General features: G+C 43.4%; 5 protein-coding genes across 9 annotated transcripts; 3 read left to right on the forward strand and 2 right to left on the reverse strand.

Annotated features, from left to right (window-relative positions):
* Positions 1-11,229: 11,229 nt before the first annotated feature.
* Positions 11,230-28,536, forward strand: LOC309688492 (uncharacterized protein). Its single transcript, XM_082504286.1, has 6 exons — positions 11,230-11,295; positions 21,197-21,271; positions 21,418-21,429; positions 21,543-21,662; positions 23,054-23,193; positions 27,924-28,536. Exons 2-6 carry the CDS (start codon positions 21,205-21,207, stop codon positions 28,125-28,127), a joined length of 543 nt encoding a protein of 180 aa, XP_082360412.1. The 5' UTR covers positions 11,230-11,295; positions 21,197-21,204; the 3' UTR covers positions 28,128-28,536.
* A 383-nt stretch (positions 28,537-28,919) lies between these two features.
* sdhdb (succinate dehydrogenase complex, subunit D, integral membrane protein b) lies at positions 28,920-36,881 on the reverse strand. The gene is made up of 4 exons (XM_082504287.1): positions 36,782-36,881; positions 33,185-33,295; positions 31,483-31,633; positions 28,920-29,983 (listed from the first exon to the last, which is right to left on the reverse strand). The coding sequence occupies exons 1-4, from the start codon at positions 36,828-36,830 to the stop codon at positions 29,818-29,820; spliced, it is 477 nt and encodes a 158-aa protein (XP_082360413.1). The 5' UTR covers positions 36,831-36,881; the 3' UTR covers positions 28,920-29,817.
* An 836-nt stretch (positions 36,882-37,717) lies between these two features.
* On the forward strand, positions 37,718-40,099 carry timm8b (translocase of inner mitochondrial membrane 8 homolog B (yeast)). The gene is made up of 2 exons (XM_082504295.1): positions 37,718-38,026; positions 38,905-40,099. Exons 1-2 carry the CDS (start codon positions 37,925-37,927, stop codon positions 39,070-39,072), a joined length of 270 nt encoding a protein of 89 aa, XP_082360421.1. The 5' UTR covers positions 37,718-37,924; the 3' UTR covers positions 39,073-40,099.
* A 107-nt stretch (positions 40,100-40,206) lies between these two features.
* On the reverse strand, positions 40,207-48,886 carry il4i1 (interleukin 4 induced 1). The gene is made up of 9 exons (XM_082504268.1): positions 48,829-48,886; positions 46,193-46,255; positions 45,321-45,411; positions 44,891-45,105; positions 44,640-44,752; positions 44,195-44,396; positions 44,053-44,121; positions 43,839-43,975; positions 40,207-41,275 (listed from the first exon to the last, which is right to left on the reverse strand). The coding sequence occupies exons 3-9, from the start codon at positions 45,349-45,351 to the stop codon at positions 40,513-40,515; spliced, it is 1,530 nt and encodes a 509-aa protein (XP_082360394.1). The 5' UTR covers positions 45,352-45,411; positions 46,193-46,255; positions 48,829-48,886; the 3' UTR covers positions 40,207-40,512.
* On the forward strand, positions 48,881-101,126 carry snx19b (sorting nexin 19b). 5 transcript variants are annotated; one of them, XM_082504247.1, is made up of 15 exons: positions 48,881-48,990; positions 49,549-49,826; positions 49,937-50,131; positions 51,148-52,368; positions 54,190-54,388; positions 54,499-54,599; positions 54,691-54,810; positions 54,989-55,113; positions 55,924-56,017; positions 57,054-57,201; positions 63,880-64,021; positions 91,181-91,365; positions 91,484-91,571; positions 97,282-97,415; positions 100,074-101,126. In XM_082504247.1, exons 2-14 carry the CDS (start codon positions 49,623-49,625, stop codon positions 97,403-97,405), a joined length of 2,946 nt encoding a protein of 981 aa, XP_082360373.1. In that variant the 5' UTR covers positions 48,881-48,990; positions 49,549-49,622; the 3' UTR covers positions 97,406-97,415; positions 100,074-101,126. The 5 variants fall into 5 exon arrangements, with proteins under 5 accessions (XP_082360373.1, XP_082360370.1, XP_082360374.1 ...); XM_082504244.1 differs by having other exon boundaries at positions 97,282-101,126; XM_082504248.1 differs by having other exon boundaries at positions 48,901-48,990; positions 49,525-49,826; positions 97,282-101,126.
* The last annotated feature ends 43,053 nt before the right edge of the window (positions 101,127-144,179 follow it).

Consider the following 144,179-nt stretch of genomic DNA (forward strand, 5'->3'; position numbering starts at 1 on the left):
AGAGCGAAGGACACTGTCTCCGCTGAACTATGGACACGCACACACACACACTTACACTGATAGGCACTCACTCATCCCCCCTCCCCTTCCAACGCCTTCGATGCTTGTTTCCTGCGGGGGAACACGGCGGGCTGTGTGCTGCGCTGGAATGGTAGCGCTGTGCAGGGCGGCTGCTGTGTTCGCTTCGGATTACTCCTCACCCCCACCCACCCCTGTGGCTTGTCATGTCTTCACAATGTTGTGCTGTGGACATTTATGTGCTTTTGTGCAGAGGAGTTTTTTGTTTCCTGTTCTCATGCTGTCCTACCATGGAAGCACAGCATGAGTAGGGGTCTCTTTTTTCCTCTTGTACTTTCCCCACTGTAGTGTACATTTCAATGTTTTTTTCTCTGATTCACCCATGTAATGTTTGTGCTATATGTGTAAGGTCGGGGGGGGGGGGGGGGGGGGTCCCATTTCACTGCAGGGCAACCTGCATGTGACGAATAAAGCTTTGATTGATTGATAATTCATGTTATATTTTCAGGCCATATTCCCCTTAAACATTTTATGCAAGTTTAAATGTTAAATGTTTTTGATCTTGCTTTGATCATACCTCCTTAACGCTAACTGTAGCACATCTGGCCCAACGTCGTCCATCAGCAGCCACCGTGTACAGTCATTAAGAATGTTCTTGAAAATCCTCCAGACCATACTTTGTAATGGTCTGGTTGAGTCACAACTATTTTTCCACAGTGCCTGCTCTACTTCATCACTCCTCTGAGGATCACCACCTGAGACAAATCAAGCCAGCTGTATTTAAGACCACCGTTCACAACCAGTCTTTGCCATATTATCTGTTAACCTATGTTAGTTATTGGTCTCACGTTGCTCAAAGCTCTAGTACTTACCTCTCTGTTCATGCAGTACCTGTAGAGGCTATGTCTACACTTGAAGCCACTGAAGTGTTTGATGGCAGGGATGAGGCAATGTAACTGTTATGAATTAAACTTGTAACAACTCAAGCTATGCTTGTGTTGTACGGTTAAGATTGTTTTTGTATTCATCAGTTTTATTTGCTTCTCTTCATCCAATGTCATTTATCATAACAGTGCAGAGTTTACAAACGGTTTGCTTGTTCTGACCAAAAGCCTGAATTACGTTTATCTTAAATACATTTCCATAAACACACCATACGTAAAAACACAAAAGGTGACCCGTAGCGGCACACGTAAGGTAACAACACAAAAATGTCACAGTGCCACTCCACCATCAACTCTCACACCACTGTTTCACTTGCCAAGCTCCAGCGGCCACAGATCATGTTACTGTTCCCTCGAGTATGAACTACCGTAGTCCATGTTCAAAGCATTTTGCTCCTAGTTGTAGAACTCAAAGTTAACGTTCACACATTCTAGCCTTGTTTTTCATTTTACCTTTTGCATCACATACACATACTTGTCTGTTTTTTCTATTTTATTACTATATTTATATTTCTATTGTACAGCACTTTGGTCTACCAGGTGTGTTTTTAAAGTGCTATATAAATAAATGATGATGATGATGATGTAAAGAACGTTTTCTGTTAACTTCACTCTGAGCCTGCGCTCGAATCTGCTCCTGAGTACACTTCATGTTTCTCGTTGTTTAAGGAAGAGAGTTCGATTATAGTCTTAGTCATTCACAGTGATACGATAGTTGTAGGACATACCCTGCTTGCTGGTGTTTTTTCATAGACAAACTTGGACTGTACTAGAAATCTATACATTACTGTGATCCTGCAAAGACAAAAATGTAAATTATTACTTTCAACAGGTTTATGTATTTAAATAAATCAAAAATTCCATGTTAGTCTTCTGAAAATTGTGACTGAGCACTTTTGGAAACACTCTGTCATCACTGTGAACAGTTACAGAATACATCTGAAATAAATGTCAGATTCTAACAGGTTATAGTTCTGTTAATAGAGCTTTTGAATCTACGTTTCATACATATTCCTATCTTTAATAACAGTATGTCAACGATGTCAACCAATATTTTCATATTTCAAACACACACCCAAATTAAAAATTTGAATCTCCGCATCTTCTACACTGCATATCTGAAAAATCAGTTTTGATAATGTTACAATTGCATTGTCAAATGTTATTCATCTTTGTTTATTTTAAATGCTGTCATTAGTTTTTATTTTTTTATTATGGTATGGGTGCCGACTGGCTTAGAAATGCAATTCAATGTTATTTATATAGCGCCAAATCACAACAAAAGTCGCCTCAAGGCGCTTCATAGATACAGAGAAAAACCCAACAGTCATATGACCCCCTATGAGCAAGCACTTTGGCGACAGTGGGAAGGAAAAACTCCCTTTTAACAGGAAGAAACCTCCAACAGAACCAGGCTCAGGGAGGGGCGGAGCCATCTGCTGTGATTGGTTGGGGTGAGAGAAGGAAGACAGGATAAAGACATGCTGTGGAAGAGAGACAGAGGTTAATAACAGATATGATTCAATGCAGAGAGGTCTGTTAATACATAGTGAGTGAGAAAGGTGACTGGAAAGGAAAAACTCAATGCATCATGGGAATCCCCCGGCAGCCTACGTCTATTGCAGCATAACTAAGGGAGGATTCAGGGTCACCTGGTCCAGCCCTAACTATATGCTTTAGCAAAAAGGAAAGTTTGAAGCCTAATCTTGAAAGTAGAGATAGTGTCTGTCTCCTGAATCCAAACTGGAAGCTGGTTCCACAGAAGAGGGGCCTGAAAACTGAAGGCTCTGCCTCCCATTCTACTTTTAAATACTCTAGGAACAACAAGTATTTAAAAAACGCAGTCTTTTGTGTCCTGACACTATTTTACTTCACAATCCACTCCCAGTTTTGGTTCATCTCCACTTTTCCCCCTGTCATCCACAGCCCAAATTACTGTATGATTCAGAGAAAATTAACAACAAAATTTACCCAATATACAGTACTGTACTTCTAATATCCTCATCTTTGAGCTCAGATTACAGGAAAACTCGAAGAGGTGACGCAGATATTTCACTGGATTGTGAATCTGGGCCATCGCCACTCTTCACCCTGTGATCCACAGCCAAATATACGGTACGGTTTCTGAGATTGCTGTGTTGACAGAGTATGACAAAGGCTAAGAAAATATACTGCCTAAAATAATATCAAATTTAAACAACAAATTACAAAATTGCCACATCTGCTGTTATTGCCATGTGTTCGATTGAGCATTATTTAGTCATAGAAAATACATATCATTGAAATATCATCAGTAAAAGAAATACTCACTTTGTAAGACATGTCAGCAAATTCAGTTAATAAATATTGTATCAAGTCTGTACAGATGTTTGAAGGCATAAAGCAAAGCATGTTTGTTTCTTATGGCTTACAAATGTGTTTGTCTTTAACATAATTTACATTTCATTTATACAGTTTCACAGACGAAACAATAAAATAGGTTTCCTGAACTGTTCTTCATGGCCCAAATTTTGAATCCTTTTGAGGGTGATGCATTATCCATGAAGGTGGGCAATTTGTTCATCGATCTCTGACCCTCGCTGACTCTGACGCCTCCTAATTCTGCTTCCAGCCTTGCTGATTTATTTGTTCTTCCTTTTGGCATCCCTGTCACTGATGCTGTCACCAGTTGTACACAACATCTCCGTTTGTCCACCAGTCTAATCTGTAATTCAGGTGAACCCAGAATTACATGTAACTTTGTAATGTTTCAAAAATACACACTATATGTTGATGGGCATTGTCACACTTTTCTTTCCTTTATAAGTAAGAATCTCTGTGGTTTTAATGACAATTCATATACAGATTGTGGAGGACATTTAATTCAACACTCAAAGTTCATCAGCAGACTGTAGTACAATTTCAGCTCAGTCATAATAACTATGTGAATAAATAAGACACAGATATGTAATGTGAGAATGATATTGTGAAATAATGGAACGCATTTTGAAAAAAATGCTCATTATTGTGAAATATTATTTCATGGTCATTATTTTTCACAATAACAGAGATTCCTGAGGCATTTTATTTATTTCCAGCCGTTTTTATTCCAAAATGACCTTTTTTCAAAGTTAGTCTTTATTTCAAAATCCTGTTTTTCCCGATGGCCTATTGACTATGTGCACGTTAGCATATGCTACGTCCGGTGCGGAAACTCCTGTGGGGAGCTGTGTTTCCGGTGTCCTATTCGCGCCTGGTTTACGGTCCAAAACAAGTTAAGCAAATGAATGAATCAAGCGGCAATTTACATTTCTATAGATGTCTCGGGCATTTACCCAATATATCTGTAAATGATGTTCATCGACTTGTCGATATTTTTCCCCGCGCCTCAGAGGAAAAGAGAAAAGGGATTCAAATGTTATATTTCTCAGCTGTCCCTCGTTTATCGCGGGTGTTATGTTCTAAAAATAACCAGCGAGAGGTGAAATCAAGGAGCCGATTTTGTTTTTTGACGGTGCAAAACGTTTGGTGGACATCGTGGACATACAGTACTGCACTTCAGAGTCACACTGCTAGCATCGATGCAGCGATTCTGTACTGTACAGGAGAGACGTCACGGAGGAGATCGTCTGCAGCGATCAGGACGCAGGACACAATGTGACGTAAAAAAATAAGCAAACTTGCACTAAAAAAATCTGCGAAACAGCGAGGTGAAAGGTGAACCGCGTTATAGCGAGGGACCGCTGTAATTTTGAAGGTAAGTCACAACATACCCTTAGTAAATACTCATGTATAGAAACTATTACCAGCAATCATTCATTTTTGTGTGGCTTTTTTCAGGGTTTGTTAACATGCTGTGTAGGTGTGTACTTGACTAGCTGATCTTGACATAACGGGGAAACATCTGGTTTGACTGATCTTCACCTGTAGTTTGAATGCTGAACATTTGCCTGTTTAAATCATGAGACCAGTCACTACACAAAGATACTTCTGCATGTGGACGATGTGTCTTCTGCTGCAGTGATGCAGTTCTGCTTGTGTTGAGTGATGTAAACAACTGATCGAGCTAAACGCTTTAAACGTCAAAATTGATCATTAGATTTTTTTATGACACAACAGCGGTGAGTGTTCCCACCTTCTGCTCTTTGTAACTTAACGCCATCTTTCCGTTTTCGAGTTTTGGACATGATTTTGGAGTATATCTTCACAGTAGCGATTGACCGCAAAGTAAAGCTACCGGAAATGTACAACCCCACATCCGGTCTCAAACTAGGAAGTTAGTATTTTCTCGTGCACAGGGTCAATTCAGGGTCTGCACGCTTGAAGTACGCATTTTAAGTACGATTACGTCACCGCCATGCGACGACGGCTGTCCCAATTCGAAATGTACTCCAAATGCGTCGTCGATTTCCTCAAATATCAAGTGTGGTCCGGTGCACGCTTCGTGGTCCCATATATCCCACAATTCATAGCGCGGCGGTAGGTGTGGATAATTTTGCCGCAAAATACGGCAGAAGGGAGCAGCCGAAGAGTGAACTGTCAAAAGTAAGTACTGAATATGACGTCACTTATTTATGAGCGAATGTTTAATAATGAAGAACATTAAAACATTACTGTTGGCCACATGTCGGCAAAGTCATGTGACATTAGTGACGTTTGTACTAACTTGGTTTTAAAGCCTTTACTTTAAAATATACGTCGTTCAATAGTCGACCTTAATCTTACAGAGAATCTGATGATTTCATGGATAATTAAAGTCAGTCATATATCCACAAACACAACAAGCTGAAAGTCAGTGATGCTGCTCGGTTTGCAGTCCTGAACATCACGGCACAAGCAGGATTCACTGCACTGTTAATGTTAGCTATGTTATATTGCTGCCTCTGTTCGGTGGTGTCGAGCCAAACGGACTTTAACGTGTGTTTGAACGAGCTGACGGTTCACTCGTTAAGCTGAAAGAAAGATGCTTTAATCACAGCAGTCACACATGTGTCCACTGCACCATCTGGAACTCTTCTTGTTTACACTCGTAATAACACAAACACTAAATCCTGCTTCTCTGTGCTGTTGTGTAGCAGTGTGTACACCTGAGACTGTCACCTGTCTGTCTGTCCTGCACTCTCTCTCTGTTTCTTTCTCTCTGATTGTGGAATAAAAGTATGAACGTGTGTTTATAAGTTACACTTGTGTTTGAATCCTGCAGCTTATCACACATTTGATTTCCATGTGTGACGACTGCAAGTGTCCAGAGTGAGGACAGACTGAGGGACACACTGCTGCACATCATCTGTGAGGCTTTGCAGCCCTGATGATCCACCAGGACAAACTCAGCAGTGTGTGAGGAAGAGGAGGAGGAAGAGCCAGCAGCAGCTGACAGATGGAGAGAATAGACAGACTGTTCCCTGTTTGTGAAGGACTGCTAGGAAAGTTTAACATAACTGTCTGTGCTGAATCAGTCTTATTAGGTAATGTTCAAATAATGTGATCATCCCAGTGTTTCCAGTGTGGGAGAAAGTACTCAGAGTACTCAGGGCCTTCAGGTTACACACTATGAAAGGCAGCAACAAGTTTAATGTTCAGAAACCTAAAGTCTGTATCAGCAGCAGAATGGAGCTAAAATAAATGTTGGTTTCAGTTCTATGAAGCTTTGAGTATTTTGGATCAGTAGCTGCTGTGTTTGTTGCATCATATTGCTGTAACTGTTTATATGCTTTATATATTCTGAGCTAAGTTGATCTATAGTGTTACATCATATTCTATAAGGATGTTATGCGTTTGTAGACGTTCTGCCCAGTTTGACCCATTTAGCAGACGTCAGCCTGTTTAAGGCTCTGATATCTATTCTGTGTGACTTACAGCAGTTATGACATGGTCTGATTTTCTCACCCAATAAAGGAATATTTCATATATCAGTCTACTCTTCATTCTATCAGACACAGTTATCACAGCTCCTACATTTTCCTTTTTACACATGTAGTGCGCATACTTCAAGCGTGCAGATCCTGAATTGGGACACAGCCATTAATTAGCATGCTATCCTCTCTCACTTGGTGGTAGAGCTATGTAGACACATGCAACGAAGTTTTCCAGCTGTGGGAAGGAGTGACACTGCAAGATGCGTTTTCCTGCAAGTTAATGCGACCAATGAGGTATGTAATTTGTATTTTATATGTTGTGGTAGAAAAATAAGATGTTTGTTTGTGACAGAACTGGCAAGTTTATGGTAGTAATTTGTTAACATTTTGCAAAGGTCAAATTGTGAGTGTTTTTATGTTGTTTAATAATGTGCTTTATTGTTTATTCTCTATGAGAACAATTTACTGTGGAAATTGAATATTTTATGTTGTTTGTACAGTTCTCACGGCATCGTTGGTGGCACCTGTGTGCAATAAATGCCAGTAAAAATCAAGAACGCCTTGTGTCCGTTTTTCCACTTGGAGGGAGTTACACTGTGCTTAGTCTTCTCTGCCCGTATGTCCCTCTGTTTGTCCATGGTGTCTTGTCTGGGCCTGTTTTATTCTGAGGGTCCTTGTCTCATGTGGGTGTGTTCAGTTTACGTTTCCCCTGACTCGTCAGCTGTGATTTCTCCCAGGTGTGTTCCCCTCCTGTCTCTCATCCCTTGATTACTGCCCTGTGTTTCCTTTGTTCTCTGTCACCTCGTCAATGTCTACTCACCCTCAGTTTCCGCTGTGTGTTCTGTTACCTATTTTTGCCTGCCTGTTAGTTTATATTTTCCAGTTTAGTTAGTCTTCTGTTTGATCAGCAGTCTGCAAACAAGCAATTTATTCTGAGTTTACTTTTGCCTCCGTGAGTCCTGCATTTTGGGTCCTTCCTCTCTGCCTGCCTGCACACAGCCATGGCAGAACGACACGACCATAACCTGGACCCAGCGGGCTCGTCCCGGGAGAGCGATCTCGCCCGCATCATGAGCTTGGTGAAGCGGATTTCCCACACAGAGGATACTAAGGCGATGGCAATTGGGATAAATGCTATCAAAGCAATCCTCGAGAGGAATCCACATTTCTGCCAACTCAGGGGGTTCATGCTGAAGCACCCCCAAAATAAATCAAAGCACCCCCACAGATTTCTTACTTTTTTTTTTACTTTTGTTGGACAATATTTGCTGTTTGTGTGACACACTACTAAAAATATAAAAACCATACAGTACTTGGTTGAGACGTAACATTTTAACAACAAAAGTATAGATACCCCCCCTCCTCCCTCCCAAAATGGTTTGTTCCAGCTCTCCCCTGCTCTGGCTCTAGCGCTCTTTCTGCCAGAGCGATGGTGGCTGAGACGCCGCTGAGCGGAGGTGTAAGAGCCTGGCTTAAAACAGGACATATTAGCTGCATTTAACCTTCAGTTACTCTTTATATAGTTGGTAGGAGTCAGACCATGTTTCTTTTTAGCTGAAAAACATTACACCAGGTAACCTGCAGTGTTGAAAACGTGTTTTCTGACGATGTTTGCTGCCCTACAATCCGTCCTGCTCTGTAGTCAAATCAGCAACATTTCATTGTCCTGTTGCTCCCATTGAAATGTATGCAGCCTATTTAAAATCTAAAACTTATAATTGTCCGTAGCCTGCTGTTGTTACCACTGTCCTGTTTGAAATGGATACTAACTGACTGAATGCCCATTAACCTTATAACTATTGTGTGTGTGTGTGTGTGTGTGTGTGTGTGTGTGTGTGTGTGTATGTGTGTGTATGTGTGTGTGTGTGTGTGTGTATGTGTGTGTGTGTGTGTGTGTATGTGTGTGTGTGTGTGTGTGTGTGTGTACAGAGAGACAGCCAGGTTCATAATGGATATAAGAAAGTTTTTTCAAAAAAAGGAGCCACATTCAGGTAAAAGTGTAAAATCAAATGATCTGAATCAGGAATAATGTTGGATCAGTGTTTCAATATTTATCTTTTATTAGATGTTCATGTGGTTTGGTTATTTGCCTTTTGGTTGAAAGTACACTGAGAGGACTTTTTCATTAGTGATCTTAATAGTATTTTTTTCATATTAATGTAATTTTTCATCTAATTGAATCTATTTGTGTATGATTGTCAGTCCAAAGAGGGAACGTGAGGAGAAAGTACGAGGTCAGGAAGAACCAGGTAAGCAAACAGACAGGGAGCAGTGACAGGCAGAAACTGTTAAACTGACAAAGAGAAAAACCTGATTTTACTCACAGTCTGGAAGTTGTGTCCTCCCTGTATTAAAGCTGCTAAACAGAATCTGCTAAACAAACTGGGCTGAAACATTTTGACCCTCTTTAACAACATTCCAACATAACATTATCATTGATCGGGGAGATTGAAATTAATGATATATTTTTATGTGGTTCAACCACAACTCTACTGAAACCTCAGCCAGTAATAGGTCAGCCAACCGTTGGACAGTCCAGTTGTCTGTATGACTGCTGCAGTACGTGCATCACATTTGCTCACTATCAGAAAGAGCCAAACAGCCCTGGTGGAGCGAGCAGCTGTAAAGAGAAGCAGATGCTCTGTTTCTACAAATGTTTTAAGCTTGTTTCAAAGATTCTGTACAGCAGCTTTAAATGTTTTCCAAAAGCACACACACACTTATCAGTGTTTCTCACACTTTTTACAGTGTGGACCACCTGAGAAAATGTCAAGCTCTCCCAAGCACCAAAGCATGAAAGTCATAAATCTTACAACACAAAATTAGTATCTGCAGTAAAGATTTTTCATGCATTGTATACATTCTACCACAGGCAAAGTTGCCTACATTTTTATAGTTTTTTTATTAATATTTTCTAATAATTTATTTGTAATAATTTCTTCTGTTTTTGGAGTGTTTTTTATGTATCTGTATTATATTATACATACACATTAAAAGTGAATCTCTGTCCAAAAAATGCACTCAGTTTACTTTTTACTCACTATGAGCATCATTCATTATTAATAAACCAGTAATGAAGGTTAGCATATGTATTTTTTTATTCCAATCCATTCTTCTTTAGCAGCATTTAAATAACCTTTATCAGATTTGATGGTTTTGTTACAGACTTTTAAAAAAGTGTTTTGCTTTTCTTTCACAAATGTGGGATTAAATTGTTAAAATGTACAAAACAGTGATGTCATGTTTTGTGACGAGGACCCAGGCACAGAGAGACCTGATGAATTTAAGAATCTTGTGATTCAATAAAGAAATTTGCAGACTTGCACAGAGATGGTAAAATTATGGTGACTGATAGCGGAGACGAAGATAACAGACGATGAGGACAGGGAGGAACAGGGGTTTAAATGCACCAAGGAGACAGACAGAGAGAACTCGGGACAACTGGAGACATTTAAGGATGCAGGGACTGACAGAGACAGGGAAGATGTCTCATCGTGATGTGTAAAGTTGATCTTGCCTGGCTGGGCAGCTCTCTGGGTGCTCAGCACCCCCAAAGCTCTGATCCTAGAATCGCCCCTGGATGTAACTACAGCCCAGCCCATGCAGCAGTATATGAATGACTAACTTTGTATTGTGGATGGATTATCTCAGTTGTTCTCCTGGCTGAAGTTTGGTCCTTTTACAGCATCCTGCCATGCGATTACATTTGTTTCTGACCACCGAGAACACTCACGTTAACTTTTATCGAGTGAAAAAAAGTTAGCTTGTTTATATTATGCTAACATAGCTGTGTCGCTAGCGGTCACGTAGCACATCATTATATACCAGCTAGCCCAACTTCAGTAACCGTACAAACGTCACTGCTGTTTAGTTTTCTGTCTTCATTTATGTTGGAAGTGATAACAGAGCTGTACGTTTTAATTTGTTTCCAAAACCCCGCAGTCAGGACATGCTATATTGTATTTAGATAGAAGCTAGCGAGCTAACTCCCTGCTAACTTCTAACTCCGTTAAATGTCATAAATTCCGTTTTCATGGATGCCTGGATGTTAAACTCAATTGTTACACCTGGTAGAGCAGAACGCTGATCATTTTATTAAAGATGAAAGACTTTAGACAGTTTTTAACTCTCAGTAATGCCATAGTGATCGTTTGATATATGGACCTGCAGCGGAGTTTAGGCCCAGACACGGCTAGTGACGTCAGACTTAACGACCGGATAGTGAACAATGGTGCTGTTAAATCACTGCACATGAGTGAATGAGTTTGCACTTGGTCCTGAATCCACCAGCGAGCCTCTCTCATTTCATATATACTAAAAACCACTCTGCTGCTCTCTGGCAAGGAATGGTGGTGGTAGATATCAGTTTAAATACTGCATTGATTCCCGATAGAAGAGACCACGCCCACCATTTCATTCTCAGACACGTCAGAGAGAGAAAGCGAGAGAGGACAGGAGGAAGCGTGACACCGTGGAAGTGGTAAGCTTCTGGGCTGACGGTGAGTTAAAAACCGGTAAACTCTGAGTGACTTTCAGAAAGCCTGGACAAGTACTTGCCAGGACCACTTTAAAAATTATAAGAAAGTTTGTGACTCAACAAGACTGCACTCAAGACTTTTGCACTATATTTATAGGCAGTAAGCAGTACATAAATTCAATCAAGTTACAATTCGACGTGAACTGGTTTGAGACCAGAGAAAATGAAACAAGAAATAGGATTTTTTTTCCCACTTAATCTCGATTCCTTCCTTTTTTACTTCCGCCGTTAGACTTGAAAGCCCCGCCCTGCTGTCCGTCTCTCACACACAGAGAAAGTGTGACGCTGTAACACGTTGAGGGAAAGAAACATATGAAGGCACAGTAACGGGGTGAGGTGCAGCTTTCTCCTCCTACAAACGGGCTCATTTCTCTGCCATTCAAAGGGAAGTAAGCGCAGACCTTCCGAGGACAAAGACAACTTCTGCAGGTTTTCAAAGCATCTCCAAAGGTATGTGATGGTTCTATTTATGGTTGAAGCTGCAAACGTGACTGGAAGGCGTCCGGTCACAGTCGTGGCGAAACGTAAATATGCATGCTATTAGTGTTTTTTTACTCCGAGCTCCGTGACCGATAAACAGGAACGTCACGAAGCTTTCGCTGTCTAAATTCGGACTATCAGCTGAGGTTAATGGCGGACCACGAAACATTCACACACATGTCGAATAAAAAAGCATTTTTGGGGGGCGGAGGGTTATAACACTGACCCGAAGGAACGAATCCTAAACAGACTGAAGTTTGCTGAAAGCTGACTTTATGGGGGAACTTTTGTGTGGCATTATGGGTCATCGGGCTCGGCATAACAGGCTTGTAAACACGCCTTTATCTTCTGTGATGCTACGACACGCGTGAAGAACCCGCGAGGAGGAATCACCTGAATGTGTTGTGTTATACAGCTGTAACACCGGGCGTCTGATGACTGCAGCGCTCTCACTTTTCAAAGAGGCAAAGATACTGCCTTGAGCCAACTTGGGGAATAGTATTAATAAAAGGTGATGGCTGAGGGCAGAGGTGGGCTTGACCACTGTGGGTGGGCACTGGCAGAAGTAGATATGGAGTGGAAGTGGGCTTTGGCAAGCACGTACGCTAAATTGGATATGATACAGAGAAGATTAGCATGGCCCCTGCGCAAGGAAGTGGGCTTGAATACTCTCAGATGGAAAACATGATAAGGTGATAAGGTCTAATATATTTCTCTCTCAGTGTGGTCTTATTTGGCAGCGGTTAGAACAGAGGTGTTTCGTCAGGACAAGTAGAGCAAACAGTACTCGCCCTGTCAAATCTAAACATAGATACAAATGAATGCAACAAAGGAATTTAGGGCCACATTTAGAACACATATTATCGATCATTTTGTGAATAAAGCTGTAAGTCTGTTTCAAGAAAAAAGTCCAAATGTGGAGATCACAGTTGTTCCAAGACAAACAGCCACGGCTGCTGTACCCTCTATAAAATGCCTTGTATAGATGAGTTAGTGAAACAAATTGATCCATCTTCTTTATTACACGAGGGTTTAAACATCAGTATCCTTGCATCTGTCCATTACCAGCCCTTTCATTTCGTACAAATCCAGCCAACTTTTCCAAATTTGTGTGCGTATTCCTTCTGAGAAGACGGCAGCTCTGACCATGTCTGCTCTAAAACCAGGCAGGTTGAGCAGCTGCTCAGATTATCATCTATGAGAATAACTGAATGTAATATGTTTAACCAGCGTTTAATCCCCTGTAGATATTGACTGTTAACCACACTACTCAAGCCTTTTAATTTAGGATTTTTTTCTTTTTAAAATTAATATATTTTAATATACTTATTCTCCTTTAGTCTCAGCTGACTGCAGGTTTCCCCAATTTTTAAACAGCCCATTTGTATAAATACTGAAACTAGTTACCTCACAGCACATTGTTAGTCAGTGGGCTGGTTTCAGTCATTATGTAAGTGTCCTGTTTATAAGGTTGGGGAAACCTGAAGAAGTCACCTGGATGAGTGACGAAACGTTTCTCCCGCTGAAAGCGCTACATCCAGAGAACAGAATCAACCTTTGGGGATGGTGTTTTATTGCTTTCTTTCGTCTCTGTTTGACTCTCTGTACCAGTGGATTAGACACCTATAGTTGTTTATTTTGGCATCGCCAAAGCTAACTTGGAATGGACTTGAAATTCAGGATAATAAGAGGACAGGCGTGCCTCATTGTCTGAAGTGTTTGAACTTTGTGAAGGCTCTCTGATGTCACTTTCACTTCTTACAATTGATACAAAATACTTTAGTCTATGCACTGACCTGGCCTTTACAGCATGGCTGATTTATTCTATCAAGGTGACCGCTAATGCACATTAATGACACAACTTAACACCTGCTCATCCTGTGGCCTGATGCATTAGACCTCAGATTTCTGTATAGTTTTTTATTTTATATTTATATCCTGTTCATAGCCTGTACACAGCTTGTACTCACTACATACCATCAATCAATCAAAATTTATTTATATAGCACATTTTTAAGACCGAAGTACACCAAAGTGCTTTCCATTAAAATCGCAGTACAAATAAAATCACAATAAAATATAAATTACAAATATATAAAATATAAGATAATTACATAATCTAAATACAGAGCCAGATGTAAATTACCCTAATTCGCCTTAAATGCCAGATCAAACAAATACGTTTTTAAACGTGATTTAAAAGACTGAATGGAATCTGACGCGCGAATATGAAGAGGGAGAGTATTCCATAGCCTGGGTGCAGCAACGGCAAAGGCACGGTCTCCTCTGGTCTTCAGCCGAGACCTAGGTTGCACCAAGAGCAGTTGGCCCGATGATCTTAGTGCTCTCTGAGGGCTGTACAGACAGAGGAGATCAGCTAAGTAGTCAGGTGCCATATTGTTCAAAATTTTATAAGTAAACAATAGAATTTTAAAATCAATTCGATATTTGATAGGAAGCCAGTGTAAATTTTTCAGAACAGGGGTGATAGAGTCAAACTTTCTAGTGCCGGTCAAGAGACGTGCTGCGGCATTCTGGACCAGCTGCAGACGCTGCAGAAGAGAAGATTGTAGACCCAAGTAGAGTGAGTTACAATAGTCCAGTCTTGACGTAATGAAAGCATGAATGAGTTTCTCCATATCTTTGTGTGGTATGTAGGGTTTAGCCTTAGAGATTAGGCGTAGTTGATGAAAGCTAGTTTTTACCACAGTAGAGACCTGTTTGTCAAGTTTGAAGGAACTATCCATGAAAACTCCAAGATTCCTGGCAGTATCAGTAAGGTAGTTAGCAACAGGCCCAAATGTGTCAGTCAATTGTCCCAGAGGCATATTTCGGTCAAAAACAATAATTTCTGTCTTCTTTCCATTTAAAGTAAGAAAGTTACGTGATAACCAGTCCTTGACATCACTCAGACAGTCAAACAGAGGATGTGGTGAGGATAAAGCATCCCCAGTCAGGTGAAGGTAGATTTGAATATCATCAGCGTAACAGTGAAAAGAGACATTGTGTTTTTCAAAAATGGAGCTCAAGGGCAACATATAGAGAGAAAACAACACAGGACCCAATACCGAGCCCTGGGACACACCACAGCGGAAACGGGCAGAAGAAGAGGAATATTTTCCCATCGAGACGGAGAACGACCTCTCAGAAAAATATGATTTAAACCAAGATAAAACATTTCCTTTGAGGCCTACTACATGTTCCAATCTTGCCAAAAGGATATCATGATCAACCATATCAAAGGCTGAGGTCAAATCCAATAGTACTAAGACCGCAGAGCGCCCAGAGTCAGCAATTAAGAGAAGGTCATTAAAGACTCTTAGTAGGGCAGTTTCGGTGCTGTGACGCGGTCTAAATCCAGACTGAAATTTATCACTTATACCGTTTCTCTCTAAATAGGTCTGTAGTTGCCAAAGCACTATTTTCTCTAAGACTTTTGACATAAAAGGAAGTTTAGAAATCGGCCTGTAATTAGCTAAAATGTTACGATCAAGGGTACTTTTCTTGATGACAGGTTGCACGACTGCATGTTTAAAGACAGTCGGAACATAGCCAGATGACAGTGAGAAGTTCATTAGAAATAAAATACAAGACCCGATTGTATTCAATGCATCCTTAATGATACGAGGGGGAATAATGTCGTGCAAAGAATTTGAGCTTCTCAGATTATTAATTATTTCCTTTAAAGTAAAAAATGACACAGGTTCGAACTGTTGGAAAACCGTTGAACATTCAGAAGCTGGGGCTTGATTTACTACCAAAGAATGTGTGGCCCTTAACAATGAGATTTTATCTATAAAATAATTTAGAAATTTTTCGCAGAGGGCCGGGGAGGCACCCACTGAAACATCCGAACAGGGATTAACCACTGAATTAAAGATTTTAAACAGGACTCGAGGATTATGGCTGTTATTCGCAATAATGTTAGATAAAAAAGAAGTTTTTGCCATTTTGGCAGCCTTCTGGAATTTAGACCGGCTCATATGCAGGATGTCAAGGGACACCTGAAGTTGATCTTTTTTCCATCTTCTCTCAGCTCGACGACATTCACGTCTAAGAGCGAGGATGGATTCATTTAGCCAAGGTTGGCGTGAGGTTTTACGGCGTCGAATCTTTACTGGAGCCACAGTATCCAAAATAGAAGTACATATAGAGATGAAAGAGTTGACTACGCCATCAACCGAGAGAGGTGCATTACTGATGTCTTCATAACCAAAAGAATTGGCAAAGGCCGCAGAAAAAAGAGCAACAGCCTCAGAATTAATCGGACGTGATAGGCTCGGTGGACCCTCAGAGTTCAATTCCATATTGCATGACTGAACATCAAACATAACTGGGAAATGATCCGAAATCCCAGCATCATTGATGTCTGTGATGCAAATGTCCAGTCCATACGACAATACCAAGTCCAGCATATGCCCTTTAATGTGGGTTGATTTCCTCACCCACTGAGTAATATTAAAAGAGTCAATAAGGGCAAGAAAGTCCTTTGCCAATAGGTCCTCCTCGCAGCATATATGAATATTAAAATCACCACAAATAAGTACACGATCATAACTTAAGAAAATAATTCCTAGAAGATCAGCAAATTCACGGATAAAGTCCTTGTTGCGCTTCGGAGGTCGATACACCACCGCACAGAGGGTCTGGGGGGAACCGGACAACTCCAGTAGTTGTACTTCAAAGCTGGAGTGCAAGGTGGGAGGCAGTTGCCGCACTCGGAATTTACTTCTAAAAACCGAGGCTAGCCCTCCACCCCTGCCCGCGGTCCTAGGAGAATTAAAGAAAGCACAGTCCAGTGGAAGAAGTTCCGAAAAGGAAGAGGACTCACAAGGGCGAATCCAGGTCTCTGTTAAAAACAGGACATCCAGCCTTGATGCAAGAAAAAAGTCATTTACAACGAAGGACTTGTTCACCAGTGACCTAGTGTTTAGCAGTGCCATACGGAGCGTAGCCTCGTTGACGCTACTGGGAGCATGTCCCAGCCGATGAAGATTACTGTAATCCACACCTCCTCCAGAGGCCCGCTTCCAGCTCCATACAGGTGGACACTCAGCTGGTAGAACCGAATGGGCTTGCTGGCCAGCATAGCGAATCCATCGATGACGACACAGTCTGAAGGTATGCTGGGAGGGCCACAGGTTGTCAATAATGGAGCAGTAGCCAATCACTCCATGTGCTTTTAGGTAAGCTTTAATACGAACGCGAAAACCACTCCGCTTACCCCGTTTCCTATATCGTTTCTTGTGCGGTGTAAAAAGAGGCAGGTAATCCGTGCAGGCGGAAGTATGTGGTCGAGACTGGGAAAAATTCCCTAAGTTCCAATATAGATCCGGCTTTTTGTGATTCAAGGGTCGAAGATTTAAAAGAGTTTGTCGATCATAGGCAATCAGGGCAGTAACATCCGGAAAGCATATAGAAAGTAATAAAACAAAGAGAAAACAACACTCAGGAAGACGGACCCAAAGACGGCTTGCCGTGCACACTGGCGCCATCTTGGAAAAGTAAGGACCCATTTCTGTAATATACTCACATATCTATATTATTGTTAATATATATTGTAATTAGAGCTGAGCGATAGAACGATAACGATATGTGTTGCGAAATAACTTTTCCTCGATAGAAAAGTTAAACTATTGCGTCTGTGAAGGTTCTCAGTCAGCAAAGAGGCACAGAAAAGAAGACCAGACACCAGCGAGGGAGGATAAGAAGGACAGACGCAACAACATTGTCATCCCCTATGTAGCCGGCGTATCAGAGAAACTCAGGAGAGTTTTCTCCAAGCACGACATCCCAGTGCATTTCAGACCCAGCAACACGCTCAGACAGAAACTGGTTCACCCGAAAGACAAAACGCCAAAACACAGACATCATAATGTGGTGTATGCTGTACAGTGCAGCGAGGAATGCTCAGACCTCTACATCGGAGAGACCAAACAGCCACTTCACAAGCGCATGGCACAACACAGAAGAGCCACCTCCACAGGACAAGACTCAGCAGTCCATCTGCATCTTAAGGATAAAGGTCACTCTTTGAGGATGCCAATGTTCACATTTTGGACAGAGAGGACAGATGGTTTGAAAGAGGAGTGAAAGAAGCCATCTATGTCCACTGTGAGCGACCATCTTTGAACAGAGGCGGGGGTTTACGACACCAACTCTCTGCCCTCTATAATCCAGTTTTGAGATCCTTCCCAGACGCCTTAACGCCCACTCACATCCTGGGCCATCTGACCTCAGGAATTCGCATGATAAGGTGGGGCCAGGTTTCACAATGAGCACACCCGAAACTCTGGCTGATTGGGACCCACGCCCAGTTTCCCACCTTGGCTCAGGCGATTAGAGGATCATCAGGGGGTCCTTTTGTCCCTCTGTGGGGGGAAACTCCCACTAGGTTTATATCTGGGACTCTCCACCATTTGACCTTAGAACTGAAGAAGCTTCTCGGATGAGAGGTGAAACGTCTTCAAGCAACTTAAAGAAGTCCAGACGCTTTTCTTTGCAAGCTCCTTTGACTTAAACTATTGCGATAGGCCTCATCTCTCTTGTCCTCTTTAAAAAAGAAAAAAAGAACAGCCAATCCAAATTAAGTAGCGCAGAGCCAAACCAATCACAGCCGTCACGTCACGTGACTTGTTATGTGCCGCACATGTGTATTTGTTTGGGAAGCAGCCAGCGGTAATGGAGGAAATGAGTGCGCCGACTAGAGAAACATCAACCGAGCGTGACCGAAGGTTACCGAAGAGAAAACAGTTGACGGTTCCAACGCCGGAAGAGCCACAGAAGTTCTGTAGTGTGAAGGTATTTCTGCTATTTCAAGTCTGACAAAAACAGAGTAGCTGCACTGTAAATGTGCCGAAAGCAAGTCTGGAAATACAATAAAGCGGTGCAGCTCAGTCTCTGACTGGAAGCGCTGATTCGTCATTCGGCTTTTGTCAGACTAAAGTAACTGTTAAAACTGTTTGAAAAGCTCAGCTATACAACAAGGAGAGATTGAGAATTTCCTTTTAGTTCTGTTTATTTGATATTGACAAAAGTTAGTCAGTTTTGTCTGTTCTTCTGTAAAACAAACTAAGATTTATTTTTAGAATTAATATTTTGTTTCTAAGTGGAATTGACAATTTAGTCTGTTTCGTTTGTTCTATTTTGAAACTTAAACGCTTTAGCGGCTGCCTTTTGTGTAGTTTGCAATATTTGCCTTTATTTATCTGAAAAAGTCTCATGTTCCTTAAGTACATCTACCCTGTTGAACTTATTATGGGAAATAAATATTTAAATCAAAACAAGCTGCTGATTATTTCACATTTTACTTGTGAGCAACGGCACATTTAAATCTTACAAATATAGTTATTTGGCTGATATCGTGATAGATATCGTTATCGCCTGAAATGAAAAAAACATCGTGACATGAAGAAATCTCATATCGCCCAGCTCTATTTGTAATATATCTATATCACTAAAGCACTTCTGGATGGATGCAAACTGCATTCCGTTGCCCTGTACCTGTGCATGTGCAATGACAATAAAGTTGAATTCTATTCTATTCTACCTCATCACTGTTACTAATAAAGTAGCAAAGATCTTTTGAAGGAATGCTGTTCATGTGTCCAGAAGAGTTCAGGAAACTTGGAAAATAAATGCTAAGGTTGTGCACCTTACTAGGACTTTGTTTTCTTTCTTGTCACTTATTTGTATAGTGCTCTGTGCGTGTTTGGTTGCGATGAGAAGAAGTGACATTCCCCAGAGTGAGGTTTGTAGTTCCTGTTCTCTAGAGGAGTGATGTATCTCTATTTTTACCTGGCTGTATTACCATGGTAACATACTCTGAGCACATAACCAGGTCATGTCCAGAGTTTTTGTTTAAACTTGTCTCCAGGTGCCACGTTTTACTGCTTCTTACATTTCAAGTATTTTTAAAGTACAATGTAGATTCTTTTTTATTTCCATTGTTGGGGAATGCATTTTAAAAGAGCAAGCTGGTAACTCGTCCATTACTGAAAGCACTGAATGAAGCATGGCATAGCTCCTTCCTACTCTTAATGAATTTTAGGCCACAGGTCACATTTACCTGTACAGTTATTCTATGCACTTTAAGGACTTTCTTTATCAGCTTTATCTTTGTGATATTCATGGTCAGTTTATAACATCCTTTTCCCTGCATGCTGCTAGATACAGTTACACTAGCTGCATGTGAACATTTTTGCAGTCAAAGAACTTTGACTTCAACATCTTCAAAGACGTGTGCAACAGAAAGCGATCAAGAGATTAAAGCATGCAACACATCACAGAACATATCATGTTTGAAAGTTGCCACAAAACGAAATTCATGAGACCCCCCCTTGGTGTCTGCTGCCCATATCCTGACAGGTTATGATACTGTGTGTAGACAGGATGCTGATTGGTTGAAAAACTACTCAGAGCAAGAGCAGCGTTCACCACAGAGGGAATGAGTGTGTCAAAAAAGAGTCAGCAGAGAGACCTTGACAGATGGCAGTGGACAGTTTTCATCGTTTTTAACACTTTCCTTTACTTTTGTGCAGCTAAGATAAAAGAGCAACCAACATTTTTATTAAAATGTGTAAACATGATGCAGAGCTTTGTAGAGCCAGAGCGCCAGCTGGTTATTGAATGGATTTTCAAAATAAGAGCGAGGTCCACTGAAGTAATGGATGGATGGAAGCATGGATATTTGGTTCTTATACAGCGGATAGTGGGAACAGCAGAGAAGATCATCGGGGTCTCTCTACCCTCTATTGAGGACATCTACACCACACGCTGCATTCGCAAAGCCACCAGCATTGTGGCTGATCGGACACACCCCTCTCACACACTCTTTACACTCCTGCCATCTGGAAAAAGGTACCGAAGCATTCGGGCACGCACATCCAGACTGTGCAACAGCTTTTTTCCACAAGCCATCCGTCTCCTCAGCAAAAAGGGACTGACTGATAAACACGCACACACACACATACACTAACATTATCACTCAGCTTAACTCAAATACCTCAAAACATTGAGACTGGACTGACTAAACAACACAAAGCGCAAACACACTGACCTACACCACCAAACCATCGCACACACCAACCTGTAAATGCTCTTTTGCACAATATTATTACTAGATATATTATATATATTTTTTTTTTTTGCACTAACTTGTCTTGTAGCACCTTGGTTCCTGGAGGAACGTTGTTTCGCCTCACTGTGTATTTTTAAACTGTATATGGTTGAAGTGACAATAAAGTTGAACTTGGACTTGGACTTCTTGTGTGTAGACAGCTGTACACAGCGTTCAGCACAAGTGGCTTTGGTTATAAATGTTTTTAACTAGGATTTACTGTGCATCGTATTCATTAACCAACAAAGGACTGTGTTTGTGTTAGTCTACCTGATGGCGTCCAGCAGCTGCATCAATGTTGAGTTTTTGGATACAGCTGAGGATTCCTTCTACTTTGAAGGTAAAAGGCATTTTATACTTTCTCAGTAGTTGCGCAGTCTGTACATTTAATCATGTCATTATTATAGGTTAATTATACAATTATTTAAATTTTATTTCTATTGTCTTTTTTTCAAAATGTGAACGCGTCCTCTGAAAATCTAAAAGTGGCTTCACCGGGTAAAGGATTTTAATATTTCTCTTTTTTAATTTCATTTTAGAATATGATAGCAGAGTAGTATTGTGAGGCGTGATGTGAAGCTCATCGTCGTGTTGTTCTCTCAAAAATACAGATTTTGAGGAGGATAATTTCAGAAAGTCAGGAGAGTATCATTGGTCCATTGAGAGCAAGAACGGTGCTGGATACCTGATTTTAAACCAAGAAGACACATTCGTGCTCCAGACCTGCTGTGGTAAGACAGAGTTCTTGTTGTTATGGTTACTGACTTTTCAGCTCAGTTTGGTTGAACTTGGCAGGCTCAGTAGGTAGAGTGGTGGCCCCATGATCAGAAGGGCAGGGGTTCGATACCCCTGAACAAAGGTACTGTCCCTACACACTGCTCCCCAGGTGCCCAATAATCAATATCAATAAAGTATTCCAAAAAAAAAAAAGAGCTTGTGCGCTAGCTTCTTCAACATTGTAATTGTTGAAATTTTTTAAGAATAAAGCAACTTGCTGAGAGAATAAAGCTGTTGACGCATGTTGATGGACATTTGTCTGCTTAGTCAGGCAGGGCTGGATCAGGTGACCCCAAATCCTCCCTTAATTACATTGCAATAGGCCTCGGCTGCTGGGGCTTCCCGTGATGCACGATCTCCCGTGATGAGCGTTTCTTGTTCATTCAGTAATGTAAGTCGCTAATGACTTAATGCACAGAGATGTATAAACACATAGTGAGTGAGAAAGGTGACTGAAGAAGAAGTACTCGATGCATCATGCAATCGCCCAGCAGCCTACACCTATCGCAGCATAACTGTTAATAAAGTAAAAAAAAAAGGGTCAGCACGGTGGTTAGCAGTGTCGCCTCACAGCAAGAAGGTCCTGGGTTTGAATCCACTCTTTAGCCAGGGCCTTTCTATGTGGAGTTTGCATGATCTCCCGTTTCTGTGTGGGATCTCTTCGGTACTCCGGCTTCCTCCCGCAGTCAAAGACCTGCAATTAGTGGGGTTAGGTTAAACGATTATTCACACCTATATGTGAGTGGTTGTGTGTCTCTGTGTTAGCTCTGTGACACACTGGTGACCTGTCCAGGGGGTACCCTGCCTCTCACCCTGTGGCAGCTGGGAGAGGCTCCAGCTCCCTGCGACCCTGAATTGTTTAAGTGGATGGAAGTAAAGACCACTGACTGTACCTTTAAGTGAACAATGCATTTGTAGAACGACTGCAGAGGTCTACACTGTGGAGCGGGATTCACATTAGAAATGATTACAGCAACCAGCAACATGACCAGCTGCCTCTGCAGTGAGTCTCTCTCAATGTGGTGGAATTTCAACCCTAACATGTAGCTAAGTTTAGTGTTAATGTGAGTCCCAAATATAATAGATATAATAATACCATATGTCCAAATCTGCAGTCACTACAGCTGCTGCCTGTCAAAACGTGACCCCAGGATTTTAAATTGGTCGGTCCATTAAAAGCTGAACAAATAAGTTTGTGGAGCGCTGCAGTTTGGTCCTGTTTTGCGCACAGAACAAACTGACACATATAGACGAACAGAACAGCAGGATATCATCACCTTTGTTCTTTAAAACAAGACATAGCTGAATGACATGCTGCTCTTGCTTGTCCTTGTTTCCTCTTCAGAGAAGAAACTCTGCATCTGGACCTATCGGAGCTCTACTCCAACCGATCAGGAAAAGTTGCCAGTCATGATATATACCCTAAAGAATGACCAGACAATGGTGGTATGTTGTGAGGAGCACAAAATTCAAGCTGTACCAATGGTAAGTACAAGAAATCACGAGTTGGTTTTAGTGCACTCGCAGTTATTCTGATATTCATCTCATTTCACATTAAAAACAAAAAGATAACATCTGTACTGGAAGCATTTTGCTCAATGCGTTGAAGCTGACATTCAAAGTTAATCAGCAGTATACTCTTATCTCTGTGGTTTGGCCTGTGCTGCAGAAAACTGGGCAGTCTGATGGTTTAGAAAATAATAAGAATCCAGTGTATCAGTAACTGTAATTTTACTGGCCCATAAAAACCTTTTTATATTTTTAAAAACAAATACAGTTTAATTAATAAAGTTCATTTTTATTCCAAAACAATGTTACCAAAGCCTTGAAAAAATGGGATCTACTGCACTCCATGCCCCCTTTAGATTCACCTCTGCTCGTTGCAGGTATATAAAATGGGATGGCTGCCGGCAGCCTTCAGCAAGCTGCCCGATTTAAATATTGCATCACACAAAGTTAACAGTCTGCTTTCATTTTAGCTGCTGTAAAGTTACTGAAGGCTTTCACTGTGTTAAACGCTGACTGGCAGCTACATACCTTCTCTTCATGCTGGAACTTGTTGAACAGGTGGTTTGAACAAGGCTTTTCCCCAATAACAGTTTAGATGGTGATTACAGGAACAAGTGTTGCTGTTAGATGCTGGTAAAACATCTTTCAGTCCACCTGATTTCCACCTCTCTCTCTCTCTCTGCTCCTTGCTTTGAAGAACAGAGTAACATGAGTTCAGTTTACGCTTGACTCATTTCATTCTTTTGAATTACTGGATTTTTTAAAGTCAGCATAAAGATCCACTTTGACGTTCTGTTATATACTGATCTCCCAAACGCTACGGTCACGGCTGGGGCAGCAGTCGTGTGGAATTATTTAAGGACCCAAAACGCAGGCACCTCCGAAGTGAGGAGGCTTTATTGAGGGAGGTGGAACAAATACACAAGGCGAGAAACAGAACAGAGTAACCTCAACTGGGAAAACTAAAAAGCAAACCTGAAATGATAACCGGACAGAGACAGAGACACGCAGACAGACGCAGGGAAATCACTCAGAATGACGGAGGACATGAACGCAGACAAACCAGCAACAGGAGAACACACAGGGCTTAAATGCACACAGCAGTGATCAGGGGATGGGAGACAGGAGGGAAACACAGCTGGAAGAAATCCCATCTGATGAGACAGGGGAAATGTAAACTGAATGCACCCACATGAGACAAGGACTTTCAGAATAAAACAGGAAACTAACAGACACAGAGGACCTGAGAAGACACTGAACTTAACAGACTTACAAGCAGACACCGTGGACAGACGAGGGAACACAGGCAGGCATAAAACAAAAGACATAACAGAATAAACAAGAACATAGGATGATATAAAGAAACACCAAACACTGAGTCGTCAGACTCAGGACCATGACACCTACAGCAATTTTCAGAATCATTGTGATAGGAGACTTAAAATTACATACTGATAATCTCTAACTGCATAGATACGGAGATGTATCTTAACATTGCAAAATCATTCACTTTTGGTGCAACATGTTGGTGAGCCCACAGTGGATCTGGATTTTGCTCTTGGCCTGTCAGCTTTCCTCTCTAATCTCTATCTACACCTCATTTTTCGGATGTTAACGATCTAGTTAATTGGTTTAATATTCAATGTTTATCAGTTCTGGACTGTGGAGAACTGATAAAAGCCAGATTAGCGCCAATCTTTCACCCTGGAGCACCAATCACATCTGTTACCACAGAAGAGTGTGCAAAAGCTGACCACAGGTAGAAATCACTGATCTCCATGTTCACTACCTCCTCCTGCTTAGGAGTTACTACCCATGTTCAACCAGCTCTTTAGATGAATAAAACCATCTTATTTTACTAGTTCATTTAACATTGATTGTCATCGTTCCTGGTTGACACCATCGGCAGACTCACGAATCCCGCTTACTCTGCTTTCCATGCCTCCATGTCTCCTTGATATGCCCACTTCTTCCTCTTCAGCCTACAATAACTTTCCTAAATTCATTAAAGAGGTTCTATCTGACATCTCCCCCGTCTTCACTTTATTATAAATCAATCTATTTCTTCACTCCAGGTTACTGTAAAATAGTCAGCATCTTCTCTCAGCTTATTATAACCCTCCCTGCTTTCCACTGTTTTAGAGGATTTCACGCCTAATTCACAACTGCTTTCAAAAACATTTGGCAAAGTTGTCGCTAATCACGTCGTCCTTCCTGGGGTAGTAATTTGTCCTTGACCTGGCAAAAAGCAAAGATGAAATCCCGAGGTCGCTAACGTGGAGACTCCCACCACACCTAGATATGTTGTCCATAATAATTATAAACACAAGTGGTGACAGGGCATCCCTGACGGAATCTGCCACCTATCAGAAACAAGTCCGACTTGCTGCCGGCAATACAAATCAGGTTGTACAGGGACTGAAGGCCCCTAACAACGTGCCAGATATCCCAGACTCTTAAAGTGGATCAGACCACAAACTACACCCCACCATAAGGATGTACTTTTTTTTTTAACAAGTACTTATTACACTTTGTCACAAGAGTTGGGAGTTGGAAGTCCTAACAGAAATAAAATATGCATATAAATTATATCAGTATTGAATGTAATGCGGTTAATGCTGCCTGATATACAAATATATTACCAGAAGTATTGACACACCCATTCAAATCACTGCATTCAGGAACTCAGCCACAAAGTGGTAGGCCACAGAAAATGACAGAGCAGGTTCAATGGATTTTGAGGCATATAGTGCCTCCAAACTTCATGTGACTGTCAGATTAGCTGAAGAGCAGTGTGTAGAGAGCTTCATGGAATGGGTTTCCATGAAACGTCTTGATGCAGGCTCAATCATCCGGCTAAGTAAATCCCCAAAAGTTGATTCTGTTCATCTGGACGTAGAGTTTTCAGTCGGAGAAACGTCACAATGTGAATGGTACTCATGGCCATTTATCAGTGGTCTTTGATCAATGGTCATGAGACTTTGCATAATTAAGATTAAGGAACTGACCTCCCAGCCCATTATTCCTTCAGTGGGCTGGTTTTAGTCATTATGCAAATGTCCTGTTTATAAGATTGAAACCTGCAGTCAGCTGAGACTGAAGAAGTCACCTGGATGGGTGACGAAACGTTTCTCCCACAAAACGCTACGTCCAGATGAACAGAATCAACTTTTGGGGGTTTCCATGAAGACGAAGGAGACTGTGGAGTGGGGTTGTTGTCCACGATTGAGTCCGGCACCTTAGTTCTAATCAAAGGAACTTTCACAGACATCTCATCCAAAATGAGTCTCTGACCTCACAAAGGAACTCTTTAGCATGCCAAGACATTTTGGACATTTCAGCGCTCTTAATTTTGTGGGAACAGTTTGAGGATGACCCTTCCTGTTCCAACATGATTGCACAGCAGTAGGATCCATAAAGACCTTGCTGAGGGAGTTTGGAAGAACTTGACTGGCATGCACAGATTTCTGACCTCAACTTGACAGGACACCTTTGGGATAAATTAGAGCAGACTGTGAGCAGGCCTCATCAGCATTAGTTTCTGGGCTCACAAATGCACTTCTGGAACAATGGTAAAAAAACAAAACAAAAAACAATTCCCACCTTAATCTTGGGGGTAGCTGCTATAGCTGCAAAGAGTTAGCTGACATCATATTGAAACCTATGGATTAAAGGTATGTGTCAATTCATAGGCTGCATCCTTCGAAGACAGAGTGCGAGGCTGAGAAAATGGCCGTACCCTGTACCATTCACAGAGAGTTGGGGAATGTTGGGGAATGGCTGCAATCATCTTTCAATGATGAGGATGTAACATCCTGGACAGGGAGGAACGCCGTTTTGAGCGCCGAGTCAAGGAGGCCATTTACGTGAAAAGGGAAAGACCATCTCTGAATGGAGGAGGGGCCTAAGGGTACATCTGTCACCATCTTACGCTGTGATTGCAGCCATTCCCCAACTCTCTGTGAATGGTACTCATGGCCATTTTTTTGGTTTTGGTCAGTGGTTGTTGATCAGTGGTAATGAGAATTTGCATAAGATTAAGGAACTGACCTCCCAGCCCATTGTTCCTTCAGTGGGCTGGTTTCAGTCATTATGCAAATGTCCTGTTTATAAGATTGAAACCTGCAGTCAGCTGAGACTGAAGACATCACTTGGATGAGTGACGAAACGTTTCTCCCACAAAACGCTACGTCCAGATGAACAGAATCAACTTTTGGAGATTTACTTACCTGGATGATTGAGCATGCATCAAGACGAAATTCTGGGATAGGTTTGGCCACGAAGGATACACCCGACCCATCCTTCAAATTTTAGGAGGTGACGGACGCATTTGTTGGCCGCACTTGGAGCAGCCTTCGTCGCCTGGCTGTGACATAATCGGCCTTCAAATGCAGCCTCTGAAGGATGCAGCCCCTTAAGAATGGGATGTCACTCAAGTTCATATGTATGTATGATAGCAGTTGAGCCAATGCTTTTGGCAATATGGCGTATATTATACTTTACAATCATGTTTCATGTGTAAGTTGATCAGGATCAACCCAACTGATATTAAGTGACAAACACATACTGAACATTTGATACAGTAAAAACTTCAAAAGAAAACAACAGTTTAATCTCCACGTGTGAAAGGGCCACTATACTTGATCTGCAGTGCGTCAGGATGACACAGTGATTGTTACTCTTTTTCTCCTTATGTCTGTCCATAGACGCCCCCCACAGACATCCCTGGAACGACTCACAAGGCTTTGTTCTACCAGACGCGCCTTTCTGGAACTAACAGGTTTAAGTTTGTGTTCTCAGAAGATTGCAAAAAAGTTCTTGGAGTTGTGGATGAAAACGGTCGTTATAAACTGACCCTGCTTACTGAAGGTGACGATGTTGACATGAGAGTTGAGTTTGAGCTCAAATAATTAAAGAAGTTGTCTAAATAATGAAAAAAAGGCATCTGACTTGACTGAATGCAGATATCCGATGTAACAACTTCTTAAAGTCATAACTCAGAGTCACTTTGTGATTTAAATGGAACAAATCTGATCTCAAACCATTTGGAACCTCAACATGCTCCCTGTTGTATCATTCTAAGGTTACAATGTGTCCATCCATAAATCTTTAGTTAAAGACAGCTTTGAAATGAGTTTTATCTCATTTGAGATTTTGTTAGTATTCAGTTAATCATTGAATATTGTGAGGTTGGACCCATGCATGTTTGGTTTGGGCCCGTGTAACCTCAGATTGAACCCAAAATTAGAACTATGAGCTCATACAACAATCTAGCTATTAGCATTTGTACATAAGAATAAAGGCTTTGTACTTCTTTCATTGTGTTTCTTGTTTTGTCATGAGTGGTGTACTTCAAAGAAAGTTGAAAACGGCCAGGCTCTGTTAGCATGAGCTAGCTCGACTAATCCCCGTCGGAGATGACGGGTAAGACGACAAACACGTCAGAGGAAATCTGTAAATCCTATAAACATAAAAGGCAACACCAGCGCTGTAAAGTAGTCGAGACTAATGTGAGATGAAGTTTTCTGAGGAGACATTATTAATATTCGGCCAGTGTAAAAGGTTCAAATGGAGCCGTGGCACGTACGCACTCGGGGTCGACATGTATACTCTATAAGCTCAACATAACCTGCTAACCCATCCACTGCTCCGTAGTACACCCCAGCTGAGCCTTGATGGAAAGAACAGAGTGACGCCAAATGTGGAAGCTGGAATAAAACATGTTTACTGCACAGGTGTTGTGACATCACACTCACTCCAGCCAAACACAAAGAAGTGCTGGTGTGGAAGCTGCATGCAAAGACTGTACATGTGTACTGTGTATAAGTGCATGTTCCAAGATTAGAATGTAATGGACTGCCATATTAAGTCTTATTTTACTGATTTAGGATCCAAATAAACATTTATTTTAAAGCCTTTTTGTTTCTTTGAAATTTGCAGATTGCAGCAGAAACTGATTCACATACAAAGTATAACATGACCCCATAGAGACGCAGTCGTGTCCTGTTCCTGCCTCGAAGGTTAAAATAAGATTTAGCCAGTCTGACCTTTATTAAACCTTCAAGCAGAGCATTAATAAAGCTTCATATAAGCACACGCTGTCTGCTCCTACAGCAGAGCCCACGGCTCTCTGTACAGCCGCAGCGTTGCAGGGACAGCCTGGTCGCAATGACACTAAAACACTAGGTGGGGCATGGAAATGGTTTTCAAACAGGGGTTAGTGTGTGCTGCTGATGATAGTGTAAGAGAAAAGGCAGCATGTGCACACACTGGAAGTAAACATGTTTAAGAGATCAGCCACACAAAGGACGCAAATGAGAAAGAATGAACGAGAGCTCAGACAGCTGTATTCCATAAGACTTGATCAAGTCATGGCTGTGTTGTTAAAACATGTTTGTAGCGTAAATTTGTTCCACGGTTACTCAGGAACAGCCCAATCAATGCACAAAGACAAAGCTAGAATCAATGAACACAAACACTTTTGAATCAATGAAATATTGTCAAAATGATATTTACAGAGAACACACTGATTTCGTTTGTTAAACACGCAGCCAGGACCAGTGTTTCGGTCTTCCTGAGCGTCCCGGCCCACAGTCATATTCACTTGCTCCAGAGCAGGGCGACAGCTTTGCATATGCCCACGTCGTTGTAGTTGAAGTAGCAAAGACCAGTGAAGGTGATCGTGGACAGGAGGAAGAGAGCCGCGTTGGCCATCTTGATCTTTGCGTCCCCGTGAACGTAGTCTGTCAACACCTGCCCGAGACCCCTGCAACAACACAGGCAGAGGAAAAGATGAGCAGCCAGTGAAGACAGAAGGCCTCCCTTTGCTTCAGCAGGGTTACACTGAAGCGCTCTAAATGACTGCACAGCACACATGGAAAATGTGCAACCAGTGTTTCTAAACTTGACCATGACAGTAATGCATCAACTACTGCCCCATAAACGTGCTGACGTTTCCACGCACGACGCAACATCTGAATGAACTGTGTGCACACGTGATGACAGCCAGGAGCCTCAGCCGTCACGTGCACAGAGTTCTCGCTCTGCAGCCTGACACACTAATACTGGAGATTCCAGCTGGGACTAAAGTAGGGCTGCTCAATTAATCGAATTTTAATCTCGATTACGATCTGGGCTTTCAACGATCGTTAAAAATGACTGAGCCGATTATTAGCCCCTCCCTCGTGCTTTACTCTGGCGCTGCTCCGTGTGGCAAATCGAGCGCACCTCTCTGCATTTTGAACACGTGTCACAACAATTAAGAGGACCCGAGGGAAGCTCGGAAAGCTCAGCAGAAGTTATTAGGAGAGGAGAGTGACTGCCGTTGGTTGAAAAGAGGTAAAAAACCTTCAGTGGTGTGGAAACATTATGGGTTCAGTCAGACGTGGATCAAGTAGACACAGTGTGTAAACTTTGCTACAGTAGCTGCACCACAGAGCAACACTGCAAAGTTCACTAAACACAGATGTTTACATTTTTCATTGATTTCTTATATTGCAAACATTTGCACTGTTATCAGTATTTGCACTATTTTATATTATTTTTTAAAGTCATTATTCAACACATTGTTATTGTTAAATAAATATCGTCAAATAATCGAGATCTCAATGTCAGTGAAAATAATCGTGATCATCATTTTTGCCATAATCGAGCCGCCCTAGACTAAAATGCTGCTGCAGTTGTCCAAACCTTTAATTTTTTTAAAGAGATTTGAGATCCACGTTATAAAATATGATTTCTGAGCTGCAAAATCTTCATCCAGTGACAGTCACAGTAACAGCTCGTCTTATGTTTGAGCCATTCAGTCTCTAATTAACCAAGCTAGCTAAGCATAAGTGTCTCCAATTTGCATAAAACAACTTATATTTTCTGTTGTAATACTTATGTGACCTCCAGGGTAAGTATACCATTTAAATGTACGTTGATAAAAACCTGCATGATGGTCAATAAACAGAGAAACATTGTTCGTGTCAATCATACACAATCACTGTACCTAATAAACCAGCTCTGTATTGAGAGCTGAATGAGGAAATATTGTTTCTCTGTCTCAGTCATAAATGCAGCCTGGACAGTGTCCTGGTATTGTGACAGACTGGCGAGAGCTTATATAGCTTTCAGGAAGTGAAAGCTCTAAAAAAAGACAGCTTAGCGTTACTGTTCAAATAAAACACAGGCGTCAGGAATATTTTACCTGAGGCTTGCGAATATTTGCAATAACATTTTAGAAACAAGTGAAACCAGGGATCAGCTGACTGCTAGTCTTACCAGTGTCCGTGAAGGGTCAGGGCAGCAGCCAGAGAGTAATTGATGACAGGACCAGGGTTGAAATAAGCGACAGGGCCCATGGCCAGCAGCAGCACGCTCAGCATTCGCTCTGCCGTCCAGTGCAGAGAGGCCGCTTTGGAGGTGGAACTCGCTGTGAAGCAAGATAAACTGCAGATCATCAGAAGGCCGAACAATGTGAAGCTCTGAGCAGACTTCAATCTGACTCAGTCACATGCATCTCAAATTCTACACATGCCACTGGAAAGACCGGGTCTCCTGCATATTAGGTTTGGCTACTTCACTGAGCCGCTTGTGTCTTTACTGAACATCTTTCTGCGATTATTTTTTCAGTTTTTTGTATCTAATGTTGCACAAATTGTAGATAACAAGTATGGTCAGTAATCCATCAGCATCATTGGCAAGCAGTGAACTTGGCACCAATCTGAGGGTGACAACGTCTGCAGCTCTGCTCTCACGTTCAGTTTGTTTAAGCTGCACAAACCAGACGTGGAGCTGTGACACTGTCCTTGTATCGGCATCCAAGTAAATGCAGTTTTAAATGATGATTTTATGGTTAAAAATAATAAAGTCATCATTAATGCTCAAAAGCCTCTAATGTGGCTGAAGCGGGCATATTTCTCTTATCTCTCTCAGCAGGACAGGAAAACTGATTGTTTCTTCACTATAACAAAGACTGGAAACCTTTCTGTTATAATAAGATAAGCTGGAAATCCACATTGTTACAACCGATGTAGAATTTAAGGGCGATACAATTTAAACACCTGAAATTGTGATATATTGGCCAAGGATTTATTTTCTTTATCTTGCTTTGCACGTATTAAGTGCCTTTGTTGAAAGACTCACGGTTGGTGTTACGCAGCGTTACAAATGTGAAACTGATCAGATATAAGGACTGGAGAGACAAAAGAGCCAAAGAAAAACTCTGACAAAAAGAAGGAGGACTATCACTCACTAAAGTAAGAAAAGGTGAATCATATTCTGGCTCAATATGAACGTATTTTTACATTTGAGCAAAAACAGAAAGAAGGCTCCTTCATTCTGGACCCACATCGTGGGTAAACCACATGACCTCCAAACAGGCCAAAATGTCACCGCCTGTGTTCATGTGGAAAAAAACGCTGTGTGCACACGTGAGGGCGAAACCATGAAGATCCAAAACAGGAACCAAAGCGATCCTGCTCCACTTCAGACACCTGTACCTGCTGAGCGGTTGCCAGGTTCGTGACCCTGACCAAGCCCGACTGTGACCACGATCGCATCAGGGTTGTTCCAGGCTCAGTGATGACTGCGTGTGACACAATCGGCCTGCAATGGCTCCTCCTTTCGCCCTCGGGGTGTAGCGCTCCATTCTGCTTCTCTCTCGCCCTCCATTAAGATTATAGTTAATGCAAAACATGTCTGAACTAGCCATTTTCTGCTCTTGGAAAGCTAACCAGCTCCTCAGATGCCAGGACCGCCCCACTGGACCTCCACTGGTGTTGAAATGTAATGTGTGTCACACACGCTACACTTACGTTGAGTCAAAAGTAGAACATGTGCAGCTTAGAAAGCTTATGTTGATTTAAGTGTGTCAGAGCTGATGACTGCCACAGAGGTTTCTGAGGTTGTGGTATTTAAATAATCTACGTGCACCTCTCGTTCTGTACAACACCTGCACACAGGGCGCTACGTCAACACTGACCCTTCAGATTCTGTGACGAATGAATCCTCGCCGTCAGCAGGTTCGGCTGCTCCAGGTGTTTGTGGGGTACAGCCAGCGGCCTGACCAGCAACGCGCTTTGATAGAACAGAGCTGAGGAGAGAAAACACAAAGTCACAAACACATCTGGCTGCTTTACTTTTCCTTTCCTCATAATGTTGTGTATGTTTTGTGAGTGTTCAGTTTCTAAATTTAAAAAAGGTACTTTCTGGATTTGCACAATGCTGAATTTCACCACAAGGGGGCGGGGTTTCACCAGGCAGTGTGTTGACATGTTTTCAAGTGTATGACGTCGCTCCTTTAACCTAATTATTTTTAAACTCCCATCTTTTCCAAGAAGCTTTGCCTTTACTCAAACTTCCAACCTGTTTATTTCCTGAACAGTCCCACATTTGTAAACAAAACGCAGTTGTGGGTCGCGGTCATGAAAAACCTGCCTAATCTTCTCTGCTAACTCCAAACAGCTTATTCTGCTGCCCTATGTGACTGGAGATCGGCTGTTAGCAGTTTGTTCTTGATGGTGTGGGTAGAGAGCCAACAGGCAAACCGTCCTGCAAACCTTTCACAGACTGCCTACGTTTCCAAGGCTGCGTTCACACTGCAGGCGAAAGCGCATCAAATCCGACTTTTGTGACCCTCTGCGACCATCTATCTGATCATGGTCTGACAGTGTGAACGGCACAAATCCGATATTTTCAAATCCGACCTGGGTCACTTTGGTATGTGGTGCTGAATCCGATACATATCTGATGTTTTAGAAAGCGACTGCTGTTTGATGGTCACGTCGCATTAAATCCGTCTTTTACGTCACTGACACAAGACAGACGCCGATTATCAGCGACGGAGAAGACATCGCGAACGCTTCCTGGCCATCCAGTGAAACTGTTGGGAAGACAACGTTGGAGAAACGTGAACATTTTTTTGTACTGGTGGCGATCGTGGCTCAAGAGTTGGGAGTTCGCCTTGTAATCGGAAGGTTGCTGGTTCGAGCCCCGGCTTGGACAGTCTCGGTTGTTGTGTCCTTGGGCAAGACACTTCACCCGTTGCCTACTGGTGGTGGTCAGAGGGCCCGGTGGCGCCAGTGTCCGGCAGCCTCGCCTCTGTCAGTGCGCCCCAGGGCAGCTGTGGCTACAATGTAGCTGCCATCACCAGTGTGTGAATGTGTGTGTGAATGGGTGGGTGACTGGATATGTAAAGCACTTTGGTTAGGGACTAGTAAAGCGCTATATAAATACAGGCCATTTACCATTTACCATGTATAATCTGCAGATTCTGACAGAAATCTGCAGCTATCCTCTAAAACAGCAATAAGGATCATTATTAGGCCAAATGTAGATAACACAATAACTTTATAACTTAAAGCAAAATTGGGAAACGTAAAGTCCGAAACAAGTCTTTATATTAAGGCCATCAGTCACACAACACTGTTGCTCTGGGTCTAAACAGAGCACGTTGTGTGTGACGCCTTCTTTTGCGCATGCGGCCGCTTTGAGCGTTCACACTAGAGCGCGTTTGCTGTCACGTTTTATCTGTAGTGTGAACGAGCAGACAAAAAAAAAAAAAAAAAAAAAAAAAAAAAAAAAAAAAATCGCATTTGATCAAAAAAATCGGAATTGAGCTTTAAGACCTGCAGAGTGAACGTAGCCTAAGTGGTACGGTGTGAGGAAACTCTTTTTGTGGTGTCGTCGTCTAATTAGGACACCCCCTAGATACTAACCCCGTGTTTGCCTACTGGTGGTGGTCAGAGGGCCCGGTGGCGCCTGTGTCCGGCAGCCTCGCCTCTGTCAGTGCGCCCCAGGGCAGCTGTGGCTACAATGTAGCTGCCATCACCAGTGTGTGAATGTGTGTGTGAATGGGTGGATGACTGAATGTAGTGTAAAGCGCTTTGGGGTCCTATGGACTAGAAAAGCGCTATACAAATGCAGGCCATTTACCCCTGATAGATGGAACATGGCCTTCAATGGTACCAGGGCTCACTGCAGATAACACTGCATCTTAGTTTGCCCTATGGCATGGACCCTACACAGATCAGTTAAACGTGGTGTGGTTGGAGCAGAAACCAACTACAAGAGCAGTGTGCATGCTCGCAGGTGCTGCTAATCAGGCATCTGATTGTCATTGCATGGGTTCCTTGCTCAACAAAAAAAATGTATTTTCCTTACAAATATGGTACTATTAAAGGTGAAATAACTGGTCTTCCAACATCTTCAATGCCAAGAAGCACTGTTACAAAGAAATAATGACCCAAACCAAATTTCCTTACTTTTGATGCCAAATGTATTTTTTAACCTCCGAGGACCTGGTGTCCACACGTGGACATCACATGTTCTCTTGTCTAGACCAAAATACTAAATTCTGCTCTACATGGGCCTGATATCCACTTACGAGGACATTATACTGCCACTCTTCTATTAAAATTTAAAACAAATGTCCTCATATGTGGATCTCATTTTTCTCATAAATAAAAAACAGCTATGACAGCTGGGATAGGCTCCAGTGCAGTGCTTCCTACATGTCCTCCATTTCAATACTGTACATTCTCCCAGAACACCACGAGTTTTAAACTGCGACACATCACACACAGTTAAGGTAAAATAATTAGTGGTGTCTTTACTCTAAGAGACTGTCCCCTTCAAGCTCCATGGAGCATTGGAGCATTTCCCTTTGTGCACAGCAGCACTGTGTTAATGATCTGCTATGTCACGTAGATCTGAACTGAAAAATATAAATGAATAAATGAGGAACTGAAAGAAAGCGTTGTGTTTTTAATTTAATTAAATAATAAATGCTTTTTTCCTGGCACAAAGGGGGATGACAACAACAGCACGAACAGACAGAAGAAAATATTGGCGTCGGTCTGGAAGTTCACTGGTGCTTCTGTATTAGCTCACAGTCAAGATCAAGCATTTTAAGATCTGCTTCACAACGAACACTAGCGGAATTTAATCAGATAGAATGAGCGTAATCATAACTATCACACACTGTATATAATTCTTTAAAACGTTTATATTTTCTTGTGTTTGTTATGAACACATGAAGGCTATGTAATAGTGCGATTACAGCTGGAAATCATCCACACAAACAGCCAAACGAGAGCAGCCTTACCCTAACGCAAACTTTACTGTGCTCTTTAAAACGTCAAAGGAAGGGAGCCGATTTCTATTTTACTTTTTTAAGAGGCCTGTCATTGACTACAAATCTTGCAATTCAGGTCTTTTGCCTCCTTTTTCCTTCGAAGTAATAATTCTCCAACTTCTGAATAATCTTTGGTGGACAGTGCTGAGCGATAACGCCGCGGTCCGACAGCGACGTCACCATGCTAGCAAAGCGGCCTTTGGCACTACTCATACCTAGCTGGCGCTGGCCACTGACAGGTAGCAATAAAGCGGCTAATACTGACAGCAGGATGCTTCAGTGAAACCGTGATCTTGAAAAGTCTGCAGCTGGCGCCATTTGTTCGTCTACGGCCAACACTTGACTTCACTTCCGTCAAATCGGCCTGCTGTCGAACTGCGGCCCTAAAGTAAGCACACATGCTTAGAACAGTCATAAACCCCGGAGAGAAGCAGCGCTACTCACGTTTAATTCCTCTGCGGCACACAGAACTCAACCTGACGATGGCCGCCATGATGAACAACCAACCAAGGTCACGGCAGTAACCCGGATGTAATCCTGTCGACGTGGCGTCACAAAGATTGTGGGTGTTCGAGATGATCACCTAATTATTATGTATTTTAAATAAATACCAATAACTAATAATAGTATTATATGGTGTGCTATGTGGACTACAACATTTGTTTCATTCCTATTAAGTGTCTGTTTTTAGAAGGTGGTCAACTGTGGCTGTACAAAACAACACAAGAAATAAATGAATCTAAAATAATTAATACGTTTTATTTATATTATGGTTTTATATGTTTACAGATATTTTCTTTTTTTATTAAGCTTTATATTTTGTGTTTTTGGTTTTTAAACTATGGACATAAAGTTTGACAATAAATATCGACTGATCGAATTGCAGCAAATGATATAACAAATGTATGGGAAGCAATAAATCACTAATTGTTTTTCTTAATTAATTTCTTAATTATTGTAGAACCATCTGCAGTACCTCTTCAATGTCAACCTTTTATTTTGTTAAAACAATGATTTGCTGACTGACTGTTTTAGTCTTCCATACTCGTGGAACATCATACAATTAGAAAACTAAATGCCACCAGAGTCCTCTGAGAAATGTCTGCAGAGACACAGGCATGTTTGTGATCAGGTAAAGAAGACATAAATGTGTTTTTACTGCGCTGACTCCACCACTACAATTCATTCATACACACTTTCATAATTAAGAAGTAAATTAACAGCACCAGTGTTTTGTTTGTTGTTATTTTATTTTCTGACTTCTTTATGTGAAAATAAACTGTGAGTTCTCTGTAATCCTCATTCCTTCTATAAAACACGTCTCTACAGCTGGATGTGAAACATGCGTCTGTACGCTAATAACCGTACCGGTCGGTGTTTGGGGGGTTGCTGCTCAACATGAAACATCTTTGCACGCGTCCTTTGTTGCGTCGCATTTAGCGCGTCAAACAACGCAAACAGGAAGCGCCGCCGTCTGCAGGGCACCGTGTGATTAGCGCTGTTTCCCAAACCGCGCCGGTGGAAGAGAAGGTCACCTCTGTGCTTGAGCAGTGCTCGGAGCTCCTGTGCAGCCGACGGGCAGAAGACATGGACGGCTTTGATAACTTGAGCGCGTCGGAGAAGGCAGAGGCGACGCAGCTGCAGCGCATGATCGCTGTCGAGCAGCAGAAAGCGCAGTTCCAGGCTCAGGTCTGTAAGAGGACAGGGGCTGACTGTCCTCCGACAGATGTAGTTCATTGCACGACGTGATCTGACGTCTTACACGTGCTTAGTTGACCGTTAATGTCTCTGTACAAGAGACCAGTTTGTATTAGAACTGGACATCACACAGCTGGAAGAACATCTGCTTCTTGTCCAGGTGTTTCCGCGTTGAAGAACATAGAGTTAATATATCCTCTAGATCCACATGCTGAGCTTTGTTAACCGTGGATTCAAAGCTCGGCGTAATCCAGTCAGTACTGTGTGTGGTTACATTGCAGCTTTAAAGATGATCATTAATCGTTTATTTGACCTTTGGTATCGCTGGGATAATTGGTGGATGTCCGAAATATGGAGCAGGTTAGCTGAATCACTAAACAGCAGATGTATAAGAAAATATGATGGATGTGGCTGTGGACAAATTTATTAAGGGGCGCTTCACAGCGAGCCGTGCTCTATAAGTGATAGACAGACCGAGTCAGTGAAGGAATTGGTAACCATCGTTGTGTGGAGAGCAGTGCACGTTAGTTGCTCCGTAGACAAGCATCCAGTGTGGCAGCTGGTAACCTTTCCCCCTCTCATTCTAAATAAACATTCATAGAAGCAGCTCTCACAACCATAACAGGCAGAAGACGTGTGTTTTTAACTCCATGCACATCAGTTCTGTGATTGATTTAAATAGTTTCCTGTACACACAGAAACATGCTGTCTTCTAGAGTCCGGCATGAATCTTGGTTACATGTGTTCAGTAATCAGATTTCAGCCTTTTCTTTTTTAATAAACATTAACTGGCATCAGCCGCGATGCTTCGACATTCTATAAATAACACTGAGCTGAATCAGTTCCCGTCTGTGTCCTGTGGTTTGCAGGTGCACAGTTTCACCGACGTCTGCTGGGATAAATGTGTGGACACTCCGGGCTCAAAGCTGGACTACAGGACAGAGACGTGCCTGGTGAGCTGCGTGGAGCGATTCATTGACACCACCCTCAGCATCACCAACCGCTTCACACAGATGGTGCAGAAAGGCACTCAGTGATAACGCACCGCAGTCAGACTGTATTATGTTTTTTTTATTCCTAACTTGATGGGAGATGACACGAAGAAGACTTTGTGTACGTGGGTATAACAGCTGGCGTTTGAGAGATGATGAGGAACTCTTATGGGGGGAGGGGTGCAGTCATATGATCAAACTGGAGGACGGAAGGGAGAGGAAATCTGCAAGCCTGGAGAAGTCTGGTAATAATAAATCTTAAATGTTTCACCTGAAGAAACAATGTTGCCTGATGTTTTTTCCCTTTCATCCATCTGAAACTTCAAGATTATTATTTACTTTCCTAAACGACATCTATAGAGCTGAAAGCAAAGGCTGGGCAGCTCCTCGCTTGGCACCTTCTGCTTTCTCTTGAAAGCAGAAGGTGCTTCTGCGTTATGTTCTGATCAATAGTAGACGAGGAAAATGATAGAGAATTATAATTGTTATTCTGTCAGTGCATATCGCAGAGGAGTCTGAGTCCACTCAGTCTGCTTTAAATACTTGATTTCAGGACATTTCTCTACTCCTAGAGTTTTATGTCAAAAAGAGAGGCTATCAATAATCATTTCAGCACTCGAAAAGCTCCACTCAGGTGAAAATCTAATGCCATTAGAAGGGAGGTGGGCTTAGAGGAGCAGTCTGGAGTTAGGAAGAATTCAAACACTGTCTTTTTTTTTATCCAAACAGCTGCATAAATGTAATGGAGTTGTTCACTTAGAATCTAGCACCAAAAATTCAGTGTTTGCATTAATTATATGTTGAGTGACCTGCAGCTCCATGCACATGTTAAAAAGTAACTGCAAAGAGCTCATCACAGCAAACAGGCAAACTGTGCCGCTGCCAGGAGCTAGTCTGTTAGTGTTCCACCACATTAAATATGAACCAGCCGTTTTTCATGCTTACATCTTTTTACTTCGAGTCATACGCTGACAGGGAAAATCCAGAGATTTACTTTGTGGTTCAACATACGTGCAAAATGAAGTCATGAAGTACCGTGTAGATAAAATTAAATAAAACATAAATGAATGAATCACAGGGCTCTGTCCATTGTTCATCCACTTTTTCTGCAAACAAGTTTCAACGTAATGTAACATAGAAAGATTTCTGCACTTAATCCGACTGAAACTTGGTATTTAGACACAGGAGGAACTTTAAGAGCGAAGCGCTGCAAATCTGATCAAAGTGCCTGTAACAGACAAACCTTTTGTCTATCAATTAATAGATGCACATCAACAGTACATTCGTAACAGAAAATAAACATCACACTGGAGTGACTACTACTACTACTACTACTGCCTGTTATCCGTCTCAGGGTACGGCCACCAAAGTTAGCTCTCCAGAGGCTTGGGGGTTCCAGGAGCACACAGCACTGAGCTGGAACAGTGTTCATGAAATCAGACGATAAAGGAGTGAACATGGAATAAACGTTTGCTGCATGAAACACTACAGTGTAAGACTGTTAACATTTTTAGCTGCCCTGAGTGCAGACTTGATGGACGTTTCGATCCATCCGTGAGGTGTGGCTGTGTGCTCCCCTGCAAAGTGTACCCGTCCCTCACTCTGGAACAGTTCTCTGGCATAGTGCCCCTGCTGGTAAGGTGTGAACAGGACAAAGGCTCCCAGACTGTAAGGATCCAAGCCCCACTTCTTCACCAGCCCCCCTGTCCACAAAGGCCTGATGTACTCTCCATGGATCTTCACCAAGTCCTCCAGGACCACAGCCATCAGCTCCCCATCATTCATGCCCTGGAAGAGGGCGGAGTCGTCAGAGCAGGTGTAGGATGCCAGCAGTGCACCTGCGGATGTCCCGGGGAAGCTGTGGCTGGGGTAGTAGATGAAGCGAGCGGGACGGTCTGTGATGCTCTTCCCTCCTCTGATGCCCTCTTTATCCCAGAAGCGCTCCTTGAAACTAAGCACCACCTTTGTGGAGCTGGTGTAGTGAACTGAGCGCAGGGCCTCCATCTTGTCCCCAGAGAGAGGGGGCTGAAAGTCAATGAACAGGGTGGCCTTGGCTGTGGCAGTGACCAGGGTGTAGTCCACCGTTAGGTTAGTCAGGGAGTTGTGCTGGTCCTGATAGGTGATGGTCACATTTCTACCACCTGTCTGGTTTATGAGCTTGACCTTGGAGTTGAGGAGGATGGTGGCATTTAAGACCTGATAGAAAGCTCTGGGCAGGTGTTCAAAGCCATCAGTCACCTCAAAGTACCTGAAAGAAATTCAAGAAAACATCCCTTAATACACAATACTCCGCTAAAGCTGAACTAATCATTTATTTTCTATAAATTTGAATTATGCCAATCAGCCATAACATTGTGACCATTATGTGCCCCTTTCACTGCCACGGAAGCTCTGACCCATCGAGGCCTGGACTCCCCCAGACCCCTAAGGTGTGCTGTGGCATCTGGCACCAAGTTAGCGACAGATCATTTGATCCTGTAAGTGGCGAGGTGTGGCCTCCGTGGAGTGTATAATAGTAGGGCTGGGTATCGTCACTGATTTCTAGAATCGATTCAATTCCGATTCACAAGGTCCCGAATCGATTCGATCCACGATTCGATTTAATTCGATTCGATTCGATTTAAATCTGGGAAATTTTGACAGTCAGAGATATAATTCAGATCAGGACATTTACATATTTTTGTATCTATAAAAAGGAAGCTGACACTCTCAAGACTTTATCCAAGGTGTGAGCATCACAGCAGAGGCCTTTGTGTCAAAGTAGCTGAAGATAAAACACAGAAAAACATGTAGGTGATTTTCCTGGCCTGGGATTTTATAAAAATATTCTGCAGTACATCAAAAACGAAAGAAAACCATTAATTAATGAACATTACCTCTGACGTTACAGCGGTTTTATTAGACACACGGCTAAGCATTTTGCATTTTGAATAATTTTAAAAAGTTTCAATTTGTTCAGTATTGAACAGCAGAAATGAGGTTTTCTTTTCGGAAGAATGTAAAAGGGAAAAAACAGCGGCCGACAGCCTGTAAGCAACAGTAGACTTGTGCGTAACAAGCAAGCGAATAATGAAGAAAGCGAAACTGTTCGAGAGAGGGGGGGGGGGGGAGAGAGGGGGAGGGAGAGAGGGAGAGAGAGAGAGCTGTGCATCGCAATGGAAGCAAAACAGTAAAAGAGTGAATTCATGACGATGTTTATGTGAAGCGTTTGGATCTTCTTTAGCTGCTGGTTCGGTCAATATTGTTTGGAGAGAGATCAAACTAACAGCTTTAGAATCAGCGCATAAAGGGCGTGAACACAAAGCGCGGACCCGGATCAGCGAGCTGTCGGCTTTCAGCCCCGACTGTGAGAAAGGCGACATCTAACTGATTCTGATCCACGGGTCCCGCTGTGTGTTTAAGTCTATGTGCAGAATCCCTGTACCTGCTCTCATTTACTGTTTGGTGGTTCTTGAAATTTTGTGAGATGTCACCAGAGATTCTGGCATTTCGGACAAAATAAATTTATATTAAAAAATCGATTCAGGATTTTAATGAATCGATTTTACGTTATCCAAGCCAGAATCGATTTTAATCGATAAATCGATTATAAAAACCCACCCCTATATAATAGTGTCCATGGTCTGCAACGATGCTCAGGTAGGTGCTACGTGTCAAAGTATCATCCACATGGATGGTAGGACCCAGGGTTTCCCAGCAGAACATCGCCCAAAGCATCACACTGCCTCTGCCGCCTCACCTTCTACCCACAATGCATCCTGGTGCCAGGTGTTGCCTGGGTAAGCGACACATGCACACCTGATGTAAAACGTGACTCACCAGACGAGGCCCCCTTCTTCCATTGCTCCGTGGTCCAGTTCTGATGCTGATCATTGGTGGTTTTGGTGGTGGGCAGTGGTCAGCTCGGGCACCCTGACTGGTCTGCAGCTACACAGCAACCAAACTCTGTCAATTCTGACACTTTTCTATCGCAGTCAGCTTGAACCTCTTTCAGCTGTTTGCTCTTCGTCTTCGTCTTTATTGCCCACATGCATCAGTGAGTCTTGACTGTCCACGGCCCTGTCGCAGGTTACTGTTGCTTGGAGATGCTCTGACCCAGCTGTTTTATCGTTAGGTTTTCCTGCTTCTAACGTCAACTTTGAGGACAAAATGTTTACTTGCTCCTTAATTTATCTCACCAACTAATAGGTGCCATGATGAGGAGAGAATCAGTGTTCTTCACTTCACCTGTCAGTGGTCACAGTGTTATAAGTAATAAGAAAAATTACACATATAATCACCTGTATTTATATAGCGCTTTACTAGTCCCTAAGGACCCCAAAGCGTTTTACACAACCAGTCATCCACACATTCACACACTGGTGATGGCAGCTACACTGTAGCCACAGCCACCCTGGGGTGCACTGACAGAGGCGAGGCTGCCGGACACTGGCGCCACCGGGCCCTCTGACCACCACCAGTAGGCAACGGGTGAAGTGTCTTGCCCAAGGACACAACGAGAGAGACTGTCCAAGCCGGGGCTCGAACCGGCAACCTTCCGATTACAAGGCGAACTCCCAACTCTTGAGCCACGGTCGCCCCATATAACATATACAGTAATGACGAAACAAAGGAGAAGTGCCACATGAATCTGTTCCCTCAGCTCTACAAAGTGTTTAAATCAACTATTTTGCCCTTTTGGAGTACAGTCTAACAATGGTGGCACTAGAAGGTATGGAAGACCAACCACTCAGAATCAGAAGCATATCTTAGCTGCTGTTCCTCTTCCCTGGCTTCTTAACATCCCACTGTGACATATGAATATTTCTTACTCAACGTTGTCACTGATGTCTGTCTGCATGTACATCATCTCGATCAGTGATGTGTAGAAGAGGCTGTTTTCATTCAGGATGTCCCCAATCATCCTCAGGGCTCCACGGCTCAGATTGCCCTCCTTCACCAGATACTCCTGTGAGGACATTTCCCCCCAACAGATTACAGCTGTGATCGGTATGACATCGAGTGTCAAGGTAATTAAACCTTTACCTTCACTGTGTAGGAGTCATATTTATCCAATGTGGCACTACAGCCGATTGCCTTCACATCATCTCTCACCTGTGTGAAAATCACAATATTTACAAGACAAGATTCACACTGACATGTGCAACAAAGCAGCACATGAACAAACCTTCCACAGCGCCTGGCTGAAGAGCTGAGCGGCCGTTTTCCCCCTCTCCCTGTCAGACAAGCTGTAGTTGAGCACGCTGGGGTTGTTTTCAACTGTATAGGTTTTATGTAGCTCTCCATTTACCAAGTAGTAGGTGTTGATGTCATCTTGGATGAAGCGGTTCATAGGTATTTGTAATTTGGACGCAAAAGAAAGCAAAATCCTGTGACATAAGCACATTAGTTATCCTGTGTGAATATATACGGTATTTTAACCATTTAGCTAGAAGATCTTTAGTGTTTTGTTAGACTCTTCCTAGTTACTTAGAGGCTCAAATCTTACAAGTACTGAAAACTCTACAGGCTAGTACATTTCTTCTGGCATCATTCAGTTCTTACTTCCAACAGGATATTTTCCTTGATTAAATGAGGGGGTGTCTATTTGCCATGTGCGTCTCTTTACTCACTTATGAAAGCTTGGGATCCTCATGGCCCCCAGTTCTGCATACCAGCCCTCTCTTCTGTTCCTGAAGGTCTCCACACGTCCTCCGATACGATTACTGGCCTCGATTATGGTCACCTTTGATGTCCAAGGGGACACACAGCCATGACACTCAGTTTGAAAAGCATATGCACTTTTAGCACCAACAGTAATGACTCAGAAAATTACTCCCAGAGAGAGTGTAGTTTAAATATTTTTTCCCTGACTGTAAATTACCTTATGTCCAGCATCTTCTAGAAACTTGGCAGCCGTCAGTCCAGCGATGCCCCCGCCGACGATTGCTACGTGTCGAGGCGTCTTTGTAGCAGGAAGACCTTTCTTCACGATGTCAAGAAGCTCGCTGTAGTCTGTGTCTTGGAGGCATTCAAACAGGGGATCTCCTATTATCCCATTCACAGTGAGCACCACAGCCGCCACCAGAACCAGAGGAACTGATGGTGACAGAAAAGATGTTAACTCAGCCGATGAAGTCAAACTGTGGCTCATAAAAAAATCCCCCAAGGGGTTGCCAAGTAACCACAAAGTCCCAGTTTCCTTCCTTTACTGCTAACTTTATAAATAGAGGAGAAATGACGAGAAGATACCGGATTTTCCCAGTTAGGGTTTTTTATGAGAGTGACTTTGCAGCAGCTTGTTTTGTACTCACAGAGTTTGCACAGTGCCATGTGAGACGTCATCTCGACGATGGAACTCCACAGTCTGGGCTTTTTTTTCACACCGTGAGAGGAAATGGAAACCTAACGGACACAAGCTCTAAATTAAGTTGGCGAGGCTCAGGCAGAACAGTTACGAACAAAGAAAAGCCTAAAATTGTCTTTTTTAAAATATGCTGGAAACAATATACAACACATTAAATCTCCCAAAAGCACCAGTAGTGATTTCAGTTAATAAATCCAGAGTGAAAGCAGTGCAGGCCGTGTTTCACTCACCTCTGTCAAAGGTAGTGTCTCGTAAGTTGTCATGAGCCTGTTCATGGCTGAGGAGGAATGACCCACAGACCCTCACAGAGCTAACCTATCAACCCTGTGACTCACCGTATGAAATAAGGCTTTCTGAAAAACCCGGACGCATGGCATGTGTGAAATTGCACACAAGGTCATTTTAATGAGCGACTGTGTGGCTCCCTCCGGTCTTTCAGAAATATTTTCCCACACTGGCTCCAGAGTCAACCACACTGAACAAATCAGATTAGTGAGGTTATACTAGTCATCAGCATACCTCGTTTTACTCCGTCTTCACTCGTTTTCATATCTGACCTGAAAAGGCTCATTTAGTGGTGGCCAAAAAAATGCCCCAGTCAGACCTAAAGCTGCATTACATTACATTCATAATCTAAGGAGCTTGGAAAGAAAGGCGTCTGGACTTCTTTAAGTTGCTTGAAAAGCAAAAGTGAAGACTACGATGACCTGGATGACTGAGAACCTTCACAGACATTGCACTCATAACAACATATGTACTTTTATTAAATTTACTATAACTGTCTATACAGTAAAGACCACAGGATGTGCAAACACTCACCTCTCAGCTCCTTCTGTGTCCGGGTCATAATAGCACATGGAAGGCAGTTATATGATGTGGAAACTGAAACCAAAGTGGCAAGTGTTAAGTTTCATTTTCCGACTTTCATGTCCTCAGTTTTCATTTCTATATTTTTGTTTTCTTTTTTCTTTTTATGTGATGAGAAAGAAATTATTTTACCTCTCATCACAGCTTTCCCTGCTTCCCATAGAACAGAAGCTGATGTTTCGGGAGTGTCATTATAGTCCAAATATGAAGTCCACTCTTTTTTAAAGTATTTAATAAAGTCTTCATCTTTAAGTAGTGATATATTAAATCTCCAGTTTTTTCTTGGCGTAGTATTATTCTTGTGCATTAGTGTTAAAGATACAGGAGCATGATCGCTGACAGCTATAGGATGAATCTCAGTGTCTGAAATGTCGTTCAGCAGTGAGCTGCTGACCAAAAAATAATCCAGACGAGAGTAGGAGTGATGGACATGTGAGAAAAAAGTATATTCCTTACTGGTGGGGTGAAGGGAGCGCCATGCATCGCAAAGACCAAAGTCGCTCATATACTGTTTGATTATATTTGTGGACTGCCAATTACGCTGAGTTCCTGCTGTATTGAGCCTATCCATGTCTTCATTTAGTCCAAGGTTGAGGTCGCCTCCAAGAACAAGTGTGCCATCTAAGTGTTCAGAGAGTGCACTGAAAAAAACGTTTTCATTTCTGAAATGAAATGAAAGAAGGGAATCTGACACTCCCCAGATAATTTTATAAGCAAAGGAAATAACCGAGGAAGTATTTAATTACCTGTGGTATTTAAAGAAAAATGTCTGTATCCAGCGTAAAAGCTGGATTTTACAGCAAGAAAATCAGTAAACACTGATTTTTATAGCTCAGCTCACACTCACGGGTTGTGAATTTAACAGTATCTACATTGATGTATAGCTGAGCACAGCATTGTTCTAAGTCATGGGTCAGTGTATGGAAAAACTCCAAGGCTGATGAACTAATGAGGCTTTGGGAGTTAAGTCAGCCATGTTCATGTATGATGTGAAAGGTACAGCTCAGCCTGCACCCTGAGGAGAAGCTCAGCTCAATAAATCTACTCAATATGTTTGGGGGGAAAGTACCACACAAGCTCAGAGAGTTCGTTCTTTTCATGCTCCTTTGAACTGAACTAAAATTCAGCTGCTGTTGATTTAAAGAAATACTTCAGATGAACCTGCTCTCTTTCTTTTTAACATTTTGAGATTGTTTCCAAGTGAGTGGTGAGGTATTCATCAGCACTTCTTCTGCTCACGAATTAACTTCCTGTGTTTGGATTCTGTGGTCCCGGCAGTGTATTTTAAAGACTGAGAGTAAGTCGTTTAAAAAAAAATCTCAGTATAGTTTTGGGAGGATGAACCAGTTTGAATAAAGAACACACATCGTGTCGGGAAAAGTTAAACCATCGTGAAGAGATCTGAATGGGATGAACTGGGAAACGACTGGAGCCAAACTGGATCTGAGCTTGATGAAATCTGAATCCACGATTCTTATCTGGACTGTGACCAGGACACAGTAGGCTATACCGAGACATTAGACATCCGTCGTGGATCCACTGAGACTCCTTTGGTGATTTTTCAGTAGACCGTATCTATCAAATTTAATGACTGAATCTGTGAACAGATTTCAACATGTAATGTTCAGACCACAGACTGTTTGCAGGCTCACTTTAACATGGATTTAACTCAGTTTGAGTCCTTTCAGCCTCATCCTGACTCAGATATTCACATCAGCTTCAAGATTCAACTGTGACAGCCCTCCAGTCAATGTGACCGACCACAGTGAATGAGTGAATAAATAAATGACTGAATATCAGAAACTTTACAGAGTACAGATATTTTTAAAAAAAATAGTTGTAATATATCCACGGGTTAGTGCTTCCATAATATTTTATTCACGGTTGCTGTTCAGAAACACGCACACGCAACAACAACAACAACAACAACATGATAGGACCCAGTACAGATTTTAAGTCGACGGGGCACGATTGTGCGTCCGGCATCCCTGCACTGCACCGCAGACCACGCCCCGTCACGTAAAGTAAACGTTTTCAGTGCAAGCAAACTGGCTGACAGACTGACAGCATCGCACAGAGTTAGAAAGATGGAGACTTCAGATTATATTGTGACCTGATGATAAATCCATTATGCAAGTTGATGAGTGAATGAGTGTAAAGTGTGTACACAAAATAGCAAACTAATATTTAATTTGTAAAAATGCAAATTACAGACTGATTTCCAATGTCTCCATGTGTTTTTTTATGTGTAATGTCTTTACTTATATTGGTGAATAGACTTTAGTGAACAGGACTTACAAAGAGGGATTTTTAACTGGATAAATCAAAGATATATAAAAGTCGCTTTGCCATAAACTGATTGCGTTGCGACAGGAATGCTGTCTGTGTCTCACGATGACTTGATATCATTCGTGAGGGATACATTTGAAATACATTTCACATATTATAGGCCAACAAGCCATTTACAGCAGTTTGAATACGGGCAATCACTTTTTGGCAAATACCGGAAGTCGGTTGCCTCCGAAGCCTTAGAGCCTGCCCCAATCGATACGTCATAGCTCGCAATACAGGAAGTAAACAAACCAGACCGAGGAGTTGACGCCGAGAAGCTCACGAGACCTCTCGTTGAGTGCTGGACGGCTCGTGCAGGGTGCATGTCTGTCTGAGCTCGCGCTGTAGCTTGTTGTATGCGTTTATGAGCAGGCGTCGCGCGCTCCTGGAGTGACGTGTCTTTGGTTCAGCACTGTAAGGTTGGTATGTGCGTGCTGCAGCTCTGACAAATACAGCGCTTCTCTTCATTTCAGCATCTTTACAAAGAAGCAGCGATGCCGCTCATGTTTCCAGCTACCTCTCTGCTGCTGTTACTGGCGTAGGAAGCAGCTAAAGGGCAGACATTAATCTTGACATCTTGCTTAGCTGCTGTCTCAGCCTGTCGGACGTACACCGTCATGAAACATCTGAGCGGAGTTCGGTCTCCGCACGACAGTTAATGCCTTTGGGCTAACGCTAGTACCACCGCAGCATAGCTACACCGGGTTAGCTAGTGAAGCATGAAGCACGGCACAACCAGCGTTAGCTTGTAGCGTACACGCGCTGGCTCAGCAGATACGAGACACATCGTCCCTGAGGTCAGTGAAGCATTTTACAACACTTCTTCTGTTTGCTGTCAGTACGTGATAAGCAGCGTGGATGATATGTTGTGTTACACATTCATCCCCTTTACTTCAACTTACCCCACTCTGCTTGCACTCAGCTTCCCGTCCTGTTTCCGATGTGCCACTCAGGTGTTATCGTTTTGGTTCTTTAAGGAGTGATGGTACCCGGCACGCCTGATCTTCACTTCTCCAGTTGAGGCCAGTGAGAAAGCAAACCCTGCAGCATCATGGCTGAGGTGTGGGGACAGAGGAGCTTGCTGGGCGTCGGTGTGGTGTTGGCCTGGCTGGTGCTGTTCCACCTGCTGGTCAACATCTGGCTGCTGTGTGTCTTCACCAGCCTGCTCTTGGTGCTCTGGGGCTGGCTCGGCTCGCAGACTGTTCTTGAGTCCAACAGTGTGATTCACCTGGAGAGGTTTATCACCTGGGAGCAAGTAGGTCTATAATTAATGATGGTTTACAGCTTGATGTTTTACAATATATGGATGTGATTATAAACGGTTTGGGCTAAGTTAACCTTAGACTCCTAATTACTAATTTTCAGATTCCAAAGTCTGAGAAGGATGAAAATGATCTGGACCAGGAGATCCACAACACAGTGAAGAAAATCATCAGAGACTTTGTCACCTCCTGGTACTCCACTGTGTCCTCTGAGAGTGCTTTTGAAACAGAGATTGAAGAAGCCATGATCTCCATGGCCATGGGGCTGAAACTGCGAGCAAGAACAGCTGACAGGAAGGTACTGAGCTTTAAAGGAGCAGGGAGCTTTCACAAGGTCTAACAATGTGCTTGCAAGAATTTTCTGTAGTTAATGTGAAGGCCAGGCACGCTACAAGTACTTGAAGAACAAGTGTTTGTGTTAACCTGCCTACAGTTGTTGTTGCTATGGATGAGGAGCACTTGTAAATCTGCATTAAAATCTGTAAAGAGATTTCCAAAAGTCTGGGATGGTTAAAACCATCTATTAAAATAATGTATACAGGGTTGATACGTGTTAGTAAACAAGTCATTCTGGACTGTAGCTGGGTAAATATTAGGAAAGGTGTGACCCATTACCACAGGTCATGTGACTGTTGAGTTCTTTAACATCCTAGGACCTGCGTCCACATACGTGGACGTCACATTTTGGGTTATTTAGACTAAAATACTCAATTTTGCTCTACATGGGCCTGATATCCACTTACGAGGATGTCATCCTGCTACTGTTCTATCAACATATTAAATGAATATCCTCTGTATATGACAGGAAATAAGAGAAACCACAGTAGTTCCCTTTATGTACCAGCTCAGACTCTGAGAACCATGAGCTCTATAAGAAGCACTGTGTGGTAGGTGACAGCAGGTCCTGTGAGTTGCGATTTAGACTTCAAGTAGTTCAAATCGTCATATGAAGTATTTCAGCACACCCACTAACAGCTCAGCACCGGTCTATGGTATTCACCACAGAGATGCTCTAACCCCTTCTGCCTATTCGACCTTTGTCGGTGTCACTTTAGTCATTTTTCCTACGTCCAGCATAAAACAGAACAGACTATTTACTTGTGCCATCGTACAAGATGATCAGTAGCATTTGCTGCACAAAGGGTCACACCATTATTAGTGTATGTTACTGTATATTTGACCGTTAACGGCAACATTCACAGGAATTATTACGAGATTTCGTTGCTTGTAAAGAAACTAAATTAACATGCAGAATTAAAAATGGAGAGAATCAGAATTTCTCTAATGGGTCGTGTAAATGTGTGAATTCTGCAGGAACTGACCCAGAGGGTCCTCGATCTGTTCGGCTGCCATCTACAGGACTACATGAAAGCCAAGGAGCTGGTGACCGAGCAGCAGGTGTCTCTGAGAGCAAATGAGAGCAGCGAGAACGAGCAGCTGTGGAAGGCTTATTCCAGCATCAGCAGCCCTCACCTCGCCGTGACCAGCGAAACAGTGGAAGTCAACTATGTGAGGGCAGTCGCAGACTTGCTGCTGCACGTTTTAGTGCCTTCACCGCACTTGGAAACGCGCACTGGACGGTTTGTGGTTGGAGAGCTGATAACCTGTAATGTCCTGCTGCCTCTCGTTGCCAAACTGTCGGACCCTGACTGGTTAAACCTCCTCATACTTAAAATATTTGTCAGCCAACCGCCAGAAACAACAGAATCACCAAATTCATCCCCGCTCCTACCCTCTCCACCTGATGACCCAGAGGTCGCTCCAGCATGGCAGGCAGCACATGTTCCTCAAGAGAACAGCGACGTTCCTGCGCAGAGAGCGGAGGCTGAAAAGATCAATCACACAGAGACCGCCACGCCCGCTGCCGATGATGTGCCCGACTCCGCGGAGGCGGACTTTCCACAACACAACGCCGAAGAAGATGAAACTGTTCGACCCTTTTTAAGGCGCTACACAAGAGGAAGCAAGTCAAACCCATTTTACCAGGAAAACGACTCTGACCCGGATTCTCCTTTGGCTGATTTTAAACGCAGTTCCAGCGATTCTTTGGTCATGATCGGACAAGATGATGGTCTGGATGACAGTAGGAAGGATTGCGCCACATCTGTCGAGACCAACTACGGGTTGGATTTGGAGGATGTTTGCCACAGTCCAGTGGACGGCCAAACCAAATTCCTGCTGAGCTCAGAATCGGAGGAGCAGACTAATGGCTGCGTCCTGCCATCGCTCAGCACAGCAGAGAGGGACTCCAGTATCAGCAGGATTCGTTCCTTGGACAGAGAAGGCAGTTCCCCGTCTATAATCGCCACCAGAGGCCTTCTTATAGGCGCAGAGCAGACTGGGGTAATGAATCCTAATGAGCTGAGTGTTGTCAGTACATTGCAGTGCTGTTCCTCTGTCCCCACGTTCAGTTTTGAGCCCCTCAGCAGCCCCGAGGGACCCGTCATCATCCAAAACCTCCGCATCACTGGAACCATCACGGCTAAGGAGCACCGAGGCACCGGCTCGCACCCCTACACACTTTACACCATCAAAGTAAGGACAATGTGACTTTGCTACGATGCGGTTGTTGGTTGGTGTTTACTGGGCTGATCGATGACCCACAGAAAAACACCCAGAGAGTGCTGCAGCACTGCTTTCAGGAGTGTCCTCTCTATCAGGCATTTGGCCATGATGATGAGCTTTTCTGCATTTGTGCAGTTTTTAGCACTGACAAATATAATGATGATAAAAGGCAGTAATTTTAACGTTTCAACATATTTAACTTTCAGTTTTGTTTAATAACTAAGAGTTTAAAACCCTGAAATACACAGAAACAGGACTCGTTCTGCACTGGGAGAAAGTTTTTAGAGCTTTACTAAAACGTTAAATAAATCAGTGCTAGGACGTTTGGATAGCAAGGTTAATCCATCAAAGAAAAGTAAATATTAGACAAAGATAAAACCACTAAACACAAAACACAGGAGGTTCTTTATTAAGAGGAAAAAAGTCAGTTACACAGTATTCAAAGTAATGCCGTTTGTCATCCCCGCGCTGATGAGCGACCCGAAGGAGGGCTGGGGCCGAGCTTCAGCGGTGACTGAGTGAGGGTCTATTTGGACACTTTGTTCTCTCAGGTGGACATGAAATAAAACAGCAAAATTAATTTCACATAATTAATATCAGTTTTAGACCTTAACACAGTAACACTTAACACAAAGGGTAACATCTAGGTGCAGTTTCCCCCTCTGGGGGTGAGGGTACCTGGACCTGGGGTGTAAAGTATGTTTGGGGAGTGTGATTGTGTGTACAGTGTCTATTTGTCTGTCTTTACGTTGGGTGAGTGCTGAGTATTTGTATATGTGTATATGGGGTGGGAATGCAGGTTTGTGTCTGTGTGGTGTGTCTGTGTCTATATGTCAGGTTGGGTCTTAGACTCCGCCCCTCTGGGAACATCCAAAGTATGGAGGCCTTTCTCCCCCCACCACACTCCCTGCCGGTGGCTGATGCCCTCGGGTGTCAGTGCGTTGGTGGTTCTTGGTGCGCGGCGCTGGGCGCTCAGGTATGTACCGGCTCACTCACAGTGGCTGCTTGGCACGGTCGGGCGCCCGTGGCTCGGTCAGGCCTTTTCTGGGGTGTGGGGGGCCCTCAGGCCTCTGGGCCTGGGGCTCGGTTCACTCTGGCACGGCTGGCTGCCCGCAGAGCCCACGGCACGTCACTGCAGCCCCCTCTGACCTCTGCTCCGTGGCTGCTGGGTGACCCCTCATTTGGGGCTCTCCTCAGCTCTTCCCAGGAGGGTGGCACAGATGCCCCTCTGATGGTCCTCCTTGGGTCCTCGTACTCTGGGGCCTCTGGATCTCCTCCATGCCTGCTTCATGCCCTGGGGTGGGGCTATGTCTCCCCACACTCCCTAGCAGATCGTTACATGGAGAAACCTTTTGAATACAAGCGTGCTGATCCACACGGGTGTTCACAGACACAAACTACCTTTCGTGGCTGCTACCTCACAGCACATTGTGCGCTGTAGGTCCTGCGTGCCACACAACAGCATTCAATATTTAATATTTACTGTTAGCTATTAATGTGGTGGTGCTGTGTTTATGTTGCTCTTTTTTTTGCTTAGGGTTAGGGTTTCTCACTGTCCCTCTTCCCCTCTGTTTTTCTTTTCCTTTCCTTTCTTATCCCCCAGCCATGTCTGTCCCATCTGTAACAACTGAAGATAAAATAAAATAAATAAAAAATAAAAAAAACTTCATGTTTTCCTGCACTGACTGATGGGAATGCGAATACAGTCACAAACGTTTGGCCTGTACTGGTGCATTCTTACGTTCACTGGGATATCAGTGAAGCCTCACAGTTTGTTTTTTATCTTTACAGTATGAGACAGCAATGGCTTGTGAGAACCCGGCAAGCATCCAGGCCGGCTTTGAGGATGCAGAAACTGTACAGACGGGCTGTGAGAATCCATCTTCTGCTCAGTCTGTAGCCTATCACACGGTCAACAGACGCTACAGCGAGTTCCTCAATCTGCAGACACGACTGGAAGAAAAAACAGAACTGAGGAAACTCATCAAAGGTACAGAAGCTTTATATTTTGCTCGACATTTGAAAGGAGTGTTGCAGTAGACCTTTGAGAACCTTAGAGAGTTTGTTTGTTCCAGTCTGACTCATCTGATCTTTTTCCAGGTGTGAAAGGTCCAAAGAAAATATTTCCAGACATGCCGTTTGGAAACATGGACAGTGATAAGATAGAAGCCAGGAAGGGCCTCCTGGAGACCTTTCTAAAAGTTGGTGGAAAACCTTTCTGTAGTGCACTCGTGTTGTTTGTTGGCCTGCTGCTACATTTCTGGTGGCTTCTTTCTGTTTCAACCTTTTCAGCAACTGTGCGGCATCCCTGAAATAGCCAACAGTGAGGAGATGCAGGAATTTCTCGCTCTCAATACAGATGCCAGGATCGCCTTTGTCAAGAAACCTTTCATTGTGTCACGCATAGACAAGGTGACTATTTCATTCTAACACGAGTGAGTGACACATGAGTGTTTGTGCTTAGTTTGCTGAGACGGAGCGCTGATATGAAGAAATGACCTGCTCTGGTTTCAGCTTGTGATGCCTCGTGGCAGCTGCTGTTGGGATTTGGCGCTCGATTGATACAGCTCATATGTGTTTACTCGTGCAGATTGTGGTGAACGCCATCGTCGACACCCTGAAGACGGCGTTTCCTCGCTCAGAGCCTCAGAGCCCCACAGAGGATAATGAGACTGAGGTGGATGGAGGCAAAATAGGTGCCGATAAGAAGACCAGGTAAGAAACACGTGCAGGCTCAGTGGAGCACGCTGCTTCCTGCGCCTCCTGCGTCTATCCTGTGATCCTCTCACCATCAGAGCTAGCTAAGAGCAATGCTGTGAGGACTCACTTTTGTGTTTTTTGGAGTAGCTGCTGCACAAGAGTTTGAGCAGGTCGTCCACGAGTCAGAAGGTCAGCGGTTTGAGTCGGGTTAGATCACACAAGTTAAACCTATTTTTAAATTTTTGTGCTCCAGGTGCTGAATGTTTGTTTTTCTTACAGATGCAACATTTAGCGATACACTGTGCATTTCTATTTGTACTTTTGTTACGTCTTTCCCAGCCTGTCCTGCCTGAGACATTGTCATACTGTATACCACCTGTATAATGTAAAAACTGAAATGGCAGCAATAGAAATGGAGAAACAAACAGATCAACCCTGAACAAGAGGAGTCTTGGAGATCTTGGAAAAGCAAAATGTGTTTGGCGCCACAGTTATGATCTGAGTGCACTGTGTGTGCGTCACCGGTGCATTCACATCATAAATCTGACTGCAGTTCTTACTGAACATTTACTGATGCAGAGCTGTTGTTCCCCACGATGAAGTCAACCCAGACTGGGAACACTGAAGAGGCCCTCCACGGTTTCAAAGCAGAGTGAGACGCCCGTGCAGTAGCATGGATCTTTACTGGTTTAACACGTCACTTGTCTTTGTAGTGGGGATGATTGCGGTACAGTTATTACTGCGTAATAAAAACCAGGCTTGTTTTAAGTCAGGCTCAATAACTGCTTGAGTTGTTTTCAGTCATGTGTGTTCTGTTTGTTCCAGATCTCGTCTGAAGTTCTCCAGTAAAAACGTTCCCTGTATGAATGGCTCAGACGTGAGACCTCCAGTTCTGTTCAGTATGGAGGAGGCCAGCACAGTAAGCGACTTCCATCACAGCTCGGGTGCACGCTTTTTAAATGATGCAAAAGTTCACACTGTGGAGCTTCTTTTGTGCCTTTACGAGTGAATCAACCAGACTGAGTTAACAATGAATTAAAATATGAATGTAAATGTTTTGTAAATGCAGACCTTCTGTTTGCTGATGTGCAGAATATTGTGCAGCAGACCAAGAACCTCAATCAAGTCTGGTCGCTTCTCTTTCCAAAGGACAACTTTTTGCAGCTTTCTGCCTCGAGGCACATGGCCTATGGCCGCAGTAGACCAAAGGGGTGCCACTCCTGTCAGCTAAGGAAGCATAATTATTTGGTGGTTTAATGGTGTGGGCTTTTCTTTTGTAGAGGCATACGTTGGGCCTCTTACTGCCAACTGAGCTGACCCTGTCTGTGCCTTTATGATGATAGCGGGTCTATGGCTGGCCCCAGCAGGCTAATACAAGATGTGTTGCAAAGCTCAAATCATCTCAGTCATTTCCTTAACACCACAGTGAGGTCACTGTGGCCTCCACAGTCTCCAGATTTACATTCAGTAAGGCACCTTTGGGATGTGGAGGAACAGGAGATTTACACCTGTAGCCCTCCCTCAGCCTGCATCTGCCGGAGGTTTCTTCCTGTTAAAAGGGAGTTTTTCCTTCCCACTGTCGCCAAAGTGCTGCTCATAGGGGGTCATATGATTGTTGGGTTTTCTCTGTATGAATTATTGTAGGGTCGACCTCACAATATAAAGCGCCTTGAGGTGACTGTTGTTGTGATTTGGCGCTGTGTAAATAACATTGAATTGAATAGCTGCAACCACTATGTGACACCATCATGTCAGCATGGACCAATCTCTGAGCAATGTTTCTGTCAAACTGCTGAAGAACTGAGACGGTTCTGAGGGAAAATGGGATCCAGCTGCTTTACTTTCACTGAATGTTATTAAGTGCAAACCTTTCCTTTTAACTGTATTATAGAGGACCGTACCAAGCTGATTAAAGTTTAAGTAACTATTAAAAAAACTCTGTTCTGTGATTCCAGATGTTTAATGGGATGTCTCTGGGATATTTGCAAGACTTTATCAATGAACAGGAGAAACAGACCATGAAGGATGAGACAGAGAGAGGGACCTGTGCAGGATTAAGAGAATTTGGAGGCCATCTGGATCACAGGAAGAGTCGGGAACGCGGTAAGGACACGGGCTAATATTCACATTGGTTTATGAATGTTTCAGTGCTGCGTGTGAATTTAAACCAGTAAAGTAAATACTCAGTAAGACTATTGAATAAAATAAAACTGGCCATGATCAGCCTCAGTCACACCCAACAGCTGACACAGCAGCACCGTTCCAGCAGTCCTGAAATCTGTATGTCTCTGATGGTTTTTGTCTAAATTACTGGAGAAGTCATCATGTTGCTTTTGGCTGATGTCACTGCAGGAAGATGGATCAACTTAAATGGCAAAGTTAAAAGCCAGCGTTGGATCTCGAATCACCATTATCACACTATCATCACGTCTGTGTGTGTGTGTGTGTGTGTGTGTGTGTGTTTGTGTCTGTGTGTGTGTGTGTGTGTGTGTTTGTGTCTGTGTGTGTGTGTGTGTGTGTGTGTGTGTGTGTGTGTGTGTCTGTGTGTGTGTCTGTCTGTGTGTGTCTGTCTCTGTGTGTGTGTGTCTGTGTGTGTGTGTGTGTGTGTGTGTGTGTGTGTGTGTGTGACTCACGCTGGCTTGTCTGCTTTCGTTTGCCTTTGTGTCTGAGCAGCTCACTGACTCATTAAGTCACTACCACTTCCCATTCAGTGTCTCTCTGTGGTTACAGCTGGGAGTTCTGTTCCAGTCACTGATCAAATGCATCAGACCACATGTTCATATTTTGGCAAACTGACATGCTGCTGTGGATACAAAGAGCGAGGCAGCAAAGGAAACTAGTCTATTACTACATTAGTTCTAAAACAGGCATCTGTGACAGAGCTCACGGCTGCTGCCCAGGCTGGGCGTTCCTAATCTGGCAACACTCTGTAATAACCATCATTGATGGTTGGTCAGTCGCTAGTTAATAGTGATGGGTTGTTTGCGAACGAAACGGCTCTTAGAGCCGGCTCTTTGACGTGAACGACGCGAGCCGCTCCGTATCGCGAGCTGTGGGTTGTTTTCTTTCTCTCTCTCTCTTTTCCTGCTTCACTCCACAGCGAGCCTTGTGCTTTACGCTGAGCAGAGGGGGGAGGGGCGGTAGTTACACTCAGTAGCACAGGAACAGAGCAGGAGGGAGAGAGAGAGAGAGCAGGGACAACAACATAAGAAAGGTATAGTAATCATCCACAACTATTTTCAGTTGCAGATGATAAAGGATTCAGAAAGTTTATTCATGCAGGTCCATATGACAGAGGATGTGCATCTTCTTTTTGTTTTCATATTTTATATTTAATTGTGTTGTGGTTTGTAGTGTTTTGTGTTGTTTCACTTTAAATTTGTTTAAAAGGAAAAAGCTGCAAATTTAAATAGTTAAAAGTTGAAATGTGAATAGTTGGTTTTTGTATTATATGATTTATTTATTACATTTTATGTGGAGTGAATAAATAAAAGTATATTTACGGTGGTATGGGCTCAAAATGTGGTCATAAATATTTTGTACTTGTAAAAAAGATTTGTGTGTGGACTTAGCCCAAAAAAACCCTGCAAGTTACAAGTAAGAATTTTGACCCTATTTTTCTTCCTTTAAGCTGATTGGTCAATGTCATGTCAATCACAAATGTAACAATCCAATCAGAGAACAGATGGGTTTGGCTGTCGGAGGGGCGCTTTTTTGAACTGCAGGTCCTTGAAGGGTAATCTCTATATAAATATCCGATAGCAGCTAGGTCCCCTAACTTTCAGCAGCTGTTGAAAGGATAAAGTTGTGCTATATCAGTGGTTAGAAATAACATTATTACTTTAGGATTAGTTTAACACAAAGTCAGGGCTGACCCAGGACCATTGCTGTGAGTCACAGTGCGCAGCATAAAGGTCCTTTCACATCGGACGCAGGATGTGCTGCTAATGCTAACTGCTAACTAAAAGCCAAGGATCCAGAATTTGTTGCTGGCTGCTGGGCTCTGTGGGTTTTTGCATCAGCTCTACCTGCACTAGATGCACCTGCTCCTTGTCGTTTTCATCTCTGACTTTATGTGAACTACAAGAGTTTGTGGGTTTTTTTGCTGGTTCTTCAAATGTTCAATAAAAACATGTATGCTAGTTCATAACGAAGAAAGCTTTGTAATGAAGACTGTCATTTCCAAAACACTGCCCGCCCCCACCCCGCGGTCCGCAGCGCTGTTGAAAAGGCTGTGGAAGTCCCTGTATTAAACACGTAGACCTGTGACACAAAAATCACCAAACTCGGACGACCACAGACTGTTTTCCTTTGTGGTGATGAAGGAAAACGCTGGGTTGGCATGTAAAAGGCCATTTATTCCCTTCAAAGACCTGCAGTTCAAAAAAAGCGCCCCTCGACAGCCAAACCCATCTGTTCTCTGATTGGATTGTTACATTTGTGATTGACATGACATGGACCAATCAGCTTAAAGGAAGAAAAATAGGGTCAAAATTCGTACTTGTAACTTGCAGGGTTTTTTGGGCTACGTCCACACACAAATCTTTTTTACACATACAAATCCTGATTTACAAGTACAAAATATTTATGACCACATTTTGAGCCCATACGGTGGCCCCTACAGACAAAACACGTACAAAACACAACAGCAGTGCTCCAGGATGCTAGGGGGCAGTGTTGAGCTTTTGTTACCTCGTGGCTACACAAGCCAGCAAGTACCAACGACCGGATTTGGTGTGTGGTAGTAACAGGTAAATGAACATATTTTTAAATTATTTGAATATATACGAGTGCCTGTGTATAAATACACAAACGATACACACATGCTTTCATGCTTTCAATTGTGTAATTTAAGTGATCTAGTAGCTCTGCTTTGGAAGTTCAGTTCATGCTAGAAATGTGTTTTGGAGTTTGTACGTGTTTTGTCTCTAGGGGCCACCTCATATATTTATATATAAACATATATAAATAAAACCACTTTTTTTTTTATTTATTTATTTTTTACGTTAGTAATTCCTTTTGTGCGCAATTTTATATTATTGTTAATAATAAATTAATTAAAGCAACAAAACAACCTGAAGAGCCGGTTCTCTAAAAACAGCTGGAATCCCATCACTACTAGTTAATCTTTAATCAGCGGTTGTTGTGCTGCTAAGAAATGATAAAAGATAATTTATTGGGACAAACAGGTATGTTTGGATGTCTTGATATACACAGCTGTGAGGGACATGTCCTCGTTCCATCAGTTTGCTCTGAGTTCTCAGGCTCGTTGAGTCCTCGAATATGATCTGTTCATAGCAGAGATTGTATAAAAAGTTTCTCCCTGAAGTGTGTCAGAAATGTTAGGACATTCAGTCCAAACCCAAAACATTAACTCTTATCTACCTTTAAGACTTATCACAAAGGACTTGTTGCATCATGCAGCGCTCCATCATTGCTCATTATAAAGAACTACCACAGGAAAAACCGAGGCCCTTCCTTCTTATGCTCGATGCTGTAATGAGACATTCACTGTTTAATAAACCATTTTTTCACAGTCAGCCAGCGACGTGTGAAACTATCAGACTCTAGTTTCTTCTTGTTTCTGTAAGAGAGGATGAAGTACGTCATAAACTGCTTTAAATGTTGTCTTGGTATGATGGACAGGCACACATCTGCTAACAAGTGCTAAGTAACAGAATTTCATCCAAACTGAAGCACAAATTTCATGAACAATTGTTCCAACAAGAATCAAACAGGATAGCAGACCAGCTAGGCAGCTAGCCAAGGCTAGGCCTAACAGACAGCCATCAACTACAGCTGTCAGTAAGAGCTGCCACGCTCCTACTTTAACGTTAACATACATGTTTTGCTTCTATTTTGCTGGTTTGTTTCAATTTTAGTTACAGCTTCAGTCCCCAAAATTGGGAGACTGTGAAAATGTAAACAAAGAGAATGCAGTGATTATCAAACCCATATTTTATTCACCACAGAACATAGAAAACATGTTTAAACTGAGAAAATGAGCCCCCCCCCCCCCAGGTCAGTTTGACTTTGATCGCAGCAACATGTTGTTGCTGTGTTTCGGGAATATTGTTCACATCTTGTCTGATGCAGAATTCTAGCAGCTCACCAGCCCTGGGTCGTCTTTTTTGGTATTTTTCATGCCAAATGTTCTCAGTTGCTCAAAGGTCTGGGCTGCAGGCAGGCAGAGATGCAGGCTTTTAAATGAAGGGCCGATGGCGGACGGACGGCCGCTCGCCTCTGTAGTGGTTGTCTGTTTTTTCCAAGCAGAATTTCAAATTCACGAAACCTTTTCTCTCAGGTTGCTTCAGTAATTTTAAATGAGCGTCTGGGCTCGTTCACATACAGCTGCTTCTTCACACAGCTGGAGCGTTCGCCTGCATTTGTCCATGCGTGGTGAACAGGGGCTGTTTTTAATGTAAAAATGCCAGTATTACACTTTCACATGAATCCATATCATGGACGTTATTATGAGACCTGCTTTCCACTTGTGCAGAAGTGTCAGGTAAATACATAGTATGAAGTATAGAGACGCTTATTTGAACATCCACTTGATGTGAAAGAGAACAGGTGAATACACACTATAGTATGTACAGTCCTGAGCAAAGGATTATGGGAGTGAGCCGAACATTATTCTGAGCATGGAGTTTACTGAAAACAGCACTTACACTGAAACAGGCTGTTTTACAAAGTTTACGAGCACGTGCCTTTAAAAGGCCTGACCGTTTGGACTTTGCTGCGGAGCACCAAACGTTGGACACTGAAAGGTGTTAGCCTGCATCAGCTCATGGCTCAGTTTATACTGTTCTACACAAACACGTGACAAATCTTATTTGTGCATGTAGGGCGGCTCGATTATGGCAAAAATGATGATCACGATTATTTTCACTGACATTGAGATCTCGATTATTTGACGATATTTACTTAACAATAACAATGTGTTGAATAATGACTTTAAAAAATAATATAAAATAGTGCAAATACTGATAACAGTGCAAATGTTTGCAATATAAGAAATCAATGAAAAATGTAAACGTCTGTGTTTAGTGAGCTTTGCAGTGTTGCTCTGTGGTGCAGCTACACTGTAGCAAAGTTTACACACTGTGTCCACTTGATCCACGTCTGACTGAACCCATAATGTTTCCACACCACTGAAGGTTTTTTACCTCTTTTCAACCAACAGCAGTCACTCTCCTCTCCAAATAACTTCTGCTGAGCTTTCCGAGCTTCCCTCGGGTCCTCTTAATCAGCGGTCCCCAACCCCCGGGCCTCGGACCGGTACCGGTCCGTGAGTCGTTTGGTACCGGGCCGCGAGAGTTGAGGCTCAGGTGTGAAATGTTTGGTTTTCAGGGTTTTATCGGTTTTCAGCGTTATTTTGTTATCGTTTTTTATCGTTAACTCGGTTTTCCTGGGTCTTTTCACGTGTGTTAAGAATAAATTTTCTTTTTTTCGGTACTAGTTTCATTTTGTTGTATTTATCCGCGACACCTTAAAGGCCGGTCCATGAAAATATTGTCGAGCATAAACCGGTCCGTGGCAGGTTGGCGTCCACTGCTCCTAATTGTTGTGACACGTGTTCGAAACGCAGAGAGGTGCGCTCGATTTGCCACACGGAGCAGCGCGAGAGTAAAGCAGGAGGGAGGGGCTAATAATCGGCTCAGTCATTTTTAATGATCGTTGAAAGCCCAGATCGTAATCGAGATTAAAATTCGATTAGTTGAGCAGCCCTATGTGCATGCTTCATCCTCTCCCTTGCAACCCACCTGTTGTCACTCCACCTCATGTCGTCTGCAGTGATGGAGGCTGTCATGTGCTGGCTTGCCATGTATTGCAGATGGAAGGTCAAGGTGACCCTTAAGAAAAAACGGCTCCATTACTGCAGATGGCATTCTTCACTCTGTCTTCCTGAGTCATAGATGTGACCGTCAGTAAATGTGTGTCATTGTTGTAGTTGACGTGACAGTATTACAAACATTTTGTTAGTTACAGCAGCTGGTATGGAGTCCAGTAGTTTTCATTACCAGTACATAGTACTGAGGCATGTGTTTGACCTTTAGGTCAGCTTCTGTTGCTTCTGATACTTAAAAGTTGATTCACAAATTATTTAGAGGCAAAGCTGAGTGACAAACCTGTTTCTGAGGCATGGCAGCGCTTGAGTCCAGCCACATGAGGGCACCATTGATAAACGTATGAAAAGGAGCATTGGTATGCTCTTCACATCTACACTGCATCAGTTACACACCAGCCCTCATTTCTTTGTATTTAGCTGGGAAAATGTGAAATGGGTGCAGCGATTTAGTGAAGCACGAGCAAACATTAAAGGAAATACAGTAGATAAGGAAAAATAGACTCTGTATAATTCTAATGAGCTTGAAAGTCAATATTGGTGTGCCCACATTTATTCTTCAGCGCTGCCGGCGTTCTTACAAGCTGTCCTGTGACTCCTTAGTCACAAGTAGGACCAGCTCTCCAGGCTTCTTGAAGGACACTCAAAGCTCTTTGGATGGTGGCCACCTTTTGTCCTGTTCTGTGAATATGATCAGAGAACAGAGAGACTCTGCATCAGTCTCACAGTACTTTTATTGCTTTAAATGAGAATCTGGCTCAAAACTTTTGCACAGGTCTGTATGTCGAATGTGTCACTGAAACAGGTTGTATTATGTTTCTACACGTGCTCAGTTAACACTATATAGTAGACGTGATCTTCAGCTGTACCACAGTAAGAATGTGGTTGGATGTGTTTCTGCATTTATGTCTTTGTTTGTTCCTTTTTCAAAGGTCTCGGCTTTGGATCTGAGATGGCGCTGGCTGAGGTGGCTCTGAACATCCTGTGTTTACTGATGAAGCAGCAGTGGAGCTGGCTGTGCATGGAAAACATTCAGAAGACCATCAGACTTGTGTTTGGGACCCTTATTAACAGGTGACCAGTTATTTAACGGTGGTGAGAGTCAACATAAAGTTGACGCTCGCTTCAGACCTGTCGCAGCACTTGCACATTCAGCCTCCTTCTGGATGGCGTCTGCATTACTGATGGGGCTTTAGGCCACTTTCATGTTAACCGAGTATAACGAGGCAGCAGCGCAGCGACTCAGTGGTTAGCACTATTGTCTCACAGCACACCACGTTTTTAAGCGCTTGCATGTTTCATAGTTTGGAGGTTTGGAGTCTGAGCTGTCATTCAGCAGGAGGTGGGAGAGGTCACAGTCCATTACAGGGCAGGATGAGTTAAATCACACAGCAGCTTTAGCTCTATGTTAAATGTATACAAATATAACCCACCCATTGTGTTAGTGATTAAAATAGGGGCGTAAAAACAGTCAATGTTGGGAGAACGAACATCTGAAGTACATTACTGTGCTGTGAACATGTCACAATAATATGCATGTATTTATTCTACATTTTAAATCCGTCTTTCTTTTTTGCGCTGGTACTGGGTTAAATGTCTCAGCTCAGATGTTCTAGCACTTTCTAGTGGATCCACATCCTTCCAGGTCTGCTATAGTTTCTCTTGGTTTCCTGATGACCATACGCGAGCTCTGGAACGACTTCGCCCTACAGTCACGTTGAGTACGGTTGTCATCACTGCACCAATCTGTCTCTGGCCCCCTCGTCCATCTTACCCTGCATGTAATCAAGCCCCAAAGCCCCTCTCTCAGGGAACCAGCTTACTCCAAACCAGATCTGGGCAACGCACCAGGATGTCTTCATCTTCTTAATTACAATGATGTTTATTCGTGTAACATTCCAGAGACTAAACCTCACTTAGATGCTGTACATGTTGTGCTTTTGGCACCTGGGAGCTACTTAGTGCAGCTAAAACACATCAGTGGTGCCGAAGCATCACTGAGCTCATTTCTCGCTCTCTTCACCAGCAGTAACGTTTTGAAACAGCCCAGAGTGACTGTCCAAGTAAATCTGGCTGCTGCTGCTGCAACCTGAGGTGCTTTTTACAAGGCTTTCAGCTACAAAGTGTCTGCGTATCTGTGTGCCGTAAAGTCTCCGCACGGAGCCAGGTCAGGGCATGAAGACACATGCTCCCCCGTGGAAATTCCACAGAGAGGGCTGTTTATGAGCTGGAAAGGCAGTCTGGGTTTGTACAGTCGTTAGAGAAGAGGAGTTGAAATGTCAGACGAGGGTTTGGGATGATCCTTTGCAGCGGTCCATGTGAAAAATGAGTAAATAAAAATCGAATTCAAGAAAAGTGCCCCACGTTTTTGAATCCCAGTGTTTTCATGTATGCTGTGAGTCTGTGTGGACATGCACGCCTGCACCGCCTGGCCTCTGCAGAGAATGCAGACGCCAACTCCCCAAACATTTGTCGCAGATGGGTATAGCTCCCACTGCCAGTAAACGGGAGGCAGTGTTCTTGGGTTGTAGCGTTTGTGCCATCAGTCCTGTGACCTCACGTTCCCTGGGGTGTTAGCACCAGAATATCTAGCTTCATATTGATACCGAGTCCTCTATTTTAAGAGGGTCTGCCATTCAAGTATGTAAGGCCTTGTGCTTTTGTTTGGCCTCGTCTATATTAGGCAGCAGCCTGTCAGCAGCGCCCTGACAGCTCTGTCCTCTCATCACAGAGGTTTGTCCGTGCAGATCAGGTGAGATGCTGTCGGTAGAACCGCTACACATGAAACTCTCGTCTTCTGCAGTTTCAGCCGTTGAAACAAATGAACAGTGGCTTATAAACCATAACACAAGGTTAAATAATGATTCCTGGAAGAGCTGCGCACAGTGTAAATTATATAAACGCTTTCTGTAAAAGTCCTGCTGCTGAAAGGGAAAATGATGTGAATGATGGTTAGAAGTGCTTTAAAACGTCTCATGGGGATTCAGTGATAGTTAGCAGGAGCCGGCCTCAGCGCCTCGGGACGTTTGTAGCCTTTGAAGCAGCTCATTGTCAGTGAGAGGCAGACGTGTCGCTCATTCTTCTGCTGCTTCACTCAGGGCTGAAACCTTCACACAGGCATCCATGTCTGTCAGAGGATGATATTTATATTCTGCTGCCCTCCTCCACCATCACACTGTTGGTTTGTGTTGAACTCTACGTTAATGTTGCATTTTAAAACTTAGAGATCTGTCAGTATCAGAGGTGGGACCAAGTCATTGTTTTGCAAGTCTCAAGTAAGTCTCAAGTCTTTATCCTCAAGTCTCAAGTCAAGTCTCAAGTAATGTCAGGCAAGTCAGAGTCGAGTCTCAAGTCACTGGTGTAAAAGTCCGAGTCAAGTCACAAGTCTGAAACTTTGAATTTCAAGTCCAAACGAAAAAATAATGTTGCAGTTATGCTAAATGTAAATATTAGACCATGTAATTTTAAAATCTGTGTTTTTCTCAACACATGACAAAATAGTGAACTTAGAAAATATACACAAATTGTGAAATTGCACCTCTTTAAAATGCAGCTCAATTAAACCTAGCTCCTAGAATAATTTTCACCGACAGTTCTGAGATAAGCTGCATGTTATTCTTGGATGCAGTTGTAGGACCGGCTTTAAAATCGCATGACAAAAATATCATACATATTAAAAAAAACTGCATCACCAACGTAGCCTGGACAACATTTGCTAGTTAGATGAAGTCAGTTATCTCATCTTAGCATATTTATATGCATATTTATAATTATACGGTTCTTGGAGTGAGTGCATACACTCATGAAGTTTAGTAACTTCAGGTCACTGCAACAAGCCCAGGTACAGTTTACCGACGGATGGGTGCAGGACCTTGAAATGCACCGTGTAGAAAGTAAAGACCATCGTACGTATCATAAGTTTACCAGTCTCACAAATTGTCGTCATAAATACACATTCGTTAACCGTTTATTAATAGGACCTTTGAGCTCAACGGTAATTAATTAGTAGTGGAAATAATTTCTGGTAGCATCACAGAAATGTAGCAGTGACAATAATACTGTATGCTGTAATCGTACTGGACAATTAGTGATACAAAAAACCTGTTTTATCCTGTGAATAAAAGTATATGTTTTTGTCAATGTACCATAATAACAGAAGCGAAACGCAATATTGTGTCAGGACAATTCACTATTTATGCACAATAAATAAAGGAGCATAGCGCGACAATTTCTGTTCAGCGCCAGACTTGCTTGTAACCTATATCACTAATTATGTTATGAAAATGACGCATTAACTACAACAGCAGACTGACCTTCGTGTAAATGCTTGGAGCAGACTAACCTGTGAGCTGGAGGGTTCTGGGACGTTATATTTGCTCTTTGAATGGCTGCAATCCAGTCGCCTCTTTGTTACTTCGGAAACATGGCTCGAACAATTTCTCTTCAACGACGTAATCCGATAACAACCGATCTCTTTACCCGTCGGCTTCCCGTGGCTGTCATGCGACCGGCTATTGCAGTTAATAATACAACAGCTTCTTGACATTTTTGTGTTTCTTTTTATCGCTGTGTAACTGATTTTAATTGAAAGCCTGCGTGCGCTAGTACCTCTTGCCACGAGTTCCCAGAATCCTTTGCGGTTTACCCCTGAATGACGTCACATTTTCAATCTCTATATAATATGCATGTTAAATTTTATATTTGGGGTAAAATATCAAGTCTTTTCAAGTAAACCGGTTCAAGTCCAATTCAAGTCCCAGGTCATTGGTGTAAAAGTCCAAGTCAAGTCACAAGTCTTAGAACATTTTTTCAAGTCAAGTCTAAAGTCATAAAATTAATGACTCGAGTCTGACTCGAGTCCAAGTCATGTGACTCGAGTCCACACCTCTGGACAGTATTATATTTAGCCAGTGTGGTACTAGTGCAGGATTAACGAGCTATAATCTGAATAATAAATTAGAGTGAAACCAAAAACTGAAACAGCTTATTTTCATCTCTTCAGCAGCAGGAACAGTTTCAAACAGTCCAGAATGATTTTCAAAGTAAAACTTGTAAAAAGTGTTTTTCTGTTATTAACAGTGGGACACATTTTTCTGCATCAGTCTTCAGTGCTAGTTCAAATAATTAGGGTTAAATGGATGTATAACTATAACTACACACCTGTTCTGTCCTTAATATGGCTTTAAGATCACTCACAGTGATGCACAGGGGCTTGTTTGAGTGCAGCTCAAGTGCACATTAGCATGCAGGCTGAAGGAGCAGGGGTCTGAAACTTGCTTACAGCATGTGGTCGTGTTGCACTTCTGGTCGTTGCAGGCTTTGTGACAGTGTGTTACTCTGCTGTCAACAGCATCCCCGCTCTGCTGCGCTCCCCGGGTGAGTGAATAGGTTAGAGAGTAACAAAGAGCAGAGATGTGAGAGAACAGGAGACCTTTGGTTCTTCTAACTTCATTGTACACATAGTTGCACTGCATCGCCTGTCCAGCTGATGCTTGGGATTCTGTCTCAATCTTTCAGTTATTCACTGTTGACCAACGTTTAAAAATGATGTTCAGAGACTGGGACAGAAATATTCAACTGTTACATATCTACTGCACTCTGTTCATATGAATTTGCAATAAGACCGTGCAGTGCTGCTAGCTGCCATGAACGTCTGCTCAGGTGCAGAAATGCCTGGAGCCTACCTGGCTGAGGTTTTTATATACTTTTATAGCTGTTTAGTGGGAGGCAGCAGGAACCTCATCACAGGTCAGCCAGGTGTGTGTGTGTGTGTGTGTGTGTGTGTGTGTGCGTGTCTGTCTGTGCGTGTGCGTGTGCGTGTCTGTCTGTGTGTGTGCGTGTGTGTGCGTGCGTGCGTGCGTGTGTGCGTGCGTGCGCGTGTGTGTGCGTGTGCGTGTGTGTGTGTGTGTGTGTCTGTGTGTGTGTGTGCGTGTGTGTGCGTGTGTGTGTGCGTGTGCGTGTGCGTGTGTGTGTGCGTGTGTGCGTGTGTGTGTGTGTCTGTGTGTGTGTGTGCGTGTGTGTGCGTGTGTGTGTGCGTGTGCGTGTGTGTGTGCGCGTGTCTGTCTGTGTGTGTGCGTGTGTGTGTCTGTGCGTGTGTGTGTGCGTGTGCGTGTGTGTGCGTGTGCGTGTGTGTGTGTGCGTGTGTGTGTGTCTGTGTGTGTGTGTGTGCGTGTGTGTGTGTGTGTGTGTGTGTGTGTGTGTGTGTGTGCATGCGTGTGTGTCTGTGTCTGTGTGTGTGTGTGTGTGTGATGAAGCCAGCATCCAGTGGGCCAGTGTGGGTCTCTGTGTGTGTGACATGTCTGGCTGGAAAAGCCGTCTCTGCTATAAATGGGGTCCAAGCGAGCCTCTGGTTTGGGAGATGTCTGATTTTTATGGACTGGAAAGTGGGACGGTTTAAAATGAATATCGTCTCTTTCTGTTAGACGGCAGTCTGGATGGAAAATTCAGCTGCAGCCAGGTTGTTGTTAGTGTCTAGATGTGCTGGTGATATAGCAGCGAGTGCAGATGTCTGCAGCAGGCGTCTGTAGTCCATGTTCTGTTTGGTTAAATGTGGCTGTGAAGATAAAAGTTGACCATCCTGAGGTGGAAGAAAACTGAACAGGACATACTGAGAGCTGTGTGAAGCGTAGAAATGTGTACAATCATGTGAGGTTGCAGTAGGAGGAAGTATGGCAGTCCTGTACGTGTGATAGGAAAACTGGGTCTAATGCAACAAGGGCCTGAGCTTTTCTCAGAAAGCCGTTGGACTACGTTTTAGCTCTTGTGTAGGTGACTGTAGTCGGCACACTCCAGCCTCGTACTTGTTCCTTGACACACGCCCACTAGCCATTCTCAGGACCTTTGTCATTGGTCTGAAGGACGTCCTTATATGCTCACTACACGTTTGGCTTCACCAAACTGCATGTGGCATCTCACCTCGGTCTCCTGTTGCACCTGTCATACAATACGATTCTTTATTTTTACTAAAACAGCTCATTAATACTTCCATAAACAATTCGAACATTACCACCAGACCTCGCTGACAGCTTGATGATGGAGGTGAGGATGAAAGGAGCATGGAGGATTTAAGCCCCGTCAGCGGCTGTCGCAGCGAACGCTCTTTTTCGTTTGCTCGCTCTGGTTCTTCTTCTGCTGTTAACTAATACCCAGAGATCCCACTCTGACATCCAGCGCGCCGCTTGGGTTTCACTCGTGGTGAACAAGTTGTTTGGCCTCGCTGACTGCTGCAGCATTTAGCCCGTGATCACACTGTGGCATTTGGACAGAAGCGTAACTTTGCTGTCAGAACTCTGACGCTAAGAAAATCATGGCTTTTCTGTCTGTTTGATGTAATTCTCTGTGTGGCTGCTCTGAGCAGGCCGATTGCTTCAGAGCATTCGCGAGCAACACCCTCAAATGTTGAAGGACCTCTGTGGCACAGAAAGAGAGCCTGGTGTGTGCCCACACTCAAGGGCGTCCATACGCTCGTGTTTGCTTAGTGCCAGTCCCAAGTTTTGATATACTGAGCAGTGTGTGAGGAAAGGTGCTCGTGTGGATGAATCTGTGTTTGATATAGCAGCTTAAGTAGGAAGACGAGCAGAAAGCATCAGATGTGACGTTCTTGTCTTGCAGATGTTTCAAAGGTTAAAAATGCACGACTGATTTTGATTAATGAATGATTTACATAACACCTTCTTTTTCACTTGTTGAGCATCATGGATGCATCTTTGCACGTTTGGCTTCCAGAGGCACATAAAACAAATCATTTTAAAATGCAACATTTTTAATTTTTGCTGCAGCTGGAAAAGCAGACGTGTGTGTCGCTGCACTTAAACCACAACACCGCCGTTATAGTTCGAGCGCCATGCTGCTGGCTCGTGTTGAGCAATCCAAATGCAGTTATGTTTACCCACATCATCATTAATCTGCTGCAGTGTCGCCACTGAGCAAAAAAAGACTGTGCAGACGCTCTAATCTAAACTTATTACATGTGAAAATGTGCATTGGCGCACATTTAGACCAGGTTATTATGAGTGTAAGAGAATAGTCGTGAGTCAGGTGTTGAAGACGAGGATATTTTCACTCTTCCACTTGTGACTCTACGTTGTTATTGATAGAATTTACTCTTTCGGACTTTGGCCGCCGCGCCTGGCTTTGTGTCAGAGTCCATATTTTATCATAACAGACGACGTCATGCCTTATTACTGCATGAAGACCAGATGCTTGTTTTTGACAGTGCTGCGGGTTTAAACCACTGATTGGCCTCTTCGACGCCGCTGGTTGTTTCCACAGAAGACGACAGAGTCGTCCGCCGTTCTTGCTGTTGTGCTGCTGTCCCGGGGCGGGTGTGGCGTGAACAGATGAGGTCTTGTGTCAGCGGGAGTTCACGCTCAGGCTAAAAGGTGCAGGTGGGCAGAGGGGTGGCCACGCATGTCAGAATACTGGTGTAGGTGAGGGATGTCAGAGAGGCTCGTTACATGACCGTACAGGCTGTCTGTCATCCATGAACAGGCCGTTACTCACAAGACAAATCAGGCTTTGTGGGATCAGCTGTTGTTTTTATCTCAAACTGTTTAAGTTGGAAGTTTTCCCTGTATCATGTCACCAACATGACATTATTCCCTCTCGACAAATATCGTGTTATGTTACGCTCCTATTCCTGCTGAACTATGCGGTCGTCTCGCTGGGACATTACAGATCAGATATCTACGTCAGCCCCAGTGTGCCCTCGGTCAGAGCTCGCCGGCCTCCTCGTCTGTTTGTCCTCATCTAGCTTTAGAAACATGTTTGGCAGGAAATAAAAGTCTCTTTGTTGTTCACATTCTTGATCAAGTTAGATGGAGGACGAGAGGTGCATGTTCAAATGCTGTCAGGATGTTTGCAGAATCAACATGTCTTAGATAAGGACAGGAGCAGGATGAAGTCACGTCCTGACCCGTCGGCCTCTTCACTTCCCTGGTGTCATGTTTTCACCGCTCACCTGAGCCTGTGGCCTGAGATGTGGCTCCAAAGTCACAGTTGATCTTCTGCGTCCAGAGACATACTTGAGAAATGACGCGTCTGTCAGATTCTGGCTTATTTTAGTTCCAACAGGACCTGGTTGTACTTTTCTGTCTTTACCTTAAATGGTTACTAAAGCGAATCCTGCCGTGCAGCGCTGCTCGGCCTGTCCCTCAGGGTTTTCAAAGCATCTTGCTTCAAGGTGCTTAACAAAAATTTAGCATGAACAGTTTAAGTTGTTTTTACACCCGATCACATTTAAACAAATTCACATACATGGAAATATAACAGCTGTTTTTAATAACTGGATGAAATAAAGTCTGCAGCCATTCGAAGTGTGAAGCCGCTCTTTCATCTCAAGGCTCCTCAATAATGACCGAACAGAGATGCTGTGTTTCTGGCTGAGCGCAGACGCGCTTATCCGGCAGTCTGCTTCTTTCAGTGGGTACCCACAGCTGTAGGTGGGAGTGGGAATGTAGATCAACCACTAAACTGACAGCTGAAAGCTTCATGCTCAGCTTTCTCTGCATTCCTGAACAAACCTGTGCCTACGTCTGTATCTGCATGAAGTTTGAAGGATGATGGAAGAGGCTGATTACATGCACATAATTGCAAATTCCTCCTGACGTGTGTCACGGTGATTTGAATGTGGTTGTGCAGTATGTTTTGTTTAACTGAAGCCACATTAATCCTCGTGGCAGAGACGCTGCTTGGGCACTTTCCTCTTAATGTTCCCTGAAAACATGTGTCTGACAGCAGAGCTGGAAAACAGCTCTGGTGGTTTTCATGGTGGCAGTAATGCTGTAAGCTTCTACCAGACCACAGTCGCTCATATAGAATTACTTGGCGTTTGTTAGCCGTCACTGGTCGAAAGCGCTGAGCCAAAGGGAAAAGTGTCATCTCTGTAACGTGGACACGGACCCTGACGTGCGTGTGCACACTTGCGCCCTTTAACTGGTCTCCTGCAGCTTTGTCCTTCGTGTCACGCAGGCCGGTGTGTGCGCTGCTGTGACACACATGGAACTGTTAAAGTGTGAGCCTCTGTGGGCTGTGTGTGATGACAGTCTGGCTCAGGCTGTGATATTACATGCCTTTGTTTTGACCAGACGTGGGGACCGAGGCGCCACAACAGTCCCAATAAAAGCAGCCTGGCATGTGTGCGCTCACACTCAGGCGCTCAGAGAAAAGCTGAGCCAGACTGCAGGGCCGAAGGCTGCAAGTCAGCACCGTGGCCTGAATGAAGGTGTTGATGTGACGAGCCTCGAGTGGACGTGTGTAGACGCATCACATCAGGGAACGCCGTGCACTAGTGTGTGACGGCTGCGTGCACTGTGGCTGTGTGCGCTACTCCACGAACACGGACAGATTCTGTTGATTGTTTTGCCTTATAGCCATGGCCTAATGTTCTTCACGTCATATTTCACATTTTGTTCATCGTACAGAAATTCTGAATCCATTTAGTGAAATAAAAGACGACACTGAAAGCTGCTCCTTGGTTTTCTTATAAACAGAGTTACTGTGAAACAGCTGGCTGCGAGCTGGGCCAGAGGTGTGCACGAAATGAGCGAGGCCACAGTTATTAGTGCAGCGTAACCTCTGGACGTCACGAGGTCGTCAGTCTAAAGCTAGGATTTGTTTTTGTCTCTAACTATAACAGTTTTCTGAAACTAAATGTCACCTTTCAATAAACTCAGCGTCTTCGTTTGGTAACCTAAGCTAAAAGCTGTCAGTAACCATGAATGGCATGGTGTATAGGAACAGGTTAACATCCTCAAGAGCAGAAATGGATCATCATGTAAACCCTTTCCCCAAAGATGAGATCATTTAAGTAAAAAAGGAGGGTCGTGATGTGTCAGAAAAGCAGTCACGCAGAGAAGAGCATGACCAAAGACCAAAGGGTTTCACTGCAGCAGAGACTGATGAGGGCAGAAGCTGTGGTAGAAGAGCGAGAGCAGGACTAAAACTGTGCGATCAGGTTTCTGGGTTGTCTTCTACTTCTGCTTGAAGCAGTCCAGCTCAGGGTTTTCACCTTTAACACTGAACTTATAATGTTTTTACAAGCACGCTGCTGACATAGTACAAAGTCTTTCACTCGACTGTTGGAGGTATTAGTGCTCTGAGAAAAGCAGTAATACTTTAATGGATGAAGGAAACAGACGTGCACTTTTCAGGCTGAATGAAATATGATTCACTTTGTTTTTTTACATGTTAAATACCTACATGGTAATAAACTTTAAAAGGTGCAGCATAGTATAGCTGTGGAAAGTCATGACATTAAACCCAAGTCATGGGTTTAATGTTCCTCAGGAAGCTCCCCAGAGGCCCATTGAAGCAGGAAAATCAGTGCAAATCATGTGGTGACTGAGCTCTACCATCACGATTAATCCCAGACATTCAACATAATGTCCTTTTACTTAACTGCCCTGATATGCATCTCCAACAGCAATGATAGAGCCTTTAAAACTTTACAAGTTTTCATTGTTTCTTTTACTCTAAACTCCTCTGTAGTACAAATAGAGTCAGAGCTCCGAGGTCAGAGCCAGGTGCTCGCCTAAACCGGCTCTCTGCAAACTGAGAAGCTGCGGTAAAATTAGAGGTTACTCACGACGATGACCTGTTAATTATCTAGTGTTAGCAGCCAACCCTCACTCACAACTGTCATGGATATAGATAGAAATGCAGACTAAAAGTGATACTACATCTTTATTTATGCACAGCATTTATGGATATAGTAGCATAAAGGTGTTTACAAAGTCATACTGGCTACTGCTAAATCAACAGGTTTGCTGCGTGTTCTGTAATTTTGGTCATGTATCTGAACAGATGTGAAGCATGCACGGCCAGTTTTGATTTGTAGCCAACATCCCCAAACACAAAATGCCATCCAAGGTAAAGTCTGACATCGTACTGGGATGCCAGCTGTGCAACAAGTCAGGAAATGTCCTCATTATTCCAGATCCAGCTGTTAGTGGTGTTATAATAAAGTGGAAGTGATTAGAAACTGCAGCAACACATTCAGTTTGCCATGTAAAATCACAGCGTCGGGTCAGTGGATTCTTTTCCAGTCTTTCTGCAGACTCGATCGCTACAGACCTCCAAACGTCACGTGGCCTTCAGATTAGCTCAAGAGCAGTGCCCAGAGAGCTTCATCGAGTTTCCATGGGCGAGCAGCTGCATCCAAGTCTTATGTCACCAAGTGCAACGCAAAACAAAAAGCAGTGGAGTCAAGCACGCAGTGTGGAGACATGTTCTTTGCAACGAATCACACTTCTCTGTCCAGTGGTGTGATGGACCAGTCTGGGTTTGGTGTTTGCCAGGACAACAGTGCTTGTCTGACTGCACTGTGCCAAATGTAAAGCTTGGTGGAGGGGGGTTACGGTGCGGGTTGGTTTTCAGGAGATGGGCTCAGCAACTTGGTTCCGGTCAAAGGAACTCTTAGTGCTTCAGCATACCAAGATATTTTGGACAGTTTCATGTGCAGTGATGAGTCATGAAGCGTGTTATATAACTTAGGGCAGCAAGGTAAATATCGATCGATGGATGGCATCACCGAAATCCAACTGAGATAAAAACGAGCTTAATACAAGTCGCTTACAGGAAGCAACAGAGAAACGTGATTTTAGTCTATACAGAAAATGTACATTTGAGCTTTGTTATCCAGCATGATGTGTAAAGTCGATCCCTATCAAATACCAGGATGTTTGTATGAGTCAGCAACCTGTATGGTACCACCTTCCAGCGTTTCGCTGTTCGCAGCTTCAGACAACATAACGTTGGTTTTGCCAGCATTCAGGACTAATGAAGAGCAATCTGACAAAATCAGTCTGTTTGTGCATACTTCACCCAGCGAAGGCGCTGGGAGTATAGAACTGCATCCTCTGCATGCGTACGGTAGGAAGAGAATTTGAGCTGCTCACAAATGTTATTATATAAAAACAGAGTTTGGTGTGGAAGAACTTGAGTGGCTTGCACAGAGTCCTGACCTCAACCCGATCGAACGCTTTTGGGACGAATTAGAGCGAAGACTGCGCGCCAGCGTTCTCATCACACATCAGTGTCTGATCTTCCAAAAGCATGGCCCAAAATCCCATCAACACACTCAAACCCTGCGGAACGGGTGGGGCAATGTAGTGTCACGCATACCTGCCACTGTTGTCAAGTCCTGTCATCTGGTTGTGTGTTTCAAACTCTTCACCAACACCAGCTACACAAGTTGCAGAATTTGAGTTTATTACCCAGCAATAGTTGCTTCAGCTTGTGTTCAGTGACACTGGGGACAGAAGATCGTCAAAGTGGCTGACAGTGATAGTCGGCTTTCTCTGTGCCATCCTCCCTGATTCTGAAGTTCAACCATAGTGTCAGAGACAGACTGGCGACCCGTCCTCAGTGTCCCCATCTCTCAGTTCAGAGTAGAAATAACCAGGTTATCAGACTGTTAGTGGAAAGTGAAAGCATGAATTAGGAATGAGTTTATGTTAATCATATTTCATATAAAATTAAAAGAACACTTTTGGTTCAAGATGTATCACATTTGATGTCGTTGCAAAGCAGCCCGGACCCCTGGCACGTCGATAGTGTTGTGCAACTCCGTGGTGGTATGAGCAGCAAAGTAGTTTGTGTTTGTCTTGTTTAGTATCTCATGTTTCCATGTGTTTAGCTCTGAAAAGAAGTTCATGAGAACTGTACTTTAGCCTGCAGCTAAGACATGTGGAGCTAATTAAGATAACAGCTTTGTCTCTGCGAGTGCTGATGCGCTCACTGCGACCACAGACATTTAAATTGTGTCTATTTGGCATTACTGACTCCACATCCTGTCTGTGGTAATCACGAGTCTGTCCTGTGTAAATCCTGACAAGTTTGTCTTTAATGCTCAGAGTTTAGAGGGATGGCGGCTCAAACGATGACCGACGCGTCGCCTCGCTGTGAGATCAGACGGTCTGTATGTAGGAGCAGCTTTCACGCCTTTGTGCAGTCTCTGTTCACATTCACTTTCAGTGCCTGACATAAAAGCAAAATAAAACATTAAGACTATGAGTCAAACCTCATGTGATGTTAGTGCCTTTAATTTTAGGGTCACGGGAACCTTTGGAGTCATTCCTGTGCTGCCACCAATTTCCAGCACAAAACAGGAAACTGAAAAACATGTTTCCCAACTCTCTGCTCCTAATGGTCTGAGTAAGCTAAAAACCCCGTCCATTCTTACTCTGATCACTCAGTGCTCTGCGCCTCCTTCTTACAAACACAGTCACACCAGTGGATGCATCCGACTGGAGCAGCCAGGCATCAAACCACCAACCTTCTGATTAATAGATGACCCGCTCTGCCTCCTACACTGCAGCTGGCTGACTTGCTGCCACAGCAATTGTCCAGCCCTCGAGCCGGAGACTGTGAGCTGGCATGTGTGCTGGACTGAGTGGTGTCCTTTTGTAGGTACGAGTGTTAAAGCGGGGATCTTGTTGTTCGTGGTTTTATTGCACGTTTGCAGGACGGCCACGGTTGTAATAAAACTCACGGCTTGGCCTCGACAGTCTGTTGCCAGTTATTCTTTCCTAGCACTTCAAACATTGTCACGTCGTTATATTGATCGTATCTGATTAGCAGGCTGGAAACTTGGAATGTTTTATGCAGGTCATCTGCAACGTGTCTGAAGTTAACTTTGGCTTCTGGACCTAATGCTGCAGCTTCATTCAAACTACAGTGTGATGCCAACTAGGGCACTATGTTTTTGAAGTTTCATACACACTGAACCATTTTTATTTGCCCTCATTTGGGCAAAGGTCCTCTGAGACCTGTCCTACAGTCTGCGTGTAGAAAAGGACTTTCTTTATTATTTGTTAAGAAATGAGGGCAGCCCTGTTATTGTTTTTATGCTGTTTAATGTTTGTTTAATGCTCTTTGCCTGACAAGGAACACATGTTCATAAATCACTGTATTGTGCAGACACTGTGTGGGACCCAGTTTTGGTTCAAAACTTCATGCATGGCTAATAATTTCTTACTGTGAGGCGACCGTGCTGATCTCTGCAGCACCGTGCTGTCTGGTGGAATCACTGGAGTTTTAATATTACCAGCCTAGATGTTTGCTTGTTGTCTAATTGTTAAGTAGTCACATCCTGTATAAAGTTTTGGAAAACATGCATCACCACATCCCAAAAGGTTGATTCTGTTCATGTGGACGTAGCGATGGAGGAGGCAGCCTGAGGGTCCATCTGTCACCACCTTACAACGCTGTGATTGCAGCCATTCCCCCACTCTGTGTGAATGGGACTCATGGTTATTGATCAGGGGTCATGACAGTTTGCATATTAATGACGTTTCAGTCATTGTGTAACCGTCCTGTTTGTTGGAAACCTGCAGTCAGCTGAGACTGAAGAGGTCACCTGATGAACAGAATCAGCCTTTAACGATTATTCACCTGCATTGTTGTTCAGCGTGCATCACCACAGTAATAATGTGGTAGTAATACAGGATTGTAGTGACTGACTCTCAATTTAAATAAAATAAAAATGTCACAGCAGCGGTGACAGAACTTGAGAGACAAATGTAACTGTAACTAATGTCATAGTTATGTTTCCAACTCCGGCTCGTCCAAAGCCCGTCGCTCGTCCCGTCTCCCTTCCCTCAGACCCAGAACATGGTTGGCCCTCCCTGAGTCTGATGTCTGGTTCTCATTTGGTTTCTTCCTGTCAAAAGGGAGTTCTTCCTTCTCACTGTCACTGAGTGCTTGCTCACAGAGCATCGTTGGATGGTCGGGGTTGAGACAGCTGTTGTTGTGATTTGGTGCTATATGAATACAATTCTGCTTCATGGTTTATAGAAATAACAGTTCTTAATGAGGTGAGCTCAAAGTTGGAAAGATGTAAATATGGATCCTGGTAACGCTCGACTACAAAACTAAAACTGTGTCAGAGAAATGAAAATTAGTTTCAGCCTCATCAAATATTAGTTGTAGCTATTATCTGTGTTTGGGACAAATTAGACACGCTACCCTAAACCAAGCCAACACACACTCATTAAATACAATAGGCCTGAAAAACAGTGTGCTGAGGTCTGAGAAGAAGCTGCCCCTCAGCCTCTGAGCCAGCCTGCACACGAGTCATTCATCGTCTCTTTCACTTGTCAAAATTAACATCGGCTTGTCCTCACTCATACGGCTCAGCTGTTTGCTTTTCCAGTCTGTGGGTTAGACTGGGCTGTGTTCCAGTAAGGATGTGTTGCAGTGTCTGTAGAAAGTGAACTCCCCCTTCACTCTGGCTGGAGGAAGCTTACCGAATGCATTATTGTTAAAGCTAAACAAATCCTTGTCACTGTCCATTTCTGTAGCTTCATGTATCTGTGAGGCCCTAACCTCTGTTGAGTTCATACAAATACAAGCAGGAGGCCGTGTGCGTGTTGTACTGACCTTAGTGCTGTTGCAGCTGGATGCTGTTAGCATGAACTGATTGCAGAGAAAACAGAAGATTAGATGTTTGAACACAGAGTCATTTTACTGCCTTTACTATCTGATGCTCAGTTTTCAAAAGCACTGAAAAAATCAACATGTGGATTTTTTTTCTTTGGAGCTATTGCCCTAAAAACAACAGCTGCTACATAGAGTGCTGCATTATTACTTACAACCATGCACCTCTACATGCATTACCCCATTGATGAAGGTGTACTTCAAAGTCTCATACACAAAGAGGTCAGAGGTCTCACACCTGACCTGTTTGCTGTGTTACTCAGAGTTTAACATCCTCACTTTCTTCAGTTTCATAGCTCTGCCAGTAAATGTTTATGCTTCTGTCATTTCAGTTAAAATCACTGTGTCAGCTGTATTACCTCCAGCATGGTTTGCTCAGTTCAGTTTGAAGTACACAAAGAAGCTGTAAACTTACAGGATGCAGTGATGTGTGTGCTGCAGTAAACACTGCAATTCAGGTTCAGTCAGAATTTAGCTTTTTTTGTTCTAGAAAATGGACAAAAGTTATAAACCATAGTAGATCAGAAGGTAAGATTTTAGATAAATCTGAAACTGGAAAAAGAGGCACATTTTACAGGGAGTGCAGAATTATTAGGCAAGTTGTATTTTTGAGGAATAATTTTATTATTGAACAACAACCATGTTCTCAATGAACCCAAAAAACTCATTAATATCAAAGCTGAATGTTTTTGGAAGTAGTTTTTAGTTTGTTGTTAGTTTTAGCTATTTTAGGGGGATATCTGTGTGTGCAGGTGACTATTACTGTGCATAATTATTAGGCAACTTAACAAAAAAAAATATATACCCATTTCAATTATTTATTTTTACCAGTGACACCAATATAACATCTCCACATTCACAAATATACATTTCTGACATTCAAAAACAAAAACAAATCAGCGACCAATATAGCCACCTTTCTTTGCAAGGACACTCAAAAGCCTGCCATCCATGGATTCTGTCAGTGTTTTGATCTGTTCACCATCAACATTGCGTGCAGCAGCAACCACAGCCTCCCAGACACTGTTCAGAGAGGTGTACTGTTTTCCCTCCTTGTAAATCTCACATTTGATGATGGACCACAGGTTCTCAATGGGGTTCTGATCAGGTGAACAAGCGGCCATGTCATTAGTTTTTCTTCTTTTATACCCTTTCTTGCCAGCCACGCTGTGGAGTACTTGGACGCGTGTGATGGAGCATTGTCCTGCATGAAAATCATGTTTTTCTTGAAGGATGCAGACTTCTTCCTGTACCACTGCTTGAAGAAGGTGTCTTCCAGAAACTGGCAGTAGGACTGGGAGTTGAGCTTGACTCCATCCTCAACCCGAAAAGGCCCCACAAGCTCATCTTTGATGATACCAGCCCAAACCAGTACTCCACCTCCACCTTGCTGGCGTCTGAGTGGGACTGGAGCTCTCTGCCTTTACCAATCCAGCCACGGGCCCATCCATCTGGCCCATCAAGACTCACTCTCATTTCATCAGTCCATAAAACCTTAGAAAAACCAGTCTTGAGATATTTCTTGGCCCAGTCTTGACGTTTCAGCTTGTGTGTCTTGTTCAGTGGTGGTCGTCTTTCAGCCTTTCTTACCTTGGCCATGTCTCTGAGTATTGCACACCTTGTGCTTTTGGGCACTCCAGTGATGTTGCAGCTCTGAAATATGGCCAAACTGGTGGCAAGTGGCATCTTGGCAGCTGCACGCTTGACTTTTCTCAGTTCGTGGGCAGTTATTTGGCGCCTTGGTTTTTCCACACGCTTCTTGCGACCCTGTTGACTATTTTGAATGAAACGCTTGATTGTTCGATGATCACGCTTCAGAAGCTTTGCAATTTTGAGACTGCTGCATCCCTCTGCAAGATATCTCACTATTTTTGACTTTTCTGAGCCTGTCAAGTCCTTCTTTTGACCCATTTTGCCAAAGGAAAGGACGTTGCCTAATAATTATGCACACCTGATATAGGGTGTTGATGTCATTAGACCACACCCCTTCTCATTACAGAGATGCACATCACCTAATATGCTTAATTGGTAGCAGGCTTTCGAGCCTATACAGCTTGGAGTAAGACAACATGCATGAAGAGGATGATGTGGACAAAATACTCATTTGCCTAATAATTCTGCACTCCCTGTATTTGCTGCATCTCTGCTTCAAAGTCTGGAAGAATTTGAGCACAATTTAAACAGCTGAACTTTCTTCGGTGGAGCGAGGTCACAGAAACATGAGAACCAGCCATGTTTCCAGCTTGATGCTGGTTTGTAAAAAGAACACAAAAAGTCCGTTTGCCTCGACCAGCAAGCAATTCAAACTAAACTTTTATATGAGGATACAGTTTATTCTTACCTCAAACCTCAGACAGCACGAGCTTTAAAACGCTGCTTCCTCTTACTGTAAATGTGTTCAATTACTGTAGCTCGTCCACTTTAGCATGGCAGGCCCTTAAAGGAGTGATAAATACATTTCTCCTACAAGTGTGCAGTAACCACAGCACGACAGCATGAAATCACGGCATGAATTACATGCTCCAGGCTGTTCCTGTATTTATCTGTCAGGAACTGTAGGACTTCCCCTTTGCATTCATAAGTGTGATTTATTGTAGTTGTGTCTTAATTATGTGAATATCAGTGTTCGCTTGCTGAGCTTTAACCAGCCTCCCTCTGTTATTGGGGACTAGGCTAAGCTTACATTACCTGTGTTGAATTTTGCACTGTACGTTGAAAGTGTTCACTGGATTCCAAGTGTTTGAAATAAATTCACATTTTTCAGCAACCAGACCTTTTCAGCCTCATGGTTCCCTTGGAAAACATCATTCACTGATTCATTCTGCTGCTGGTGACTGAAAGCATCTGCAGCTTCACAGAGGAGAAAGCCTCTCTGTGGGGATGTCCATGACTTCCAGATTTCAGCCAGCTATTCTCAAAATGTATTAAAACAGACAATTTGACACTGATAGATGTTGATTATGTTCGACTTAATACAATTAAGGGGGGATGTGTATAAAGAATATAAAATATGTCACCCCCTGGTGGTGGTGTTCCTCGAGCCTCAGGTCGCCTGCCAGAGGCCTTCTGGACAAAGCCTGGATCTGCTGCAGCCAGCTGTCCGGGTTTGGGTCACAGCTCACAGTGCTCTCTTACCACTTTGGACTTTGCCTCCCACATCTGCTCCAGTTGTTCCTTCACCCCCTGGTACTTCCTTTGTGTGCTCCTTCTTGCTGATGTTACTGTCTGCTGGGAATGACACATCTATTCGAGCTATCGTCCACCACTGTGTCTGGCTGGTTGGCCAGCAGGACAAGTCCCACAGGACCTCAGCCCAGTTGTTCTCATCCACTTTTGGTGGCGTCTCCCATCAGAACTTGGAGACCTCTAATCCATGTTGTGCACTCTCCTAGTCTCTTGTGCCCCTCAGTGTATACTATAACAGCTTTCATCAGTTTATCTTGATACGATGTGCTGTTTAAACTCAAGAGCTTTATACAGTCTGCAGCCTGGGTGCTGTCAGCTGTGATGGACTTCAGCCTCTGCAGATGTGGTGCTTAGGCTCTGTGCTGTTGTATATGACTCAGTGGTGAATTAGATTAAGTGCTTTGGGTTGTTTCTGTGAATTAAAGTTCTTCACTCTTAGAAACACTGAAACAACATATTTCCTAAAATACCAAAAGATATTTTACTTATTTATTTGCAGTTTTAGCATTTTTGTTTGCAACTTGATGGCCTGTCAAAGTTAACTGAAGTTCTTACAGATGTAACTTGAGTCTTGTTGGAAGCTTTTTTTCCCTTCACAGTTATTCGTGAGATGTTTTTTGGTGGCTTAAAACAGCGAGACATTAGAGTAAATCATGATGCCTGGCACAGCGTCCATCCGTTGTTTCTGTGCTGCTCTGCACTGTGGTGCTTGGGCCTCATTCCTGTTTTCTTTTCTTCCACAGCTCTGAGGTTCAGAATAAATGTTGCATAACAGCGTCTGTTTGGACAAACAGTTAGTTCCCTGGAATTCTTAGTAGTAACTGAAATGCAAGTGAAGGAGGACTTAAACCTCATTAAACCTCAGCTATCCAACTTCACCTGTCTACTCCAACCTCAGCTATCACATGGACATTCAGTGGCATCCGCCCTACGCTGTGATGTTGTGTTTAGCTTTTACTTTGGCTTTAAATAACCTCTCCATCGAGTCTGGGTGGTGACTGATGGTGTTTCCACTCTGATGGTAAATCTTGGTCTTAAAGAGGTCAGGTCAGAATGAAAGAGGTCAGAATCTCCCAGCTAAACGCAGCCCGTTGAATCTAATCATCACAAGACCTTAAATGCAGCCGTAATGTGAAAGGCTTTAGGGAAATGGGATCAGTTTGAGACCTGTCAGTGCAAGACTATGCCAGGCTATTCTGATGACCTAAAGAGCTTCAAATCTGCGTGGGAATGCAATTAGGCATTGGTTATATTTAAAAGGATTGGCTGGTTGGAGGATATGATCTTCAGCATTAGGGAGGTCAGGCATGAAGACGAGGTCACAAAACATTGAACTGATGAAGTCAGGAGGTTAACCAACTGTTGGTATTTGGCCTTGAAGTTGGATGCATGTTTATGTAGTTGGGGCAAATGTTAAAAATCATCATTGATATATTAATCTGGGATTTGGGATACCACAGTGGTGCAGTCACAGCAACAAAGTTCTGGACTTTTACCATCTGAGGGTTATTTCTGACTCTAAGTGGCTCCAAAGGTGTGAATGTAAAGGGCTGGCTCTGAGATTGGCAACCTGTCCAGAGTCATATCATTGTCGTTATCACCTGTGGGACAATGTGGAAAATGTAAAGGGAATTAAAACAAGCCTACATTTCCAGCTGTTCTGGTTCCACGTGCACCAGTCAAAGGTTTGGACACAGCTTCTCATTTAATGGTTTTTCTTGATTTCATGACTCTTTGAATTCAATTCAATTCAATTTTATTTATATAGCGCCAAATCACAACATAAGTCTCCTCAGGGCGCTTCATAGATACAGAGAAAAACCCAACAATCATATGACCCCCTATGAGCAAGCACTTTGGCAACAGTGGGAAGGAAAAACTCCCTTTTAACAGGAAGAAACCTCCAGCAGAACCAGGCTCAGGGAGGGGCGGGGCCATCTGCTGTGATTGGTTGGGGTGAGAGAAGGAAGACAGGATAAAGACATGCTGTGGAAGAGAGACAGAGGTTAATAACAGATATGATTCAATGCAGAGAGGTCTGTTAACACATAGTGAGTGAGAAAGGTGACTGGAAAGGAAAAACTCAATGCATCATGGGAATCCCCCGGCAGCCTACGTCTATTGCAGCATAACTAAGGGAGGATTCAGGGTCACCTGGTCCAGCCCTAACTATATGCTTTAGCAAAAAGGAAAGTTTGAAGCCTAATCTTGAAAGTAGAGATAGTGTCTGTCTCCTGAATCCAAACTGGAAGCTGGTTCCACAGAAGAGGGGCCTGAAAACTGAAGGCTCTGCCTCCCATTCTACTTTTAAATACTCTAGGAACAACAAGTAGGCCTGCAGAGCGAGAGCGAAGTGCTCTAATAGGGTGATATGGTACTACAAGGTCATTAAGATCAGATGGGGCCTGATTATTTAAGACCTTGTATGTGAGGAGCAGGATTTTGAATTCAATTTTGGATTTAACAGGAAGCCTAAACAGGAGAAATATGCTCTCTCTTTCTAGTCCCTGTCAGGACTCTTGCTGCAGCATTTTGGATCAGCTGAAGGCTTTTCAGGGAGTTTTTAGGACTTCCTGATAATAATGAATTACAGTCGTCCAGCCTGGAAGTAATAAATGCATGAACTAGTTTTTCAGCGTCACTCTGAGACAGGATATTTCTAACTTTAGAGATGTTGCACAAATGGAAGAAGCAGTCTTACATATTTGTTTAATATGTGCTTTGAAGGACATGTCCTGGTCAAACATGACTCCAAGGTTCCTCACAGCGTTACTGGAGGCCAAGGTAATGCCATCCAGAGTAAGAATCTGCTTAGATACCATATTTCTAAGCTTTTCAGGGCCGAGTACAATAACCTCAGTTTGATCTGAATTAAGAAGCAGAAAGTTAGCGGCCATCCAGGTCTTTATGTCTTTAAGACATTCCTGCAGTTTAACTAATTGGTGTGTGTTATCTGGCTTCATGGACAGATAGAGCTGGGTGTCATCTGCATAGCAGTGTAAATGTATGCTATGTCTTCTAATGATGCTGCCTAAGGGAAGCATGTATAATGTAAACAGAATTGGTCCTAGCACTGAACCCTGTGGAACTCCATAATTAACCTCAGTGTGTGAAGAGGACTCTCCATTTACATGCACAAACTGGAGTCTATTAGATAGATATGATACAAACCACTGCAGCACAGTACCTGTAATACCTACAGCATGTTCTAATCGCTCTAATAGGATATTATGGTCGACAGTATCGAACGCTGCACTAAGGTCCAGCAGGACAAGCACAGAGATGAGTCCACTGTCAGAGGCCATAAGAAGATCATTTGTAACCTTCACTAAAGCTGTTTCTGTGCTGTGATGAGCTCTGAAACCTGACTGAAACTCTTCAAATAAACCTCTGCAGATGATCTGTTAGCTGTTTGACAACTACTCTTTCAAGGATGTTTGATATAAAGGAAGGTTGGAGATTGGCCTATAATTAGCTAAGACTGCTGGGTCTAGAGATGCTTTTTGAGTAAAGGTTTAACTACAGCCAGCTTGAAGGCCTGTGGTACATAGCTGATTATTAGAGATAGGTTGATCATATTTAAGATCGAAGAATTAATTAATGGCAGGACTTCTTTGAGCAGTTTTGTAGGAATGGGGTCTAAAAGACACGTTGATGGTTTGGAGGAAGTAATTATTGAAGCTAACTCAGAAAGATCAATTGGAGAAAAAGAGTCTAACTTAACATCAATGGTACTAAGAGTAGCTGTAGATAATATTACATCTGTGGGATGATTACTGGTAATTTTTTCTCTAATGATAAAAATTTTATTTGTGAAGAAGTTCATGAAGTCATTACTAGTTAACGTTAAAGGGATGGTTGGCTCAACAGAGCTCTGACTGTTTGTCAGCCTGGCTACAGAGCTGAAGAGAAACCTGGGGTTGTTCTTATTTTCTTCAATCAGTGATGAATAGTAAGATGTTCTGGCTTTGCGGAGGGCTTTCTTATAAAGCAGCAAACTATTTCTCCAGGCTAAATGATGATCCTCTAAATTTGTGACACGCCATTTCCTCTCCAGATTACGAGTCATCTGCTTTAGGCTACGTGTTTGAGAATTATACCACGGAGTCAGGTACTTCTGATTAGAGACCTTAGTTTTCACAGGAGCTACAGTATCCAGAGTCGTACGTAGTGAGGAGGTGAAATTATTAACAAGATAATCGACCTCTGTTGGGGTAGCGTTCAGATAGCTGCTCTGCTCTGTGTTGGTACAGGGCAGGGGTGTCAAACTCAAATACACAGCCAAAATTCAAAACTGGAACAAAGTCGCGGGCTAACATTAATATTTATTGAAAAAAAAATCTTCCTCCAGATATAAGAATGAATCTTTTCTTATGGACTCAAATAAGTTTTGCTGGAAAACTGAATATGGAACAAGCAAAGCTTAATACAAAACAATATATATATTAGCTGTATAATACCAGTAGGCCAGCTCTAATAGTAATTTGGTATGGCTTCGCGGGCCAAATGTAATTAGGCTGGCCCGCGGGCCAGAGTTTGACACCTATGGTACAGGGCATTGAAGATGATAACAGTGGGTGGATTATGTTCTTAAACTTAGTTACAGCGCTTTCAGAAAGACATCTACTGTGATAAAGTCTACTCTCCACTGCTGTGTAATCAATTATTGTAAATGTAAATGTTATCAGGAAATGATCAGACAGGAGAGGGTTTTCAGGAAACACTGTTAAATGTTCAGTTTCTATGCCATATGTTAAAACAAGATCTAGAGTGTGATTAAAGTGGTGGGTGGGTTCTTTTACAGTTTGCATTGTAGATTCTCACTGAAGGCATCAAAACTATGAATGAACACACGTGGAAGTATGTAGTAAACACAAAAGTGTGAAACAACTCAAAACATGTTTGATATTTTACATTCTTCTGCTTTGACTCCTGCTTCGCTCACTCTTGGCCTTCTCTCCATGAGCTTCATGAGGTCGTCTCCTGAAATGGTTTCCAACAGTCTTGAAGGAGTTCAGAGATGCTGAGCGTTTGTTGGTCCTTTTGCCTTCACTCTGCGCTCCATCTCATCCCAAACCAGCTCCACTGGGTTCAGGTCAGGTGGCTGTGGAGGCCAGGCCTCCATCACTCTCCTTCTTGGTCACAGAGGCCTCACACAGCCTGGAGGTGTGTTTGGGGTCCTTGTGCTGTTGGAAAATAAATGATGGGATGGCATGCGGCTGCAGGATGCTGTGGTGGCCATGCTGGTTCAGTGTGCCTTCAGTTTGGAATAAATCACCAACTGTGAAACCAGCAAAGCCCCCCCACACCATCACGCCTCCTCCTCCATGCTTCACGGTGGGAACCATGCATGTAGAGACCATCGTTCACCTTTTCTGCACAAAGACACGGCAGGTGGAGCCAAAGATCTCAGATCTGGACCCATCAGACCAAAGCACAGATGGTCTAATGTCCACTCCTTGTGTTTCTTAGTCCAAACATGTCTGCTTGTTGCTTTTCCTCAGTCGTGGTTTCTCAGCAGCTGTTTGACCGTAAAGGCCTGATTCACACAGTCTGCTCTGAACATGCAGAGATGTGTCTGCTGCTGGAGCTCTGTGCAGCATCTATCTGGGCTCTGATCTGAGCTGCTGCTAACGATTTCTGAGGCTCAGCAGCAGAGGGACTCTCGCACTTCCTTTCCTGGGCGTCCTCATGTGAGCCAGTTTCATCGCAGTGCTTGATGCGACTGCACTTGGGGACACATTCAACGTTTTAGCAATTTTCTGACTGACTGACCTTCAGTTCTTAAAGTAATGATGGGCTGTTGTTTCCCTTTATTCAGCTGTTTGCTATAATATGAACTCTAACAGAGCCCAGGCTTATCCCCACCTGGGTCTGTCAGACCATCTCTCCCTTCTGCTACACCCAATATACACACAAAAGATCAAGAGCACTGGGATTACAACCAAAACCGTGAGAACATGGCCGCAGGATGCTATTCCGATGCTTCAGGACTGTTTCCACTGCACAGACTGGGATGTATTCAAGGTGCAGGACACTGACAATCGTGTCGCATTGGACAGTTACACCTCCACTGTCTTGGACTACATCTGTTTCTGTGTGGACAATGTAACAACTTGGAAACGATTCCGTGTGTTCCCTAATAATCCACCCTGGATGACACACGGAGTTCAACAACTTATTCGAACAAGGAACAACGCTTTCAAATCCGGGGACCAGGAGGCATACAGTGCTGCCAGGGCCAACCTGAGAAGAGGCATCAAGACTGCCAAGCAGCAGCACAGGAGGCGTATCGAGGCCAGGTTTGAGAACAACACAAACCCAAGGCAGGTCTGGGAGGGCATCAGGGCTATCACGGACTACAAAAGAAGAACACCATCACCCTCAGCCGACAGTTCTACTCTGGCTGAGGATCTAAATCTCTTTTATGCCCGTTTTGACAGGGAGAACACCGACCCTGTCCTGTCCCCTCTCCCCTCAACCGACCCTGCTCCGGTCCTGAGCACTCATGAGCTGAGGCGTGTGTTCCGGAGCATTAACACCAGGAAGGCGGCCGGGCCGGATGGAGTGCTGGGCCGGGTGCTAAAAGACTGTGCTGCGGACCTGGCGGACGTCTTCACCTCTATATATAACACCTCGTTGTCCTGTTCACTGGTACCATCCTGTTTCAAAGCAGCAACCATCGTTCCCATCCCAAAACAGTCAAATGTCACATGTCTGAACGATTTCAGACCTGTGGCACTCACCCCCATTCCCGCCAAATGCCTGGAGAGACTGGTCATTAAACACATCAGAGCTGCTTTTCCACCATCCCTGGACTCGCACCAGTTTGCATACAGGGAGAACCGGTCAACCGAGGATGCGATCGCCACAGTGCTGCACACATTACTGAAGCACTTGGAACACAGGAACACCTATGCACGGCTCCTCTTTGTAGACTACAGCTCGGCTTTTAATACCATCCGGCCATACAAACTCCGTCCCAAACTCCACCAACTGGGACTTAACTCCTCTCTGTGCAACTGGATTGTGGACTTCCTCACTAACCGTAGACAGAGTGTCAGAGTGGGTAAGAACACCTCTTCCACCCTTGTGGTCAACACCGGTGCCCCTCAGGGGTGTGTTCTGAGCCCTCTGCTATACACTCTCTTCACCCATGACTGTATTTCCTCCTGCGCGTCCAATCTCATTGTTAAGTTTGCAGATGACACTACAGTGCTCGGACTTATATCCAACAATGATGAGACAAACTATAGGACAGAGGTGCAACAACTAGAGTCATGGTGCCACGACAATAACTTGGTCTTAAACACCAAAAAGACCAAGGAGATCATTGTAGATTTCCGGAAGAGGGGTCATAACAACCATCTGCCTCTCTTCATTGGCAGTGAGGCGGTGGAGAGGGTGAGCAGTTTTAAATTCTTGGGGGTAACTGTGACCGAGGACCTGTCCTGGGGCAACCATATCACCTCAGTTGTACGGAAGGCCCAACAGCGCCTCTACTACCTGAGGAGACTGCGGAGCGCACACATTCCCAGATCTCTGATGTTGAACTTCTACAACTGTGCCATCAGCAGCGTTCTGACGTATGGATTTCTAGTGTGGTTCCCCAGCTGCACCAAGGCCGATCAGCAAGCACTCCAGCGGGTGGTGAAGGAAGCTGGCAGAATTATTGGAACAAGTCTGCCAGAGATCAGTAATATCTTCCCCACTCGCTGTCTGAGGAGGGTGCACAGTATCCTGCGGGACCAACATCACCCTGCGCGCCACCTTTTCCATCTGCTGCCCTCAGGGAGAAGGTACAGGTCTATACAGGCCAGAACATCCAGACTGGCCAACAGCCTGTATCCACAGGCTGTGAGGCTCCTGAACTCTCTGCCCCCCTCTCACGGACAATAACCATATCCAACTTCTTAATAGCAATGAACTGGTCTGCATTGGTGCATCATATCTTTATTCTCTTCCCCCTCCTGCCCCCCCCCCCCCCCCCCTCTTTCTTAAATAGATAACTATCATATCTGATATCATATCTCACAGTACAATAATATTGAATGGGTTGCATTGTTGTATTTTGTCATGTTTCTCAGGTCTTTGTCTGAATTTCTACGAACATTATTGCTAAGGATTGTCTTATTGCATTGGAGTCACACTGGGTTAAATATGTACACTTGGGTTTTAAGGGGTATTTATTATTTTCTTCTTTTTTTTGGGTTGTATGGAAGCCCCAAACGCAATTTCATTGTTCTTGACAATGACAATAAATAAATACTACTAACAGTTGCCAAACGAGGCTGTCAGCTGTGCACCAACCTGATGGTCCCAACACCATTAATACATAACTCCATATATCTTCATATATTTGATGTCTTCAGTTTGTATCTACAATGTAGAAACTAGTAACAATAAAGAAAAACCATCAGATGAGGTGTATGCAAACCTTTGGCTGGTGGTGTACTTTAGTCACTGAGAGGCAGCAGGTGGTGGATGTGCGTTTGCAAACCTGTATGTTGCTCCAGTTCAGGACCAACACACTAACATGGGGACAGTGAACACTTTCACACTGTTTCTATTAACCGAAAGCTCTTTGTGTTTTATTTCTATTCATTTCAGATGGCTCGATGTGAGTGTGTCCAACCTCACATGTACCAGGTACTGGGTGGTGTACCTGCAGGTCATCCAGGAGGCTGTGTGGCCCGGTGGAGCTTTGCCAACTGCCCCGGTGTTTGAACGCAGCCAGCAGCAAAAGGATGACACCAAACAACAAGCTTTACGCTGTCTGATGAGACTCGTACCAGGTACGTCTCACGCTCGTTATGGCGCGATCCTTGAATCGGCGTCGTTCCTGTTACAGTATTTGCTCTTATTCAGTCAGTTTGAGTTGTTTTTACATCTCAATCTTTTTTCTGTGTCTAGATCTGGTCTCAGATGTGTTGGGCTCAGAGAAGTACAGACTCAGCTGGCAGACTGCTCTGGACTCTTTTCAGGACCCCCACATCAACAGGTCAATATACCCACTTTGTAGCGAGCCTGTCTGCCGTCAGACGCACCTCTTCTTCTCAGAAAGGATTCATCATAAAATTATACAAAATATGGTTCTTACATCAGATTCTGCTTCCTGTTGTCATGCTCAGTTTTTATTTGATTTCCTTCATTAATAAACAAAATGATCTATTTTCTGTGGGACGCCATATGAACGGTAGAATCAGCACAACCTGTAACAGCTCCCTTTTAGCTTTTTGTCTTTTTGTGTGCATTCGAGCGTCCACAGTTTTCAAGATATAACTTTTGTCTGAAGATGTCAGTAACAGCTCGAGGTGATTTAGACTGCAGAGTGGAGTAAAAAAGAGTTTGGCCCGTTCCTGATTTTAGATTTCCACAGCGCTGTGAAATGTGCATTCCAGTTATCACAATCGCGCGATTGCAGTTGTTGCTGAGTGACCCAACCAGGGAATCACTTCTTGTCTTCGGCTTCACAGCATTATACTCGGCCTTGGAGGGCATGGTCAGCTAAGTGTTTGAGCTTCACTCTTACTCCACAAGGTTAAAGTTGATATTGAAAAGTAAACATATCCAGTATAAAATATCATGAAAGGTTGTGGAGAGATCAGTACAATACTACAATACCTTTTTTTTTTTAATGCAGTGCCGTACGATGTCTCAATGCTGCCATAAAGTTTTGTCAAATCACAAACTGCATATGTTCAAATCACACGTTTTTACAGCGTGTCGAAGCCAAAGACTTCATCCAGTTTTGTTTCATTCTGGTTAATCGTCAGCATGTTGTGATAAAGACGTCATAAGTTTCAGTATAGCCCTCGCCCTTCAGGGCCAGTTCCAGTTTCCAACAATGGCGGCAGCTACTTAGTCTTAATATTACTCTTGTTTATGTTTCTGGGCCAAAAATAAACTTTTAAGATATTTTCAGGTGAGAATGTAGCTGTGCAAACTTTGAATATCTGCTTAGTTTATCAACACATCACGTTTGCAAAGTGCTCGGACGTTTTCAAAGACGTCTGGTACCCACCAGCTCTATAGCCGACCGGGAGGTCAAGGGTCACTAGAGCTGATGAGAACAGCGAACTCTCTGCACATCATTTTCTGACCCCTTGTGTTCTTTGGCTACTCAGGTTAAACATGATATACGAGTCACTCAGATAACTTAAAAATGTTGTTGTTTGGCTTTTTCAGTGTTTTATTTGTTCCTGGGTAAATCGGTTTGGCTGAGGTTAAAGTTTTCACACAGCTGAATAAACGTCAGCAGACAGCTGATCATCAGAAGTGTGAGACGGTCGAAAGTTTACTCCAGTGTCCTGTTATATTTTAGATAGCAAGGAGTTTATTAAAAGTTAATAAACTATCATCTGTTTTTATTTTTAGTGAGCAGCTTAAACACTTCCAGCTGTAAGCTAATGATAGTTATATAAGAGCAGATGCTGCTGGTGCAGTCAGCTGGACGTTTTACGTCCAGTGGATGATGATCTGATTAGTCGACTATCAAAATAATAATTTGTGGCAGCCGTAGTGTGTACTGTTTCTAACAAAGCCACATCTCCACACTGACTCTTCTTTTATATGTCACCAAACCAACTGGCATATCTGTAAATGAAGATGATATAACCGTGACTGGGTTAGCTTTACTCACTGCAGGTGGTAACTAGCTGCTCTTGCCCCCTTCCAGATCATTTATTGTTCCACAGTCAGAACAGCGACCTTCCAGTTTCGGTGTGGAATCAGTGGACCTTTAAATTGAAAGCTGCTATCTTTATGCTGTTTATGAGCCCGCAGGGAGCGGTCTCATAAACAGCAGTCATACTGGAAGGTATCTGGACATGTCGAGGAAATCATCCAAATTTAAATCAGGTGTATTGTTTTATTGTTATGGGAAGACCCCTGGGACTTTTATCCACATGTCTCATATTATTAACTTCTGCTGCTTGCAGACATTTGAGACTTTGCTGTAATTTGATTCACTTCCACTCGTGCCCGTTAGTGTTGCCGTTTAGTTAAGTAAAAATAGAAATGGACAAACAGTAAGTGTGACATACACTTATTTAGTCTTTAGCAAACTAGCAGCATGAGATTGAGGTGTGATGACCTTACACAATATGTTCAGATGGATTACCAGGAAACGTTAAAACCTTCCCTTCCTTCAGCTCCCAGCAGGTTTGACAGTAGATGTGTGTCAGTGCTGTAGCAGACATTTCTCTAGCTCTGACCAAAAACCTCATAAACTGACATTTTATCCCGCTTCTCTTGTAGCTCCTGGCATTCTGACACTTCAAGCTGAGATGATGTACTTTGTAAATATGTAGTGTGCTAAATGTGGCTATGCTAGCATTGTTATGATAGGATGCTTATGATAACATTCATCTCAAAGCACCGCTGTGTCAGAGTAAGTCAGGGCGGTGATAGATACTCATTTTTATTTTTGAAAAGCCAGTCACCAAAAGTGTGTTTCCACAAACTGGCTGCAATTCTTTGCTTTGTTTGTTTGGTAAAGAAAAGTAAATTCATAATTAGATTCAATCGTTTTTGGGCTTTTCTGCTGCTGATAAAGTCCAGAGAGATTTTGAATCGGAGAGAAGAAGAAAATTCCAGTAATACCCAAAACTAATCTGACAAAATCAAAGCATTTTCTTTTCTTTTTAAAAGTGTATTATTGTTTACTTATATTTTTCCAGCAGTAAGAGTCTATAAACCCTAATAAGCTCACACGCACCTCCACACAACCTGGTGGGAAGGAGGCGTCGACACTGTAAGAGCAGGCTTCAGCCGGCCTGCTGCCTGGTGTTGGCACGTACTGGCCGTCACACAGACCTGGCAGAGAAGAGGAACAGCAGACTAAGACAGCCATGATGTAATCTGGTCCATAAGTTTTTATAAACAGCAGAAAGAAAGAGAGCAGCTGACAACAGAAAGCTCCTGATTCTGCCGAGTACTTGGTGCGCTCTGATGGACACGCCAGAGACAAACAGGTGTATCTGATCAGGTGGGCAGTGAGTGTACGTGCTCAGGTGCACAGACACAGAGGCAGGCTCACCTGGAACGATGCAGTACAGTAAACTGTAGGTCGAAGAGGGTGTAACAAACAAACAGTGCAAAGAAGCAGCCGCGTCCACATCATGTGATGTTTTTACCTCTTCAAAGGAGGGAAAACCTTCTGTAGCTATTCTGTGTGTGTGTGTGTGTCTGTGTGTGTGTGTGTGCGCGTGTGTGCGCGTGTGTGCGTGTGTCTGTGTGCGTGTGCGTGTGTGTCTGTGTCTGTGTGCGTGTGTCTGTGTGCGTGTGTGTCTGTGTGTGTGTGTCTGTGTGTGTGTGTGTGTGTGTGTGTGTGTGTGTGTGTGTGTGTGTGTGTCTGTGTGTGTGTGTCTGTGTGTGTGTGTGTGTGTGTGTCTGTGCGTGTGTGTGTGTGTGTGTCTGTGTCTGTGTGCGTGTGTCTGTGTGTGTGTGTGTGTGTGTGTGTGTGTGTCTGTGTGTGTCTGTGTGTGTGTGTGTGTGTCTGTGTGTGCGTGTGTGTGTGTGTGTGTGTGTCTGTGTGTGCGTGTGTGTGTGTGTCTGTGTCTGTGTGCGTGTGTCTGTGTGCGTGTGTCTGTGTGTGTGTGTGTGTGTGTCTGTGTGTCTGTGTGCGTCTGTGTGTGTGTGTGTGTCTGTGTGTGTGTGTCTGTGTCTGTGTGTGTGTGTTTGTGTGTGTGTGTGTGTTTGTGTCTGTGTGCGTGTGTCTGTGTGCGTGTGTCTGTGTGTGTGTGTGTGTGTGTGTGTGTGTAAAATCTGTCTTTTTTGAAGTGCCATTATGCTCACAGACAGTGTGTCTGCCGTCACTTGAGCGTACGATGTGTGCAGGAGCACTTTAACTCTTCCAGAGATGACGTGACAGCAACTCTAACAGGCGTCTGAGGGGGAACAGTGAAATACAGTCAGTCCAAGCTTCCCTCTGGATGAATGGTTACAGTCTGAATCTCGATGTGGACTTTGAACTTGTCCCGCTGTGCCCAGCAGCTCTGCTTTGCTTCCTCATCTGTTTATTGTTGTTTATTTCTGTGGTGCATTCACATAATTCTTTAATTATCTGCATCCAGCTGTTTGCTATCATTTCCAAACATTGTGCCACAGGTTGATTGGAACTGGCACCGCACCTGCAGGGTTTTGGGTAAAGGGCGCTCTGTTAAAGAAAAGTTTCAGTCAGGCTGCTCGTGGATTGGGCTGAACCACAAGTGAAGACGTGTCCACCACAGTGTGTTAACACGAGGTGGTAGACCACTGCAAGGAGTTAGTTGTGTGAGGAAAACAATGAAAATGTGGCGTGCTTTTTTTTTAAGGTATGTTAAGATTGCACAAACTATACTGAAAACCCATCACTACTGTGTTGAGCTGCTTTCACAAATGTACTAATGTAACCTATTCTAGCCATAGCCGTCGTTCTCCATCCATTATCTTAACTATATCCTATCATGGCTGTCACTGGGAAAGAGGCTGGAGGACACCTCAGACAGGCCGTCTGTTCAACGGTAGGGCTAAGACTAGACTTGTAGTCAAGACCGCCTAATCCGAGACCAAGACAAGACCAAGACCAAGTCGAAACGAGACCAAGACCGGTCTTGAGACATCCAACTCTAGCTAAGACGGAGGCAGCACATCATGCCACCATCTAAAGAAACTGCTAACAAACCAAGTAATTAATCTCCATCTGTCTGCAAAGGGTTGCAAAGTCATTCCTAAGGCTTTGGGACTCCATCCAACTACAGGGCCGTTATCCACAAATACAGAAAACTCGGAGCTTTCGCAGGAGTGGCTGGACTACCAGAATGACTCCCAAGAGCACACATTGGGGTGGCTGTAGCTCAGGTGGTAGAGCACGTCAGCTACTAACCGGACGGTTGGCGGTTTGATCCTAAATATCCTTGGGCACGATACTAACCCCATATTGCTCTCCGATGCGTCCATCGGATGAATGTGTATGAAGTAAGCACAGTTAGAAAAGAGTGAAGCTTGGGTGAATGAATTAGTTGTATAAAGCGCTCTGAGTGCTATAGCTATATAAGAACCAGTCCATTTACCATTTATATGACTCATCCAGGAGCTCACAAAAGAATCCAGAAGTAAATCTAAAGGACTGCAAGCCCTGCATATCTGTCTCAGACTGGGCCAGAAAAAGGAGAAAAAAGCCAGAAAGCACCTCGGTGACCTTGAACGTGACGAGACAAATGTTGAATAATTAAACCAACACTGACGCTCCAGTGCATTTGGGCGGTGATGCACACAGGTGTGCAGCTGAAGTGAAGTTAACTGATGACAACACTGTTACCAAAAGTGCAACACAAAGTTACAGAAGCATCATTATTAAGCTTTCTTACTTGTGCCACCTCATTTTCACCACGGTGTGCAGTTAGGTATGAAACGGTTGCAAACACTGACCCTGGGACGTGTTCCTGCTTTTAGACAGATATCCTGTTGATGCTTCCCTAACAGAGCTGTGATGAATCAGGATGTATCAGCGAATGTTGTTGTTTTGAACTGGAGAATGGGTTAGCTGTCACACAGTGACGTATGCTAAATGCTATAACAAGCTCAGATGCTGTATCCTAACACACTCACCAAACAGCTGTCTAAATGAGTGTGTTAGTAAAGAGCAGCGTCTAATCGCACAATACTAACACTCTAACAGGTTGGTGACGCAGGCTGTTTCATGTCATGTTGGTGCTGTGTTCCCTCAGACACCTGGTGTACTGCATATTTGATCTGCTGCTGGAGTTCCTGGTTCCTGAAATACCTGAAGAAAACTTCCAAAGAAGCCTGCTGCAAACGCTCTGCAAGAACCCAGAGAAGCTACTGGCCTGAGGAGACGCATGTAAACCCACCTTCCATCATCTTAGCTCGTCTCATCTACAACTCCCAGCAGTGTGAGGCTGATATCATGTTCTGCACTGAGAGTGAGGGGCTGATTTTGGTCACCCTGACTCCGGTCCACTGAGATCTGTGTCTAATTATGTGTTGATGTAGTGACATACGATACGATGTTCTTGAACATGGTGTCCTGGACACACACTACATTTGAAACAGATGTGATTACATGAGAGCACCTGGTGTGTGTTTGATCTCACGGTGCACTGTTCAGATCTAAAGATGTGGTAAAGCCTCCTGCGATATCCACTTCCAGCCTCTTCCTGTCTGCTAAACACCCCAGATTTCATTAAACTCCCTTCAGATGGTCTTCACACCCTGCCCTTGTTCCCCTCCACGGTCTTTTGGTAGAAAAGCTTAAGAAGCAGGATTGCTTCGTCCTTTTCCACTTGAGTCTCACAGCGCTCTCAGAGTCGCTGTATCAGCTCGTTTCTGACTCATCCTTCAGTATCGCTCCGGATCTGTGCAGAGCCACACATGTGATTGTTACGTTACACATCTGGATACAATCTAACCTCTGAGTGAGGTGAAGGGTTGGACAGATGATGTTTTACGTCACAGTCCTTTAACAGTCGATGCCTGCATAACATAAGAGGAGTCGGCACAAAGACGGAAGGAAGAAATGAAGGATGTAGGAAGTGTCTTGGCCTAGATCCATTTTAATGTCTTGCTTCAGTCTTTGCTTAAATTGCAGAGCTTGAATTACTAATTAACCAGTTTTCCTAAAGAGTTGATACAATATTTCATTACTCACCTTTTCCTTTGATCTACGTACGCTGATGACTGATGAGTTACCGCTGCACTGAGGCAACAGGTCTGCACTTGTTCCCAGCCTGTCAGCATAAACAGAACAAGCTGTTTGCTGGGTCCATCGTACTGCTGACAGTTGATTTTCCAAAAGCAGAAGGTCAGTAAACACTGACCGCTGTGTATTTAAGGTCATTCATTCTCTGGATGAGGATGTGCCAGCTGGTAGATCCCGTCTTTATGTGTAGGGTGTCCAACGTTGCTACACAGGGTTGAGGGTTGTCCAAAGTTTAATGTCACCTCGGTGTCTGGTGAGCATCCTCGCTGTGACTCCTTTATGTACCGTCACACTGAGCTATTTCACAAACTGTGCACACGTAGGTTTCCTTCTTTGTAACGACAAACTCTTCAGCTGTGATCAGCCAGCAGGTGTACGCTCCTCAGGTTGGCTTTAAAGACGTAAATGGTGTTTTGCTTTGTTCATCCTGATCACAACTTAAAACGTAATAAGTGTGCAGTGTCCTGTTTTTGTAGTAAGTTGTGTCTGGTTTCAAAACGTCTACATCCACCAAAACTGCAGTCTGAGCAGGTTTAAAGTGTAGATACAGTTCATTATACTCCCTGGAGGTGTAACCGTGTTTAGCAATGTTCATCAAATAACCTGCAGCAGCTCATCGTGCCTCTCACATCAGCTGGTTTCCATCCATAGTGACACAAGTTCTTTGAGAAGATCAGTGAATAAATGCTGTTTACTGCCATCATCTGTCACACAGATGATGGACCTGTGGAGGTTTCCTGTGCTGTCTGACTGCAGGTCCAAGTTCTCCAGGCTGTGCTGTCAGAAGCAAGTGATGACACAGCTGATTGCACCTCTCAAAGCTCAAACAGAAAGTTGCAGCTCGGTCATCGTCCACACAGATGCAGCTAGTTTCGTCTGTCGTGGAACAAAAGTGATTCTTTGCACTTTGCTGTGTTTTCTGTGGAATGGGGCTGAATCAGTTACAGCGACTAAAAACCAAACTGATCAACGGCAACAGGAAACCCAACTAATGTTGTGCAGCTCCCCTCCCACCACCGGAACAGCTGTGACTCATCAGGGATGTGGGAACTGGACCCGTGGGGGTTTCCTGTGGTGCCTGTGTGCAGGTATTTGGTGCTGTGGGTGCAGATGTTCAGTCAGATCTGTGAAAGGTTGGAAGCTCGGCTCCGTGTTTAGTGTTGTCCTGCTGACAGTGCTTTTGCCATTATAGATTAGCTGCTCTACATAATACCCATATGGATGCTGGGAGCCTACAGAACAGCGCACTGTACAAACATCATCAGTTTATAGACTTCAGCAAGTTTCATTTTTAATTTTCAGGGACTTTCTATTGTGCACTCTGAAAATGTTCATAAAGACGCTTCTTGAGCTAGTATATATGACCATGAAGTGATGCTGGTAACCCTCCCCTGAGAGCTGCAGCACATGGTCTGCAGTCACTTTGAACGTATTGTTGAACGTTCTGGCGCCTTTAACGGGCAGCCTTAGCGTCTCACGATCACATAGAAAATGTTAGAGTTTCTCAGCGCGTCCTTATGAGCAATGTTACGGCGCTTCATTTGTTATTAGCGTCCCGTCTTATGTTGAGCACATCAAATGTGACTGAATCTGCACATTCGCCCTGTTACAAACTGAGATGTTGTGTTTTGCACTCATGTCCTTGTATCAGTCTTGTCTTAACTTCCTGTCTTTCCTTTCTATGATATTAGTGTGTCACTATTATTTATCTGTGCCCATAAAATCGAGACAGATGTGCCAGCGACGGAGACGACAGGCCTCTGCTCTCAAGTGCTTTTATGTCTCTGTGCTGCCTTACAGTGTGACTGCAGTGGACCCGTGCCTCAGCACAGCCCCCCGTGCTGAAACACTTTACAGTGTCAGACTCTGACTGCTGTGAAGGATGGACAGCATATTATCTTCCTGCTGTTGCTGCAACCGTGACAAAACTGATCAGCGTAATTACAGACTCTTCTTTCTCGTTGTATATGCTTTATCATGTTTTATTATGATTTTACTAAACCAATATGTCCAATCAAAACAAGCTCAAATAACATTAATGTTAGCATGTTAGCCATTTGTAGGTAGTTAGCAGCTATTAGTGGTGTAACGTTTACAGCAGCTGGTCCAGCGCAAGAAAAGCGTTTCTCTAAGAATGAAGACGTGCTGTTCTACGTGGCAGTGATGGTAGAATATCTGACATTAAACTGAGTACATGTGCAGAGACGTCCTGATGTCTGCCAGCTACACTGTTCCTCTAACCCCTGTAAGCTCTCAGCCATTCACAGAAAGCATTCTCTCAAAGCTTACTGCCAGTTTTCTCAAACAAATGACTACACGCTGTGGGCTTTACAGACATGATGGTAAATGAGACATTTTTCCCAATAATGAAAGGGTTAGGAAACAGGAAGGTCCTAATATGGTCATCTGTGAGCACAGCAGCCAAATTCCCTGCTTCAGTTCCTGAGGGAAGGTCGGTTTGAAAGGTTTGTTTCATGCAGATGATCTGTGCTGTACCGAGGCCCAGTATGAGCTAAATATGGCTTATTTTAAACTGTGAATCATGCAAAGCTACGCTAATGGAGTCTGAGAAATACAACATGAAGCTGGAAACAAATAGGCCTGCTTTACTCAGTAGTAGATGTGAGACATCATCTTTGTATTGCGTTAATGCCAACATATACAGCAAAGAGCCACATTTTTGTAAACCGCAGACACTAATGCGTTATGTTCACCTGTGTGACTGCTCGGTTCCCCTCCTCGCTGTTTGTTGCCCGTCTGCACCAAAACTTGTGACCGTGTGCTTGTGCTGTCTTTGTAAACCTTCACATTTAAAACAACAATAAACTGACTGATTCTGAGCTGTTAAATCTGCGACTGTTGTTCACACTCATTATTTTCTTGGACCCAGGTGGAGGTGACGCTTTTTACAACAGACCTGTGAGCGTCGTCTTTTATGAGATTTTCTATTACAATAGACGTTAACTGTCTCCCCAGAATTCTGCCTGCAGTTAAATATGTTTTCCATAGTGTCTTTATCCCCCCTGTTGTGGCCATTTTACTTTCTCTGTCCTGTAAGCACCCCGGTGATTTCTAATAGCCCACAGTAAAGATCATAGATGATTCTTTTAAATCGGATTACTTTCAGTTAAATCTAATATTTCACTGCTCTTCTGTCCTCATGCAGTCGCTGTCACACAGTCCCCAATCAACATCCACTTGGAGAAGTGAAAACTTTCCATTATTCCCAGCATTTCTAGGAATTCTGCATTTGATTAAAGGTTTAACCTGAGAGCACATCCTTGGCAGATGTTCTGTGGAACGCCTAAGCAAACATCCCATAAAACACTGGGAATAATAAAGTGTTTCATCATGCTTCCATGGAAACCAGTGATAATACAGTTTCAGACTGGAATGAGCTGCTTTGAAAACACGTGACATCAGCCACATAAAGGTGAAGGGGCCTTGGACTGGAATTTGTGACGGCTGATGCCAAATGTTCCGGTTCAGTCGTGTCGTTATGCGGTCTGTATCAGTGTGGTAGAAGCTTCTCTGAACAGTCAGAGGAGCAGGGCGTTAATAACGCACGACTGTACCACGTGAGCACACGGGGGGAACCCGGACACGTGAAGCTTTAACACGCCGACCAGAGCAAACGTACCATCGTCATTTCTGTCACGCAGGCCGATTCAGATACTTCTTTCCGTGCAGGTTCTGAAAGCAGCAGGTTGTAATTGGTCGAGTGTTTGCGTCCCTCATGAATATGATTTGAAATTCTTTCTTTAATCAATGAAACGATTATCAAGATGAGTCCAAAGTGGTTCTGTGTTATTTTTACACATTGTTGGTTGTAAGACAGAAAATCCTCCCACTGAACTTTGACCAACCGGATATTTGGAGCTTTTTATTTATTACTGACATTTACTGATGTTTGCATCTAACCGAGCAGCTTTTACCCAGACCGGCTAAAGCTGACGAAACAAAGTGCAGGATAGTGTGATGTAAATGCACCACAGATATAAAATGTCCAGGACAGAAATAGCTCTGCTGCACTGATGGACGTTATCGCCTCCTCTGATCGTACCACACGATCAAACATTAAACGCTCATAGTTTCGATAACCGAGTCCCAAAGAGCGCAGCCGTGCCAGTAACAGCCTCCGTTCCTGGAAGTCTATTCAGGGAGCTTCTCAGAGGTCTGTGGGGGCGGGGGACCCGCAGAGGAAGACTGACATCTATTAGGTTTGATTTCTTAAAATAGTTTCAGGCGATTTTATGGCAGAACAGTTAATCTTGTGTCAGTGTCGTGCAACACTAAAACATTAACTGAAATCTACTACGGTAAGTTTGGCAGAACAGCAAAGCGGCCTTTAAATTAAGTAATTCCCCCCAAATTCCATGAATTTTCCTAACTGGTCATCCAACACAAGCAGTCCAAGACAAATCCGACACACCGTGCGAGAGTCGTTCCCTGGATCACAGAAGGACTCATGAACATAAACAGGAGATTTCATGATTTTTCTTTTCAATTTGACATCATCTCACAACCCTTCGCCTCTAATGTTTATGGAAAACTAAAGATTGTAATGCAAATCTCGTCATATTTGATGCAATATTAACAAAAACACTAAAATCATTGCAGAACTTCTGTGGCAGAGGTAACTTTGTAGAGTGTCCACTTACAGAGACACACTCGCATCCAAATCCATGTCTGGAATTCCCAACCAGAGAGGAATCAGCGGGTTTGACCCCTTGTTGCTGTGAGCCGCCGTGCTGCCTTCTTCCAAACGCTCTTAATTAAAGCGCGGCCTGGTGCGGTGGGGGGATGGGTGGGCAGATTAGCGCCGTTTTAGGAGTAAAGTTGCGCTCGCTCACAGCAGCGCTGACGCTCTATGTGACCCTGCACAGGGTTTTGGTAGAGGCCGTCGCACCCACATGACCAGACCACCTCGCAGAGTCTCTGTAGCAACTGCAGCCCCGGACGCTGGAGGAGGCTGCAGGTTTGGAGCCGGTCGCAGGTTTCCATGACTACAGCCCATCCCAGCTTTACTGCAAATTAATAACTTTCAGGCCAGTTCTGCAAAAAACAACTCAAGACTTGTGTGTGTTAGCACTACTGCTGATATGTGGCGGTAAATGTAAAAAAAAGAAAAGGATTAAAGTGAAGCGTCTACAAACAGCCGACAGCTAAATAAATCTACGGAAAAGAAATATCAGCTGGGCTCCGTCCAAGTTTCCATCCAGCACGGAGCACCGAGACGGTCTCGATCAGCAGCTCTCTGATGCAGCTCTGCTGAAGCCTGTGTCAGTTTTGCTGAAACCATTTTATTAATGAAAGCTCAGCATGTAAACACAATGTGAGGTCAACAATGAGCCTGTTTGCACTTTGACATTTTGTACTGTAGCTGAGGAGGTGAAGCAGGCTGCGTGGGAAGATTCCTATCCCTGCAGCGTCCTTCAAGCACACAATAAAGAGCTGTGTGTGTGTGTGTGTGTCTGTGTGTGTGAACAGGTGACTGCAGCTCTTGGTGCTGCAGTCACAAAACGACCACACGGTGAACTCGGAGCCTTGATCAGGCTGCTCATTAACATCAATGGGTGCAACTATTCAAAGTTTCCCTTTGCAGAATCTTACAAACATGTATGCATTTGTTCACCTCGATGCACCGTGTGAATCCCGCATGTCTAACATACATGAGACATGCAAACTAGTTTAAACCGGCTCGTCGATTGAAGGTTCCCGGGCTCTGCCCTTTGGAGCCTCACTAAAACATAAAGACATTCAAACTGTTTGTTAGATTTTACTTCCTGACACTTCCTGTAACAACGTGCAGCCGTGTGCACAACATAACGCCAAAAAAACAACATCCCATCGTGTCTAAGAAGACGAAGGCATCATTATATGAAGATCATGGACCATTTTTGGCTGCTCCAATAAAAAGGTGACACTTACACTCAGAGCGCTCTGGAAGAACACTGAGATATCAGCTGCGCTGTGATAAAGAAACAAAGGCGAATGTTTAAATAGCAACATTAAAAGTGTCCATCTTGTCCAAAACCCAAAGTTAAATCTGCCGTGTCATTATTGCCCCCCACCCACACACACCCCCACCCACCTGGCAGCATGCGTCCAGCTGCTGTTGTTTTGGGCAGTAAATGAGTTTAAAGTCTTGCTTCTCTGCTGATTTACATGAAAACCACATGTTCTTCATCTTCAGCAGGTTACGCAATCTGCTCTCATCAAACCTTCCACACACACATACACACACATACACACACACACACACACACACATATACACACACACACACACACACACACAGATACAGACATTCTTAAGTACTGTCTGACACTGTGGGCTCTTGTTGGGGGAGGCACTCCACCTTCTGCCCAACTCTTGTTTCCCTTTCTGTATTACATAATAGAATACACACAGACACACACACACATGCATGCGTGGTTCAGCTGATTGCCCTTTAAAGGCTTCATTAGCTGTTATTTAAGATGTGGAACAGGGAGCCGTGTTTAAAAGCTCTGTGAGGTGTTTGGACTTCTTCCTGTTTTTGCATCGTGAAACGACTGAAGCAAAAATCACGTCTGGAACTGCCTACAAAGCCCCCTTCAGTCCATTTCTTTTTAAAAATGAAAGCGTTTTATGCACATTCGACAAAGGGCTCACAGAATCCCAACAGACGCACACACAGACACGTTTTTGTGTGGTTTTGCACTCGAGTTCTGCTGCTGTGCATGACAAATCAGGACTCTTGTAATGTGCAGACAGTTATTGTTGTTATCCTGAAACAATTTGCTCAGATGGAGCACTTTTAGTTTAATGCAACATAAAACTACACGTGTGGAATGATCACACCATTGCCCCCCAGTGGATCATAACGTAAGACTGCTTGTTGTTTTGCTGCCGTACAGTTTTTGAAGCACTTTGGAACACACTTCATTTGACAGCTTCAGTTTCCAGAAGTCATGGTTGGACATCAGGGCTAGAGAAGGAGGTGGAGGAAGTATGCAGCCTGAAGCAGGAAGGAAGTTGGCTGCATACTTATTTATGACAGGATTTAACTGGAACCCAACATCTTCATATCCAGTAAAATGCTTTAAAACTGAACATAAAATATGATAAAATGAAATTAATATAAAAATATTTGGAGTCATATTCACCTGCACACACTTCCCTGGCTGACTGCTATCACGGCGTCACATCATGTCTTCACAGCAAACCTGCTGGATGGCACCAGCTGATTGGACGAATGTGTAAGACACATGTAATACCTCTAGATGGCGACGTAAGCAAACTGATGCTGTAAGCTCCATTCATGGAGGTGGCCGCAGGGAGGCGCTGTATGATAAAATGAGAGTAATTCACCTGTTACAGTCACGAGCCTACAGTCAGCTGAGACATCCACATGCACTTTAGTTAGAGCGGTAACAGCTGGTTAAAGCTGGTTATTTGTACTGGTGATCACATTGTAAATATTATGATCAATTTATTCTTTTGCACAGCTGAAGTTACATGAGTTATTATGGCACGAGTAACACAACAAGGACAAAAACAGAGTGAAAACGAAGTGAGGGAGCTGTCCTCAGTCCTGCTGTTTCAGCCTTTAAAGGGGAACTCATTTGGACTCGTTTGAGAGCAGCCTTGTGTAATGACAAAAAATTAACTTTAAAACAAGTCTGACAATCAGATAAAAGATGGTTTTTGATACCAACTATTTATTGCAACTTTCAACTTTGAGCAACGAATAGTAAATAAACTGGGACTGAACTTCTCTAGTCATGTGACTTCTCTTAATATCTTATATCTGTGCCCACAACCAGGTTAGAGGTGGTGCCTGAATGCTTGAGATGCCTCCACGAGGTTATTGAACGCCCATCCAGGGTTAGTGTTGGATTAATGTCCATCTGGGAGGTAAAGGTGGTAGAGCAGGTTTTCTACCAGTGGGAAGGTGGGTAGATCGACCTCACCTCCCCGAATCCATTGGTATTTATGTCTGAAGTGCACAGGCACAGATACACACTGTGTGAATGAGGCTTCTAGCAGTTCAGTTCTTTTTATAGAAATTTCTCCTGTTTGGAAAACCAAAATGGAAAGTCTTGAACTGGAATTCCATGAAATTATTCATAATTCATTTGAAATGTAATTTATGAAAATGTAATAAAGTACTGGCGTATTTGTCATGTGGCTAAAATATAATCCACAACGCTTGACAGCTTGGACTTACGAGGCTCAGATCTAGTGCTTCGTCTGTTGCAGATCCCACCTCCTGTGACACAGCTGTTTATATACTACAGTATATTGATTAGTACAAGGATAATACATACTTTAATAAGATGCAACAGGGAGCTGCCCAAACGTAATCATCTAATGGTCGCTTCACGTAGTTTTTTAAAGCAACGGGTTTGTCTAAAGTTCTGGGAACTAATTCGATTCTACAGTGCAGTTGTATCTCGCTGTGTTAGTCAGCAGCTCGTACTCTGCAGGGTGGACATGTTTTGTTTGCAGACTTCATTGGAGCTGAAGTCTGACACAAACAGCTTGTTTTCATTCGTGATGGCAAAATCTACAGGAAATGTAACTGCAGACCTTTGAATCGATCCAGCGGGGTCTGTGAGGTACAGCCGTGCAGACTGTATCCGTACAGGGACGGAAACGCACTGCAGCGTTTCCCTATTTCTGAGAGAAGAGCAAGCAGCTGGGGGTGGGGAGAGTTAGCTCCCAGTACAGCCAGTTGTTAGCTGGTAACCAGCTCTGGGCCTCGCTGTTGCAATGCAGTCAAAACAAGCTCCACAGCTGCATTTGTAACCAGACCCCCCCACCACCACCACCTCTGTGTAATTGACTGGCACTATATTTGTTATTGTTTCACCACAGAGCTGTGTGGAGCCGGCGAGTCAGGAGGAATCAGCCAGACTTCTTCAAATGGTGAGTTTAACAGCGTGGCCTCGGCTGCTCATCAAGACTTTGTTACAGGCGGTGATGTCACGGTGAGGAAAAAGGCGGAGGAGCAGTGGCCTCCTGTTTGTGCGCCTCATTAGCTGAAATATGTTGGATTCATAGAAGAACATTTGTTTTGCAGTTTTTTTCTCACAAACTTGTGACAAGGATAAAAATCCTGTTCTGTGTGTGAGAGCGCAGCAGAGAAACATCCAGAAACACTACACCACTTAAAGAAACAAGTAATGATGAAGCCCATCTTCTCTCTCTGTAGCTGGGACTCTTTCCTTCAACTTATTTTGTTTCTGTGGTTTTAAGTAAAAATGTGTTAGAATGTGTTTTGTTGATTTTGTTGCTGTTTTATGCTTAATGACTGTCATCATGGTCAGCAGGTACTGGCTGCTGCCTGATACTGTTACAAATAGTTACAAAGTTACAAATCCTAGTTTGTCGTATCTTTTAAAAGTCCAAGTCTTTTTCTTGATAGTGTTCAAATATTATTAACTGCTATCTGTTGTCAGTCACTCAGCACAGGAAATATTCTGCACACCTACAAATTGCCCAAAGCGTTTGACCTGTTACAGGAAATCTGTGCATCATTCACTACAGTGAAGGTTCTACATGTACAAATGTTTCCTAAAGCATTTCAGCCATCACGTTTCATCTGTAGCTCGGCAGGTTTCTAATGTCCACTCAGTATAACTCAGTACGACAGCTTAGATGTACTTTATTGAGTCTAGTTTAGCAAACTTTGTAGTCCATAAAATCTGATTGGCTGAGAATTTTTGAAAAGACAGAAAAATTCTGTCTTGTATATACTTGTATATATAAACGTATACAAGTACTTTTATACACAAAGTACTTGTATAAAAATGGATGTGTTTTTGTGTCACGCCTCAAACACAGCACAGTCACAGGAATGCTGGTGTTCTCTGTAACTCTGAACTCAAACACTGACCAGGTATCGTTACTCGCATTAATCTCTGGAAGCAACAAGTCACGCTTCTCCGTCTGGTGCTGTGATTTGGGTTTGGATCAGTACTTGTCTGACTGCACTGTGCCAAGTGTAAAGCTTGGTGGAGGGGGACGGTCTTGTTTTTCAGGAGTTAGCCTCGGCCCCTCAGTTTCCAGTGAAAAGAACTCTTCATGGTTCAGCATACCAAGACATTTTGGGTCATTTCATCCTCCAACTTTGTTAAAACTTGACTGCACACCAGTGCACAAAGCAAGGTCCACAAAGACATGGATGAGCGAGTTTGGTGTGTAAGAGCTTGACTGGCCTGCACAGTCCTGACCTCAACCTGATGGAGCACCTGTGGGTTGAATTAGACTGCCAGCGAGGCCTTCTCATCCAGCATCAGTGTCTGACCTCACAATGCGATGGAAGAATGGTCACAGTTCCCATAAACACATTCCTGAGGTTGAAGCTGTTATAGCTGCAAAGGGTGGAACCCTGTGGACTAAGAGTGGGATGTCACTCAGGTTCACGTGCGTGTGAAGACTTTGGGCAACATAGTATCAGACACGTGTTTTTCCATCCATCTTCTTGAAAAAGTAACACCTTAATTGTTTTGGTAATAAGCTGACATCGGCACATATGTTTCTTTTTGTACTTTATGTTGGTGTTCCTGTCAGGAGTAATGTGGCATCATCGAACAAAGTCAGTGGAACCAGGCTCACCTCATTATTTCCTCGCACGATCACTGCTCTTGGCCATTTGTAATATTTTCACTGAATAATTCATGAGCTGGCAGCCGCAGGCTCACACCTGCACCCACAAAGTGAGAACACATGGGTGCTGCTGAAGTAATGGTGCCATGTGTTGATGCTGTCAGGCCAGTTTTCCTGACAGTCTGGTCTGCAGTTGCACTTGTGTCTGAAAAAAAAAAGATGAACAAAGCAGCTCACAGTGCAAAACGTTCTTTTTTACCTCATGTTTGTGAGCCAACGCAGGTCAACACAGGCGCTGCGCAGCCGCACAACCTCTGGGCCGACTCCGGAGAGACAGACGTCTCTTCCTGCAGGCTGTCCGTGCCTCACGGAGCTCGGATACGTGTTGGAGGAGGTTGAACCATGTTCACAGTTTTCCCTCATGGGCAGTGGACACGGTTTGGTCTGTGATTTTGACAGTTGCAATATTTCTTTTTCTGTGTGCCAAGGAGTCAGAAGGTTCCTGCTTCTCCCCATGCCTGATTCTGACCTCATTACTAATTTAAATACACACTTTAATTGCTGCTTTGCAGTATTTTGATTAAGACAGATAAATACCTACCTCCTTACCTTTTTCTCCTTCATTCCTACTTTCTGTTTTAACAGCAAAGTTCGAAGTCTGAAAAGTTCCAGATGTTTGTAGAAAAAGTGCTTTAAGATAAATTAGAATTGAACCTTCTTGTAACAGCGAAGACTCATTTTCACAGGAGTCGTGTGACATTTTCTGAAACTCTGATGCAGTATTGTAGTGCATACTAACAGGTGTGACGTGTTCTAGAACGGTTTATCATTGACGTGTGTATTTACAGCTGGCTGGTATGCGGACTGACCTTTGACCTTGGCATTCTTAGCACCAAGCGCAGGCCAGCCTGTGTTTTCAGCTTCTGTAGACAAACGTGTAATCAAACAGGCACTAAAAGCAGCGCTTGTTTCTGTTAAAGTACAAGTGAACAGAAGATACAAACTCAAAGACTTTAAAACCATTAATCCTGATTTCAAATGAGCGTGTGTCTCAGTGTGTGTCTGTCACATGAACAGCAGTTTATAGTCTCCGCCCAGTGACGGCTATGACTCGTTTTTTAAAAAGGTTTTTAAAGCACAGCTTTCAGTGTAATACTAGAAGTTCATTACTGTCGGTTAAATGTTCCAGCAAAGCCTTGAGGTTCTTTTCAGTGTTAGTACAGGATATGAAGCCTTGCTGTTAGCATTGCACCATGGCCGTCGGAGCTAACTCGCCCATTTTCCTTGAAAACATGCAGGAGAAAAACAGAACAAGTAGAGCTAGCATCCACGAATGAAACAAACCGAATGCAAAGCAGGAAATAGCTTTAAACCTTTCTGAGGCTTTAGCTTCACATTCAGTATGATCATGTTCATATTCATTCAATTACATTTTATTTACACGTGCCAAATCACAATAACAGCTGCATCAAGTCACTTGATATTGTAAGGTAAGACAATAACACAGAGTAACAAAACGTGTTTCTCATGCACAAATGGAAGAAAGCAGTCCTGCATATGTGTTTAATATGTGCATAGAAGGGCATCCTGGTCAAAATGGCTCCTCACAGTGTTACTGGAGCCATCCAGAGTAAGCATCTGGTTAGATACCATGTTTCGAGGATTTTAAGCGCCGAGTACAATAACCTCAGTGTTTTCCAGTAATATCCGTTCATATTACTACAATATTGTTTTGAGATGGTTACCAGCCAACAGGAAAAAACCCAAAAACAAGAAGAAATAAAGTTGCTCTTAAGGACGTCTATCCCTCACTGATGCTCGCTGGGGAAAATTAAGATTTATAATACTTTAGACTCATTTACCATCCTTTACGATCAAGCTAATAATCCTTCAGTTTGAGTTGATTTTGTATTTACGGAGCTCGTGAACATAACGTTCTTCAGGTAGGCCTGCAGCATGTCCCACTAAGGATCATCAATAGGATTAAGAAGCCAATAAAATCATTGTTTTGACGCACAATGGACCTCAAGTCGTTTGTCTCTCACCTCAAAATACGAATCAGGACACTTCTCACTTTTCAAATACAAATGAGAGATGTCCGCCATATGGATTTCTCTCCAGGATCAGTAAAGTTATTCTTGTTTTTATTTGTAGTGTTGAAGGAATATCTCGCTTAACCCTAAAACCTGTGTTGTAGTGCAGACGCCCCTAAATGGACTTCAGTATCGTTGAGGCGTCACTGCTGCTCTGTCATTTAAGTCTTGCTCCAGACTAGCCAGCATGGGCGCGGTGGCCGTGGTGTTACAGCTAACTGGCGTGTATCCAGCCCTTCGTACAAACTTTTATCATTTTCCTGCTATTTCAGGGTCAAATCAACTGGTGTTCAATGATGGGAAGCAAGTTTGAACCCCAGAGACTTTTAAACCGTTGTTCTCTGTTTTAAACTGCCCACTATCATCTATTTTACAGCCTGTGTTCACTGACAGCTTTGACTCATTTTTCAACACAACACTGGATTTTTAAAGGTTACTTTTTACATACAACTGCAAATGGTTTGCTGTATATTTAACGTGTTTCAGGTTTAGACGTCTGTTCAAAGGGGACCGAGTCTGAATCAGTGCCCTCGGTATTCGTAGCTCCACGTGTGGATTAAACGGCCTTTGGTCTAACTGCTTATAAACCCCATTTTTCCTTAATTAACCAAGCTGTGAAAGTGGACACAGTGGTGATGTGCTGGACTGAAAGCCTTGATGTCAGCGGTGTCTAACCTCCACATTAGTGTTGAGTCTAAAACCTACTTCGTGCAACAACAAGAGCTTAAAGTGACAACGTTTATGTTAAAATAAGTTATAATACTTATTTTACAATCTTGGAAGCATCACAGCCATGGCTGGCTTTGATATTTCTGCCCAACGATGGCCGACATGGCAGCTGATCCCATGACTTCGGTTTATTAGCACCTTTAACCATCTGAGCCAAACAAATTAGTTTGATCTTTACAACCATTTTCCCAATAAGTAAACTAGATCTGGTACAGACAACTGACGCATGATGGACCGTTTAAATAGTCTCATTCTTGTTGATCCATTTGTACATTTGTCACTATGACCTCAGTTAAAGTTGAAGCTTTGTTCATCTCTGGCCAGTATAACAACTGATCCCATGACCTTTACATCATTAGCACCAGATTCTAACCAGCTGAGCTAACAGACCCGAATTCAAACAGTTTGATCCATAATTCAAAGGACTGTTGCTCTTTGGGTTGGACCAAAATCTCAGGCGTTATCAGCACAACAGGCTCAGCTGGTTTTAAAGAGCAAATTTGTTCCATTTTTAAGCAAAGACGCATCTCAGTGTTTGTATGCAGCATACAGACTCCATGATGCTGTTTGCAGCCTGCATCTAGTGACACATCTCAGTCGCTCTTCTGCTGAAAAGTGGGATTGCAGCATTAGCTACAGACGTCATGTGGATACTTGAATGGACCCGACGGCAGATGATAAAGATCAGTATTCCCATCACATTTAATCCTGATAGCTGAAGGCTGACCTGAGTCTTTCTCCTGTTCGTCTTACATTATTGCCTGATTTAGCACCTAATGCACAGCCGTCCTTAGCTGCATGACTCCTCACAGCATTAAGAAAAGGAAACCTACAATCATCAGTGTGAAAAGTGTGACGCATCGCTGCGCTTCCACAGACACTGTAGGCACCCACTCAGACGTGAATGAATTTCTTATCTGATCAGAGAAAGAAAAGTTTTATAGAACTAGTGTCTCTTGGTCTTTAATAGATCTGGTTTCTTTAAAAGCCACTCAGACTAGTTTAACTGTGATGTGAATTTGCGCTCATGAATCTTGCAGTGATGCTCTGAATGTAAGCTGGCTTGCACCGTGTTGCACAGTCTATTACTCCGCCTCACATTCTAATCCATCCTAACAGATCTGCCCGGCTCTGCTTCTCCTTCCTCTCTCCTTTCAGAAGCAGTCTCATTACAGCGACACCAGCGTGAGTCAGGCCTCAGCTGCTCTCTGAGATCTAATCATACAAGTTGCAAGAAACATTTTGGGGTCCTGATTTGAAACGTGCTGATTGGATAATGAAGGACGGCCCCTGAAGAAAGCCCAGACCACCCACCCTCCCATCAGTCTATCCATCTTTCTGTTCATCTGGCTGTGCCTCGGATTGAATGGAAGCATCTGTTTTTATCACTCTGGCTATTATAATTGAAAGACATCTAAGAGAGGGAGTGCAAGTTTCTATCCAATCATCGGGGTAATCTCTGTAGAGAATGTGTTCTCCTACAAAGCAGCCCATTTACTTTTTTTAATAGAAAACATGATGAAGTCAAACCTCATTTCAGCCTCTTGGAAAGAAGAAAATGAGCTCGAGAGCTAAATGTCAACTTTCTGTCTGATAAGGCCTTAATGTGCTTCAGGCAAAGTAGGCTGTAAGATGTTGCATCTAAAAGTGTTCCTCCAAAACTAGTGGTTTAACCTTCAGGCTAACCAAAGCTGAGACCTGCACACTGTCATACGAGTATGTCCAGATACAAGACGTGTATCAGCTGATACTGAAACCAGTAGAATTACATAATTCTCCATATGCAAGCCAATAGCAAAACAAAGCGTTTATATAAGTATTGCTGTGCCTTAAGGAAAACAACAGCTTTGACAGGTTGTCACACATCGCTGCACAGGGTGTCCTTCAGCACTGTGCAGCGACGTTAGACCTGTGGACAGGTAGATATGTAGGAGGTCTGAAGTTTTTCCTTTTGTTTTCTCTTTTGCTTTCACCAACACCTTGTTTGGACATTTCCAATCCTTTTGGAAAAGATCAGGGTTCAGGTTCAGGCACTCTCTCACTCAGAGCTGCTGCGTACCATTCAGTTGTAAGCGATTACAGCAGGTGTGTAAAGATGCAGACGTGTGTGTATTTGTCAGGGACAGTTTCATAAAGTTACAATCCAACACACTTTGTTCAGAGCGCTGCTGGATCCATATGGTTCCAGGAAAACCTTTATGCCCGTTATCATCCTTCTAACATGTTAGCCAGTGCCTATTCCTTTAACGGCTTTTGGACTCTCAACTCAGGATATGGTTTAAAAAACATGATGTCATTTATGTTTTTTACAGCAGCAACAGCAGTTTGTTGAATTCAAGCATGTCATCAGTGACAAACACATGTGTCATACTTACCAGATCCTCTGTGGATGAACAGTCGAGTCTATCAGATGATTTACTCATCAGTGAGTCCTTCCTGGCCTGCTCAGCAGCACCGTGGGTTGATGTACATCTGCAGCATTTCTTTTATTATCATCAACATTTCTTATACTATTATCCCTGAAATGAAATACGGGTATTCTCATCACCCCACGTGTTGCACATGTCAGTATACAGAAACACATGTGTGCACATATGAGAGAATAACATTAGAGCTTTGCATTGCTGCAACATGAAGCTGAAAAAAGGCTTTACAGCATCAGCTGCTTTGCTTTTTAAAAGAAGCGGCTCTTTCTCATGTCTGCTGTTAGTTTTATGGTGTTGTTCATTCACAAATGCCCACTCTAAAGCTGCCTCACATTTCTTTGTGAGATTACATCAGCAGGTGGAGGTAGGAGGACCTTTGGACCTCCACTCACAGGAGTCAGATTGACATTTATGACTTTATAACATCCATAAATCCCTGCAAAGGCCTTTCTGTGACATCACTGTCAAAGGGCTATGAAGGCAACAAGAGGATCACCCACATTTAAACTACACGGCTCATTTATGGCTTAACAACATTAATTTAAGGCTAGTTTAACTCTGCTCCCATAGAAGTCATTAAAGAAGTGCCGTGAAAACAAGCACGAGTTTCTAACCATCTATTTTTCCTGTTAGATATGTCAAAATAAGAATTCATTTTTAATAAACGTACATTTGTTGTTAACTTTAAGCCCCAAGAATTAGTCTCTGGGTTACTAGTTTAACACATACTGAATTACAGCTTTAATAAAGGAAAACCGGCCAGGATGGTTTGAACTGTTCAAAGAAGCATAGTTGACCCTTAAAGCATTAATAATGACTCTGCTCTGTTTAACTGATGATTTATTGCAGTTGCAGTGAAAGAGAAGCCTGTGGGCGGTGACCGGCCACTAAAAACACTCGTTACTACACGTAATCGATGTTACTGAACCTGTTCTGTGTATCAGTGTTGTGTTGGTCTCACAGCATGTCCTGTATTTACAGTCGTTTTTCCTGTTTTAAATGATTCATTTAGCTTTGGTTTCAGATTCTTATGTTTCTCGTTAAACTGTAAAAACTGGGCACTCAGATTTTGTCCACTGAGCATCTTGATCTGGGCAGGTTTGTTTGGTTGGATTTTTCCTAGCCGGGTGGCTAGGCTAATCACTAGGCTAATCACCCTGCCTGGGTGCATAATCTGTAAACAAAGCTTTGCCTTAATCACTCTACAACCAGAGAAGAGCTCAGTGCTACTGTGCCATGGCCAGCGCTAGCCTAATCCCAGGCTACAGATCCAAATTAGGTGAGCTCCACTTCCCACTCATCGCAGACCTGGCCCTGGATGACTGTCGAAAAGAGCAAGCACTGGAAAAAGTGCTCCCATGCTCCCGTGACATCCAGGTGGCCAACAATTTTAGCACCCTGGATGAAGACTTTCCTCCAATAGGAAGGCGTCTTCAAAGATCCCTGTGGAGACTTTGACTGGACACCTGCATCTCTACCAGCCGTCACACAGGCTGAGCCCCCATAGCCTGGCACTGCCTCGTACCCGATCCCCAGGCTATTACAAGGCTGACAGGCCGGTACATGGATTCGACTCAGAAGCAGACTCAACAGACAGGCTGGTTTACTTATCAAACTTTATTTAACTTGGGGGGAATAACTGGGACGTGGGATTGGAGTGAGAGTCTCAGGTGTTGAAACCACTGCAGACTCAGGGAAAGTGGGGTGAGTGGAAGTTGGAGAGTAACTGACAGGCGGTGAATCGTGGTGAAGTGAATGCTTAGAGGGAAGCAGGGGTCTCGGGACGGCGGCCGAGAAAGTGTTCAGCAGAGGGTGGTAGGATCAGTGATCCAGATGTGAGTGGAGTACCGTGTGTTTCCAGCAGAGACCCAGCAGAATCACAGGTGTGTGTGTAGCGAACAGCCAACTGAAAGTGAATTGAATAAGGATCCTTATTGCTGTTTTAGAGGAGCGCTGCTTCAGAGGATAGTTGCAGATTTCTGTCAGAATCTGCAGATTATACAGTACAAATAAAATGTTCACGTTTCTCCAACGTTGTCTTCCCAACAGTTTCACTGGATGGCCAGGAAGCGTTCGCGATGTCTTCTCCGTCGCTGATAATCGGCGTCTGTCTTGTGTCAGTGACGTAAAAGACGGATTTAATGCGACATGACCATCAAACAGCAGTCGCTTTCTAAAACATCAGATATGTATCGGATTCAGCACCACATACCAAAGTGACCCAGGTCGGATTTGAAAATATCGGATTTGTGCCGTTCACACTGTCACCATGATCGGATAGATGGTCACAGAGGGTCACAAAAGTCAGATTTGATGCGCTTTCGCCTGCAGTGTGAACGTAGCCTTAGACTCCGCCCCTCTGGGAACATCTCAGGCCCTCCAAAGTATGGAGGCCTTTCTCCCCCCTCCACTCTCCCTGCCAGTGGCTGATGCCCTCAGGCGTCAGTGCGTTGGTGGTTCTTCGTGTCCTGGGTTGGGCGCTCAAGTATGTACCGGCTCACTCCCGGTGGCTGCTTGGTGGGCCTGGTGCCCGTGGCTCAGTCGGGCCGTTCCAGGGGGCCCTCAGGCCTCTGGCCTCTGGGCCTGGGGCTCGGTTCACTCTGGCACAGCTGGCTGCCCGCAGAGCCCACGGCACGTCACTGCAGCCCCCTCTGGCTTCTGCTGCTGGGTGACCCCTCGTTTGGGGCTCTCCTCAGCTCTTCCCATGAGGGTGGCACGGATGCCCCTCCGATGGTCCTCCTTGGGTCCTCATACTCTGGGGCCTCTGGATATCTGGAGCCTGGATCTCCTCCATGCCGGCTTCATGCCCTGGGGGGCGGGGCTATGGCTCCCTACACTCCCTAGCAGATCGTTACAGGAGAAACCTTTTGAATACAAGCGTGCTGATGCACACAGGTGTGCACAGACACAAACTACACCTTTCTTGGCTGCTGCCTCACAGCACATTGTGCGCTGTTGATCTTGCGTGCTGCACAATAACATTCAATATTTAGTATTTACTGTTACTGACATTTACTTAGGTTATTGCAATGATGTTGTGTGTATTGTGTTGCTCTCTTTTTGCTTGTTTTCCCTTTTTTCCGTCTCAACAGGTGATCCAGGCGATTTTTTTTCTTCTTTTTTAAAGTGTCCTCTCTCGCTGTTCCTCTTCCCCTCTGTTTTGCTTTCCCTCTCTTTCTTTCTCTCTCCCTTTCCTATCCCCCAGTCATGTCTGTCCCGTCTGTAATAACCTAAAATAAAATAAATAAATAAATAAATAAATAATAGTAACAAAGGTCAATCAAATGGATCAATACGGCAAGATTGTGATGATCCATTTGGTAAAGTAAATCCTTTGGGCATCTGTCTTGGCCTTCAGACAATAATTCTGATGGCTAAAGAACCAAACGGGACAGGCGAAAAAACAAAACAAAAAAACAAGAAAACCATGTAATAATCGACTCAACTGACACGTGGAAGAACCGACTCATGGTTTGAGTCACTCTCTGGATCTCGTCCTGACGCTGTAATGAGCCATGTGCCAACACTCTACGGTGCAGTTACCTAAGCTTCACTCCCACAGAGGTCAACTGTTTTTTAATAGTGTCACATCCTCACTGTGTAAGAGCCTGGATACTGTGGCTCCTGTGAAAAAGAAAGGAACAAATCAGACGTTTGACTCCTTAAAGCAGGTAACCGACAAGCTGGAGAGGAAATGGCACTAATGCACTAATCTAGAGGTTCCTCATTTGCCCTGCGAAAAGTTGTTTGTTACTCTATAAAAAAAGCCCTCCATAATCTTAATATTTATGACTGATGGAGGAACAACTCCAGGTTTCTTTGTATTCTACAACACAGACTCTGTTGAACATCTGTCCCACAGCATTAAGTGTCGTAACGTTAATCATTAAACGTTGCATTTTCTGAACTAACTTCAATCATTTCTTCCTCTGAGCCATCAACACGCTCTGTTTCGAGCTACTCGCAGTCAGCGACACACAGACTGATCAGTGAGAAATCACAACGAGGACTCTGGAAAATCAGTCACACAATGCTGCTTTGTTTTGTTGCACAAAACAGATGTTGATTAAAAAATTCCACACAACATCACGTTCATCGTTGCCAAAGCAGAAGCCTTAAGCTATCAAGAGCAAGAAACAAAGGTCCCTTTGCAGCAGGAAGAGGCAGAAGCTTTGGGAAACATAAACCTCATGCTGACAAAGACTGTAACAACGACTCTGGTGTCTCTGGGTTTCAGTTAATCGTGTCATACGATATCTCACTGTGGTAAAACAGCACACGCGCCCTGCTGGTTCAGGTTTAAAGACATTTCATACATCATCTGCTGAGCTCGGTCAGGTAAAGGTGGGAAGACTGGAGACACTGAATGACCACCCAGGCCTAACACAGCTCACCAGGTGCACCTCACGCCACGCTTTGGAGGAAATGGACTGAGAGCTGTGTGTAACATGTTATGTGCGGGAGGCTGAAAAGCAGCCGGGAATAAACCAACACTGAACACCGGATGCACACTACTTTAAACTTTTTATTAACATTCATCTTTTATAAGATGACCTCCAAGGTTAAAGAAATTAAGACGCTGCATCACAGAGATTCTCATGTTAAAATGGCCAGCTGTACTGAAAAATATTCAGATGTTTCCCTCATACACAGAAATGTTTCTCAAGCTAATTTTCACCTTTGTCACAATTATACTGGAAGGAGTGGTACGAGTGGACAATGTATCCAAGTGTAGTGAGATCAAACGCATGCATCATTACAAGCATGCGCTGAGTTACAGTGATGACACAGCTGGTTGACGGCCAGGCGATTCAGAGCTGTCGACAAGACTGAACAATGAGACCTACACAGAAGTTCTAATTAACTAACTTATCCAGAAATTCCTGGTTAGTTCCTGGTTAGTTCCTGGTTAGTTCCTGGGATGGCGATGACAGAACTGGATGTGAGCTTGAGAGGAACCAGGCTGGACTCAGTGATAAACAAAGCTCTGAAGGTAAAGTGTGCTGGGATATTCAAAGCTGGAGGTAATGGCCCAGTGGCTAGTAAGAGCTTAGCGGTGAGTTAATCTGGAAATAGAAGATGGAAACGGTGTTGCCTGGCGAGCTAGTTTTACTTTGTTTGAGTACAGCAGCGATGAATACTGAGCAGATTTCGTAAACGGACTGAGGTGATGGTAAGTAGCCTTTGAGGTATTGGTTTAATTTGGAAGGTCAGTTAGAGGAGAAGCACTTTCCACCATGATAACCTCAAAGCAAACAGATGAGCTGAATGTCATCAGGGGAGAACAGCTGATCGTCACAGAAGGTGACGATGTCATTCAAGATGGTGAGAAGATGGCAGCATTTCAGCTTGGAAGAGCTGTCCAGAGAGATCGTGTCAGTAAGAGAGGGTTTAGATGCCATGAGTGAGAACAAGTGAGATTCTTAAACAATCACTAAAGACACAGATAATGATGACAAACCCAAAGCACTGCATGCACACTGATACATAACACTTACTGAAATAGTATGATGCGCTGTCTTCTATGCAGAGGCTGCTGCACAAAGTGACAGCTGATACTGACGGGGCCAAACAGATGCAGCGCTCTCTCGTGTCGTTCTTTTGGTAAATGAGCTGATGAAACCTCAGTGGACACTCTTCTGTGGGAAAGTTAGAGTATCTGAGGAGTTTACAGATATATTACCACATATCAGCACTGGCTGGTGTGCCAACAAGACCACCTCATCAATTCCTCCATGATGCTAATTACCATGAAGGAATTGTATGGCACTGTTATATAACCATCCTCTTTTCCTGAGACACAGCTGCTTTCAGGTAATAATTTCATCACCAGTTGTTCTACAACAAGTAAGGACGACGTAGAAGGAGGGAACAAGAAGAGGAATGATTATTGCATTACACGGAAAAACTGGTGGAGGAATAAAAGGAAGACCAAACCATCTACTGAAATATCTTCGCTGATGGATGAGAGGGATGGAGGTTAATCTAACAGACACTGGTATGTTGAAGCACCCTGTTTGTCACCTTTTGTTATTCTTCGAGGGCTCTCCCATGGTGGAATATCTTTCAAGGATTTTCATGTGCAAACACTCTCTGTTATTGTCAAAAAGCTGTTTCCTGTCATTTCAGCATTACTATCTGACACTTAACTTTATTTTGCCAAAGCTGTCACTCCTCCCTGTTTCAGCCTGCAGGCTTTAACAGAACGGTCCTGACCAGTGTTGGTCAAGTTACTTGAAAAAAGTAATCAGTAACTAATTACTGATTACTTCCCCAAAAAAGTAATCCCGTTACTTTACTGATTACTTATTTTAAAAGTAATTCATTACTTAGTTACTTAGTTACTTTTTAAAAACACGATTTACAACCTGAAGAGGTGATAAATTCCTGCACATTCCAGCACATAAAATAAAATATTTGTTGTGTTTACACTCAGTCTTTCAAATAGATGCAAGTAAAACACAGCAGAAAATAAATAAAGTCAAAGACTCAGCGGTCCTGTTGCTCTATTTTCACCTGTAAAGCAGGAGTGGGGTAGGCGGAGGGTTACCCTGGTGCAGGTGTGCCGCGGTCAGTGGAAGAATCCGCGAGTGTCTCTGTGAGTTTCCCATTACGTCGTAGCTACTCGGTGCTTGTTGGAAGTTTAGGGGTTTTTTTCGCTGTAAAAAGAAGTTTTCTTCCCACGCACAGCGGACACTAATGTTTTTGTCACTTTTTATGGAATCAAACTCAAAGTAAGGTCAGTGCTTCCACGCTTTAAACGCTGCACGCTCATACTCTCTCTGCACTCGATATATGATCCACTGTTGATCTGCACACAGCTGTTGTCACGAACGTCGCACTCGCTTACGTCACTGTCGTGAGACGTTCTCGCAAAAAAATCACGGTTTTAGTAACGCAGTAACGCAGCGTTCCTACGGGAAAGTAACGGTAATCTAATTACCGTTTTTGCAATAGTAATCCCTTACTTTACTCGTTACTTGAAAAAAGTAATGGGATTACAGTAACACGTTACAAGTAACGCGTTACTGCCCATCTCTGGTCCTGACAAACTGCAGAGGTTACTGTGATGAGCACAAAGATTTGGCTCTCTTTCTGCTAGTTTTGATATATTCCCTAAAACTGCTCTGGATACACTTAGCGCAGCGATAAAGAAACAAGACTTCATGCTGAAAGGAACAGATTGATGATTATGTGGTTTTCACAATCTATTTTTTGGGTGGTTGCAGTAACACAGGAATGACAAGATGACTCCAGCAAGTCTCTCCAACAAGCCAAGAAATAGTCCAACTCATAACACCAGCAAAGCCACAGACTCTCATTTCAGTTTTAATTAAAAAGCCATACATAATACGTTTATTAGTGTGATGACTCGGAGAAGCCAGGCTATCAGTTCCCTCGCTTTTCCAGTTTTAAAGGGGACATGTTGTCCTCATGTCCAACCTCATGTTTTTATTCTTGGACTCTCCTAGAGTAGCTTTGCATGATTCACCGTTCAAAATAATCCTTATGTATCTTATACTGCTCCTTGGTGCAAACCCTCAGTTCACCCACTGTCTGAAACAAACCTTTGCTTCTTTGAGTTGAATCCTTGTGACTGGCTGTGTATCATCCTCTCTGGGTGACGGCGGCGACAGCAGAGAAACATGTCTGGACTAACTATTAGTAGCAGTCTGAAGCCTTAACTTTGACCTCACCAGGATTACGTTCACAGATGCAGACCTCAAACACTATGAGCACGGACAGGTGAGGAACACTCGGTGTCTCTTCATCATGGCACCTGTTCATGAGTGGGATATATTAGGGAGCAAGTGGTCATTGTGTCCTCAAAGTTGATGAATGAATAGTGGAATTGTAAAGTGCTTTGAGGCCCCGAAAAGTGCTATAAAAATGCAATCCATTATTATTAAATCAATGTGAACATAGCCAAAATGTCCACCCCGCCAAATCAAACTTTATGAACGTTTAGATGTGTATGAGTGTGAACGCATTAGGATTGGAGTAATTGCTGATGATGACTGAAACTTTGGAGCAGGGGTGGGGAACTCCAGGCCTCGAGGGCCGGTGTCCTGCAGGTTTTAGATGTGTCCTTGATCCATCACAGCTGATGTAAATGGCTAAATGACCTCCTCAACATGTCTTGAAGTTCTCCCGAGGCCTGGTAATGAACTAATCATTTGATTCAGATGTGCTGACCCAGGGTGAGATCTAAAACCTGCAGGACACCGGCCCTCGAGGCCTGGAGTTCCACACCTCTGATTTAGAGGGTTATCAAATGTGAAAGAGGGGAAATGCTAGAAACTCTAGTGGTCATGTGCCTGATCATGGACAAACATGACAATCCACCAGTTCAGTCAAATCAGCAATCCAGTGTTTGAAACTAAACAAATCTGAAAACACAGTTGGTTATTCCCAGGCCCGGGTTCCCCTTCATGCACTGGTCCAAATCTTGTGTGATTTTTATGAATTTTTGATGACTGCACCTAAGTCGGTTAGGGACTTCAGCTTTGAGTTGGGAGTTGTGGAGGTTGATGGATGGGAGCGTCTATCCTGAAAGCAGCTGAGATCTCTCTATTCTGTCTGGAGCGAGGACAAATGGACGAGAAGCAAATGTTCCCACTGGGAGAGGAGTGCAGTTTTCCTCTTGCAAATTCCTCCAAGAGAGAGGCGGATTAGTTGATCAGCTGCACCTGTTGCACGACTGCTTGGTGGGAACACACACACACACATATGCATTCGCATACACATTTGTGTCCACATCCCCATATGGATGTACCAACACACGTATACACACAGACACACACAGTTAGACATGGGAACAGGTCCTTCTGATTGCTCTGCCTCTCTGGAGGTGGCTGAGGTCAGAGGCGAGTGTTATGCACTGCTTTTGCTTCTCACCAGAAAGAGAGGGACTTTCCACTGCACAGAGCTCCAGCACAAAATGGTTTATGCATTCATGATGTCATTCTTCAGTGTGTCACAGCACATTTGGAAGACGTTAGTGCTTAAATCGTGCTACAGCCTAGTTTCAACACATGCATGACACGGCTCCAGTGCATATTCCAGTCGCCCATTTGATGTCGGAAAGAAACATAGATGGAGATAATGGTCAAGGACGCACAAAAGACTCCCGCTTTGGGCCGTACCAGAGTGTGGTTGAATTCTTTGCTTGATTCTGGGCCACATGACAAAAAGCCAAAGGAGGAACCAAAGAGGCATATGAATTTGATGATAACATCTCCAAACAGTTGTGCATTTGTTCATGCTCAGACCGAGGGGCTAATGCGGGACAACACTTTCCTGCCCCCTATTAATCCGATTATCTGATTGGTCATTGTAGTATTTCCCTCATGAGATTAACATTCCTCTTCTGTTTGACTTGATTGTCACCATCGATTCTGTTCAATACATTGGGCAACGTGCCGAGAAATTTCCCACAATGACAATAAAACGTCTGAGGCTGTTAATGTCAGCGTTAGGACCACGAAGCCGTGCAGGATGCTGGTGACATGCTTGTGAATATGAGGATTATGTAACATCAGCTGTATGTGCATTTTTATCATTAGTACAAACTGTTATAACGAGTCATTTATGCCCCACTGATCACACTGTGAATGTTACATGTGGGATGTTTCACATGCTGTAAAACAATATATTTTAAATGTAAAGGAGCAACAGATTTCTGTCTGCAGTACAAATATGTGAACCTCTGACAGCAGCGCATTTCCTTCCACTGGGAGTGCTTGCTAGCAAAGATGCTAATGCAGAACATCTGGTCCTGCACTGAGCTGCAAATTTATTGGAAGCAAAGTTATTTTGACGTCACTGAATTCACCAAAGAAAAGTGTGCAAATGTAGTGCGTAGTGCACGAGCCCCGTCAGGATAAATGAGGGTGACGTGCTAAGCATCTTGTTTGTCTCTTTACCTGCAGCTCGAGCAACATAAAAGGGAGATGGAAAAGGGGGATTTAGGCCTGCTGTGGGTGTGGGTGTGGGTGTGGTGGCTGCAGGATGGTGTCTAACTGAGCATTAAACTCACTGAGGCGTTTCAGCTGTTAGTGTTGGCCAACAGGCTCTGTGGTTACTACCTAATGTGGTGGGCCTGGCCTTCAGGGAGGGGGCTTTTCTCTCTGTCTCATATTTGCTCACTCACACTCCACCCTGTTAACACACACACACACACACACACACACACAAAATACCAGTGATGTCAAATGAGGGGTGGTAAAAGAGCCATACAAAAGTAACTCAGTTTACTCTGGTAACATGTCAGTTTTCTGTGCAGTAAATGCGATGTGTCGTGGTCCTGGGCCATTTTGACCCAGCGTTCTCTGTTTCCTTGTGTTTCTGTATCATGTTACGTTCATGTGTTCGTGTGGAGTTATTCTATCGGTCCTAAATGTTTAGTTTGTTGGGTTTCCCCTCCTTGTGTTTTATTCCATGTTTTCCCAGCCCGTCATGTCTGTGCTCCTCAGGTCTGCGTCTCTGTGTATTTCCTGTTTTATTGTGAAGGTCCGTGTCTTATGGCAGTGTGTTCGGGTTACGTTTCCCCTGTCTCCTCAGCTATGACTTCTCGCACCTGTGTTGCCCTCCTGTCTCCCGTTCCCTGATTGCTCCTGTGAGTATATAAGCCCTGTGTTTTCTCCCCGAGTGTCTCCGTTTTCCTCTGTGCTTCATGTACCTCTGCTCGCCGCCTCCTTGTGGTCAGGTTTTTTGTTTAATTCTTGGTTTTTCCCAGTTTAGGTTATTTCTCAGTTCTGTTCTCGCCACCCTCGCTCTTTGTTGTATGTCCCTCTCCATAATAAAGCTCACTCACATCATAACCCCCACGTCTGCCGTTGGAGCGTGTGCAATAACAAGATTCAGAGAAATACAGAATTGAAAGAAAAAAGTATCTGTTGGTTTATTCGTGTAAACAGATACGGCTTTACCTTATTTTTAAAATCTTCCATTGAAATGGCAATGTTACAGGCAAACTGCCTCACAGGTCAAAAGCTCAGTGACCCGTGCATGACAGAAGTTCATGTTAAAGAGTCGTTAAACAGGGATGCTGTTATACAGAGATAAAAAAGTTCTGTGCACTGATATATGAGTAGCAGAGGACAGGGGGCTCTTCATCTAATGAGCCTGTCTGACACCAGTTTGAGACTGAAATCCCCGTTAGTGCAGTCTAGTAAAAAGAAGAGCTCAGCTGGATGACCCAGGGGTTGAGATAAGATATGCTCCCAGGGCAGGAAGTTGATGACAGGGACCGAAACCCTCTGGAGGCAAAGAATCATAACTCTGGGGCCAGGGTCGGGGTGGGAACCCCTCTCAAGGCCAAGCAGGACGGACAAGAAAGAGGCAAAGTCTGTCACGGAGATGGTAAGCAGGCATCATGTGCAGCAGTGGGAAGGGTCAGGTGGAGCTGACCCTGTGGCATCAGGGAAACTGCAGGGGTCAGGCTTGTGTCTGTCACTGAGAGGCCTGGCCTTCATATGATGATGTGCAGGGAATAGGAAAAACACTGAATGGTAGAGATGCCCAAACAGCATGAAACTGAAGAGGAGGCCCATCGGGGAGCACTAGTGTGCACTAGAGCGTGGTGAGGCTGGGATACCTGGGCAGGACAGGTGATGACGAGCTGGGAGTATGAATGATAGCAGAAGCCAGGGTTTCCTCTGCGTCACCGTCAAAATGATGACTCTGACTGCAGTCTGGATATAAGACAGCAGGCTGGAGGAGGCAGGTAAGATACGAAGTCCAAGATACTGTGAATCTTTGTACACCGTGGTTAAAAATGGGCGTGTTCTATAATTACAATGACATATACACACTTGCACATGCACACATTTGCCATGTGCACCTGGGATGAGGTTGATTCCTGGGTGACTCTTGGTGACAGCCAGAGTCACCTCAGCCTGGGTGACGTTGCTGCTGCTTTGGGCCGGCCGATGCTGCCAGATGTGAGGCTGCTTCAGGTTTTCACAGCTGTGCAGTGACTGAGGCATGGACCGTATCCAGTAACAACCTGCTCGGGTCTCATGTCCCTGCAGACTGTGAACCACGTGAAAAGACTGAGAGACAGAGTTTAGAAACACTTTAAACCATTGAAAGATGAAACCAGTCAACACGTTACCAGTCAACACTTTCTTTCATTAAAAATACGATTATGAAAGAACTCATTATGACCCAAAGATAAACACAAAGGTAGTGTTTATCTATCCGTGGCGCTGGAAGCATCAGATGTGAACAGTGAAATGCTCTGATGGCAGATTTTGAAGCTTTCAGTGCTTCTCGGGACAGACAGTCGGCTATAAACAGTGCTCTCTCTCCACTGACTGGCAGCGAGATATTAGCTGTTTATTCGATCCGGCTGTGCGAGCAGAGTTCAGCCGAGCTGATTGTGATGTAAATACTTCGCACTGTGGCTCATTCCCAGGATGAATACTTTGCTAATGAACTGTCCTTTGGAGCCTTTTGAAGGTCTGCTATAGCACGCTCACATGCTAAAAGCAGTGTGTGTGTGTGTGTGTGTGTGTGTGCTGTTGTGTGATTTGTGATGTGTTTTTAAAGGGGGTGGTGTGAAAGGCTCATGACTCTCGTTCAGTACCATGTGGATGAGATGTGGACCACCCCATTAACTCGTATTTAGACAGCTGACTTAATTTAGACGCCTCTTTTTCTCCTCCTGCATGACATCATGTGACCATTTTACAAAGTGCTCTGAACATAGCTGGGCTCATTCATCTGTGACACGCTCACAGCCGACCTCAGCATGTCGTCTTTATAATAATACCAACAGCTACAACATCACCACCATGGGACTTTTATTTCTATAGCAAACAGATTCACAGCCTTGTGTATTCACATTGAATATAACATGTTCACTGAATACTGGAGGAGTTTAAGTCTAAGGTAGAAACACAAAACGACTCACATCTATATGCTGTCAATCTGAACATGCAAACTGTTGCAGTTATATAAAAGTTTTAATGTCCATAAAAATATTAATAATGATAATAACACAACAAAGGCCGTAGCCCTTTGTTTATTCCCTTGATCCGAGTCAGGCGTGCTCGCCGTGCAGAGCTGTGAGCCTCAGCCGTGGGTCAGAGTGGGTGTAAACTCATTCAAGCGCTGCCGTGAATCAAGAGTGAATTAAAGCTGAGTTAATGATTCATTTGACATTTTGGTGATATTGACGACCTGCCTGCAGAGACGTCTGCTGTACTCTGTCTCCTGCAAAGTGCCGTGAAGTGTTGAATAGCATCCACAGTGTAGCCTGATTGTGATTTAGATGTGTCATCTTATTTTGTAATGCTGAGCCTGGCTCTGCTGGAGGTTTCTTCCTGTTAAAAGGGAGTTTTTCCTTCCCACTGTCGCCAAAGTGCTGCTCACAGGGGGTCACATGATTGTTATGTGTTTCTCTGTGTGCGTTATTGTAGGGTCGACTGTACTGTTGTGATTTGTTGCTGTATAAATAAAGTTGAACTGAGTCTCTCTCCTGTGTACTTTAGGCTGTTTGCTGTGATTTCACCCTCACAAAAGTCTAAAATAAAGTGACAGCAATAATAAAACACATGATTACCATAACAATCATAATCAGCAGTGATCTTTGTGAGCTGCTGCTCATCTGTGAACAGTTCATGTGTACATTTCATTACTGTGAGATTTTGCCACCGTACACCTTACTGCCGTCTCACTTTAAATATCCTACGCTGCTCGTACAGTACACACGTCTGAGCCACTCGACTGGCTCAGTGCAGCTGTCTGTAAGTCACAGAGACACAGTACAGCTCTTTCCAAGCTTTGTCAGCAGCCGTGTCATCAGTCGCACTCTTTCACCTCTCATCTTGACTTCATACAGTTAGTAAAACTAATCTCCCTGAAGCTCGTACAGCTTTGTTCTTTATTCTTGAAGATCATTTGAAAAAGTTTTCTCCTCTCGTCAGATGAGAAAACGCTGCACAGAAACTGCTGTTTTCATGACTCGGCTAATGAACAGTGATCTTATTGGCACAGCTGAAGCAACCTGACATCACGACAGCGCGTGTAACGGACACGCCGGTCCACCGTGTCCATTTCACTCTTTGCTTCTCCAAAATGTCAAAGAGGCACACGTGCAGGATTTGCAGTAAGCTGCATTAACAGCAGAGGGAGATATTTTATTCTAGTCATGGGAAAGTGTTTAAACAGACATTATTAACACATTTACATGTGTATACATACCAGCTCGATTCTGACCCTGGAATCTGCTTTCTGGAGATAAGTGTCGCAATTTCAGGAGCGGGACCACGCCTCCAAACACGCTCCTTCCAGTTCTCATCTACATAAGTTCCCCCAGTTCTTCAAGCTGTTCGTTCTCGTTTACATGCTCCTCCTCCCTCCTTTTCCATTCTTTAACTTCTTCACTCCTGTTCAGGACACGGGGGTCTGCCAGGCCTGGGAGCCGCCGCCAGTCCCCTCCGAGGCCTTCCCCAAACCGCAGCTCATGTCCAAGCCATTCACCTTGTGAAATACGTTTTTTGCTCAGTACCAACTGGCTTTAAATCTCTTATCTCCTCCTGCTGGTAATGCAATTTTTGCATGCGTGTCCATTTCATGTTTTGGACTAGCAAAGCTTGAAATGGACACGGTGGACCGGTGTGTCTGCGGCACATTTTGCCGTGATACTGGGTTGGCTTATTCTTCCTCATCTTCATAACTCTGTAACTTCGTCCTTGCTGGCTCCTCTCCTCTCTTCTGTCTTCCTGTTCGATCCAACCCGCTCTGTTAGTGTTCTTTCCTTCCTACCATGGCAGTGTTGGTCACCAGGGTTCGTTTGATTTCAGAGGTTTCCTTCAGAAAACTCTACAGATTCTGCCTCACAGACCTTGAGATTATTTTTGTTGTGAGTTAGTGATACATAAATAAAAGTGAACTGAATGGAAATAGTATTAGCCTAGATTACATACCCCAGCTAAAGAAACATCTCTGACATTCTCCGGGCTGAGCTGGACAAACTTTGAAGGTTCACACAACATGAAGGCAGAAAAAAGGAAAACAACTACAAGGAGACAAAATTCAACCGTAGAAAGGTGCAAAAACTACAAGAAAACACAAGTGGGCCTCAAAGAGATGCAACAAAACTACAAAGAGATAGAAAGTAAAATCAGAGACGGGGAAAGGAATTGAGAACCAGTTCTTGTAGAGAACTGGTTCCCAGTAGTCTAATTCCTTGAAATGTGTAGTCTGCTTACCTGTTGGTCCCAATTCCCAGTTCCAGTTGCACTTGTGCTGCAATCAGCTGATTTACATTGGTGTGGCAAAGGAAGAAAATACTGGCTCAGCTTGGTTATGGACATTACTTTGATTTCTTCTGCAGAAAATGATGAAAAAGTGTAAACTGTATAAAGACAGAAACAACCACATTATGCTCCCAACAAGAACTTTGTAAGCATCTGCACAAACAGCATGCTCAGGCTAAGCTGGCCAAGAACCCAGAGTGACGTCAAAATGATATACTGGTAGTTTCAGGTCATTTTACAGAGAAACGCAGAGTAAAGTAATGAGTAGTGTAACAAGTTACTTTCTCCTGTTATTAAGTAACGTACTGCATTACTTGTGTAATTACTTTTTTTGAATAATGACCCCCAGCACTGATGACAACAAAGAGAAAGTCTACCTCCAAAATGCACAAACATTTGACCATGATGGCGACTCAAAGTGGAGCCACTAAATAATAATAATAATAATAATAATAATATTAATGGATTGCATTTATACTTTTCGAGGCCCTCAAAGTGCTTCACAATGCCACTATTCATTCACTCTCACACTCACACACTGGTGGAGGCAGCTACGGTCGTAGCCACAGCTGCCCTGGGGCACTGACAGAGGCGAGGCTGCCATATCGCACCATCGGCCCCTCTCGAAGAAGAGAATCAATAATGGAATCAGAATCCCTAAATTCTTATTAAATCTCGTTCCAACGCAGAGAGAAGCAAAATAACTAAACAGAAGACGCAAAGTTAAGATTTAACAAGTGAACACAAATGAAAAAACAACAAGACAACTACAAAGAGTCGAGCTTTTAATTGGTCACAATTCTTTGAGTCTGATATGGAAAAGAATGCAGACGTATACAGGATCATAAACATGTTTTTCGTGGGTCAGAGTGGGTCAGTGCGATGACAGTGATCACAACGTTTCCTTACAAACACCATCCCAGTGCAGCTAAAGAAACACCTCAGCACAAGGTGTGGAGGTGCAGTTCCTCTTACCTCTGTTTGACACAGCCATCGAGGAGGGCGGTTTTACATACGCATGATTACAAACCTGATTCAGTAACAGTGATAAAACTTTGTATGCACTGTGAAAACACCGTGTACACATCCTCTACACTGGGATTTGGAAAAGTTTTGATGACCTGCTGGCTGGATGAGTAATGGCCGGTGTAACATTACACACGTCATGCAGAACATGCAGGGCATTGTGTGTTAATGTGCTCTTATTCATTCAATCTAATATTCAGAGCTAATGCGTCCCCAATGACAGAAGCATTCGCCTCGTTCCTTCTTCTCTGGGGACTTGTTAGCGCTGCAGCTCACATCTTTGAAAAACATTTACACAATGTTTCATAGCGTATCAGGTGACGAGAGGATTTCAGTCATGTGTTGCGTAAAGGTGGACTCCAGATTAAAAACAACAACATACCGCATCAGTGATGTCATCATGAAAAACCGTCGTTTTTGTGTTTCTGACATCGTGAGCTCACTTTCATCATTACTGCTCTTTCACATACAAACCCCTGCAGGGAGCAGTAACAGTGCAGCTAATTAATCACTTGCTCATTACTTAGAGTTTTTTTCAAATACTGTATAAAAAGAGCAAACTGCAAACGTGAACACAGATTTTAACTAACTGGATCCTTTCATTGAACACACACACTGGTGCTCTCTGTGCACACGTGGCAGCACTGCTGCTGTCGTTGTGTCCGTGTTTAACAAATCAAACTGCAGACATGAGTGTGAGTCTGTCACTGAGTAACACAGCCTCAGTGTGTTTGTGCTCTCTGCTCATGTCGCCTTCATGTTAAATCATTTTGGGCTTTTTAAAGAACTTATTTTAACATTGCACTCGACAACAAGGGACAAACTGCGTTATTTCTTCATGTCAGCAAGTAGGGCTGACGTGGGCCGCAAGTGGCCCCCGGGCCGCGAGTTTGAGACCCTTGTTCTAGAACATTTAAAAATATATAACCTTAAAAATCATACTTCTTTTTAAAAATATTTGGGATGTGTTCAGTATTGCATTTCATTTGGCAGCCATGCAGTGAAGGCTCATTTCTTTCTCTCTCCACCTCACTGTCTGCTCCACACTTCGCTGTTTATTTACTCTATAAAGCAGTTGTTGTTGTGAATTTACACTATTTAATTAAAACTGGACTTAAACTGAATTTAAAAAAATGCAACATTAACCAAAGTCATTAATGTTTAATTCCCAACATTAAATTTCAAGGATATGTGCGGCTCTTTGGTCCCTTTGGTTACAATGTAAACTATGTCATGTCTACTTTCCAGTTCAGGAATGCGCCAAAACTGCATTACATGACTGAGGATGATGGATGGATAAGGCCCATAATCAGCCATGCTACCAGCACGCTAAAAGCACTGCAGGCTTTCTTGAATGTCTGACCAAAGTAAACTTTATACCACTCGGAGAGTGAAAGTGTCTCTCGTCTGTTTGTCAGAATAGTTGTATATTTGATCTGAGTAAACACCCCAACACATTACTTGACAGTTCACAGAAATGACTCGGGCTGTGCAGGATGAAACCTACCAGGACCTCTAATGCGGTCCAGGCAGCAGACTAAACATGTTGAGGCTGTGCTGCCTTATAATGAAGGCAGAGCAGCTACAGGGGGCCTACCTGTGTGTTATTGTAAGTTAAACAACGCTGAACTTCACAGGAGCAAGTTCAAAGTTCAGGACTCAGATTCAAATGAGCTAACTGGCATTCAGAGTTCACCATTTCAAATAATCAAGTTCAAAAAGTTGGTTTCTATGGTTGAACTCCATATAAATTTCAGTTTATGAGGAGCATGAAAAAACATAAAGATGGACTTTGACGGAAAACTTCTAGACTAATGAGGAGAAACCAGTTTTGCTTTTACCAGCTCCCAGTTCAACAGCCTGCTGGTGGAACTGGTGGCTTGACAGACACGGGGTATATTCAGGTGAGACCTTTCAGGTAAGGCTTTGCTGTAATGTATCTATAACAAGAGCATGGCTTTGCCGACCTGGCCTTTCACCAGCGGAAACATGGTGGAATGAAACATATCAAATATGTGTATACACAGCAGAGCTGGGACTGCTGAGCAGCTGGAGTCCTCTGTGAGACAAGAAGGAAACAACCTTTCTCTGAATAGTCGAGCAGCTGCTCTGCTCTGCTCCCAGATGTGTACAAACTGTTGCTAAAAACAGGGAATGCTGCAACTTTTGCTGCGACAGGGTCGTGTTGCTGCAGATTCTCAGTGATCTCACTTCCTGTTTTCTATGTAAATAAAATATGGGTTTATGTTATTCATCTATTTTTCTTCACATCTCACACAATGACCCAACGTTTTTCCTGTTAGATGTTAGTCAGAGCCACACACACACACACACACACACACACACACACACACACACACACACACACACACACACACACACACAGCCAGTAAATTAGATTACAGCAGACACTTTCTGTACGTTTTATGACTGTTTCTGATTTTGTCAGTCATGGAGTTAATGTGACATGAAACTACCTATTTCACAGTCTGCTACACGTATTGTGTAACAGTCTCATTTGCTGGGATAGACGGGAAAAAACAGACGGAGGAGCAAAAACCTTGAAACCGGAGAAAAATATTTTCCTTCAGCATGACCTTCGGGAGCTGTGAGTGGGCAGGTGAGCGCACGCATCCCTGCAGCCCCCAGCCCTCACCATCTCTTCAGCCCGACAACATCTGTCAGCAGACACAGTCCCTGCAGCCAACAGCACCCCCATTGGCAGGTTACTATGGTGCTGAGACACACTGGGTAGAAACAGTGTAGCCGTGCTGTGCAGTGTTTGCACATTTCAGGCGCGGGGTATTACCCAAGTCAACACTGAGGAGATGACAAAGAAAAGCTAAACATCACATCTTGTTCTCACTGAGCTTTATTTGGTTTAACTGGTAGTTCTTTGTGGATCAACACAGCGTTTACAATTTTACTGGTTTTTAGTGGGAAACTAAAGTCAGGAGAGGAACACGTGTTCATTCAGCACGATAAAAACGACACTTAAATGTTTTCGATTGTTTATTGTTATTAATGTCATAAACAGAGATGGGCAGTAATGTGTAATCCGATTACTTTTTTCAAGTAACGAGTAAAGTAAGAGATTACTATTGCAATACAGTAATTAGATTACTATTACTAAAGCAGCACGTTGTGTTACTGTGTTGCTAAACTGTGATTTTGTTTGTGAGAGCGTCTCATGACAGTGACGTGCGAGCGTGCGGCGTCCGTGGCAGCAACAGTGATGGAGCGAGTACGACCGTGCAGCGTTTACAGCGTGGAAGTAATCCCATTACTTTGAGTTTGATTCTGTAAAAAGTGACACAAACATTAGCGTCCGCTGCTCACTCTGCGTGGGAGGAAAACGTCTTTCTACAGCGAAAAGTTAAACTTCAAATCTGAGCGAGCGAGCACGCTGCCACGGCAACGTGACATTCACAGAGAGACCCCCGGACCCCCCCACTGACATGACCGCTGTGGGCAAACCTCCACCCGCCCCACTCCTGCTAAACAGGTGACAACAGATTTAAGAGCTGCTGAATGTTTGATTTGATTTATTTTTACTGTGTTTTACTTGCATCTACTTGAAAGAGTGCAAACACAAAACATGGTTTTATTTTATCTGCTGGAACAAGCAGACAGTAGGTTTCAATGTTAAACACGTTTCTTCCAGCCAGAGAAGGTTGCAAATAATTTAAGTTTTGTTTGATTTGCATAAAGTTAAAAGATTAAAACTCGTGAAAAAATTTAAACTTAGACTTTTTTCACTTGATTCAGTTTTATATGATGCAAATACAGAAAAAAAAGGTCTGTTGCTTTGTTACATATTCAGGTTGTGTATCTTTTAAAAAAAAAGTAACTAAGTAATAAAGTAACTAATTACTTTTGAAAATAAGTAAATGGCCTGTATTTATATAGCGTTTTTCTAGTCCCTAAGGACCCCAAAGCGCTTTACACATCCAGTCATCCACACATTCACACACTGGTGATGGCAGCTACATTGCAGCCACAGCCACCCTGGGGCGCACTGACAGAGGCGAGGCTGCCGGACACTGGCGCCACCGGACCCTCTGACCACCACCAGTAGGCAACGGGTGAAGTGTCTTGCCCAAGGACACAACGACCGAGACTGTCCAAGCCGGGGCTCGAACCGGCAACCTTCTGATTACAAGGCGAACTCCCAACTCTTGAGCCACGATCGCCCCCAGTAATCAATAAAGTAACAGGATTCGTTTCTTGGAGAAGTAATTAAATGTCGCTGGTCCTGATTGCATCACATTATTACTGTAAATGTAATCTGGCACCTGCTGTCCTTCAGCTCCTGCTCTCATGAAGCTTTTTTATTCTTAGTTAGTCTTATAGCTGAAGAGCATCCACAGCTCTGCAGCCCAGTCTCACATCAGATGGTTAAATATGGTTTGTACATAGACCGATGACAGGGAGGGGGGTCACAGTGCAGAGCCACACCACTGAGTATAAACCACGTCTTGCTTTGACTTAAGGATCCTTATTGAACAGCGCATTTGCTCTGAAAAACATATAATATTCATAATATATAATATAAGATTACACTCTGTGAAGTTTTTGTTGCTTTCAGAGGCATGCGCTGGAAAGGATAATGCTTCATATGAAATTCATTAGCGTCGCATAATAGAAGCCAAGTGTGATGACACTTCCTGCAACTGCCCAGACAATTATGATCTAAAAACACATAAAGAGGCTCGCGAGAATACACTGATGACACAAATGGCAGGAAAGCCTAATTAATCTTATTTACCTGAAATTAAATCATGAATCATGAATGAATCTGCTTTTATACTGTCTGAAAGTGACAGGCCAGCCAGCACCACAGCTGATGACAAGTCTGATCCATCTGGTACTTCTCATAATTTTTCACTCAAAGTGAAGCACAACTGAAGAGAAGATGGTTTGCTGTCCTTTTTGGTAGTTTTTCTGTGTTTCAGCACTGTCTCCATGTCAGAGTCTAACAGAAATCATATCAGCCTTGGACTTCTAAGGCTTTTACGGTTGTACAATCATTAACCTTAACACTACAGCGGTCCCTTGTTTGTCGCAGTAGTTACGTTCTAAAAATAACCCACGATAGGTGAAATATTTGTTTACAATTAACATAGATGTTTGATGGCTGTGAAACCCGTCACTACACACTTTAGACACTTTTCTCCAACAGGCTCGAACATTTCACACTTTTCTCTCTTGTTTAAACTCTCAAAGTTCAAACCTTCGTAGAAAAATAAGCTAGAGAATGAAACCGAAGGCACCCGCGGTTGGCTTTGATGGTGAAAAGCGGTTCATCGACTTTTTCTAAGTAAGTAAGTAAAGTTTATTTATTAAGCGATTTAGTTAAGTGATAAGTTAGTGCGGTTATGTTAAATGGTGCTTCTGAATGGCCCACAGGTGTGAATGTGAGTGCGGATCTTGTCTGTCTTTGCCCTGTGACAGAGCGAGGACTCTCACCCTATGGTAGCTGGGATAGGCTCCAGCCTGCCATGATCCAGAGAAGAATAAGCGGAAGAGAATGGATGGAAAAATAAATAAAATTGAAATTGAAAGAAATCCAGAAACTGACGGTATAAAACCTGTAACTCAACTCCACAAAAACCCAGGGTTTCCAGTAACGGGCCCACTCTATTAACTCATTCACTGCCAGGGTTTTTGAGCATTTTTACTCATTTTTGAAGAGCCACAGAAAACTGTGTGTTATGATCACATAAACGCTGAACCTACCAAAATGAAGAACAGACTCTCTTCTTCCATCCAAAAAAAAAAGCTTGTTTCTACCATTTTCCGTTCTTTAGTAATCAGCTGTAGAAGAGAGGTGGGTTCCACCAAAAATGCCTGTTTTGACCACAAAAAGGGAGAAAACGAGCTTTTTGTGAAAAATACATTTCAAGCAGTCTGATGTCGGACAACCTCGGACAAGCTGCCCGAGGTTGTATTCTAGCCCCTCCCATTGGAAACGTAATTGACGTCTATAGACGTCAATGGCAGTGAATGAGTTAAGTTCCTAGGAATCCACTTAAATGTACTTATTATAATTTCCTGTCTTTACAAAGAAGCAAAATCATTCAGAATAACCGAAGCTATTAAGAGAATTTGAAGAAACATCTGCTATAACCTAATGTCAGAAGCATTTATGCATCATGTCTGAAGAGATATCTAATGAAGTTGATCTATGACCAGGCTGTACTTGCATGTCATACCAATTTATACCACAAGATGGTGCAGTGAGTCAACCGGGTAGGTCATTAAGAACAGATTTTTATGTACAATGGCACCCTGCGACAAAGACAATAAAAGTGCAGTAGTACAGATTCAAATACATTTACATTTATATGTACTGTTACAAAGTTACTAGTAGTGGTGAAGGTTTCAGTTAGAGGTATATAAATAAAAGATATGTAACAAACCAGCTGTGCTGTGAACTGCTGCAACATAACAACTAATCTTGCGTCTTATCTTGGGCTTGCTTTGGTTAACTCTCTTACTGAACTACTCAGGCCCCCCCAAAAATGTGTCATCCTTAAAAAATGTTCTTGCATTTGGTGCGTTGCATACCCTTGGAGTCCTATTGAGAAAGAAAAAAATGCACATGAGTCAAAGAGCATGCCTGTGTGCCAAAACAAAGAATCAGTCATTAATTACTGTCTGTCCTGGGGCATAGTTGGATATGGCTCCAACTGTGAATTCTTCAATGCAAACGTGCTTTGTTCTTAATGTATTATGCCTGGGTGCCATAAAAGGTTTGAACTGAGAGGGAAAACTGTTCTAGGCTGACAGAAGGTAGAAGTATTTGATATTTTGGTGTTCAATAAATAGAATGCACGCATAGCACTTTGGCCTTATCTCTGCTAAGTCAAACACTTTCACATACGTAAGCATGCCTGGGCACATTCTCAGGCTTGCATACTATTAGTCCATCTACATTGCACAGTGTTTGGAACACATCAGCGAGTCCTTTAAACGCTACCTGAAGTGCTCTAAATGGCTTTTCCTTTGCGATCAGCACGGTGACATGTGGAACAGCTGCAGCTCAGCCTCACACGGTGCAGGGACAGCATACCGCAGTGCAGCAGCCACCAGTCTACTGTCACATGCACTTGTCTTTGGTATTGTTTAGCATTCGGCGATGACAGAGGAGTCTTATGAGAGGAAAACTAATGCATTAGTGTGTGAAATGTTTCTAGGGCCCATAATATGAGTGGACCAGTGTACAGATCGGTAGGACATGTCAGCCTGTGACAAACACCTTCACTTTTTTTTTACAAATACCTGTTGCTATTTTATTTTGAGTCACACATAAGCTAATCTGCTGACTTTAAAAAAAACAATGCATACATCGTTGTACCCACTAATGCATATTTATTCCAGGACTTGTGGTTCTGTGCACCAGAGAGTCAGTAGACAATAGCTGATGTTTTGGTGATTGCATTGTGGAAAACTGTTCTCCACACACTCTGTTTACTTGCATGCAAACGAAGCATGCTGAAACACGGCTGGTCCAAAGTTCCCAGACTGTAAGTGGACTACCAGGTGAATCCATATGCATATAAATCATACACCTGTGCAACGCTACCTGTGATAAGTTCATATCAGGCTCCACCAAACTGCATTATTTAATGAGACACATATTTTAATACTGCAAACTGACAATGTTAAAGTGATGCTAAAATGACAAACCCAGTGAGAAATTCCTCTCCTGTTCCCCTAAGCTAGTGAATTGTTTTCCTGCACCACTCTCTAAACAGCGATGCCATTTGAAGCTCATTTGCACACCCACACTACTCGCAGACCCAGTTAGCAGTTAGTGAAAATGACAGCAGCAAATATCTTCCAGGTTTGTTGGTGGGGAACAAAACAGAGCTGCACAGAGACTGTTTCTGCACCTGCTTATTCATCTGTTTTCACCAAACAAAGAAACAGATTTTACTAACATGTTAAAACAGTAGTTTAACAGTGCTGAAGTCAGCCCTTCACTGACACACTAATGTAGAATTTCAGGTGTACACCCTTCACCTGTCTCGATTATTGTAACTCCGTTTACACATTCATGTCTCAGTCCTCCTCAGCCCGTCTTCGACTGGTCCAAAACAGAGACTGTTTCAACATGTTGAGCTTCATTCAAGGCGTTTTTATCCAAACTGTGAAGAACTAAACATTCTATTATTATTATGAGAAGTATAAGTAAAATTATTATTATTAGTATTATTGTTTTTGTTGTTGTTATTGTGACAGTTTGCACTGTGTGAATGATCATGTGTGCCTTTATGCACCAGTTGGTGGAGCAGCCCTCCTGATTCCATGCTCTGCTTCAATGACAACAAATCCTCTGTAACAACCATATTATTTGTTAATTTAAGTGTTTCAAAATATACCTACATTACCTTTGTATCCATCTGTCCATGTAGATAATCCAGCTACAGTAGACAGATTTACAAAAAGTGTACCAAATGAACAGGTTTAACTGTCTCATCCTGTTCACTCACACACTCGTTCTTTCATTATGTTTTTTTAAAAATTGTGTTTTATGATATTTTTCATATTAAGAGGCTACACGTGTAAAGGAATTAGCCTTTTTAACAAGGTGATTTCTTAAAAACATGTTCATTGTGCGGCTGTTTGGTACTGTGCAGTTTCCTCATAAAAATGATTGTATCCTAAAAATGGGCCTCGGGTCTACTTGGAATGTGGTGAGTCTGGGTTCACGATGTGTGAACGTAAAACACGTCTCATAAAAGATTGTTTTACAGAGACTGAGGAGGCTTCAGTCAGCTGTTGTCCTCTGCTCATCCTGTGCACCTGAAAACAAGAGTCATTGCTGCCACATTTCTCCACCCCAGTATTGTTTTGAACCTGTCAGTCACTCGTGATTCATTGATCATTCAAGTGTCCACAGAATAGTGTTGCTCTGTGACAGGGACAAGCCCATCCACTTCAACAGGCTTGAGATCATGGACGATAAAACACCTCAATACCTTAGTGCTGTCTGGTGTTATTCTCCACACGATCAATGTCTCATTAAGGAGGCTCAAAGCCAGGCTGACCTGTGTTTTGCCCTTTGAACTCTTGCACTGTTAACTGCTGATGACCACCTGCTTTCATCACATCAAGAGTCTTTCCTGAAACAATGTTTATTTCCTCAGAGTCTTTGCTTTGCATTTGCTGAGAATGAAATGTGCACCATGTTTCACACCAAAACAGTGTGTCTCAATTATGTATTGTGTAAAAATGCAATGTTCACTAAGAAAAGAGAACGAGATGGGAAGGCACCGGTGCATTTGCTGAGCATGCTAATGGTAACTGATCAATCATAGAGAACCTGGGAGAATCACCAGGATGTGTGATGTTGTGTCACGTTTCAGCTCAACTCTGGGTGCACATTTGTCCAGTTCTGCAAAATGTCAAATGCAAACGAAAGTGGAACCAAAGCACATTTGGTTCATGGGATAGTGTTTGGCTACAACCAGCTAACAACACTGCATAATGCAAGCAGAGATGTATTTAGAAATTTGGATGCACCGTTCCAAGATGGCAGCCGCTTTATTCCAGTGGAAACTGCTTTTGAGATCCATGAAGGCTTCCCCAGATGCACATTTATGTTTCCTTCACAATTATGCTGTCTGGACAAAATATTATAACAACACACTTTGTGCAGTACTACTTGAATTTGTGGCTAAAATTGCAAGAAGACCGGATTATGCATGATATTCAGAAAGGTTTTTCACGCGTCTGTAGTTTTTCCAAGGATTTGAATCCCGGTAGTCAGTTTTCTTGGAATTGTCAGTCTGCTATCAGCACGATGATGAATTGCAAACTGCACCCAGGACATTTACCCCAGAATGTTGGCGCCCGCCGGCCCGACTAATGCGTGCCACAGCAAACGTTTGTGCTGGATGTTGACAATCATCATGTATGAAAAACGAATGAGCTGAAAATCCAGTAACAATTTGACTCCTGCTGACACGGTTTAGTCACAAATGATCCTTCGTGTCACTGAAGATCTTCTTGGTGGAAATGAAACCAGACTCTGCTTTGCCACATCATGCAGCGTATGGCTAACTCTCAAAGTCTTGCTTATGCAATAACTGTTCCACTGACTCATTGTGCTGGCAGGAGATTATATTGGGGACTTTTTGGAATGGAAATCATCCCACTAGCTCATAGAATAGGTGAGTAAATCATCTACTTTTGTTGAAGGCTTATATTTACTTTCTGCTACATGTTTATGGGTTATGTGCTTCAAATAACCCTCTTGGAAACTGACTGGTTGCCAAATTGATGCAGTTTACATTAGCAACAGATGTCTGAAACACAATAATCTGATACACTAATGTAATGTGCTCGGCTGCTTCTGATTTTTCATCTTTACGTGTGCGAATTAGTAGATGCGGAACATGCGTGTAAATGTAGCGTGCCACTGCGCACACATACTACCTCACTTCTCCCATTTAAGGAGAAACGGTGAGTGCTGGGCTTGGCAGCGCACTGGCATCATCTACTGCAGCTGTGGAAGTCTGTGCCAGTGGCTCTGTTACCCATCAGTCATATAGCCTGAGCAAGCCAACAGCTGAGCGTACACCACAAGTGCCACGGAGCCTGTTCTCAGCCACACACACTAAAAAAGCCTGACAAAACACTGATGTCATTATATTTGACAAGACGTAACAGCAGAATTGCCCCGGCTGTCCTCTTCGGTTTGTGACATATAATCCAAGCTATATAAAATGAGGGCATCCACATGCCCGTCTGTCCACAGCTCGTGTGCATGTTTATTATTATTATTCTGGAACAGAATTTTTATCTGAAATTTCAGGAAAAGGCAAAAGAAAAGAAAGTAAGTGACTCAAATGAATGTCCATAAACACTCGGACATTTCTTTGCAGTACCAGCACAGGGTTTGTGTAAACCAGTGAATAGTTTTGATGTGCGTGTGCTCCCTAATTACCAAGAACAATTAAAAAACCCACAGTGACATGTTCTGATCTCCCAAGGCTTGGGGTCATAGGCTGGGCAAGAACCTGGCCAAGATAAGAGAGTGAAGAAAGTAAATATCAAAAATCTGTCCTTCTGATTTCTTTACGTCACTGTTTTACTTGGAAGTGTTTTTGTCTTGAAGAGCAAACAGGAAGTGTAAAAGCATAGATGTGCATACTGGCAACATGCGCGATGCAGGAAGTAAACAAAGATTGTTCACCACATGGGAATCTTTACAGGGGCGATAACACACACACACACACACACACACACACACACATACACACAGACACACACACACACACACATACACACAGACACACACAGACACACACACACGCACACACACACGCGCACACACAGACACACACACACAGACACACACAGACACACACACACACAGACACACACAGACACACACACACACACACAGACACACACACACACACACGCGCACACACAGACACACACACACACGCACACAGACAAACGCACGCACACACACGCACACAGACACACACACACACACACAGACACACACACACACACACAGACACACACACACACACACACGCGCACACACAGACACACACACACACGCACACACACACACACACACACAGACAAACGCACGCACACACACGCACACAGACACACACACACACACACAGACACACACACGCACACACACACACACACACATACACAGACAAACGCACGCACACACACGCACACAGACACACACACACAGACACACGCACGCACACACACACACACACGCACACACACACACACACACACACGCACACACACACAGACACACACACACACACACACGCACAGACACACACACACACACGCACACACACACACACACACACACACACAGACACACACACAGTTGTTAGCTGGTAGTTTTACAGCGTTCCTGAGCTGATGAAGACATCTTGATAGGAGCTCAGAGGACTTCGGTGACCCTCGGCGGGGAAAGGTCAACAAAACGTTTCCTGGAATTTGCTAAATGATTTTTTCAGATCTGGGACAGTGAGGATTTACAGTGACCGGCTCACCTTTTGGATGATGGTATCAAAGTAGCCCGCTGGCCAGCTTTACTGGTGTCAGTGTTTTCCACTGCTCTGCCTGCCAGTGTACGGACCTCACACCAGTCTCACCACCTCCAGGACGGCTGAATGTGTGGAAACATTGCACCTGCCTTGCTTATTGCCTTTGTCCCTCCTTACCCTCACCTGTCATTAGTTAGAGGTTTAAAGGGCGACGTCCTTCTCGTGTAACAAACAGACTTGCTTTTACTAAAGTCCTCACATATAGAGGATTTGTTTTTGTGCAGTCTGACCTTGGCAATTAACTGATCAGGGTTTGATTTTCTTTGTTCTGTTTTAAAAATAATCTAGATGCTGTTTCTGTCAACTAATTCCAAGACAAGATCAATCAGTATCAAACCATCCTATTCAGAGTCCATCACTGTGCTCACTGATGACTGAGGGTCGTTTTCCCCCTGAACTTTCCTCAAGTATAATCAGGTTAAAATAAAGAATATATAAATATTAAAGTTCAATATTTGAAGATCATACACCATTATCTTGAACCTGAGACACTTTAGACATAAACTTTTAAAGACCAACTAATGACAGGATAGGAAGAAGCAATCCTGATGAGTTCAAAAGCTATATGTGCTGATCAGATATCAATTAGACCCAGGTCTCCCCTTTATGTATTTACTGGCCTTTTTACTGTTCTTTCATCTTTCAGATCATAAAAACGAATCAGAATCTGTAATTTAGGCCTGTAAGTACTGTACATCCAAGATATATGACAGCTGGCAAGTTAAAAAATATTCCAAACATTAAAACCATCCTTCGCAATAAAAATGAAAATCACTTTTCAAGAGACAGCTAGTGACAGTTTGTGAATGGCATATTGTTGTTTTTCACAATAATGGAAAACAAAACATGTAGAATACTTTTAACATGAAATTTCACAAAGATTTAAGTTTAAAATATTCTATGAGGAGTTCATATATTTATTATATTTATGTTCAGATGTTTGCCTTAGATTTCACAAAAAACGGTCTGAAAGTGGGAGGACGAGCCAAAAATTAAATATTTTGAAAAGTACTTTTAAATACAAAGGAAAACATTTCAGAGTAATCATCATCATTTTGCACAACTCTGTTGCTTGTGAAGCTCGCACACAAGAATTTCACTCACATGTGCTGTACCAATGTACCTGCACATGTGATGTGACAATAAAAGTGATTTGATTTGATACGTGTCCAAATTTAAACCGTAAACCAAACATCTTGAACCTAAATCAGTCCTTTTTGGCCACAGTGCCTTCTTATTGTGTCAGTCAGTAGAACTAAATAAGCTGTGGGACTCTATTCTTCAATGGCAGGAAATTTCTTTCTCACTTTGCATTTAAGTGTTTCTTTAAAAGGGAAAAATTCTCCAGTGTCTTTACTCTTGCATGGCTAATTCAGTTCAATTTTTAGTTCAGTCCTTTGCCCGTCTATGAGAGTCCAATCAAGATCTTTGATATGAACCTTCTGTCATTGATTCCCCTCTCGACCTTAACTCACGAAAAAAATCTATAAATAGAGAAAAATAGAATATAAGAAACTAGCCCCAGGTGGAGGAGTTCAAGTGTCTCAGGGTCTTGTTCATGAGTGACGGGAGAAGGCAGCCGGAGATCGACAGACGGATTGGTGCTGTGGCTGCAGTGATGTGGACGGTCCGTCGAGGTGAAGAGAGAGCTGAG

This window comes from Aulonocara stuartgranti (assembly GCF_965226115.1).
Source record: "Aulonocara stuartgranti genome assembly, chromosome: 14".
Taxonomy (NCBI): Eukaryota; Metazoa; Chordata; class Actinopteri; order Cichliformes; family Cichlidae; genus Aulonocara; species Aulonocara stuartgranti.

What these genes read in the sequence shown, in the direction of transcription:
- il4i1 (XM_082504268.1), bottom strand. Translation starts at nt 45,351, where the DNA reads ATGACGTCTCACATGGCACTGTGCAAACTCT. An exon ending in CATGGCACTGTGCAAACTCT is followed by an intron (nt 45,106 to 45,320) that starts GTGAGTACAAAA and finishes TGTCACCATCAG; the next exon opens with TTCCTCTGGTTCTGGTGGCG. An exon ending in GACATCAGTGACAACGTTGA is followed by an intron (nt 41,276 to 43,838) that starts GTAAGAAATATT and finishes AATTTCTTTCAG; the next exon opens with GTACTTTGAGGTGACTGATG.
- LOC309688492 (XM_082504286.1), top strand. Translation starts at nt 21,205, where the DNA reads ATGGCGTCCAGCAGCTGCATCAATGTTGAGTTTTTGGATACAGCTGAG. An exon ending in CGTGCTCCAGACCTGCTGTG is followed by an intron (nt 21,663 to 23,053) that starts GTAAGACAGAGT and finishes TTTCCTCTTCAG; the next exon opens with AGAAGAAACTCTGCATCTGG. An exon ending in AAATTCAAGCTGTACCAATG is followed by an intron (nt 23,194 to 27,923) that starts GTAAGTACAAGA and finishes GTCTGTCCATAG; the next exon opens with ACGCCCCCCACAGACATCCC.
- snx19b (XM_082504244.1), top strand. Translation starts at nt 49,623, where the DNA reads ATGGCTGAGGTGTGGGGACAGAGGAGCTTGCTGGGCGTCGGTGTGGTG. An exon ending in ACTGAGGAAACTCATCAAAG is followed by an intron (nt 54,389 to 54,498) that starts GTACAGAAGCTT and finishes ATCTTTTTCCAG; the next exon opens with GTGTGAAAGGTCCAAAGAAA. An exon ending in TCCTGGAGACCTTTCTAAAA is followed by an intron (nt 54,600 to 54,690) that starts GTTGGTGGAAAA and finishes CAACCTTTTCAG; the next exon opens with CAACTGTGCGGCATCCCTGA.
- timm8b (XM_082504295.1), top strand. Translation starts at nt 37,925, where the DNA reads ATGGACGGCTTTGATAACTTGAGCGCGTCGGAGAAGGCAGAGGCGACG. An exon ending in AAGCGCAGTTCCAGGCTCAG is followed by an intron (nt 38,027 to 38,904) that starts GTCTGTAAGAGG and finishes TGTGGTTTGCAG; the next exon opens with GTGCACAGTTTCACCGACGT.
- sdhdb (XM_082504287.1), bottom strand. Translation starts at nt 36,830, where the DNA reads ATGGCGGCCATCGTCAGGTTGAGTTCTGTGTGCCGCAGAGGAATTAAA. An exon ending in TTCGTCACAGAATCTGAAGG is followed by an intron (nt 31,634 to 33,184) that starts GTCAGTGTTGAC and finishes CTTGCTTCACAG; the next exon opens with CGAGTTCCACCTCCAAAGCG. An exon ending in CTGACCCTTCACGGACACTG is followed by an intron (nt 29,984 to 31,482) that starts GTAAGACTAGCA and finishes GTGTTGTTGCAG; the next exon opens with GGGTCTCGGGCAGGTGTTGA.